Source organism: Trichosurus vulpecula, chromosome 5 (assembly GCF_011100635.1).
Source record: "Trichosurus vulpecula isolate mTriVul1 chromosome 5, mTriVul1.pri, whole genome shotgun sequence".
Classification (NCBI taxonomy): domain Eukaryota; kingdom Metazoa; phylum Chordata; class Mammalia; order Diprotodontia; family Phalangeridae; genus Trichosurus; species Trichosurus vulpecula.
Genome location: NC_050577.1, coordinates 177,910,156 through 178,054,334, shown reverse-complemented (window position 1 = coordinate 178,054,334; position 144,179 = coordinate 177,910,156). Strand labels below are relative to the sequence as shown.

Below are 144,179 nucleotides of genomic sequence, written 5' to 3'. Positions count from 1 at the left end.
CCACGCTGAGCTCTGCTCCCCTCCACTCCATGAGTGATAGACCTCATCCAGCGACCATCCAGGCTGTCCTGGGCTGGATCTCTGCTTCCCTCTGCTATTTTGTGGGTTCTGCAGTTCTAGAATTTGTTCAGAGCCATTTTTATAGGTTTTTGAAGGGATGTGATGGGGAGCTCAAGCAAGTCCCTGCTTTCCAGTCGCCATCTTGGCTCCACCCCCAGATGTTAAGTGATTTCAACAGGATCACATATTAGTATAAACCAACCAACAACAAGCATTTGAAACATTACATTGGGAGATATTAGGGATGAAAATATAAAAGCAACAACTTTCCTGCCCTTGGGCAGTTTACAGGATAACAAAGGAATACAAACATGAACATATATCTCTAACAATAGGGTTGAGAAGGATTGAGACATTGCATCTTCTCCCTCTCTAATAAAAGGCCCCTGTACCCTAGACCTGCACACATGGTGAATGGGTTAAGTCGTAGAGAAGCCTGCCCACCTAGAAGACAGGTTGGACTCCCTTATTCTAATCCGTTAACAAAAATTTCTTAAAATTCAGGTTTGGCTCAGAGTTAGTGACTTCCCAGAACAGAGAACAGAAAGGTACTCAACATATAATATGAATCAGGTATGGAACAGGTATCAATTTCTTAAATAAAAACATTCACAAGTTCACACTGACAGAAAAAAAATACAGTGACTAATAAATTATAACAACTGTTACATTATTCCAGGAGGTTGAAACTTAAAACTTTCAATACATAAAGCTTGTGGTGGAACTACTGAATAGGCATTTTAACATTTCACTTTGGCTCTATGTTGTCCAAACAATTCCCTGAAAGTAGGTGTATTTTGGCGGGACAGGCAATGGCTTGGGTTTATCTTCTTGTTGGTGGTTGTTTTCTCTGATGAGAAACTCTTCTTGCCACCAGTAAACTAAAACCAAGAGACCTAGGCCTTTCTACTTCTCAAACTCAAGAGGTTGCCTCTAAAACTGAAAACATCCACCTCAGGATCACTGTTCTATAAACTATGATCTGACAAAGAAAAGATATCCAGAGGCCCCTCTAGCTTGACTGACTGAGCTCTACCTCTAGCTGCCATGTGATACAGAGTAATCATGCTGCTAGGTTGGAGAAATTGTGCTGCCCCTCTTCTACCCCTTATAGGAGAAAGTAGGATAGTCTCAGCATGATCTGATGCTTCTAGAAGAAAAGAGGAGAGATAGCTGAAACCGTATCACTCTCCTTTAAAGATCCACTGAATTTGTGGCCAGTAAGGAGGTTACTTTATCATTACAAAAGTGCCCAAGTCGTTGAGTTCTAAGCTGTACCATATGGTCAGTTAGAAGCAGTCTGGGCAATAATCTCTGTACATACTTTATCCCATTGCATACATACATACATACATACATACATACATACATACATACATATCTGTGTCTATATCTAGTCTATATGTGTGTGTTTGTGCATGTGTATATGTGTGTATGTGTGTATACACAAGAAAACTTTGGGAGAAGTGACTGCATTTTGAGTTTTCTTGGCAAAGATACTGGAATGGTTTGCCATTTTCTTCTCCAGCTCATTTTATAGATGAAGAAAATGAGGCAAACAAGGTTAAGTGATTTGTGCATGTTTATATAGCTAGTAAATATCCGAGACCAGCTTTGAACTTAGGACCTCCTGACTCCAAGGATGTTACTCTATCCACTGTGCAACCTACTGCCCCTCATCATGCCATATTGCCTCTCAAAAGATTAAATAGCAATATGAAATATGTAATGCCTGTGATTTCTAAATGAAATATAAATAGTTTTCACAGTGATTATTAGTAAAGCATGATAGGAAGAGATCTAGTTAAAAACAACCCCCAAAAAAACCCCAAAACATCACCACCATAGAGAGCAAACGTCCAGGAAATAGATCTGTCTTTTCATAACTTAGCAAAGACAATGTGAAAATAAATCATCACATACTACTACTAGGTAAGAGTCATGGAAAATGTTATGCATAGTTTGAAGGCCAAGCTTCCACTTTGGACTAACTTTCAGAATATCCCAACCAACCTATTATACCTCTCTAGTTCTTCATATTATCCCAGGTTCAATACTTATGGATGTAAAAATTTATTGTAATCCTAAATACCAGAAACAAAATCAAATAATTGAAGAAATATACAAAGTAGAAAGCAAAATCTTTTATAGAACCATTAGCATTCAATGAGGTAAAGCCAAAATTATGTATAACAAATAATCAAAAATGCTTTGTTCTGTCCCCTGCCAAATGCCTGTGATATTCTGCTAGCCTTGAGTAGTTCTAATTTTGTTGATTTTGCTTTTCCTCACTTCATATGGGAGTGAGGACCTGGATCACAGTTTCAGGGCAGAAAAGAGTGCTTGTGGTCACTCACAGACCAGGGCACAGGCCAGGAGAGTAGTAAACACACATCTCCTTAGATCATACCAATTTAGAAGTAGTGAAAACTTACAAACCCTCAGAATTAGTTCTGAAAACAACTTGGAAAGAGCCCCCTCCACTTTGGAAGCTCCATTGAGTTGATGGAGTTAGAAATCAAGAAATAGACTGGGAAAATGAGCAAACAGCAGAAAAAGATCCTGACTATAAAAAGTTGATATGGTGAAAGGGAAGATCAAAACACAAACTCAGAAGAAGACAAGAAAGTCAGAGCTGTGATATACAAAACCTCGAATTAAAATGTAAATTGGTCTCAGGCCCAAAAAGGATTTTTTGGAAGAGCTCAAAAGGATTTTAAAAATCAAATAAGAAAGGTATAAGAAAAATTGGGAAAAGATATAAGAATGATGCAAAAAAATAAGAAAAAATCAATTGCTTGGTAAAGGAGGCATGGCAATTATTTTCTTAATAAAATCTTAAAAGACAGACTAGGTCAAATGGTAAAATAGGCACAAAATCCACTGAGGAGAAAAACTCCTTAAAAAGCAGAATTGGTCAAATGGAAAAGGAGGTCCAAAAGCTCACTGAAAAAAATAACCCCTTAAAAAATTAGAATTGGGCTAATGGAAACTAATCACTCCATGAGACATTAATAATAAAACAAAGTCAAAAAATGAAAAAAAAATAGAAGAAACTGTGAAATATCTCACTGAAAAACAACTGATCTGGAAAAAAAATTGAGAATTTAAGAATTATTGGATTACCTGAAGTTCATGATCAAAAAAGAAAATGAAATTCATCTTTCAAGAAATTATCAAGGAAAACTTCCCTGATATTCTAGAACCAAAAGGTAAAATAGAAATTGAAAGAATCCATTGATCACCTCTAGAAAGAGATCTCAAAATGAAAACTCCCAGTTTAGCCAAATCCCAGAGCTCCCAGGAACTTTCTCCCAAGGAGAGAGGATTGCAAGCAGCTAAAAAAAAAAGCAATTCAAATATCATGGAGCCATGGTCAGGATAACACAAGATTTAACAGCTTCTACGTTGAAGGATAGGAAGGTTTGGAATACGATATTCTGGAGGGCAAAAAAACTAGGATTGCAACCAAGAATCACCTATCCAGCAAAACTGAGTAAACTCTTCAGGGGAAAAAATGAGTATTCTTTGAAATAGAGAACTTTCATGCATCCCTGATGAAAAGACTAGAGATGAATAGAAAATTTTACTTTAAAACACAAGACTCAATAGAAGCATAAAAAGGTAAACAGGAAAGAGAAATCATAAGTGATTCAATAAGGTTAAAGTGTATACATTCCTACATAGGAAGGTAATACTCTTAACTCCTAAGAACTTTCTCATTTTTAGGGCAATAAGAAGGAGTATACATAAACAAAGGGCACAGGTGTGAGTTGAATATGATGGAATGATATCTAAAAAATAAAATTAAGGGGTGAGAAAGAGGAATGCACTAGGAGGAGGGAAAAGGGAAAGATAGAATGGGGTAAATTATCTCACATAAAAGAAGCCACAAAAGAGCTTTTACACTAGGATGAGAAGATGGGGGAGATGGAGGGGAGACAGCACTTGAACTTTGTTCTCTTCAGAACCTGCTCAAAGAAGGAATAAAATTCACACTCAATTGGGTATAGAAATCTATATTACTTTACAGGAAAATAGTGGGGAAGAGAATAAGAGGTGGGACTGATAGAAGGGAGTACAGACTTGGGGAGGCAGTAGTTAGAAACAATACACTTTTGAGGATGGACAGAGTGAAAAGAGAGGGAAAGCAGGATAAACAGGCAGAAAAGTAGAATGGAGGGAAATACACAGTTAATAATCATGACTGTGAAGAAACCTTTATAGCAAGTTTTTCTGATAAATGTCTCATTTCTCAGATATATAGAGAATTGAATTAAATTTATAAAAATAAGAGCCATTGCCCAATTGATAAATGGTCAAAGGATATGAACAGGCAGTCTTCAGATGAAGAAAGCAAAGCTATCTATAGTCATTTGAAGAAATACTTTAAATCACTACTGAATAGAGAAATGTAAATTAAAACAACTATGAGTTACCACACTATGCCTATCAGATTGGATAATATGACAGAAAAGGAAAATGACAAATGTTGGAGGGGATGTGGCAAAATAGAGACATTAGTGTATTGTTGATGGAGTTGTGAGCCGATTCAACTATTCTGGAGATCAATTTGGAACTATACCCAAAAGGCTATGAAGCCACTTTGACTCAACAATACCACTACTAGGTATGTATCCAAAGAGATTTTTTTAAAAAGGAAAAGGACCTATATTTACAAAAATATTATAGCTTTAAAAATATTATCTACATATTTATTATATTAATTATTAATCTAACACAAATTATGTATCACTATATTATATATAACTAATAAATTATCACTATATAGAATATATTGATTACATATTAATATATTATAATATAGGTTATTGATAGCTTCTTTTTATGGTGGTAAAGAATTGGAAATTGAGGGGATACTCATCAATTGGGGAATGGCTGAACAAATCATAGCATGTGGTTGTGATGGAATACTGTTATATTGTAAGAAATGATGGGCAGAATGCTTTTGGAAAAACTTAGAAAGACCTACATGAACTGATACAAAGTGAAATGAGCAGAGCCAGGAGAATATTGTACTCAGTAACAGCAATATTGTATAATGATCAACTGGAAATGACTTAGCTGTTTTCAGCAAGGATCCACAACAATTCCAAAAGGCTTATCATGAAAAATATTATCCATCTCCAGAGAGCGAACAGACAGAGTCTGAACGCAGATCAAAGCAGGTGTTTTTTTGCCTTCCTTATTTTTCTTGTTCTTTTGGTTTTTGTGTTTTTTGGTCTGTGTTTTCTTTCACAACATGACTAATATAGAAATATATTTTACATGACTGCATATGTGTAACCTATATCAAATTGCTTGCCTTCTTAAGAGGGGGGTGAGGAGGGAGAGGAAAGAATTTTGAGCTTAAAATTTTAAAAAATGAATGATCTAAAATATTTATAGTAGCTCCCTTTGTGGTGGCAAAGAACTAGAAACTGAGAGTATGCCCATCAATTGGGGAATGGCTGAACCAGTTGTGGTATGTGACTGTGATGGAATACTATTGTGCTATAAGAAATGATAAGCTCATTGATTGTTGAAAAACATTGATAGACTTGCATGAAAAAATGAGTAGAACCAAGAGAACGTTGTATACAATAAGAGCAATATTGTTTTTAAACCTACTTTGAGTGCCTAGGTCATTTTGACAATTATAAATAACCAAATTAATTACAAAGGACCTATGCAAGAAAACACTTTATGCATCCAGAGAAAGAACTGATAAATATAAGTCTGTATAGAATGATTTAATATATTATATACATATAGCTATCTCTAGGGTGGGAAGAGGGGGAAAAAGGGAAAAAATAAAAGTTATATATTCAAAAGGAATAGCAAGTTGTACATATAGATTTGCAGTTTTATGAGCAATTACCTTTTTATTCTACTATGCTATGGAAATGCTTGTGTTATTTCATAAAATAAAATTTAAAAAGAATAAATTTTAAAATAATGGATTTCAAAAATGAGTGTTAAAATGGTTTTTACGTGTAATTGGGGAAAATAAATATTAAATATTTTTTAAAATAATAAGAGCAGTAAGATCAAAATGCTGCTTAGAATAAACACAGCTTTCAGTTGAAGGTACTGGAAAGAACCCAAATCTTGTAACTTGTAAATCCCTAATTTAGAAAAAGAAAAGTCAGGGAGAAATTGCCCGAGAATCCACTTAGACCTGGTGTCTTTATGCTACACAGCTCTTTAATGGCCTGATTACTCCTTCTGAGACTGGACTGTTTAGCTTGTCTACTTGTTTGTTAGCTCTATTATTTTGTTCTTTTCTTGATAAAAATTCATTTCTTTTAGATCATCAGATTTATTAGCATAAAGCTGTGTATGCTAATCTGTGATATTTTTTACAATTTCTTTTCCCCGATGATCACTTCTTTCTTTTGATTAAGATTCATTCTTTCCCTTTTTAAAAAAATTGTTAAAATAATTTTTTCACTATTTAAAACTGTTCTTGGGCTTATCTTTAAATTATATAATTATCTAGAATTGTATAGTTCTTGATTATTTTTGCCTTTTTTCTTTGATTGCTTAATTTGCTCCTTTTCTAAGTTTTTAAAGTCCAGACCTATTTTATTATTATCTTTCTCTTATTGATATAGGCATTCAGTGTTAGGCATTTGCCTCTGATTTTGGCAACATTCCATAGATTTTCATGTGGGATTTCTGTATTGTCATTATCTTTAACGTAACTAGCCATTGTTGCCAGCTCCTTCTAAGTGGTCATGCTATTTAATAAGTCTCTCCCATCCCTCCCCCAACTCCCTGCAAACCCTATGCCTTTTTTTTTTAAATTACATCATTATTTGTAACTAGTTTTGTTGCATCTTGATCCATAAATTTAGTGTATAGAATTTTTTTCTTTTTTCATATTTGCCTAGATCTTTATTGTGGCCCAGATCATCATGGAAAGAGAACTTTGGCGCTTGTGCAAAATGAATTCAGCCTTAGAAGCTTCATAATAGCTATTTTTCTATGCCCTATAACCACACTTGGAGTGTCCCTCAAATATTAGTATTGTTTAAAATACCTCCTTAAGTGTCTTCAGTTCCCATTCAATCACTCAAGGTAACAGGACATCAACTATGGGAAAGAAACCTAGTTTTGGAGTCAGAAGACTTGGGTTTAAATCTCAGCTATAGAAAAATCACTTGAACTCTATGGACTTTAGTTTCATTATCTGTAAAATGAAAGGTTTGACTATATGATTTCAAAAATCCCTTTCTAGCTCTAAATATGGGATCCTATGACTATTTCTGTCATGATAGAAAATGCAAATGATTTGTTTTTGACACTATAAATAATAATTTTTAAAAATCTGTCCCCTGCTTTTTCTAATGGATCTCTGCCTTTCCAAGGAACTTTTACCTTCAGACATAGTACTGCTCTCAGTAGGTTGGAGTTAGGAAAGAAGTACTCCTTCCCAAACCATTCTGCACCATACACACACACATAATGGGACAGAAGTCAGGGCTACTATGAAGAAATCACCCCTGTGGTGAATTCCACCTTCTCCATGACTCACAGCATGGGTGAAAGTCAAAGGCCAAGACTACTGTTTTTATTTATAGGTCTCGATCATGTTGCTCTTTGGTTACAGTTCCTGTAGCTCTTGTCTTGAACCAAGTCCTTGGCTTGATTAGACATTTTTTTTTTGGTCTACGGACCCCTCTGTCAAATCCCACTGCTATACCCGTTCACATTTTTATATCTCTTACCTTGGGCAAACAGGTTCTCTTCACTCAGCTTCTGTCTCTATACAATGCCATCCCTAACCCAGGCGATTCCTTTGCAGGGACTATCTGTTTGCTCATTCCTCACTCTAGGAAAGTGAATCACAGTTTCCTTATATTTCTTCTTGGCTTTCTCTCTTTCCATCCCTCAGATGTGCTTTGAGAACTTTAAACCTCTATAAGAATGCGGTCTATTATCATCGTCATCAATGTGTAACTCCCCTTTGAGGGATAAGGTCAATGGTGTAAACAGTTGTAGGACATTAGATCTCCTCTAGTTACTTCACATCTTGTCAAACAGATGCAAGATGGAAGAGGTGATTTTCATGGGGCATGAGCACTTGCATTATATCAATTTTGAAAAGTTCTACAGACAACGGAAGAAAGTATACTCTTTGCTTTTCTCACTGAGTTCTTTCTATGTATCTATTAGAGCTAGTTTCTTTAGTAGTCAATTTTTATTTACCTCTATAATTACCTTTTATTTACATGTTTGTTAAATTTATCATATATGTGATATCAAAATATTCCAATTAAAAATCTATTTCTTCATTTAAAATTGTGAAATTTTCTTTCTTTACCAGTCCTGCCACATAAATATCAGATGAATACATACTTAAGACTCATATGCTCTCATTTTGTATAATGAGCATAATACAATGTCCATAATTATCTCCCATAACACTACCTAGTTTGCATCCAACTAATCAATTCAAGATATTACTGTTGTGATTTGTCAATCTCATGGTAAATTTTAGATCACCTTTTATCTGATTATTTTTAGGTCTTTTTGGATTTAATGAGTTTCCTATGTGGTTCTCTTCTGATTTTTAATCAATTCTTGGTTTTTCAAAAATCTTTTTTTATTATGAACTTAGCAATCATTACCAAGCAAACATTTCAATATGTAAAATTTTCATTTTCTTGGGGAGTTAAGCACCTTGCCATGGATTACTAGCTATGTGACCCTGGGCAAATCACTTAACCCCATCTGCTTCAGTTTCCTCAAGGAGATGGAGAAGGAAATGGCAAACCACTCCAGTATCTTTGCCAAGAAAACCTCAAATGGGGTCACAACGAGTTGGACATGACTGAAAAACAACTGAACAACAGCAAGGTTTGGACTGGCTGGTCATCAAGGTCCCTCCAACAACACCCTGGGGCTCACCATATTGATGCCAGACTTAGTTTGGACACCTGGTGAGCTTTAGTTCTGCTTCACCTCAGAAGTGCCAAGCTCAAGAGATCCAGCAATTTCAACCTCATCCAGCAGCAGGGATCACAATTGTGAGCCACCAAATCTGACAGAAGAGTGCTTTTTTATTCATAAATAAAATACACACTATTACAAACAATATCAACTATATCAAAATATGGTCATTAAAATGTTAATAAGTTCACAGAGCTCAGGTAAAGAACCCCTGGATTAGGCAGTTAATGAACTTGGGATCATCCTGGATGTGGTGGTTAGGAATAAGTTGGGTGTTAGAAAAGATCAGGTCTTCCAAAGTGTCTTTGGATCAGTTAGGCACACCAGGAGTACCACGTAATGTTACATTTAAAAAATTTGGGAACAGGTCTGACCATAGCTTTTGCTCTCTGTCATTACAACACCTCAAGTTGTCTTTTCTCTTTGTGGGAAAGGAAAGGTCAAGGTCTTCCCATTATTTGTGAACTTTAGGTCAGAGGAAAGGGGAGTGGCCAAAATGGAGTTGAAGGAAGAGACTAGAACTTGCTTTTCACAGGGCAAGGTCCAACTTCCAGAATTTTACCTAGAACAAATCAGTTTAACCAGGAAATGTTTTTATTCTTCTCATTTGCTGGTAAGTGTAGGCCTATCTTTCCTGGTCAGGGCCACCTCCAGTTATCCTGATTTATATTTTGCCACTGGACCCAGATGGCTCCAGAGGAGAAAGCAAGGCTGGTGACTTTGCACAGCCTTCCCTCACTTAAATCCAATTCACTTGCAAGTCATGGCATCACCTGTCCTTAATGAAGGACAGACAACAGCTTTTCTGGTCATGAAACCAGAGAGCTCTCTGAAGGGAAGAGTGCTGATCAGACTTCTGGCTCCCCAAATTACTAGCACAGCTTTCTATTTAGGGGCCCTTAGGAGTAGGTATAGTGTGGTTACTACCTTAAAACCTTGTCCCCCAAATTTTCCCTACCTTGCTCCAGTCCTTGAACAGAGACAAAGTCAACGAAAGTTTGAAATTTTTTTTTACCAGATGTTAACCTAGTGAAGAAAAAGTGTCAACATGCATGTCAAGACATCAGGATTCTAGTTTCAGTTGGGTAAATTTAGAAATATTTCTTAGTTTGCCTTGTGGTATATAAAATGTTGGAGAGACATAATTTCTGAGTAATTAATCATTTTATTAATCATGCTAGCAGGTAATTAATAAAAGGGGTCAGTAGCACTCTTGAATGCCAAAGACTCCTCATGGAACTCAATGCTTATATGCCCTTGGAAGAGTGGGTATTGCTGAGGATGGCAATCAACTCTGACTGGTTAATAAGTTATGAGAGAATGAGCATTATAATGAGAGATGGACCTATTCTAAAGAGGGGCGGGGCGATATGACTAGTTATGTAACTCCTGGACAAAGAGAGACTATCTCAAGCCAGACCACCCCCAGTTTCAGTCAATCTAGCCAGCCTGAATAGAATACAATGAGCTAGAATTCACCGTAGATTAAATTCTTTGTAAAGTTTTCTAGTAGGGTAAGTCTCTCACCCAGGATCAAAAGGCATGCACCCCAGGGATTTGGGCAGTTTCATTAATCAACAATATCCTTCAGATATTGAACAACCTACAGATTTCTGAAAAAATCCAGGTCCTAATTCAATAATTGATCATCAATATGAGGGAAATAATAATTTGTCTCAGCCTGAAGCTAGTTTTCTTCAAATCCATGAATTTGGATTTGAGATATCCTGAGGTACCTTCAATTTCTGAATTCTGTGAAATTACAGTGTTACTCACCTATTGTCAGTACAACATGAACTGTAAGCTTTTTCTGGTAATGATATAATGGAACGGTTGTATGAAGCCTTCAGTGGAAACATAACATGGCATAATAGAAAGAATAATGGACTTGGAATCAGTACAGACTTGGATTTCAATCCTATTTCTAACATTTAGTAGTTATGTGACTATAAGCAAGTCATTTAATGTCTCTTACTCTCAGGTTTCGCATCTCTAAAATGAGGATAATGGCACCTGAGGACCTCACAGGGTTCTTGTTGTAAAGATCAAATGAGATAATGTATGAAATAATGCATGTATATAAATTGAAAACCTTTCAGTGTCATAAAAATGTTAATTATGATTGTCCAATGTTCTCTCCCAGTAGCTTTGCGGAGCGGGTGATGCACATTTGCTAGATAACTGGCCAAAGTTAATGAGACTTGGATACTTGGATGCCTGTGATCTTGGTGATTTAGATACTTCCTCCAGTGGTGATAGAGATCATGACCCACCTAGGCTCATCCAACTTGTGTGACTCTTGTCCAAGCCCTCTTACAAATACACCAACAAAGGTCTGCTCAAAGTGTTGGAAGCCTTCCTCTAGATTTCTAGCTTTTGAATGGTTAATAATATCATGAACACTATTGTCCATTGGTTATACTTGTTTTTTTAACCAGGTGACTGACTCATTTCTCCCCTTCATCCCTGCCCTTGTCATATATTTCTTGGGTGGGGGGAAGGGAAAAGAATACACATTTTAAGTTCCTAGTATGTATCATGCACTGTGCTAAGCATTTTACAAACATCTCATTTGATTCTCATAACAGGTATGTAAGGTAGGTGCTATTATAATCCCCATTTTACAGTTGAGGAAACCGAGACAGACAAAAGCTGTGATTTGCCTTCGGTCACATTGATAGTTAGTGTCTGAGGCCGGTTTGAATGCAGATCTTCCTGACTCAAGGCCCATTGTTCTATCCACTGTGCTACCTAGCTGACTATTATCCTTTACATGATTTTCCTTTGAAATTCCTCATTCATGTAGATTAGATTGGAGCATTTTTTTCATGGAGCTGGGCATTTGTACTTTGGTTCAGTAGGGAGGGACGTATGTGCTTTGGTCCCTTACTAAAGGGCATGCCCATCCAAAGGTTCCTGATCTGTTCTTTGGTCCCTGTGATGCAAAAGACTGGTGACTTAAAAGGAGAGTCCAAAGTCTCAGGCTCTGTCACTTTGTCTCTCCTCTGAATTAGTAGCTCGGGAGTCTGCCAATTGTTGCTTGGGCTTCTTGATCTTGAGGAATGAATTTCTCTCCTCTCCTCCTCCCCAGAATTAGCCTATGGCAGCAATCCAAATACAGTAGCTACATTCAAATAGCAGGAAGAACATATGCTAGTCTAGGTGAGGCTGATAGTGGATTTCAAATCCTTGGCTGCTTCTTCTGTTTTGTATTACTTTCCCTGAGCATAGGTCACCAAATAGCAATCCTGAGTAATGGATCTCTCTAGCTGTGGTGATTACCTTGTGGATTTGAGAGGTCTGGAGTTCTTGGGTTCTGACTGGCAGCAAGAAGTGCTTCCTACAGTTAGGATGCTCCTCAGAGGAGAGGACTAAGATCAGCGTGATCATCCTGGGGCCTGAATGCCCAAGCCATAGTGCGGCTGGCCAGAAGACCCAGATCTTGAATTGCTGTTCAGACAGTGCAAACTGAGGTGAAAGCAAAATCTATTTGGGAGTCCCACAGATCATCTGAGAGATTTTAAAGTATTTGACAACATGTGCTTGTAAGTCTTGTGTTTTAAGCATTTCCTTCAAGACTCAGTTCAAATTTTACTACCTCTTCCCCTGACCAACGCTACTGCCTACCCACTGACATCACTTCCCCGTTTTTCTGTGTATATCTTGTGTGTATGTAGTTGTTTGCATATTATCTCTCCCTCACCCCACCCCTGTTATTTCATCAAATGAGATATTTGTAAAATTTTTAGCATAATGCCTGGCACATGGTATGTACCATTAGATCCTTACTCCCTTTCCATTAGAATGTGAGCTCCTCACGGGCAGGCATACTGTTTTTCCTTTCTTTGATTCTTCAGCTTCCTCCCTGCTCCAGTATAGGCCAGCTATTAAGCTTCCTTTACCATAAAAGAAATGCTTAAAAAACAAAAAGCCTCATAAGTGTACATTAACACATGCTTAAAACATGAACCCATCTCATTATTACCATATTGTATTCTCCTGGGAAGTTGAGATTTAAAACATAACACATTTTGTGAGAGTGATGCACAAATCTCATTTTCACCTCTGAACTGAAATTGTCTTATCAATTCACAAATCTGGATCTCCTGGCAAGCGGTGCTCTGGTCTGGGAATTCTTAGTCCTTTGGTAGGTAGTATGCCTCTGGCAGTGATAATCTTTGAGAAGTTGTGGAGATATCTTCTGTTGGGCAACCAGCCCCCAGACTCAAGACCTCTTGAATTTATGGGGCTGCTTGCAAGCTTGGAAATAGCCATCTCAGAATTGCTGTTCAGATATCTGTGCTCAGGAAATTAAACACAGAGGAGAAAAGGCAGCTAGGGACTTAAAATCCAATCTCAGTCTTACCTAGGCAAACATATACCATTGCTGCCATGTTTGAGCATCATAACTACTAAGGATGTAAGGGAGGGATTTTCCCCATTATTCTCTCTCTCTCTCACACACACACATTGAAGATCTATGGGAGAATTTGAAAAGTCCTGACATGATTGCAAATGGAAAGGGATAGAAAGTTCATTATTCCCTTTTGGGGACATATTGTACATAAGCCATACCTAAATTTTATTGAACAAACTTTCTCCAATGTGAGCATAGAGAATGTGAGACTATTCTAATCCCCTCTCTTCAGGGTTCAGACTACCCCAAGATTGGACATAATTCATATGAGTCCATAGTCAAATCTCTTTTTGTGGGAAGTGGTCCCACTTGAGCTGCAACTGAGATTGCTAATGTGTTGCAGCCTGCTCACATCTATAGGCAATCCTTCCCTATTAGATCTGTTATGGGCATCATCCACAACAGTGGTAAGCATCTTTAATGAGCATTTGTCTTCTTGTTTATGCCTCAATTTATATTAATAACCAGGGCATTGTCAAGCAAGATTTATATTTTTCAAAAATCTCATATTGTTTTGACATTACTTTGTTCCTTACTTCCGATCTCCTCCTTGTCACTGGAGAAGCTCCTGCCCGGGGTTTCCACTGTCTTAACTGGTAAAGTCTCTCCCGGACAACTGTTTTAGGAAAGTCCTAGTCACCATACCTCGCTTCCCTCTCCACTTTCAAGCCATTTCTTTGTCAAGCACTTTGCCACTTTCTGCATACTATTTGAACTCGGTTCTCTCAGGAAGTGGTATCTTTATCATTTTTCTCTATTCTCTCTTCTACCACCACAATTAAAACTCTCTCCAGAACCTCAGTCTCTTCGAAGATTCCTCGTAGACTGACAGTTAAACTGAAACTTTCACGATTCTATTGCTTCCTAAAGATATAGAAACAGTATCTACACTCCCTGAGGAGAGACTATTGAAAACTGGTGTTACAAAAAGATAAAGTTACCAATACCTTTTGAATCTTGTACATTTGTAAAATCTAGTCAGAGGCAATGGGCAGAAGAGGAGACCTTTATTTCTTCTTCTTCCAAACCACAGCTTAGAAAAAGACATTAAAAACCATAGAAACATAAACCTTCACAGCTGCATGGAAAAGGTAAATTTTCCCTACCTAAATTTTCATTGTGATATCTAAAAGTACATTGCATTTTCCCCCTCTTCTTTAATGCCTAACATCATTGTGCTGTGTTAAATAAATGAGTCATTTTAGTCCGAATAGAGGCTCTGGATTGCGAGAAATAGCTTTTGAATGGTGTATATAAAGAGCTTGAAAAGTAGGAAGTTAGTGTCTTTGTTATCTTTTCCACAATCATCTTGTTTGAAGCATTCGATATATTGCTGGGACTCTGCTGAAAAAGCACCTTGAGCTCAAAATCTATTTATTTAAGACCATTTGCATAAATTGAAGACAAAGAGGGTGAATAAAGGAGTGAAGCAATTATTGGAGAGATATATAACTATCATAGGAAGGAATTAAAATCTCCCCCAAAGCAAACAACCTCTGTACTCTGCCTGCAGGTTCAAGAGGATTTGTTGGTACTCTCCAATACAATTCCTTCTAGATCTGCTTTGCTATGGCCAGATGATATAAAGAAACTGACCAGAAGTTGTTATAGCAAGCAAAATAGAAGAGGGGGAAAAAAGCCAAGGAGTTCAATCAGAATTCCACAATACTTGAAGCAAGCAATATAGTACTTATCTAAAGGGAAGCTATTTTCTTTCTTGGTCTGGTTATACTATCAAACAAAACATTATGCCCCAATAAGTTGTTTTGAGGAGTGGCATTTATTTTTTTTCTTTGTTTAAAATAGTTGTTTTGGTTATATTATCCAATATGACTGGGGAAGCCCTCTTATTTTGTTTATTTCTTTGGTTGCAAGTTCAATGTTATCTTCAACTTGAAGACCTGATAGCTATGAGAATAATGCATTCAAAGAAAATGACTGTTCAGTACCACAGACTTTGAAGTTTGCAGTCTGTGGACATTCTGGCCCTATTCTCAGGGATATTAAATTTGTTGGTAAGAAAAACATGACAATTTATTCTAAAAGCATAATTTTTATCGTTCAGTTCACCAATGTTGCTTAGGTAGTTAATGTCGTCTAAAAATGAGAGATTGGGAAACAGAGGCGCCAATCACGTGATCGTGGTTTAGGTATTATTGTTCAGACTTTAAAAGATGCTCACAAACCTGTTCATGTCCAGAGACTCAAAAGTAGCCTCAAAGAATAGCCTGACAGAAGGGATGTCATATAAGGTCAGTCTGGCACATTGCTAATTACTTCACAGGCACTCTAAACAATTTAAATGACACCGTGATCTCACTGCTTTGAGATACCCACTTGTGCAGACTGAAACTTGGCCACACCTTCCATTCTGTGTGATTCTTGGCCAAATCTTTCAATATCTTTACCTTAGAAGACCTACTCAACGCACTCAAGACCTTCCTCTGGTCCTTTAACTATTTCACAGATCCATTGCAGTAGACAGACTATAAACCACAGTGTAGTCCCCTCCTCCACCTCCATTCCAGAGTACTCCCCAACTTGCAGTTGAAAGTTGGATTACTGGGGCAGCTAGATGCAGTGAGTAGAGCACCAGCCCTGGAGTCAGGAGGACCTGATACTTGACACAGGAGGCCTCAGACACTTGACACACTTACTAGCTGTGTGACCTTGGGCAAGTAACTTAACCCCAATTGTGCCCTGCCTTCCCCTGTCAAAAATAAAAAAAAAATAATAATAAAGAAAGTTAGATTACCTGGAGGCTGACTTACTCTAGTTCAAGGTAATCTGTGCATTCATATCTCTAAAACTATTGCTCATGAACCCTGCCCTCCCTACTATAGGTCTGCCTTCAATGGGTGTCCACTTGGCCAAATTAGCCTAAGGCATTTACTGAAATGACATCTTTTATCTCTCATTCTTGCTAAATGACCTATCCACTCCCTTTTCTGATTATATGTGTCCTTAATGATATTTTATGCCATTCACATTATGCCAGCCCTCAATGGCAATATGCTGCACTCTGCTAACATCTGCAATACATACTTGTATCACCATTTGGGTCAATTTTTATTCTTTTGAGAGTATGGCATTCCATGATTTATAGTCATAGAACTACACCTGAAGAATATTGGTGAAAAAAAAAGAGATGGAGTTTTGTGCTAGCAGGCACAAAAGTGGTATCACTATGTAGTTTCCCAGATGCAATTTACCTTTACATCTTTCTATTAAATTCTGGGGCCAGCTTACTGTCCATCTATAGCACCTGTCCAACATATGTACTGGTGAACCAATTCAATGCAATGCCTTTCCAACTGCATGTCATAATTTGGGCAAAACGTGTCCCCCATACATTTATCTGTATTTTTTTCTCTTTGTATGAATTACTAAACCAGTTTATTAGGAGTCAGGAGGCCCTACTGTTCCAGGAATAGATGAAAAAGATAACTAAATATAAGATCATATGGAGTATATGTAATGTAAATGAATGATTTATTAACATATTAGAACTTATATATCCAGTTGAATTTTTTCATTTTCAGAGTAATCACCATATGAGACTATACATTTATTCAAGTAATGTAAACATTGAACTAAACAGTTTGGAATGCTCCACTTGAAAGTTCCATGTTGATTTTAGAGGTCATCTGGTCCTAACACTACTTCATACCTGAATCTTGTCTAAAACATCTAGCTTCTGTTTAGATATATTCAAAGATGCAGAAGACTACCTCTCTTTTTGTAGATGTCTTACTGAAGTTCTTTTCTTTTGTCAAATCACCATCACTTCCCAAGTCATGCCCCAACCCACCTCCCCATGAGGAGAACCTTCCCTTGAAACAGGTAAGTACAGTCAAACGAAATAAATCAAGTTATTGACCATGTCTGAAAGTGTATGCCTCATTCGGTACCTATTGTTTACTACCTCTTTACAAAGAGGCAGGAGGCATTGTTCATTCAGTACTCTGAAGTCCTGATTGGTCGTTGCATTGATCAGAGTACGTAAGCTTGTCAGCATTGTAGTCCATTACACTATTGGGTCACCATATAAATTGTTCTCCTAGTTCTGCTTACTTGACTCTGTCCACATCGATTCATACAAATTTTCTCAAGCATAACATGAGACGTTCTCATCTCTGAGCTTTACTTTCTGGTTCCAGTCAACAGTATGGAAGCTTTGGGGCCAGCTTTATAACTGAGGAAAACATGTGCAGTGAGAGATCATAAAAGGTCATCTAGCTGGTTGCAGAGTTAGAGTAGCCAATGACTTAGTGGGTATACAAAAGAGATCAAGCCCTTTGCCATTTATGGGTATCATTCAAGACTACTTTTGAGCTATGTCCCAAGAACTGCATTAGGAAGGAGTAGACTGACTCATTCCCTTATTCCAGACTCCATTTTAGCTATTATATGGTAGTTAAAATAAACATTCTACCTGGGCTAACCTGAGCTAGACTTTGGGCTGACTCTTTTGTATTTCCTGAATAGATGATCAAGCAGAAACCTCAAGATGGACACCTCCAGAAGGAGACTCTGTGAATTTGAAAGGTCTGGAGGTCTGCAAATGCAGTGGCAGCAGGGTCTGCTGGACAGTGCTACAACTTCAGTCTTTCCTTGCTCACTGCCCTGCTTATGGAAAGAATCAGTCCAGGAATGATTGACCGTACCTGGGATGCTGATGAGAGCTGGTGAATTTCTTCACTCAACACTTTTTTTTTTGCTTTATTGTCACCTGATGGGCATTGTTACTCTTAAATGTTTTTTGTTCTTGTTTGGATAGCATTTTAAAATTTACTTGGTCTAGATTAAAATTAAGATTCAATCTTTTTTTTTTTGCAAGTTAGAGATGTTTATTTCAGCAATATTCTTGTACCACACCCTAAAACAGACCTGTACAGGAGGAGGTCAGACCCAAGGAGAGAGAAAAACCAATATACACTACCTGGAGGGCCCTGAGCTCCCACCTTTGGGATGGGAGGAAGGGACATAGTGGGGGCCCCCACATCTCATCTAGGAGGACATCACACACACACACAGATCCTGGGGTGGGCACTGCCCCAGCATTGACCACTGTCAGCTCAGGCTGCAGGTAAGTCTTTCCCTCACACACCGATGGGGACTGGGGTAGGAGAGAGTGGTAAGGGAGGCCTCAGAAGCTCCTGCAAGAACCAGACCTGCTCAGGATGTCCTGGGTCTGGTGCACCACCAGCATCTCCATGCTCATCGCATCTGTGCACCAAAACTCCAGGCGGTCTTTAATGCCCTTGATCCACGGCAGATCCAGCACTTGAGGCTGCACCCAGGTCATGTGCACCCACCTGTCCACCTCATCAACACTGCCTTTCACCAGACCCACTGAAAGGGCCTTCATCACCAGCAGCTCCACCTCATTCACCTTCACCCTGGTGCTCTGGGCAATCTCCTCAAAAGTTAGCTACGGGTGGTTGGCTGGGCATGGATGAAAGTCATCTCTGTGAGGCAAAGCAGTTGGATCTTCTGCAGGAGCAGGGCCTCCTTGGTGGCCTGATTGGGCTGCTGGCACTGGGCAGGCTTCAAGGTCTGGAACTTTGTGACGTTCCACCGTTGAAGGCATGAAGTGTGTCAATCAGCCACTGCCCGTCCATGTTCCTCAGGGAGTGCAGCACAGGGTGCATGAGCACTTCCTCAAAGTTGTAGATGCCTTCCCTGAGAAGTCCTGTCAGGCCCAAGGTAAAAGCTCTCTCTTGCTGCTCAGACACTGGCAGGTCCTTTACATTTATACAGCCCAGGAACCTCAGGGAGTTCTTGTAGTAGGAAGGTGGTTTCTGATAGTATGATAGTACTTGCTGGAAAGGTCATAGAAACAACTGTGCATGGACATCACACCCAAAAGGTTGTTAAGCATCTCTTCCATGTCTTCAATCATTTCCTTGGTCGCCCGGAGGTCTCCAATGTTCAGTTTTAGAGCGCCTATGTCAGTTTTATACAGGATTACCACCTCATCACTGCTTTTTACCTTTTCCTGAATCTTTTCTAGAACTGTAAGAGCAACATTAGGATCTGTCATCTGTCTAACTACATGGAGAATGATTTCCACCAAAGACAGGATTCATTCTGTGCTTAAACTCACTGACGAAGTTTTCATAAAGTTTGATGAGCCCATCACCCTGAGCAAAACAGGGATCCTGCATGAAGTCCAGAATCTGGAGTGTGAGCTGGTGCCATAACTTCTTGGTGTAGAGCTCCTTGAGGCCTGGGCCCAGCGCTCTGGCTCAGCTGCAGGAAGCCGGCACGTCCTTCATGGAAGCAGCGGCCAAGATTCAATCTTAATTTAGTTCTGAGTGCATAAGTTTGTGTATAGAGACCACAGATGGTGGACAGCAGGGACGATTTGAATAAACAAACTTTGACATGTTGGAGATCCTTATTTCTGGCCTGGCAGCCAGAGGTCACTCATGTCTGGGGACTTTGAGCATTTATGATTTTTATTGATATGTATTTTTAAAAAGAGCTTCTAACTTCACGAGAACTTATGTGGATTTCAGCAAAAATTTGCCCATGGGGGCTAAGTGAGTCATCTTGTAGAAGTAGAGCAGTTGCTTTTGAGCATTGGTACCTGAGTCTAGGCAATATCCACCCTACAATGGAGGAGAGGAAGGGGATTGTAAAAGGAGAGAGGTGTAAGCAGAAAGAAATGTCCAAAGCCAATTCCAGTGGGTAGAAATGGTCTAGAAGGGAGTATTCCTACTCCCAAAGGGATGGGGAAAAGTCCTTCTCATCTTAACTGCTGTGTAGATATTTGCTGGTTGAACAAGTTTCGCTAAATTCCCCTCATGCGCCATTTTGTATGATGCTATAATATTATACATGTACCAAATTTGCTCAGCAGTTTTCCAATCTATAAGCACTCACCTTCCTTCTAGGTCTTTGCTACTTTCAAAAAAATACTTATAAGTATTTTTGTTTATATGGCACCATTCCCTCCTTTTTTAGCCTCCTTTGAGTATATCGCCTAGTAGGGGTATCATTGGGTCAAAGAGAATTTATAGTTTGGTGATTTTTTAAAAAAACATAATTCTAAATTGATTTTCAGGAGGGTAGGACCAATTTATAGCTCTTTCGACAATACATAACTGTGCCTTTCTTTCTATAGCTCCTTTCCTCCAATGCTTCACTTTTTCATTTCTTGTAATCTTTGCCAATCTGAGGGGTGTGAGGGAACCTTATCTCCTAGGTTATCCTATTCTGCTTTTCAATAGTTTTAAGAATTTCTTCCTTACACTTGACTGAAATCTCTCTCCATGGATTTTTCCCTGCTGATACTGAATTAGTACTGGCAGAACTAAGTCTATTTCTTCCTCCACATGGCAAGCCTTGGAACAGTTAAAGAAAGTGATTGTAACCACACTTAATCTTCTCTTGTCTAGGCTAAACCCAGTTCCAATTGCTTCAAATGAAAGTTATGAGGTTCCTTACCACCTTGGTTGCTTTTCTCTGGATGTATTAGAGTTTGGTACTGTGTCTCCTAAAGTTAATTAACTGAAAACCTTTTCAGATCTGGTCTGACCCCAGTAGAGCATAGTGGCACCATCACATCTTATTTTCTGGATACTACACTTTTATTGTGGCTTAAGATTGAATTAGTGTTCATTTGTTTGTTTTTTGGATGCCATTTCACGTTATTGACTACACTTACGGTTTAACAAGCTTTCAGTTTGCTAAAATGCCCAGGCCTTTCCCCCAAGAATTGCTGCCATCATCTAGTGCCTTTTTGTACTTCTGCCATGGATCTTTAGAACCTAAAGGCAGGATTTTAGAATTATCCTATTGTACAGGGTGTCCCAAAAGTCTTAGTGCAAAATGTAATAGTTTAGAACTTCATTAAGACTTTTGGGACAGTAGCTTTAATTCAATTTGACTCTCTACCAAGTATTTCAGGCTTTTGTTATTTTTTTTTAATCCTGATCTGGTTCTGTATTGCATTTAGTATATTTATCAGCTTTGTGTCACCAGAATATTTGACAAAAATGCCTTCTATGCCTTCCTTCAAGCCGTAGATAAAAATGTTAACCAGAATAGTGCCAAGGGCAGAGTCCTGCAGCACAGAATTTGGGCATGTACCTCCAGGCTGACACCAATAAATTAATCAACATTCCTTGGTTCCAGTCTTGATCCACTATAAGCCTGGTATATCATTGTAGTCCAGTGGAAGACCTGCATTTGAATCATGCAAGATGCTGCAAGAATTGTAACTTGGTAGCAAAAAGAACTTTATTTAGAGGTGACAAAGATCAAATATGGGTGAATTCATCTTTCTACCAGCTGGGGACAGCTCAAGCAAAAATCCTGAAGAATGGCATTGGGGACCAATGGCTCTTTGAATAGAGGCTTCAAACAGCCTAATTAGGTTAGGCTTTCATATGCAGATTGCCTGTGGACCTACAACCTAGAGGTCACTTGAGCCTTTGGGCAGTCATGATAGACTGGAGGGGGTTGAAGCCACTCTCCATATAGGGCTCAGCAGGTGCCTGTTTGGGTTCAGACAGTTGTTAACACTAGAGTGAAAATATCTACACACACTCATACACACAGAGCCTTTTGTTCACCCTTTCTTTATGTATATAGGCTTTTACAAATTCCTGGTCTTCTACAATCATTCATCGTAACATCTCTTCATTTTGTGCACAAGGATGTCATAAGAGATTTTTGTCAGATTCTTTAGCGAAATAGAAACATACTATGTCTGCCACAGTGTTTCATACACTCATTTGGCCATTATAAACTTCTGGGCTTGAGATATACTACCAGAATCCATAAGTTATTCCCCACCCCCACCCCACCCCCACCCCCCAGTATAGGAGCTACTTGCTGGAAACTTTTGATATGTCCTATGTGTAAAGAAATTGGTTCTTTGAAAGCTCAGGGAGTAATGGTAGATGTTTAACAACCAGCTCTCCAAAGAATAGTTTACATGATACACTTTGAAGCTTAATCTTCATTATTAACATTTTCTGCATGGCTTTCTTAAGTCTAGACAATCAGCAAAAGAATAAATTAACCCTGATTTATAGTATTTGCTTATTTCTGAGGTGAAATTCTCCAACTAAAAAATTAACAATAGGCTTTCTGGAGCTGGCTACTGGTACTAATCATAGAAAAAAGCTAATAATAAAGGTGGGAAAATTCTAGCAAAGTTCAGAAGCATTTGGAGCCCTTTCAAGCTGTAATCCTTTAGCTTTGGCTCTCCAACACTGTGTTTGCTGAGTACTACATCTCCTAAGCTCTGCTACAAAAGTTCTCTCTCTATCATTCTTCCCAACCTGTGAATAATAATCAGTTAGGAATCACTGGCTAGTGTGTTGTTGTAGAAGTAAATAGATTTCACTTAAAAGCAACAGATGAGGTGAAGGTTCATACACGTTGGTGCATGTTGGTTACTTCCACTGGTAACTAGACAGGGAAGAAGCGACTAAGAAGTAGAAGGGTTTACTGGCTTCACAGATGGTAGCTTCTGAGCTGAGGGGCAGATAAGAAGGGAAGAGCCATGTGCTCTTCAGAGGTCACAGGTCACTGGTTTGTTCCTTTTGCCTTCACCTGGTCACAACAGCCCTTGGTTTGGACATTCTTCCTGTACCTGGTCATTGTTTTACTTCAAGCTGTCCTGACTCTCAAGTCGTGAAGAGTTATAACTCATCTTCCCCAGGTTGCTATCATCAGCCCTTTCCTGAGAATGCCCAACATCAAAGACTGAATTTCCTGGTCGTGGAGAAAGGAATCCTGGTTAATGGCTGAATAAGCAGGCATATGTCCCCAGTTCTTTTTCTCTTCAGCTATACCTTTGTATACCTATGTAGCCAAGATTGAATTATATACATATATGCACATTTATGGATAGTTATATTAATAATTGAGGCCTTCCTCCTTCCGTTTTTGAAATCTTTGTGTGTTAGAAGTTTGTTTCATCGTGGCCTATAGAATCTGATTTGGTGTTGATTTGTAGCAACACAGTAGAAAAGGCCTTCATCAAAAGGCCTTTGATTTCTCTGAAGAGAACAAACCAAAACCACCCCTTGGCAATACCCTGGCAATTTAGAAACAGAATTCCCTGGGAATAATTGTGCCCATAATAATTGGCTATTATCTCATATACTGATGCAGTTTTGATTGCTTCTCACTCTCTTTTTGCTTTCACTGCTGAAAAACAGCTGAAAAGCTCTTGCTCAACCTCTCTTTCCTAGAACTCATAAAAGAGCTCTCAATCAAATTCATGCAACAAGTGGCCCTGATTTCACTTCTCAGTGATTAAAATCATCATTTATCTTTTATGAGATTTTGTGTCTAATAATGAAATGCTAACTGATTATTTGTGACTAATTGGAGTTACAAATCGGGGACTGTCTAAGAAGAGCTTAAGATATTGAAGCTGTAGTTGTAGGCTGGACAACATTTATAAAAGCTTGGTTTGAGTATGGGCAATGTGTGGTATATATTTGGACAAATATGGTACGCAATGTCAAATTAACTATCTTAGAATGGAAAATATCACAAATGTTACTATTTCCCCACAGAGCCTTAATATACGTTGGGTGGAATTGCAGGTTCCCACAAAGAAATAGTGAGTGATCACAGTCAGTTTGCTTTATCTACCAGTCCATAAGGGTCTCTCCACATCTGTCACAGACACACATCTGTCATTGGGGTCATAGCCACGGTGAACTTTATGTCACAAGATCATCACTGTCCCACCCTTTGGTGCATGGTCTATCTTAAGACTTTAAACAATTTGGAGTAGAGCTCATGGTAAAAATTTTCTAAAGGATGCAAAATAAAAGGAAACACAGACACAAATATACATGGAAAGTCACTGAGTTAATCAGACTCCCCAGAACACCCAGCTCTGTTACACACAATTCTCACTTAGCTCTCTTTCTCCCTCTCTCCTGGCAACCTGTATGATGGCCAGTTTAGAAATCCGAGTCCAGAAGTCTTCTTTTATAGAAGACCAATAAGAAGGAAAGGAGTTGATCTCCTCATCAGAGTTACTAGCAACAGCTCTTGCCTTTTTGCTCCAAAGATCAATTGCATTGTCTTCCCGTCTTTGGGCAACAGCCTAGAAACCCTGTCAAAGAAGATGTGGTTAGTATAGCACAGCTTGTTAATAATAAGTCCATATTGTCTCATGGTGATGAGTTTCTCCCTTTCCTGGTACAATTAAAGTCATAGACATGTCAAGATAATAAGCACTTATTAAGTGCCTACTACATGCCAGACTTCATTGGAAGGACAAATACTGAAGTTGAAGCTTAAATACTTCGGCCATATAATAAGAAGACAAGACTCTCTAGAAAAGATCCTGATGTTGGGAAAGACTGAAGACAAAAGGAGAAGGGCATGGCCAAGGATGAGAGGGACAGAGAGTGTTATAGAAGCCACAAACAAGCTTGGATGATCTTTGGGAGATAGTGCAGGATATTACAGCCTGGTGCACTATGGTCTATGGGGTCATGAAGAGTCAAGACAGAAAAACAAATATGCCAGAAAAATCTGTTAAATGATCTCATCTATGATTTTGTTAGAGATTAACTCCAAACTCAGTTGTTCAGTCATTTTTCAGTTATGTCTAACTCTTTGTGACCCTTTTTGGAGTTTTCTTGGCAGAGATAGTGGAGTTGTTTATCATTTCCTTCTCCAGCTCATTTTACAGGTGGGGATCTGGGGCAAACAGGGTTGAATGACTTGCCCAGGGTCACATAGCTTGTGAGTGTCTAAGACTAGATTTCAACTCAGGAAGATGAATCTTCCCGACTCCAGGCCCCGAACTTTATTCACCATGCTACCTAGCTGCCCCCAAACACCAAACTCACTGCCCTGCCAAATGCAAGAGTCATTTCAATTGTGTCCGACTATTTGGGGTTTTCTTGACAAAGATACTAGAGGGGTTTGCCATTTCCTTTTCCAGCTCATTTTACAGATGAGGAAACTGAGTTAAACAGGGTTGAATGACTTGCCCAGTGAACTCAGAGAGAGGAGTCTTGTGACTCTAGGCCCAGTACTCTATCCAACATCCCACCTAGCTGCCCCACTAAGCGATTTGTAAAGCAATTAATAATATGTTGTACCTTTTCCTTTACATAAGCATTCATACAGAAGGAAAAACTCTTATAAAAAATAGCTAACAAGATGTTATCAACAGTCTCTTCCAGGATAGGAGAGAGAAAATGCATACACTTTGAGAACAACCAAGTTTACTTTCCCAAATTAGATGACTGGATCTGTGATTTCACTGACATTTCACTGACATTGGTACCCTTTCCCAGAGCGACCCCCAACTTTGAGTCCACACAGATTGTGATTTTCTGAAATTTGCTATCATGTGGCATGACTGCATGAACATTTGTGTTGAAATGGAGGACATTTGTTCCAGAGAGGAATTTGGGATCATTAAAGGCATCACTCACAATCCCAAAAGCAATTCTGTCTACTTACTTTTCCTATTCAGTCTTGGGTCCAAATCCTGGATCACTGAGGTGACTTTCCCAAATAAATATTTAAAAAATTCATTGACTGACCATACAACTACATATCATAGACTGGATAAGAGATATTTTTTATTCACTTGTTAGAAGTATAGATTGTTAAAGTGATCTCCTTTGAATAATTTTGATTCTCATTGAAGAGGCCTTGTAATGTTCTGGCAGGGTACGATGCAATGAACTTAATATCCTATGTAATCAGGAACATCAAGGACCTTGCCATCCATAGATTCCCCCTTTCATTTAGACCCTGCAGGAGACATTCTCCTTGACATTCTCCAGTGGTGAATGCCTTTAATAAACATACATCTCCTTGTTTAACATCTGTGTCACAACCCCTCTGGATTACTTACCCAGCTTGCACTAGAGTACAGAAGTTGGAGTTATCTACCCCTGGAATGTGTGTGTTGGGGGGATGGCAGAAGAGAGTTGCTAAACACACACATGATGATTGAGAAGATTGTCCAGATTTCCATGAGTGTGAATGATACTCAGAACTCATTCTCAGGTACATGACCCAGCAGCATAAAACATTCCAACACAATTATGTGAGATGGGGAACTCTGAGAGACAGAGTCATGCTGTAAAACAAACATTGGATTTGGAATATGAAGGATGGGATTCAATCTCAACGACATAGGCTCTTTGACTTTTGATGAGTTATTTAGCCTTTGAAGATCTTAGTTTCTTGATCTCTAAAAATAAAGGTGGGTTGCACTACAAACTTTAGAACAGGCCTGCATGACCTATGGCCCCTGGGCAGCTGACATCCTGCAGGCCATTTACCACACGGCAAAAGATTTACTCTACATACAAAGGATGTTTTCCTCTACATTTTTCTCCAGTCCTCCCAAAATCCTTTGGCATGCCACAAGTGGCCAGAGGGCCATAAGCAGCTTGCGGGCTGCAGGTTGTGCAGGCCTACTCTAGAAATATTCCTAGTTCAAAATCTGTTTTACTCATGTGTTTGAGGAGACAGATGACTAAATCATAGATAAAAGACACTATACAAATATGATCTTTGTGCTAAATAAAGTCAATTAGGATTTAATAATAACCTATGCACTTGTAAATTATGTATCTATATATAGTTAGCATTTCAGAGATATTATAACACAGAAAAGCAGCTTGGGACTCTAAATGGATAACAGGAGCTTTAACAACTTAAAAATTGTCTTAAGATTTTGAGGACACCTGCTTTATTTGGTTTTGTGCCACACAACACATAGTGGTCTGCATTCTTAACAATATTAAAATACAAAGGCCATTGTACATATGATGCTGACTGCCATTACAAGTCACTAACAATTTGAGAAAATGTTTTCTCAGTACAATATTAATTGTTAATGAGCAAATGCAAAACTAAGGAAATATATTTTAGATACATGATAAATAAAACTCTAGCAAATTTAAACATTTTATTTAAGTCCATTAATTCATTCTGTTTTGAAACAACAGCAACTCTTTCCTCTCCCCCAAAAAAGTCCTCCAAAATAATCCTGGACAAAATATATTCCCCTCACCAAATAATTAATTTATCAAACGTTAATAGAAAGGATACGTATTCTTTAAATCTGATAGTATTTTAACCAGAGTTTTTTAGTATTTTCATGTTGACTTTATTTGTGTGGAGTTGTGTATGTTGCTATGGTCTCTTTCTTTTTTCCTCAGCAATAGTTCATGTTTCCCCATGTTGTTCTGAATTATTCATATTCATCATTCCTTGTAGCACAATAAAATGAAATTAAATTCGTGTGCTCTTGTGATCCCAGGGAGTGTTTTCATCTGCCTGAGTGTCAGTTTCTTCATCCTTAAAATGGAATAATAATAGCACCTACCCCACTGGGTCCCTGTGAGCTATTTCTATCCCACTCCCTGCGGTGGCTATTCCAAACCCTCTCTTCCCTCCTCAAACTTCCTACACCATGTCCACCCTCCACCCTTAAAGCCAAGGATCTCATTTCATCCTTTACAGAGCCAACAGGGGCCTTTTGTTATTAGCTCTTTCTTCTCCCCTTTCCTGTGGCTCACAACGGACTGACATCATTACCCATTGCCTCTTCCTTTATTCCAGTGGCTCTTCTCACCAAGGCCAGAACTTCTACATGTGCCTCCCCTTCATTCCCACCACTACATCTTCCCCAGCAACTGGTGCCCACACTTATCCCTTCTCTCTCTCTTGAACTGAATCTTTCCCTGTCTATTGGTTTCTTCCCTGTTACCTACAAATGCATACAAGGCTTTTTCATCCTTCAAAAGGATGCAAAACTAAATTTTTGCTTTAAAAAAGCCTTTCTAAACTTCTTGTCTCTGCTTCCTCTCTTCTCAATTCTTTGTAATCTGACTTCTCGCCTCATTTCTCAACTGAAAGTACTCACTCTTTCCAAAATTACCAGGAACTCTTAATTGCCAAATCTGATTGTCTTTTCTTAATTTTCACCCTTTTGTACTTCTTTGGGGCACATGGCACAGCCCACACTCTGTTCTCCAGGACACTCTCTGTTCCCTGGGTTTTTCTGACACTACTGTGTCTTGCTTCTCCTTCTACCTGTCTGGCTACCCCTTCTCAGACTGATCCAATATTTTTCCCTGGATTATTATCCATATCTCACATATAAATGTAGTGCGTAGTCCCTTGCTTTCCCCCTCCTCCTCTCCTTCCCCTCCCTTTCCATCTCTCTGTCTCTCTCGCTGTCTCTCTCTCTCTATCTCTGTCGCTGTCTTTCTGTCTCTCTTTGTCTCTGTCTCTCTCTCTCACTCTCTCTCTCCACTCATTCTGAAAGACCTCACCAGTTCACTTGGATTTAAGTATCATTTCCATGTTGATACTTAGACCGATAGCTTAGTTGCTTTCCTGAGCTCCAACCATACATCACAAACTATTAGACATAGTCAAGTCTATGTCCTGGAGATATCTCACTTCTCTACTAAATGTCCCTATTTCTTTTGACAGTAACACTATCCTTTTAGTCACCTAAGCTTTCAACTTTTGCTTCACCCTTTACTCTTCATTCTCTCTCGACCCACATATCCTATCAGTCGCCAAATCTTGTTTCTACCATATCCATCCTCTTTTTACTTCTATAACCACTACCCTTGTTCAGGCCCTCATTACCTCTACCTAGATGTTTGCAATACCTTCTTAATTGGTCTCCTTGCCTCAAGGTTCCCGCCATTACAAAACATCCCACAAATAATTGCCAAAATGATTTTCCGAAAACACAATTCTTAGCATGTCACTCAAAAAATTATTATATGCTTATTGATTGATGTGTAAAGAGCTTTGAAAAACTTCAAAATGCTATATAAATGAGCTGTTAGGAACATAGAGCATGATTTGTTCAGCTATTCCCCAAATGTTGGGTTCACATTTTGTTTCTAGCTTTTTGCTATCACAAATTGTGCTGGTAGGCACATTTTTGTACATGTAGGCCTTTTCTGGCTGTCATTACCTTCCTTACAAAATAATACCAGTAGTGGAATCTTTTGGTCAAAGGATATGAAAAATTTTGCAACTTTTCTTGCACAGTTCAAGACTCATTCGTAGAGTAGTTGAACAAAGTTGTAGTTCTACAGCAGTGGATTAAAAGGATCCTCCAAAAATTAATTTTTTTGCCACCTATATTAGTTTGATGGGTGCAAGGTGATACTTGGTATTGTTTATTGTTTTGTTTTATTTATTGTTTTAATTAGCATTTTTCCAGCTAATGATTCTGAAAATTTTTTCAGGTGGTTTGCATTTCTGCTTTTGAAAACTACCTGTTCCTAGCCTGTTACCATTTGTCTATCAGAGAACGGCTCAAATTTATATGATTGTTTAAATTGTCCATAAATTTTACATTTAGAAGATTGTACCTGCTACATTTAATGCAAATTTTTTTATCATAATCTACAACTTTTCTCTTGTTTCTAGCTGATGTGATTTTATTTCCATATAAGAGATTGTCTGTTTTGCTTTTTAGGTTCCCTTCCGTCATATGCCTCATTATGAAATTTCCCTTATCCAGAATTGCCAATCACTATAATTTTCTATCCACCTTTCATTTATTTATGAGATGACTTTTTACATTTTGTTTACTTATGTATTTGGAATTCATTGGGAAATAAGGTATGCTGATTTATTATCTATTCTTTTCTAGACCATTTTCCATTTTTCTCAGCAGTTGTTGTTGAATAAAGATTCCCTTTCCTTAATTTATGTTCTGAGGTTTATTAAACATGGCATTATTATATTTGTTCATTTATATGTCTTATTTTCCTAGTGTGTTCTACTGGTCTATTTTCCAATTTTCAACAGCCAGCTCTAGATAATTTCACATATATTTGGCTTTATGATGTATATTTTCATTATATCCTTTGACATACTTGACCTTTTATGTTTTTAGTCATCTTTTTTTATCACTTGATAGGTAGATGTAGATAGCAATTTTCACTTTTTGGTGTTGCCAAATGTGTGCATTGAATATTTTTACAATTATTTGCATATGTGTTTTTCCTTTATGCAAATTTATCTTGTAATTGCATTTATATAAGTCCTATATGTCTTGGTAGATTTATTCCCAGTTGTTAAATACATCATTATATTCCTTGATATACCTGACCTTTAATTTCTTTAGTTAGCTCTTTGGTGATTTGATGGGTATGGTGGTAATCCTGTAGTGAGAATAGTATAGGCATTTTTCCTATGCTGGTAAAGTCCAATCATGAACACCAATTATTTAGATAGTTTTATTTATGTAAAATTTTGTTTTGTAGTTGTAGTTACATAAGCCCTATCTGTCTTGGTAGGTTAATTCCTAGATATTTAATGAATTTGTGGTTATCTTAAACTAAACTTCTCTTCCTATTTCTCTACGAATACTGAATGTCTTTCCAATTATTTAGGTATATTTTAAGAAAATTCTTTTTGTAGTTTTAACTTTTTACACTTCAATAAATTTTATTTTTAAAAATTTCATTGATGAATTTTGTTTTAACATAACAAACTCTTTCAAATAAACCTTTCCCCTTCGTAGAATCTTCACTTTAAAAATTTTAGCAAAACTATCTGATAGTTCAATTACAATGGACATAATATGCAATACTCTGTATCACTCTACCATTCCTTAACAGTGAAAGAAGTGTGTTTTCACTCCAGCCATCTGGAAACAACATCATTTATTGTATTTTAATTCCATTTCAATTTAGTGTTTGTTTTTAAATTTACATTATTATAATGATTGTGAATATTGTTCTCCTGTTTCTGCTTTCTTCAAAATATGTCAATTCATATAAAACCTCTCACATTTCTTTGAATGTAATAATAGACCGGCCAATGAGACTCTAGTCCTGGGAGCAGACACAATGGACCTACATGGACATATGGAGTCTCTGCTCTCTTCTTTAGAGTATGTACAATTTTTATATGACTATTTCCAGTCTGTTTATTTTTCAACTGGGTGCTAAGCTGGAATTCAATGCACAAACAAACTCTTACAAGAGTAAATCTATCTCTCTTTCTTGGTGGTGATTGAAATAAGGACTTCTGTAAACCTCCATGTAGTAGGAGTAGAAGCAGTGCCCTCCTGATGCCAGCTCCCTCTTTTACTATCTGAGTCCAGACATGTGTAAGAACATGGCACCCCTGTTTCTTTACCTATTTGGATCCGTTCTTTCCTTCTCTTAGGTAAAGAATTGAGGGAGATAGAACAGATTAGGCTGAAACCCTGTGAGATTAAAAAAGGTCAAGAGAGACACCTTTGTGCAATGATGAGATGCAGATAGTAGAGTTTGTGGCAGCCCAGCCTAGTGAGGCGTAAAACCCCAAGTGGCCTCCTTGACCCAGCATGGAATTGAATTGATGGCTTCAAAGAAATTGTTTTCTTCTGAAACAAAGTAATGTACTAATTAAGAGGAATTTGTTCTAGTTAGTCTCCAAGGTTCTAAGCTCTGGAAGTCAACAACACTTTGTTAGGGATCAGGCTTCTCTGACATGTCAGAGGCTTCAAGGGTCTCCTTAGTCATTCAAATGTTTGTACTTATGTTCCTACCTTTGCTCAATGCACTTACATCCTGGGATCTGGCCTGCTTGCACCCCACCTCCTGTCACAAAACCATACCAAGGCAGGATGTGTGGCTGAGGTGGCTCTTGGTAAGAGGGGGAAGCAAAATGGTGGATAGCAAGGAGCCAATGGCTGTTGATGGTGGATGTGGGAATACTGAAGACTTGGGAAGGTCATAGAAATGATTTAAATAACTTGCTTATCAATTTAGACCATCTCCACACTCTGATTTCAAACTGAGCAGTGAATTCTTTATTTTTTGTTGAATACATGTAACTTGCTAGTCATTGGGGTGAGAAAATTAGTATAAAAACTCCTGAAAAATATGGCTTTGTCTCATTTTAGACAAATTCATCTAATAGATATAGACACTATAGACATTTTCAATCTAAATAAATAATTTCTGTTTAGAACTAGAAATGTTGGAAGACCTAAAGCCTAAGGTGCTTCAGAATTTCTAAATGACAGAATTCCTAATTGCTCTGTAGCTCCATATTTCAACAAGATTCATAATTTTGATTGCACTTCCTATAGACAATTTCATATCATTGCATATGGTCTACACTCTATCTTCTTAGAAGATAGATAAATGGTACTGATATTACTCCTAAATTATAAAGATAGTATATTAGAGCCAAACTCCACTGTTATTTTGATAGATGGAAGAATAAGAAATTCTATAGGATAATTCTCCCTGAAATGGCAGCTGGTATTATGTTTACCTGGAAGTTTACCTCAAGTTATTTTTACTCTGTGCATCATTCCATCTACATTCAGGCTACCAAAACATCATATTGAGTATGCAGGAATATTGCAATGGCCTAAGATTCAGGTTTTTTGGAGAGGCAGTTACATTTTGTATGGAGATGATCCTGATCATATTCAGTGAATTTTCCCAACATCTTTAGGGAGAATATCACAATTTAACATTAGTGTTATCATATATAGACTAACTCAAAGGGTGGTAAAAAGAATCCAGCATCGGCTTTCAAAATGATGTCATTGCAGCTGAGTGTGCCACTAACATTTTAAAAATAGTAACAAATTAATATATTCCCTTTAATAGTTACTTGGTATTCACTGATGTAGATGGGCTATACACACATACACATTTGAAACAAAGACAAACAAGAGTTGTCCAGATTGCAGCCAGCTTCCCAAAAATATAGTTTCCTTTGTTTGCTAAACAGGAAGAGGTTTTGGATTATTTTACTAATAATGCCTCATTACAAATAAAATCACCAGCCATCAGATCCACATTAGAGGAAAAAAAACAGAGCATTTTGATTATAGATGATAACTTCCATTGAAGAATGAACAAGGTCAGGTGTTTCTAAGACGTTGAAAACTTTGGTACTTGTCAATAGATGTTGCCAATTTTACTATGCCACAGACTGCACTGTTTAAACTTCATTGTTCCACTTGAGAACAATAAATGTATGAATAAAATAGGATAAATTCCACTGAAAAATTGTGCCCTATGTGAATGGTCAGAATAACCTAACTGATGTCTCTTTTAGTATTGGCAGTGATGGAATTTGACTTTCATAATAAATTACTGTTTCTTATTTCCAAACTATCTCTGCAAGCCATAATTTAGGTTATGATTATTCATTTGTGTCAAAATGTAGATTAAGAATCAGAGAGATAAGAGGGAGGGAACAAAAGAAGGAGGGGGAAAGAGAGAGATGGGGGGGAGGGAGGAAGGGAGGGAGAGGGAGAGGGAAGGAGAGAGACAGACAGAGAGAGAGATGGAGAGAGATATAGAGAGAAAAAGAGATACAGAGACAGAGAGGAGAAAGAGAGAAGGAGAGAGATGGAGAGAGAGAGAGAGAGAGAGAGAGAGAGAGAGAGAGAGAGAGAGAGAGAGAGATTATATTACTTCTATTTAACTTTAGGAAGCAAAGGCTATCTTGTGTGTGAAGATTTGTGAATGGTCAAACCATAATTTTCAATGTTGCATTGAACAAATACACACACACACATGCACACACACCCATATATACTTTAAAGATTAAGATTTTAAATGCTATTTTGTAAGTCAGATAGAGTCTTTGAAGACTTAGATACCTATAATATATTGAATTTTGAATGTTTCCTGCTTGAATTAATATTCAGTTAGTTTCAACTAAATAAATATTAAATATTACAGATTGCTTTATCCATGATATTTTGTAAACAGTATTTAATTTGACATTCATGCATGAAAATTGAAAATATTATCACATATATTTGCTATACTAATGTAGTTTATATGCATAATGTTGGATTCAGAATTTCACTGGCGTTCCATAACAAAACTCAATGTTTGAAGAATTTGACACTATTATTTACTGGCAAAACCATACCTTGGGTCTAAAAACAACCCTGAAAGATGGAAGTCTGCACTTGCATTTTGTGACTGCTTCTCTCAAGGTCCTCCAACAATCTCAATAATACAGATATACTACAGGTGCCATACCTCCCTCTACTTATGAAGCACTTAGGTCACAGAACTACCCCTCAGAAAAACTGTCCCAGGTATGGCTAGAAGTGAAAGTTACACCAATATCCAACATTCCTCATGATGTAGAAATTCCTATTGCATCCAATCCAGTAGACATTTATATGCCCACTATGTGTAAAGTCTAGTGCATGAGACTTAGAATGAAAAGATTAAAAAAATTATTACATTTATCATAATTTGTTCAACCATTTCTCAATTCATTTCCAGTTTTATATTACTATGAAGAGATGTATATATGAGACCTTTCTTTAATATATGTACTTTATGGTAGAGACTCAATAAAGCTATCATTAAATGGTAAATTAATATGAACAGTTAGTTACTTTTCTTACATAATTCCAAATTGTTCTCCAGAAAAATGCACAGTTCCATGAACAATATATCAATGTGCTTATTTCACATAGTACCCACTACCCAATGTTGAATATTTTAAACTTTTCCAATTTTTGGAAGTTTAATGGGCATGAAATGAGGTCTTAGGGTTATTTTTTAAATTTTCATTTTTCTTTTACTAGTGACTTGGAGCATTAACAGAAGATTTGGTTGTCTATAGTTTGTATTTCTTCTATTGAAAACTGTTTTTTTATAACTTTGGATCTCTTATATGTTGAAGGACAGTTAAAAATATTTCCCCTCCACAAGATTGTGAAAGATGTAATCTTCAATTCTCCTCTAATTTTTTTGTGATATCACCATACTTAGATGGCATAAGATACTAATTCCAATCTATTTCTTGGTAGATTACTCTCTAGTTTTCCCAGCAGTTCCTGTTAAATACAGTGCTGTTCATTGCCTATCCCAGTAGCTTATGTTCTCGGATTTAGCAATCTCAGAATGCCGCATTCATTTACTTCTGAGTCTTGTTTATGTAGTCTATTCCACTGATCTGCTTTTCTATCTTTTTTAAATCAGTACCAAATACCTGGATAATTATTGTTCTTAAATAATTTGAAATCTGGATCTCTAGGTTCTTTTCATTCTCTCTTTATTCATAATTTCCCTTGACATTCTTGAACTGTCTTCCTCCCAGTGCATTTTGTTATTATGTAAACTTATTCTTGGTAGTTTTGTTGGTATAATACGAAACCTTACTGGCTAGATTTCTTTCTCAAGAACCAAACCTGAAACCCAATTCTCTCTGGAGCTTATAGATTAGACAATAAGTCCCTGCCCAAGAACCACTTAATGACTATTTTGGGGGGACCCTTCTAGCTCTGACTGAATGTAAATAGTAACTGTTTCTCTTTTGGTCAACAACCCTGAGGGTCTTCCCCATCATTTGTTTTTCTTTTTGTTTTGATTAAAAGGGACATCCCTTGGCTCATCTCAAAGAGGGATATTCACTGAATGGGTATTACCTCACTCAAAGTGAGAACCTGAAAAGACCTTAGTTTAAAAGGGCCAGGGTCTGCCATTGCATTCTGGGCCATCTCCAGTCATACTGATGAATATCTGGCCACCAGACCCAGATGGCTCTAGAGGAGAAAGTGAGGTTGGTGACCTTGCCCAGCCCTCCCTTACTCAAATCAAAGTCAACCTCACGTCATGTCATTGTCTCCCTGATGTTATGGTCCCTTTCAAACACAAAGGACAAACATAACGAATTAATTTAGTTATTCTCATCACTTTTATATTAGAGAATTCTATGATCACTGAATATCTTTAATTATTTATACCTTCTATTAGAGATCATTTTGCTTTGCATTTCTATTGTACAAGTTTGTTAGTTTAACTCCAAGATATAATGGTTTTTTATAGTTATTTTGAATGGAATTTCTTTTTCTATCTTTTCCTCCTGTTTTTTTTTCTTTTTTTTGGTTAGATATTTCAAAGAAATACTGTACTGGTGACTTTTATGGATTGATTTATTCTGCTACTTTAATGAAACTACTCATCATCATGATTAGTCTTTGCTGTTTTTCTAGAGTTTTCAAAGTAAGCCTGATTACATTCTCTGACCCTTTCTATGGGAGAAAACCTCAGTCCTCTTCTCTATGCACAAGCAATATTGACTCATAAACTAGAAAAAAAGCAGTGGAGGATAATACCATTTAAAAAAATGTTTGGCAAGGGACCCAAATAAGTGAGGTCATTCTGACGAAACTGAAGAATTAAAAAATATATAGAACAAATCAAAGAAAAAATGGCAAAGAATTCCTAAGATTTTTTAAAATAAAAACAAACATTTTTCACCATCAAGGACAGTCGACTCACCACACCTAGACTCTTAATAGCCTTGGACATGCTTATACAGAGGGTAGAAATGGTTTTAAAAAGAATAAAGATAAGAAAAACAATTGGACTAAATCATATGTATTGGGTGTACAAGAATTGTGAAGGCACTGAGGAATTAATTCACAGGGTATCTGAAGGGGGAAGCCATGGAAAAGTTTCAGATATTACTAATACTGGGAAAAGGTGACTGAGAAAACATCAAATATGAACCTGAACATCTACTTTTCAAACTATATGCAATTTTCATGACAATAATCTATACAGACATCTAGGGTATCCTTGATGAGTTCCATTCTAATAGGATGTCTCTCATGCACACATAAGAATTATGAAATAATTGCATGAAAGATAGCATAAGAGAGACAACTTTGTTCAGCAATCCTCTCTTCATTAATATAAAAAAGGCAATATAACTGGGAGATGTAGACTTAACAAGGAAATTTTGTTGCTGTGATGGAGGAATGCGATGTAGAGTCCATGTTTAAAAGGGATTCCTTACAGGTGGTGAGATCTTCTGAGATATTCTTGTTCATAGGTGACATGTTGGTCATTAAGCCCTGAAAAATTAAAAAGATTCCTAAATGGGATCTGGAACCACTCAAAAGAGTGATCTAGTCTTCCACGTAGGAAAAATCAAGTAGATAAAATATGCTTATTGTCTAAAACTGTGCTCTTCAAATGTGGTATGTGAGCCAACCCATTGGGGTGCATTTTGTGGAATCAATCAATCTGAAGATCTTTCCTCTTCATGAGAGTCAGTTGTGGAAAATGTCTCAACTGTAACCCCATTATGCCTTCACTAGGGCTCTGGGTTATGTGCTGGGGAAAGTGTATGTATAAACCGGGGATATGGAGGAAGATTTTCCCCATTATTGTAGGTAACTAGGGTCACAGTTATAATTGCCCTGAGAGTCCCCTACTGCTTTTCTGCCCTATCACAAATTACTCAAGTTTACTTAAATTATTATTCTTTTTGTCTGTCTGTCTGTCTATCTGTCTATCTATCTACCTACCTACCTACCTTTAGTATGGTTCAGAATCTTCCCTAGTCACTTCTTCCTTACCATTTCAACCTCTTGAATAAAATCTATTTATGGTACTCCTTTTCTCATTCCCTATTATGATTCATTCTATTTCTTTTTCTTCTCTTATTGCTATTGCAAGGATTTCCAATACAATATTGAATAATATTGGTGACAATGGGCATCCTTGTTTCACACCTGATCTTAATGGGAATGCTTCTAGCTTATCACCATTACAAATAATGCTTGCAAATGGTTTTAGCTAAATTCTTATCAATTTAAGGAAATTTAAGGAAAATCTATTCATGCCTATATTTTTAAGTGTTTTTAATAGAAATGAGTGTTGTACTTTATCAAATACTTTTCCATATGATTTTTGTTAAGGAAGGTACATTTTTCCTTGGTTAATGTCCAGTTTACTGGCTAGATTTCTTTCTCAAAGACCAAGCCTTAAACCCAATTCACTCTGGAGCTCCTAAATTGGATAATAGGTCCCTGCCCTCCTAGCTCAGAGTGAATGTAAATAGAAAATAGTAACTGTTTCTCTTTGGTCAGGAACCTTGAGCGTCTTCCCCTTCCAGTTGGATTTTTTTTATTAAAGGGGCCATCTCTTGATTAACATCTTGAAGAGGTCTATTCACTGAATGGGAGTTACCTAATTCAAAATGAGAACCTGGAAAGATCTTAGCCTGAAAGGGGCAGGGTCTCCCAATGCATCCTGGGTCATCTCCAGTCTTCCTGATATCCAGCCACTGGACCCACATGGCTCTGAAGGAGAAAGTGAGGCTGGTGACCTTATACAGTTTTTCCTCACTCAAATCAAAGTCAACTGCAAGTCATGTTATCATTTCCCTGATGTCATGGTTCTCTTTGAGAACCAAGGATAAACACAACAACAATGATTTTTGTTACTTTTGTTATTGATATGATCAATTACATTAATAGTTTTCCTTATGTTAAACCATCCCTGTCTTCCTGATATGAATCTTGTTTAGTAATAATGTACAATCTTTGTAATATGTTGCTGTAATCTTTTAGATAGTATTTTATTTAGAATTTTTGTATCCATATTCATTAATGAAATTGGTCTATACTTTTCTTCGTTTTTACTTTTCCTGGTTTAGGCATTAGTAACATATTTGTTTCATTAAAGAATTTGGTGGGACTGCTTCTTTGCCTATTATTCCAAATAATTTTTTTTTTAATATTGGAACTAGGTGGTCCTTAAGTGTTTGATAAAATTCACTTGTGAATCCATCTGTTCCTGGTGCTTTTTATTTATTGGGAAGCTCATTTGTAGCCTGTTCAATTTCTTTTTCTAAAATAGACCTTAGATATTATATTTTCTCTTCTGTTAATCATATTGTATTTTTGTAAATATTATTCCATTTCACTTAAGTTGTTTAATTTGTTGGCATATAATTGGGCAAAAACGCTCCTTATAATTGCTTTGATTTCATCTTCTTCAGTGGTATATCTGCCATTCTTATGTGTTCTATTAGTCATTTGTTTTTTTTCTCTCTCTCTCTCTTTTTTTCCTTTTTAAAAATTATTTTATTATTTATTTAATATTTTAGTTTTCAACATTGATTTCCACAAGATTTTGAGTTACAAATTTTCTTCCCATTTCTACCCTCCCCCCCACTCCAACATGGCATATATTCTGATTGCCCTGTTCCCCAGTCAGCACTCCCTTCTGTCACCCCACTCCCCCGCGATCCCCTCTCCCCTAACTTTTTTGTAGGGCAGGATAGATTTCTATGCCCCATTCCCTATATATCTTATTTCTCAGGTGCATGCAAAACAACTTTTTTCTTTCAAACATCTGATTTTAAAACTTTGAGTTCCAAATTCTCTCCTCTCTTCCCTTCCCACCCGCCCTCCCTAAGAAGGCAATCAATTCAACATAAGCCACACATGTATCATTATGTAAAACACTTCCATAATACTCATGTTGCGAAAGAGTAACTATATTTCCCTCCATCCTATCCTGTGCCCCTTTATTCAATTTTCTCCCTTGACCTCGTCCCTTTTCAAAAGTGTTTGCTTTTGATTACCTCCTCCCCCATCTGCCTTCCCTTCTATCATCCCCCCTTTTTTATTCTCTTCCCCCAACTTTCCTGTGGGATAAGATACCCAATTGAGTGTGTATGTTATTCCCTCCTCAGGTCAAATCCGATGAGAGCAAGATTCACTCATTCCCCCTCACCTGCCCCCTCTTCCCTTCCTACAGAACTGCTTGTTTCTTGCAACTTTTATGTGAGATAATTTACCCCATTCTATCTCTCCCTTTCTCCCTCTCTCAATATATTCCTCTCTCATCCCTTAAGTATATTTTATTTTTTTTTAGATATCATCCCCTCATATTCAACTCACCCTGTGCCTTCTGTCTATATATGTATGTATGTTCCCTTCAACTACCCGAATACTGAGAAAGGTCCCATGAATTATGCACATCATCTTCCATATAGGAATGTAAACAAAACAGTTTAAATTTAGTAAGTCCCTTGTGATTTCTCTTTCTTGTTTACCTTTTCATGCTTCTCTTGATTCTTGTGTTTGAAAGTCAAATTTTTTATTCAGTCCTGGTCTTTTCACTGATAAAGCTTGAAAGTACTCTATTTTATTGAAAATCCATATTTTGCCTTGGAGCATGATATTCAGTTTTGCTGGGTAGGTGATTCTTCGTTTTAATCCTAGCTCCATTGACCTCTGGAATATCATGTTCCAAGCCCTTCTATCTCTTAATGTAGAAGCTGCTAGATCTTAAGTTATCCTGATTGTGTTTCCACAATACTCAAATTGTTTTTTTTTCTGGCTGCTTGCAGTATTTTCTTCTTGATCTGGGAGCTCTGGAATTTGGCAACAATATTCCTAGGAGTTTTCTTTTGGGGATCTTTTTCAGTAGGTGATCAGTGGATTCTTTCAATTTCTATTTTACCCTCTGGCTCTAGAATATCAGGGCAGTTTTCCTTGATAATTTCTTGAAAGATGATGTCTAGGTTCTTTTTTTGATCATGGCTTTCAGATAGTCCAATAATTTTTAAATTCTCTCTCCTGGATCTATTTTCCAGGTCAGTGTTTTTTCCTATGAGATATTTGATATTGTCTTCCATTTTTTCATTCCTTTGGTTCTATTTTATATCTTGATTTCTCATCAAGTCACTAGCTTCCACTTGCTCCAATCTAATTTTTAAGGTAGTATTTTTCGTAGTGATCTTTTGGCCCTCCTTTTCCATTTGGCTAATTCTGCCTTTCAAGGCATTCTTCTCCTCATTGGCTTTTTGGAGCTCTTTTGCCATTTGAGTTAGTGTATTTTTTAAGGTGTTATTTTCTTCAGTATTTTTGGGGTCTCCTTTAGCAAGTCATTGACTTGTTTTTCATGGTTTTCTTGCATCACTCTTATTTCTCTTCCCAACTTTTCCTCCACTTCTCTTACTTGCTTTTCCAAATCCTTTTCGAGCTCTTCCATGGCCTGAGATCAATTCATATTTTTCTTGGAGGCTTTTGATGTAGGCTCTCTGACTTTGTTGACTTCTCCCGGCTGTATATTTTGATCTTCTTTGTCACCAAAAAAAGATTCTAGAGTCCAAGTCTCATTCTGAGTCTGTGTCTTTTTTCACTGCCTGGACATGTTCCCAGTCAACTACTTCACCTTTCAGCTTTTTGTCAGGGTATGACTGCTTGTAGAGTAGAGAGTGCTTTGTCTCAAGCTTTAAGGGTTGCACTGCTATTTTCAGAGCTACTTCTAATCCACTGTCACTGCAAGCTCTGCCACAGCAGTGCTCCTCCCCACCCCAAGAACTGCCAACCAGGATTGCGACCCAGATCCAAGCAGGGCAAAGTAAGCCCTGTACTCCCACTCTGGTCTGCCACTCGATTCCTCCCATCATGTGAGCCAGGGACTCCTGAATCAGCCAACACTGGAGCTCTGGAAGCAGCCACAGGAGCTTCCTGCTGCTGCTGTCACCACCTCACACCCCCTCCGCCACCCCGAGGGCTAGCCCAATCTAGCAGTTTTCCCACTAACCTGCTCCACGGTCTTTGGCATTTGTGGGTTGAGAAATCTGGCAACTGCCACAGCTCAATGATTCATGGCCCTAAGGCCTGCTCTGGGCCAACTCCTAGTCTGGTCTGTCCTGGCATGGCCCATCCTGGGCTGCGCTCCGCTCCCAGCACTGTGTGATAGACCCTTCCCAGTGACCATCCAGGCTGTCCTAGGCTGGAGACCTACTTCCCTCTGCTATTTCATGGGTTCTGCAGGTCTAGAATTTGTTCAGAACCATTTTTTACAGGTGTTTGGAGGGCTTTGGGGAGAGCTTAAGCAAGTCCCTGCTTTCCAGCCACCATCTTGGCTCCACCCCCTTCCTCTCTTTTTAAAAATCATGTTAACCAATGGTATATGGATTTTATTGATTTTTTTTGTAATACCAACTCCTAGTTTTTTTTTCATTAATTCAATGGTCTTCTTATAATCTCTTTCATTCATTGGACCTTTAATTTTTAGGATTTCCAATTTAGTGTTTAATTGGAGATTTTACTTTGTTCATTTTCTAGTCTTATTTTTCTAACTCCATACTCTGTTCATTGAATTGCTCTTTCTCTTTTTCATTGATATAAGCACTTAGAGGTACAAATTTTCCTCTGGTTGCTACTTTTGCTGTATCCCATAGATTTTGATATGTTGTTTCGTTATTGTCATTTTCTTTAATGAATTACCAATTTTTTCTATTATTTGTTCTTTCACCCATATATTCTTTAAAATTAGGTTGTTTAGTGTCAATTAGTCTTTTATGCATTTGCATAGTCTTTATTAAATATAATTTTTATTGCATTTTGGTCTGCAAAGGAAGTGTTTAATATTTTTGCTTTTCTGCTTTTAGCTATAAAATTTTTGTGCCTAACATATGGTCTATCTTTGTAAAGGTAACATGTACCTGTGAGTATAACGTGTATTCCTTTCTATTTCCATTCAGTTCTCTCCAGATATCTATCATATCTCGCTTATGTAAAATTCTATTTACCTCCTTTACTTCTTTCTTAATTTTTAAATTAAATTTGTCTAGTTCTGAGAGGAGAAGATTAAAGTCCCTCACTTTTATAGTACTACTATCTATTTCCACCTGTAACTCATTTAACTTTTATTTTAAAAATTTAGATGCTATGGTATTTGGTGCATGTAAGTTTAGTATTGATATTGCTTCATTATTTATGGTACTTTTTACCTTTTATCATAATGAAGTTTCCCTGTTTACCTCTTTTAATTAAACCTATTTTAGCTTTGACTTTGATATCATGATTTCTACCCCGGCTTTTTTGGCATTTGTTGAGGCATGATACATTCCTCCAGCCCTTTATTTTAACTCTATGCATATCTCTCATTTTCTAATATTGTTGGATTCTAATTTTTAATCCATTCTGCTATTTCCATTTTGTGAATGAATTCATCCCATTCACATTCAAAATTATAATTACTATTTGTGTATTTCCCTCTATCATCTTTTTCCTCACTATTGTCCTTCTCAGCCTCTTTTTACCCTATTTTTCCTCTAGTATACGTCTAATTACTACCTCCCTATTCCACACTGTTTTAAAGAATTTCTCCCTTATCCTCTTCCCTCATTCTCCTTTTCCTTGTTCTACTCACTCTTCTAAGGGTCCCTCTCTTTTCTTCTTGCCCCATCCTCCTAAATTTTAATCTACTCACCCTTCTATCCCTCCGCCCTGCTTTATTCCCTCACCCTCTTATTTCTTTATAGATTTAGAAGACTTTTATACCCTTCTAGATGTATATTTCATTCTCTTTTTAACCCAGATCTGATGAAAATAGCTTCCAGCACAACCAGCCCTCCACCTCCACCTTATTCCTCTGTAACAGTTCTTCTTCTTGTGCCTCATTTGTATGAGCAAATTACTCTTTTTACCTTTTCCTATACAATTTTGCTTTTTAGAATCATCACATCATACTCAGCTCTTCCCAATCTTTCTTTCGAACTACCCAATTACTAATGACAACCTTAAGCATACAGATTACATTTCCACATATAAAAAGTAAACCAGTTGTTCTTATTGAGTCCCTTGTAATTGGTCTTTGATGTTTACCTTATATTTCCTTGGATCTTATATGTCCAATTTTCTCAGTTCTACTCTTTTTGCAACACAATCCTGAAAGATTATGAATTCATTGAATATCCATTTTTTTTCATTCAGGATTATACTTAACTTCCTAAGCAAGTTATTTTTGGCAAAAACTCCAGTTCTTTTGCACTTTGATATATAGTGTTCCAAGACTTGTGGTCTTTTAGTGTAGCAGCTGCTAGGTCTTGTGTAATTCTTTCTGTGGTTCCACAGTATTTGAATTTTTTCCTTGTTGCTCACAATATTTTCTTTTTAACCTAGGAATTTTGGAATTTGGCTATGATATTCCTGTAGATTTTCATTCTATGATCTCTTTCAGGTAGTGATTGGTGGATTTTTTCTATTTCTCCTTGTTCTGACATTTCAGGACAATTTTCTTTAATTATTACTTGTATTATTGTATGTTGCAACAATTCGGCTAGCAGCAGCTGCGGGGGTGAAAAACCAACATAAGCTCAACAACAAGAATGCTGCAAGCCCAGATTCTTTTGATCTGCTTTACTAAGGAAAGCAACGTTAAGGGGTTAACAATCTTACTTTAATCCAAAATACAAATATCATTCCCTCAGCTCAGGGGGAAAAGTCAGCATCCTGAGCTTCAGAGCAAATACAAACAGAGCAAATAAACACAAACCAACAGACAGATTTCTGTCTGACAAAATCACAATATACAGTTACCAGAGAAGCATCAACATTTGGGTTTTCTTCAAAGCCGAGGAGCTCATAACAATGGCTTGCCTAGAGTCATGCACCACTCCTGCTGTGGCTCAGAGCTCCAAAAGAGAAAGCCAACCTCTGGGTTTATATATCTTGTTCAATGTCAAAGGTGAGTCACACATGCAACTCACCTACGTGATCTAAAATTGTCACAAAAATGCAACTTAAACCCATGTGGTCTAAAAGCCTCTGATGTCACAAACATGTCACTCAAACCCACGTAAACTAGGCTTTCCCTTGAGGCAAGGAAGTCATCAAGGACTCCTAATTTAATCAAGGAAACAAAGGCCAAACACTTCAAGGGCACTTGGTTGAATAAATGCTAAGAGCCCATCTTGATTCCCAATACCTTGTATGAAGATTCTTTTTTTTTTTGATCATAGCTTTCAGGTAGTCCAATTATTCTTATGTTTTCTCTTTCTGATCTATTTTCCAGATCAATTGCTTTTCTTATGAGAGGTTTCACATTTTCTATTTTTCTTTCTTTTTATTTTGTTTTCATTATTTCTTGGTCTCTTATGTCATTTGCTTCCCCTTGCCCAATTCCAGTTTTCAAGGAGTTGTTTTCTCCCTTAAGATTCTGGATCTCCCTTTCCAGTTGATTGACTTTCTTTTCTAATTTTCTTGGTTTCATTGAATTGTTCTTATTTTCTTTTCTAATTTTTCCTTGATCTCTCTTATTTGATTTTTAAAGTCCTTTTGAAGTTTTTCTAACATCTCTTTTTGGGCAGGTGACCATTTGACATTACTCTTTGGGGTAGGAGAGGCTGTTTTTGTTTCAGTACCTTCCTCTGAAAAGGAGGACTTCTCTATTCCTATAGTAGTTGTCTATGATTGGTTCTTTCTCCTTTGCTTGTTCATTTTTATTTTTTTTTATTTTTAGCAGCTTGCTGTTATAATTACCTCTAGTTCTGGAATGTGGGGGTTGGTGCCTCTGGCCTCAGGTTTTTCATACCGTTATTTTTGAGCTTTGTCTAGGGCCCAACCACAGCACCCTTTTCCCTCTCGAAGCCACAGCTTGGACCCCCAGGCACACTATGCTGGAAATGCTCTTGCTCACTGAGGACCCTTCAGTGACTGTAACTTTCAGTTCTCCCCTCTGGCCTAGAACCAAAACCAAGAACTCTGCTCCCCCTGTAAGTGCACATAGCCAGCAGTGTCCCTGCCCCATTGCTTCTGCACTCACCCAGAGTGTACTGGTTCGTCACCTTCAGCCACAGCCTGGACAACATCTAGGCAGCACAGCTGGGTTTGGCTTCCCTTGGCAGCAGAGGGTCCTTCAATCTTCCCCTGATCAGATCACACTGTTTGTGAGGTGAGAATTCCCCTGGCTGAAGCTGAGGCTACCTTCCAACACAGTTGCTCCCAGGGTTTGTTGTTTGTTGTTCCAGTAGAGATAGTCTGGAGTTGTTTGTAATTCACTCAGGCTGAACCTCCATCCTGGGGTCTTTCCTCTGGTCTCCATTTGTCCCAGGAGGACTACTTCTCTTCCCCAACACTTGTTTATTTTTGCTGCTCTACATTCACCCTGAGGCATTATTTTGTCTTGTTTGTGGAGGAAATCTGTAGAGATTGGAATTTTCTGACCTAGTCCGCCATCTTCCTAGAATCCCTCTATGGTACCCTTTTCCAAGACGTGTTAATTTATTTTTTCTCCTTCTTTATTTTTCTATTCTGACATCCAGTCTTTTATACATGCAAATGAATTTGAGTTAGAATAAAATGTAAAGAACTAAGATCTTTCCTTTCTACTCTTCCAGATAATATTTCTATCTTAGGGATTAATTTTTTTTATTTAAATACCAAAAAAATACATTTCCATGCAAAGAGAACACAAAAAATGGATTCTATTTGAAATCATGACTGCCTACATGAACCCATTTGTTTTCTTTTTTAAAGCATATAATAAATTCTATATATTTCTTTCAAAACTAACTTCCTTCTGAACTTTCTTTTATTGTCTTTTGTGCATTTAAAAATTAACAACCCATTTTTGGCATCACCATTGCTATCCCTTCCTTTATGCCCTACTCCTTTAGTCAAGAGAAAGAAAGAAAAAAGACTTGTAAAAAATAGAATAGATGAGCAAAACCAATCCATTGGGGATAGTTGGTTATTGCCTTGATCAGAGTTCTTAAGTCTTTTAAAACTTTTTTTTAAGCAGCATTACGGCCTTTGTATAAATTGTTCGCCTGGTTCACTCTGTGTTACTTCATATTACTTAGACGCCTTTGAAGTTATCTTTTTCATCATTTATTAGAGCACAACAATATTGCATTACATTCATACAGAACAACTTGTTCAGTTATTCCTCTAGGGTTGTATTTTGACCAGTGAAAAACCTCACTTTTTCCTAGAATGAGACAGTTGGGTTTTTGTCTCTGGATTGTAATTTAAATTCCGTATCTTCTTTTCCTGACCCTTTTACCTATATTAAACCATTAGCCCCTTAGATCCTTTTGTTCCTTGATCATTTCTCTGTTCTTTTTCTGTATGTCCATCAAGGTAAGGATTTGTTTTCCCCAAACAATAACATTGTGGGTTGATTTGTTTAGATATTTCTTTTTAATTTTACCTGTTAACCTTATATTTCTTAGTGCTGCATGGCAATTTTTCCCTTTTTTCTTTTCTTAACTCTTTATTACATGCTCCAAAACATCTCTTTCAAACCTTCTCTTCCTCTTCTCAAGCTATGAACACTCTTGCCCTCAGCAAATGACCTGACTTCACACTTTACTGAGAAAATTGAGACCATCCATTAAGAGCTTTCTATTCTTGCCAATTTATCTCAAATCCCCTCAATATCACCCCCTCTTATTCTAGCCTCTTTTGTTCTTTGTTCATTCAGTGAGTCTTTAACAAAATAAGACTAGAAATCAGTGGATAATTATCTAGCTTCTTTGAACTATTCACACTTGTTTACCTCAATTAAATTTGTTCCTATCGCATTTAAAATATGCTGCTCATTCTGTTTTCTCAAAAAGAATGTTTAGAAGTCATAAATTCATTTCCAATTTCATTTTCCCCCTCGTAGAATTATGCTCACTTTTGTACAACAAGCTATTCTTGAGTTCAAATTCTTTTCATTTGCTTTTCTATATACAGACAGTTCTCACTTTATACATTATGATAATTCAACTCCCCTCCCAGACCTGGCTCCAACTCCTGGCAGGCTGCAGCAGAGTCAGCAGCTTCAGCAGCACTGGTACAACCCCCCCACCCTGAGGGGTCCTCTTTTTCTGGAGTTGCTATGGCTGTGAGGCCCCAGGATACCAGCTAAAGAGCCACAAAGGTGGGGGGGAGGGGCATGAGATCCTTCAGTGGGGAAGTGTGCTGAACTATCCACTTATATTAAGCAAGAACTGATTATATTATAGTCTGTTCTTTTTTTAAAAAATTTCCCTTTTATTGTGAGTAGTCTTGTATGATTTTTACTAGAATTCCTTTTGTGTAGAATCTTTTTTTCCCCTTGGTCACTTGAAATATTTTCTCTTTGACTTACGAGCTCTGTAGTGACTCAATCACATTTCTAGATGAGTTAAACCTGTAGTCTAATGATGACAAACTCTTAGGTCATCTAAAAACCATACTCTGCCCTTAAGTTCCAGGAAATTTTTGCCTATGGGACCCTGAAATGTAGCATTAATTTTTTAAATTAATTACATTTTGGGGCGAACCCAACAACTAAATTTATTTCTGTGAACTCTGGTTTCTAGGTTAGTTATTTTTTTTTATTTTAGTTATTTCATCTGTTCTTCCAATTATGCTGTCTTTTATTCTAACATTTTTTATTTTATTCTGTTGAATTTTTGAGTGATTGCATTGATTCTGTTTTTCAGGGTGTTTACTGCTTTGCCAAGCTGTTTCAGCTTCTATTCTAAGCCATAGATTCTCATTTCATGTTTTTCACAGAGCTCTAATTTCTTATTTTTTTTCAGACATTTTATTAGATCTTCCATCCACTTAAAGGTTACTTGTGGCTATTCAACTTGTTTATGTTCTAATTGCAATTATTGAAGAATCAGTTTCTTCTCCTGGTAAAATTCTTGGTAATTAGTCTCTTACCCTATAGTATTTTTTAGTTGTATTAGAAATTTTTCTTTACTTGCTTATTTCCTCAGTTTTATTGCTGAACTTTTTTTCTTAGGGGGTTTTCTTTGTAAGGATTTCTTTCCTTTTCTTTATAGAAGACCTTTCCTAGACACTACCTTCCCCCTTCCCCCAGCACTAGTGTATTCTCATTCCTTCAAAAAACATTGTATTTACTTTTTTGTACAAAAAATGCTAACACATTGAATAAATAATGCTGGCATAGGTATAATTACGTAAGTGATACATGGAGGAATACTGAACAAGAAAAAATTACAATATGACAAAATATAGTTACATACCTCAGGGTTAACATTTTCCTTTTTTAAAAAATTAATTTATTTTTAGTTTTTAACATTCACTTTTATAAGATTTTGTGTTCCATATTTTTCCTCCCCCCTTCCTTCTCCCTCCCCAAGCAATGTGATATAGGCAATACACACATAATTATACTAAACCTATTTCCACAGTATTCAAATTGTTAAAGAAGAATCAGAACAAAAGGGAAAAACCATGAGAAAGAAAAAAAAACAAAACAAAAAAGATAAAACAGTACGCTTCAATCTGCATTCGGATTCCATAGTGCTTTCTCTGGATGTGGTTAGTATTTTCCAACATGAGTCTTTCAGGATTGTCTTGGATTTTATTTCTGAGAAGAGCTAAGTCTATCATAGCTGATCATTGCACAGTGTTGCTGTTACTGTGTGGCTGTATTTATTTTCAATTAATACTAATGTTTCTAAAATTTTAATTCCAAATTTTGTTCCTTACTGATTGTTAAGCATTTGCAAACACTAAGCACTTAGTGGCCTATGAGAACTTTGTAAAATGCTTCTTGAATATGTGCATATTTGTTGTTTTCCTCAATACAGTATAAATCCCTTGAGGACAGAGATGGATTTTTTTTGTCTTTATATTCCCAGGGTCAAGTGCAGTGTCTGGTATATAGTAGGAACTTCATAAATGATTGTCGATTGATTATTTATGCATTTCTAGTTGTTGTGAGCTGTTGAGGTAGAGCTCAGCTTATAAAAGGTTTGTGAACAAGGGAGTGTTGTAGTCAGAATTGTGCATTAGAAAGATTACTTTGGCATCTATAGGACAGGAAGTTTGGATAGGAGAAAAGACCAGAGGCCGGGACACCAATTTGCAGTCTATTATATTTGCCTGGGTGTGAAATGATAGGTCCTAAACCTATTTGATGTCAGCGTGAGTTTGCTGTTGCTCACCCTTCATTCTTAAGGAGAATCAATGACATCAGGAGGGTGATAGCTTAACTTGCAGGTGAATTGGATTTAAGTGAGACAGGACTGTGCAAAGTCATCAGCCTCACTCTCTCTGTCATCAGAACCCGGTGACAAGACATAGGTCAGGATGACTGGTGATGGCTCTGGATGCAGTGGGAGACTCTGGCCTAAGGTCGTTCCCAGGTCTCGGGTGTCAAGGAAGAAATGGTTATGAACAATATTGTAGAGAGAGAATCAACAGGCCTTGGCAAATGATTCGGTCTAGCTCCTTTTTGAAAGTAGCAGTAGTCCAATGGGCAAAAATACTGGACTTGGAGGCAGGAAAGACCTTGGTTCAAACCCTTGATCTTCCTTTTAATATAGTGTGAACTTGGGCAAGGAATTGACTTATCAGGATTCATCTTCCACATCTGCAAAATGGAGATAAATATGCTTAGACCAGTTACTTCACTAGGATGTTGAGAAGGAAGTTGCAGATCTTAAAGTAATATATAAATGTGAGTTGGTATTACTATTAAAAATACCCTTGGTGCATGGAGCTCGCAGGATATGAAATATTCTTCATGCCTTTGATTGTTTTAAAGCCTCAGAAGTACTGTGGCTTGATGTTTTATTTCTAGATGAATTTCCTAAAGAAACTTAAGTTTCAAAGGACCCCTAGGTTTCTCTGGCCTGGATCCCTAAAGGATAAATGTTTCCAAACAACATAACTTCAAGACAGCTTTAGACAATATTGATGCAAATCTCAATTTTTAGTTATTTTCCCCTCAAGATAATCCAAGACCTTTTACAAATTGCTAGGCAGTTCAATTTAATAGAAAAAAATCAGCAGTTCTGAACTATGTGATCAGATTATCACGGTTTTATCTCAACTTTGTCTTTTTTTTTTCCAGTAACATATATTTGGAGGTAATTGCGTAACTTATAAAGACAATGGTGTCATTATTCATTAATCATTCTGTTAAACTATGTAAATAGCTGATTTCTCAGCATATATTGCCAATATGTTAAAGCCTTTCTCACAGCTTCTGCAATATTGGTCAAATCTCTTTTTCCTTTGGTGAGATAGGTTATTTTCTTTCTGTCACTTACCATTTGGCATAGACTTAAGCAATTGTTTTCCCAGTAGCGATGTATAGCTTTGAGAGTTAGACTATGAGGCAAGGTAGGCACTGCAGAATGAAGGCTTTCTAATTCTGGTGCTGGAGAAAACTTTTGAGAGTCCCTTGGATAGCAAGGAGGTCAAATCAGTCAATACTTAAAGAAATTAATTCAGACTATTCACTGGAAGGTTAAATACTGAAGCTTAAATACTTTGGCAACATCATGAGAAGATAGGACTCACTAGAAAAGACTTTCATGCTGGGAAAGATGGAAAACAAAAGGAAAAGAAGGTGGCAGAGGATGAGATGAATAGATAGTACATGGATACAACAAACATGATATTGGACAGACTTCAAGATACAGTGGAGGATATAAGGGCCTGTTGTGCTATGATCCATGGAGATATTAAGTGTCCAACACAACTGTACAACGAAACAGTATATTCTCCCACGTCCCGTAGTTTCTATTATTGTGAATATGAAAATACCATCCTCATCACTGTCAGCAAGTAATGTATGACAGTAGCTACTAAGAAGATTCACCTACTTAATGAGAAATCTCCTTGCTAATATAAGGCTGCCTCAACTAACAATTCACAATTTAGAGATTGAAGGATAAAATAGGGAACTGTAATCAGATTAAAACAATTAGCTTGTAATTTGGTCGTTCACTTAGGGGGACTATAATCTAGTTGGAATGAGTTCACCCCTCCTAATTCAGTTTCTAATGTCTCAACCAGCCAGTTCAAAATGAAATCTCATTATAGGTATTTTATGCATCCCAATAGATGTTCCCATGATTCCAGGAGCTCCCTCTCCCACTGAGGACTCTAGCTCTGGAGCTGCATGTATTCTGACCCCATAGGGAGGGGATCAGACTTGTGTCCTTGTCTTCACGTCCCAGGTAGAAAGCTCTCAAATAAAGTTCAGACTAGCATTTAGAGTCTCCTCAAAAAGGATTGGTAGAGCCCCTTCTACAGATACTACTCAATGGACAAAACAGTTATCAGATATCAATTATATGTTTCCTCCTCCAGAAAAGAAACATTAAAACACAAAAGACTCCTTAAAAAGTATTAATAAATTTTTAGAATATGAAATAGTTGTGTCACTTTGGTTATACTCTCCTAGCAGATAGGAAAGACTTGTGGAATTTCTGAATGGACTTCATTTTCATTTCAGCTTTCGTTGTCTGCACAGCTATGCAAGGTGCAGGTATTCCGGTCAGTCAGGTCATGGCATGGGATTTTAGGTGCCAAGGTGACTTTTTTCAGTGGTCATCCTCTCCTCTGAGAAGCAGCACAATCCCAGGAAGCATTTCCCACTACGAATCAGTATCCAAGAAGTCCCAAATTACCATACTCATGAGTTGGGTGCCAGGGCTGGAAATGGCCATCTCTCAGCACCACCGTTCAATCACTGTCACTCAGGGAAAGAAACACAAAGCAGAAGAGGTAGCTAGGGACCTGAGGTCCTTGAGGTCCTGTCTCAGGCTCATTTAGGCCACGTGTTCTTGCTGCTAGGGGTATTTCACTTCCATTTCTGCTGTTTGGAAGGTGGAAGAGACAGAAATCTCATTTCTCTCCTTATTGTCCAAAAAAGAACTCTAAGAGACTCAAACAGCATGCTCATGAGAGAGGAAGAGACAAAGAAGCAGAGACTTAGTCCTTTACTTTTAGCACAGACTACATTACAAATTGGATAGCTTCCTGGCTCAGTTGTCAATTTACTGACACACCCCCACCTAGGTCATGGAAACCAAGTAACCAACCAGGAGCCCCTGGTTACATATATATTTTACAAAGTATGTATCACCTACCAGAAAAGGCCAGATCAAATTAACTAGAGTGCTTTTCACAAATCTTTCCATATTCCCATTTCTGGATAATTCTCTGTAGACATGGAGAGGCTCAAGCATTGTCTTTTTTAATATCTCCCCCCAGTGTACTGTGCTAAATAGTCTCAGAAACATCCCTATGGCACTACTTTTAATCATCTTCTGATTGCTAGGCAATGAATCCCCAGTCCATTAAGCACAGATCTTAGACTATCCCCAAATTAACAGTCTTTTGTCAGATTCCAGGCTTATCCTAACTGGTGGATTTGGAAATTACAATTATCTCCAAATGTAGGTTTATACGAATTCAACAAGCAAACAATATTTTACAAGGCTGTCAAAGGCTACCATCTACCTAATACTTGGAAATGTCTGCTCAAACCCTTCAACCCAAAACAATTTGGAAAGAACAAAATTTAGAATTAAAATAAAACAAACAACACTACAAAAAATTAAAGGGAAGGAAATAAAATCAATTTTCTATTTTCAGATTAAAGACTAGTCCTAGTTGAGCTCCCAGAACATACAGGTCTCTTCCAACAGGGAATAAAGACTGGGGGGGGGGGTAGGGGATGGGAGGTGACTAGAAGTCACATTTTCAATCCTTCTGATAAGAAACTGAATTATGCTGGGGAAAGTTTCTACCATGGGTCTGTTTAACTTATAGATACACTCATACCTTTCATCAATAGCTCCTTTCCAGTGCATGAGACAATCTAGACAGAAATCCAGACAAAATCTCTGAGTCTGCAACATATAGGGCATCCCTTTTTTGTACAATATAACCCTGCAAAAGTATAAGGCATTCCACATGGATATCCAACCCCATCTGACAGTAAGACCAGAAGTCTAAGTAAAAAAGAAATCAAATTCAACTCAACTACAAATGTGTAGACTTCAAAGACAGAATTTAGCACATGGGGTGAATTGGAATCAATCCTTCAAATTCTAGACCGACTTCCAGTATATTACTGGCAGCCCAACAAAGATGCAAGTTGACCCAGTTTCCGTCCCTGGGGTGCCTGACCTCTACAAGAAAGTAGAAATCCCTTCTCCCCCACCCCTTATGGTCCCTGGTTCATTATGACCCTTGTAGTTCCAGGAAAAATATCTTAAGTAAAGCTTCAATATGGCTCATATCTAAGGTCTCCCCAAAAGGCCTTAACAAGTTAATTTCTAGAAAAGGGTACTCAATGTACAAATTAGATATTAGGCATAAGATAGCTATTCTCTTCCTTGCTTCTTTTTTCTTTCCTTCCTTCTTACCTTCTTTCCTTCCTTCTTTCTTTCCTATTTGCCTTCTTTCTTTTTTTACTTTCTTTTCTTTCTTTCCTACTTGCCTTCCTTTTTACCTTCTTTCCTCCCTCCTTTCCTTCTCTTTCTCCCTCTTTTCCTCCCTCCTTCCCTTCCATCCTTCCTTCCTTCCTTCCTTCCTTTCTTCTGTTTTTTCCTTCTCTTCTTCCTCTTCTTCCTAATCCTCCTCATTTCCCTGGCTGCAAATGAAACAGCCATTCACAGGCCCAATCCCAATACTTATCAGCATGAAAGTTTCACCTACTTCAATTTTCCAACCAGTACGGGTTCCCTCAGCCTCTTGGCCTTCCATTCCCAGAGGCTCACCATGTTTTTACCAGAGAGTATGGCCACTTGATTGGTGTTAGCCTTTCAGTGGCTCAGAACTCTCAGACTTCAGTGATCCACCAGCAGACGCCTCTACTACTAGGAGAGATTTTCAGGCATGTGTTACCATGCCAGGCTATTTATTTCCTCTGCCACAAAAGAAATGCCACAAATGACTCAATCATAAATTAAAAATATGTAAAACATGAAAGGCTTTGTGGGCCTGATGAACAAATATCACTTTCACCGCTGATCTGTACTGTCTGTGCAAATCACACATCCAGACCTACTGGCATGCCAGGACAGGACTTGGGCTCTAGTCTTTCCTTTGCAAAATCCATTGACTAGGAGTGCTCTTCTCCCCTGAGGAAACACTGCAGTTGCTGGAATCACCTCTGGATGGCAATCCCCACTCTTGATTCGGGAACTCTTGAAGTCTCAAGTTCATCAAGGCTAGAAACATCTCCTCCATATTAGCATTTAGTCATTTGTGTTGGGGTGGTAAGCCCTGGGGATACAAATTAAAGCAAGCAAGATAGTCCCTTCCCTTTGGGAGTTTACATTCTTATGGGGGAAGACAATACATAAAAGGCAATTGGAAGAGGTAGTGTTGTCCACATGAGATGCCATGGATGCAGATGTCCAGAAAGTGCTATGGAGGCTTGGAACAGAGCAAGATGAGGCCAAAGGTGGCCTATCAAAGCCCAGAGTGATTCCAGAGAGAAAAACAAAGCAAAAAACAAAAACAAACAAAAACATCCAGGAACCTGAAGTATAGTCTTAGGTTGACATATACAAGTAAAAGTCCCCACTTCTATGTGTGAAGTTGCCATGGCTACCCTTGGGAAAGGGAGGAAAATCCTTCCTTCCCACACACCAGAAGTCCTAGGGAAAGTTGTCAGAGTACCAGAATTAGTCCCAAAGCACAAGTTCTTTAGCTCTGAGCCCTCTGATCACAAGGATGAATGAGGCATCTCGCATCCTTAAGCAAAAGGTAAGAGCATGTGTCCTAATAGGAGGGGCCAGAACAGAGATCCACCTCCATGCACATGGAGGATAGCTTCTGCTACACGCACACTGGTAAAAAGCCTTATGTGAGTTCATTAACAGCCAGTCCTCTGGGAGTTTGTCCAATTTGTCCTTTCTTCCTTCTCTCATTTATTTTCTTTTTAAAAAATAAATATTTATTGCTATGTTTAACATTGCCAGCATTTCCCATTGATTTTCTATCTTTCATTCTCCATTGGCTCTTTCCCCACTACCTACAAACATGAAGACATCACCTTCATCCTTAAAAAAAATAAAACCCTCAAGTAACAATCTATATCTCTCCTCCCTCTCATTATCAAATGGCTAATAAGCATTTCTATCCACTGTCTCTATTTACTCACCACTTGCTTTACAACCTCGTGAAATCTGGATTGTGATCCCACCACTCTGCAGAAATTGTTCTCTCAAAGATTGCCAAAGATTCACTTCAATTTAGTAACTGACTATGCACAAGGTACTGTTCTAGGCACTGGTACTATTAACTGTTAATTAATTATTATTTAATTATTTATTATATAAATTATTTTATTACTTTCTATTATTTTAATCAAACTAATTAAGCAATTAATTAATTATTAATTTACTGTTAAACATGAAGGCCCTTTCTCAGTCTAAATCTACTTTGACCTCCTTTTGACACTATCACACCATTCTCCTATGGCTTTCATGATACAGCTTTTTCCTGATTCTCAGCCTACCCAACTGGTCACTCTTTTTCCAATATATGTTGCGGGATCATTATCTGTCTCTTGTGCTCTAAACATGAGTTACCCAAGGCCCTATTCCCTTCTCTGTATACTCTTTCCTCTGGTGATTTCAATTGCTTCTGTGGTTTCAATTATCATCTCTACATAGATGACTCTAGAATCTGTATATTTAGCTTTTATCTTACTAATTTTTCTACTGAATTCCCATCCCACATCAACAAATATCTGCTAGACATTTCTATCTGAATCTTCTGCCAGCACTTTAATGAAAGGTTTCAAACAGAGCTCAACTTGTAAACTCACCCTTCCTTAAAATTTCTCTACTTCTGAAGAGGGCACCACCACCTCTCCAATCACTAAGGTTAATTACCTGGGAATAGCCTTTGATTCTTCTCTTTCTCCCATGCCACCCTTTACCTGATCAGTTCCTAAATTCTACAGATTCTTCCTCTATATCATCTTTCATTCCTGACTCTTCCTCTCCATTCAAACTGCCACCACTCTAGTTTCACTCTGAGTTTGGCTTATCCAACTAGCTCTGAATCTATCTAATCATGTTATCACCCAGCCCATATGTGTCTTTTCCATAAGAATAGCATCAGAGACTTTGGCAAATACTTCTATGTAAACTATATCTAAAGCTAATATTCCCTTGGCCTAGTGGACTAGTAATCCCATAAAAAACTTTTCAAAAAGGAAGGGAGGGATTTCTAGAGGGGAGGATGAGGGAATAGGTCAAAGAGGGATATAGAAAGGTGTTTAGATTTGTGGGCATGGGAGAATAGGGGAGGGGTCCTTTGAGGCAGGGTAATTTTAGTAACAGGAGGGCAAGGTAATGGGTAGAAGTAGAGAAGATGGGTCAGGAGGGATAGGAAATAAGAGATGCACACAAACATAAAAACAAAGATCAGGAGTAGAATTTGTTAGGGAAAGCAAATGTCTATATATGTGTGTATGTATACATGTATGTATGTGTTTATATGTATATTTGCATGCATATATCTATATATAAATATATCCAAACTTAATTTTAGCCTTAAGAGGGTTGAGAGAGGAAGGGGGGAAAAACAAAGTGAAAAGTGCACAGCAGAGAACAAAAAAAAAAACTTACAAGGAAGCAAAGAAAAGATGGACAGCTCTCAACACAAGGTGTAGAACAGGCTTTCTTGAAATGGAAATTTATTGCTATGTACTTTGAATTATCTCTTTTCTTCTGCTGTGCACATGACATGTTTTTTTTCTTACTTTGAATTTATGTTTCAATATTTAAGTTTATGATATGTTTCTTTTTCTTTTCTGTATTGCGTATTTGAGTTTTGGTGTTTGAGTCCAAAATTAAAAAAAAGAATAATGACAAAGCCAGATTAATCTGAAATAATGAATAAGAATACTTGCCAAAAAAAGGAAATGAAGTCTGTCATTGCCTGTTCTTCTTGATCATTGCCTCTTTTTCTAGATGTTTTTCTAGATGGTTACCTAATAATCCTTTCTAGAAATCTGCATGGAATTCAAATCAAGCTCACTTATGATTTTTTTTCTTCCACTTTTGAAAACTTGTGTTAACTGTATTTCTATGGTATCTCTCCTGTCCTCCATGATCTTTTAAACATCACTGTCAGAGGCTTAGCGATTATATCATTTCAATTCTATTGTTTAAGCCTTTCCACAATCTGTTTCCAATCTAAGTTTCCAGACTTTGTCTATATTGCTCCCATTAATACAAACTATATTCTAGCCAAACTGGACCACCAGCTGTTTCCCAAAGTCAGCATTCCCTCTCCTGAATCTTTGAATTCTTACAAGCTGGGCCCCATGCCTTCCTCCCCAGCAAGATTCTTTTGAGAATCTTCTTTCAAAGCTCTCCTGAGACGCTCTGTCCTCTGTGAAGTATTCTTCAATCCCACCCCCCACTTCTGCCCATTCTTTAGAACTCTTTCCTAAGACCCAAATTTTCCTACAGCACTTTGTGTGAGCTCTCTTTTGTCCTTTTCATTCCCCATCTTGTATTTATTTGAGTTTGTTTCATCTGACCATCACCTACAATATACGGTAAATTTCAAACACAGACATTGTAATAACTGATCTCAACAGAGAGCCTGGAAGGCTGACTGTGATCCAGAGGCCATATTTCTCTCCCTCATCTATTTACATGTTCTCTCCACCATTAGAATGTAAACTCTTTGAGGGCAAGGACAATGTTTTTGCATTTCCTCATTTCCTTGGAGCTTGACACAATGCCTAGAACATAGTAAATGCTTAATAAATGCTTGTTGGCTGACTAAGTGCTTCAGGAGAAAGGTATAAATTACTTTGTACAAAATATAAAATTAGAGCATTCCTAGGACTTTTTATTTGTCACGAATACTGCCTTTAAAATTTTATTTGATTTACCAAAAAGTAATACTGTTTTGCTTCTACTTTTTAAAAATGGATGTATAATATACATGTAAGAGAGTGGTGATGATGATGATAAAAGAAGGTGATTGTTGGTAGTATATATTTTCTTGAGTTGACTGACAAAGTCGTGACTAGAATGTCTTTAATCTGAGCCAAAAAAAACCCAAAACAAAAACAAACCCACAACAGAATGATGCTATTACTGCACCTGGAAGGAAAAGAGTCTAACCTCATCATTACCCCTACCCCCCCTTCCCCCAAGGAGACACCGGGAGAGGTGACCTTGGAAATGGTATTCTAGGGAGAGCAAGTGTACTATGCAAAATCTCTGGAAACGGGAGCCTGGAGATGGAAACTGCAATGATATGAGTCTCAGGACCCTAAGGATGCAGCAGTCCAATGGAGGATTATGAGGTAAGGAATGGAATGAGGAGTGAACAGGGAGAGGAAGCATGCCTCCCTGGGAAGGAAGTGCCATTCCTCCAAATCAAGACATCCTGGGACAATGTCCTATTCATTCTGTGCTAGTTAAGGATTTGGAAGAAGCTAGACCAAGATCATAGAATCAAAAGACTTTTGCAGCAGACGTTATCTAATTCAACTCTCTCATTTTACAAATGAGGAAACTGAAGGCTGTAAGCAGTGGTGGGATTCAGCTGGTTCACACTGGTGCGGTAGAACAGGTACCTGATTTTAGGTTGAGTTCGCAAAATGGGTTGTTGGTGGGGTGGGGGCGGGACTGTGCCTCCATTTGGTTCCGTGGAGAATGGGTTGTTAATTCATTTGAATCCCACCACTGGTTCTAAGGGTCATAAGCAAGGGTTGAATTCAGGTCTTCTGACTCCAAATACAGTCTGTGAGAAGGGATTGTCTTCCTCCCACCTCTCAGCAATGTAGAAAACACCATGATGAGACTATTTCTTAGTATTCTCATCAAAAACATATGCTTCCAGTCCTGAAATTCCACGTGCCTCTGTTGTCTGTGTTTTCATTGGCACTAAATTTTTGACTAGTGGTTATATGACAAGAATAATGAGTTAGTGTTTGGCACAGCATACAAATCCCAGGTTCCATTTTCAGTTCTTCACTGATTTACTGTGCAACCACTTTGTACCCAAGTTTTTTCTTTTGTAATGAGATAATATTCCTCACAGAGATATTGTAAAGAGTGTTTAGATAATGATATATAGATAATCAGGTCATTACAGTGTATTATAACTGCTTAAAAATATTGTCCAGTCTCCAGAAATATGAAATAGATTAAGATTAGCATATTAGCTTTACAGATGTTTAAAATCTAATACGCATCAATCAACTACTCACCATGAATTTATTAAGTATGTGTCTGCCACTATGCTAAGCAGGGACACATATGTATATGTGTGTGTACACACACATACTCACACACATTTGGGTGGGACTTATGATTTCATTGGTGTAGAGAATCAATGAGGAAACCCACTGTACCGATGAAGGTTGCTATCTCCTCTACAACTTACAGTCTTAGAGTAACCACTAAGAGGCTAAGGTCACATAACCAGTATATATCAGAAGCAGGACTTGAACCCAGTTCTTCCTGACTCCCAGGCCAGCTATACATACACACACACACACACACACACACACACACACACACACACACACACACACACATATTTTTTTACTAGTCCACGGTCTCTCTCAGGAGCTAAGGATTCAAAGACAAGGAGTGAAACTGTCCTTATTCTGAGGGAGCTTATATTCTAAAGGGGGAATATATGGGGAATTCTTTCATTCAGTAGTGGAAAAATGAACTTAATAAATATTTCAATATATTCCCGAAGCATTGCAACATAGCCAGCTTTGTCTAATTTTCAGAACTATTCTTAGTCATTAAATGCAATGGAAGAGTATCAACATATGCCTTTAATTTTTCTATTTCAGGGCTGAAAGGGAACCTAAAGACCATCTAGTCCAAACCCTCATTTTTACACATGAGGAAATTGAAGCCCATTGGAAAGTATTGGTTTCTCAAGGTCACCCAGCAAGTTGGAGGTAAGGCAGGGACCAAAATTCAAGTCTGCCTCTTGGGCAAGGGCTCTTTCCACTATACCAGGGACCAGATGTTGTCTCATTTTAAAAACCAAAACAAAAGCCCTGGAAACTGCTTGACCCTCTCTCCCTACTTCCAGAAATCCAGATTCGGATTAACCACCTATTAACTGACCTACAATGATTTTAATTTTTTTATTTTTTTTACAATTAAGCATTTATTTTCTCTCTCACCTTCCCCAACCCCATTATGCCTAGATCCCCAAATATGTATGGTCTGCCCCATTACGTGAGCACTTTGAGGGCAGAGGCCTTGTTGGGTTTTTTTTTATTGTTGTTGTTGTCTGTTTGTTTGTTGTTGTTTTTAACTTGCGCCTTTCTTTGTGTCATCAACGCTTTTCACAATGCCTGGCACTTGGTGAGCCTTTAATAAATGCTCGTAGACTGACTGATGAAAAGTGAAGTAAGTAGAAGCAGAACCCTTTAGACATAATAACAACATTGTAAAGGCAAACAAGTTAGAAAGACTTGACTTGAGATCTACGATGATTTTAACACTCCTCCTTCTTCTTGGTCCCTTTTCCCCAAATGCCCGAAATCTCTTCACAAGGAAGCCCCTCTCAGTCTCCAGTTGCAGCAGATTCTCTCTTTCTCTCTCTCTCTCTCTCTCTCTCTCTCTCTCTCTCTCTCTCTCTCTCTCTCTCTCTCTCTCTCTCACACACACACACACACACACACACACACACACACACACACACCCTCCCACTCCCCTATTGCATGTCAGAAGCAGCACACGCTGTTCCTGCCCGGGGGCTCCCAGGACCCCCACGCTGGCTGCTGCGCGTGTGCCCGCTCGGGTTCCCCAGCAGCCCCACACAGACGCTGCGTCCCCTCTCGTTGGCAGTTCGCTATCCCCCTCGATTCCCCCTCTCCTCCGGGCTCCCTGTGGCATTTGGAGGCTCCCACCGTCGGCTCCAAATGTTTTCCATATTTGTTCAGCCTCCGTGATTCAAATACCGGGAGCGGCTCAGCCTGCGCCCAGCCCAGTGAGTTCCTGGGGGCCCCGCAGCCCACCCACCCACCGGCCATGGGCCAGGACGAGCAACCACCAGCCCCCAACGCTCCCCAAGGCAAACCGAGTCAGGGGCCAACGGCGCCCGCCGGGGAGCAGGGCACCGCTTCAGGGGCCAAGAACGACCCGGGGCCGAAGAAAGGCAAAGGGGACCCCAAAGCGTGCCGGGAGGAGGAAGCCCGGACTTGCTGTGGCTGCCGTTTCCCACTGCTGCTCGCCCTGTTGCAGCTGGCCTTAGGCATCGCTGTGACAACTGTGGGCTTTGTTATGGCAGGCATCAGCTCTTCCTTGCTAGTCAGAGAAACTCCATTTTGGGCTGGGATCATTGTAAGCATAAAGTCTGTTTTCCCTAAGTGCGTTTGCCCAACATGAATGCAAACCTGCATGGTACATTTCAGACTAACTAACCCAAACTTGCATGCCCGCCGCTGCTCCAGATCTGAGCTATTCTAACTCGCATCCTGCCTTGTGATTAGAACATGATTGACTTTTTCGTGGGAAGCTGCCGGGGGTCCACTCTCTGGCTGGTTTCCCTGGGTGTCAACAAGATGCCAGAATAGAATGTCGGGAAGCTGTGCCTATAGCTGACATCCAGTGGGGCATATCGATTGATCACACTGAATCTTCTCAACAGCTACAGCAAGTTGTTTTTTTTCGTTGTTGTTCTCCTTTCTCCCCTCCCTAATGGGTGAAGGAGTCAGATCACAGAGGCGAAAACAATTCTAATAAGTACATTTAGTAGAGGCAGGTCCAGAGAAGGACTGTACTCTGATCTTCTACAGTGGGTAACAATCCAATTTTTAAAAAGCCCCAAGCCTGAGATGAAGTTGCATCAAGTTAGCTTGTTTAAAATATTGTCAGTCCAACCCAGAGTATGCTGTAGCTCAGAGGAACACAGCTACATTTCATTGAGGGACCAAAGCCTCTTGGATGAATCATGGGTGGAATTACTGACAGAAGTATATTTGGGACTTTGTATGTATGTTATGCATGTGTATTGAGCTAAATACTACACAGCCACTATTAGAATATTGTCTTGCTTAAATGCACATGCCTGACATGACTAAATTGTGTCTTCATTTCTAACTTTGTAGTCCTTTCTAATCACATTTTTCAATCTACCAGTAATTCATATTAAATGGATAAATTTATTTTTATATGTAATAAATTTGAAAAGTCTTAATAAGCCAAATCGGTTAAGTATGACCCATTTAGAGACCTAATAGTGATCTATTAAGTATAGATCATGAAAGATCCAGATGACAAAAATCATTACTGTTTTGAAGATGATTCGAACTTATGAACTGTTAGTTTTCTTTATTAAATTAGCTACCACTGATAAATATTCAACTTGTGTGCCAATAGTTCCTAAAAAAATAAGTTTTTAAAGTAAAGTGACTTTTAAAAATTAGACTTTGTACCAACATGCATGGTAGATCCAATAACTTCATTACTTATTCAAAATACTAAGAAAAAATGTCTTTGCTATTGGATTTTTGAAGCGTTTAAAAATAATGTACAAGAGACTGAAAATAGAGGCGTGAATTCTACTCTTGGTTCTGTCCCTAAATTTGTAACCTTTGGCAGGTCATCTGTCCTCTATGAGCCTCAGTTTCCTTATTTTAAAATGAGGAGATGGCATCAGATGATTTCTAAGGTTTTTGTCAGGTCTCAAGTCCTATGATTCTATGGATGAAGAATATCTGAGGGCACAATTTCCAGCCTCTTTTTTTTCAGCACTACTTAAAAAAGCTCAGTCCTCAAAAACTGAAAAAAGAATTAGAAGAGATATCTAACATCAAGTCACACTCTCTAAAATGTCCATTAGAGCATTCTAGGATTTGGGCAGTTTTCTTCACCAACATTTTCATAATTTTCAAAAGCACCTATTTAGCTATTAATTGCATGGAGTTATAATAGATGTGGTAAAATAATTTTTTAACTTTGGTTCTTTCAAAATGTGCATCTCTAGTGATATTCTTTTAGATTAAAATGGCATCCTTTCAAAAGAATGTATTTTGAGCAGAATATTATACTGGTTATACTCAGAAACTGGTGAAGAAGATTGCTTTGAAGGCATTTTGGCAACAAATATAGCATAAGCCTGGGATGTAATGTTGATAGCTACCTCAGCCCAAATATGCTTGTAACAGACCTTGCAGCATTGCCACCATGGCTTCACTTTTCCTTACACCCATGCAGCCACTACTCCTGGCTTTCCAGGAAGGAAGAAGGATGGAAGGTTATTAGTATACATTTCCTGGGAGTAGAGCTCTGAGAGTGAGTTATTACTAAATAAATTGTAAGTGGCACCACCTCATCGCTGGTCCTATGGAAGTCATTAGACTTGCTCCATTCCTAAGATTAGTCTGAATCAGAGAAAAATGTTTTAGTTTAGTCCTCTCTACTACTCCTACTGTATTTTTAGGCCAGGCTTTATTTTACTGTTAGCTAAAATGTGAGGGGGAATGTCAAGCAGGTTATGTATTGTTGTTGGTCTTCAGTTGTTCAGTCACATCTGATTCTTTGTGACCCCATATACCATAGCATGCCAGGCCCTTCACTGTCCATGGCGTTTTCTTGGCTAATATACTGGAAAGGTTTGCCATTTCCTTCTCCAGTGGATCATCTTTGGTCAGAACACTCTGCTGTGACTTGTCTGTCTTGGGTAACCCTGGACAGTGTAGCTCATAGTTCCTCTAAGCTATGCAAGCCCTTCTGCCACAACAAGGCAGTGATCTGAGAGGGGAGGTTATGTATAGGACTCCCTAAAACTATCCTGAGATGGTACAACAATGAATTTAGAAGAGAACCATCCAAATCATCTCTACCATCTTAGGAAAATGAGCTGGCCCAAATTTCTAGGGAATATAGCTCTAGACCAGACCAGTGCTAGCTAAACTCAAGGATATAAGACAGAACCAAATCATTCTCAAGAGTTCAGGCTTTTGACCTGTCAGCTTGAGGCACTTCTAAGCCCCAGTTTATGATTTCTTATGTCTTACCTTCTGGCTTTCATGTACCCCTTTTTTTTTTTTGCTGCAAGTAGGTTACCATAACTTTATTGATATCCTTGTATAGAATTTCTACAATGGACCATGTCTATACAGGTGTGTGATTGTAACCATGTGTGGTAAACTGCCTCCAGTGGCTTAAATGAGCAATTCAGTTGTACCTTATAGTCTCAGTGAGTGTCTAAGATATGAAGTGACTCACTTGTGCTCACATAGCCAGGATGTTTCAGAAACAGGACTTGAAGCCAGGTCATTCTGACTCTAACACTAACCTTCCCTTCACTGTGACACGCTGCCTTCCACAAACTTTGTATCATTCAAATATTCCACTTCGGTTGACTTCAGTCTTTGGAGGACTCAGTACGCAATCATTAATCTGACTATATAAGACCTCTGTGAAGTGAAATTAGAATGTAGCATGTAGGAGCATTATGTATAATCATTAAGCTCCCCCAACAGTTATAGTAAATGGCTATTTTTAGATGAAGCCATATATACAACTATTCCACACTCCTAATTTGTAAGATATTATCACAGAGATAGCAAAAACCATTTGACTTCACAATTTCTAAAATACGCCTTTGAGAGATCAGAACCTAGAAAAAAACCACCAGAGAATAGCAGCTGTACAGGAGATAGAATATATTTTTAAAAGCTTTTGTACGATCATCTTTATTCACTGTCCGTTTTATAGGTATAAACTCATTCACGTGGATTCCAATTCATACTATGATGACAATGTAAAGAAGAGATAAGCCCTTTTGAAGTTAAACTTGGTACAATTAGAGAATCATAGAAAATCAAGTTTTTCTCAGCATTTCATGCTATTAATAAATTAAGTGGTTGGGTCTAACAGAGTACACATTGAAATTCACTCACCATTCAGAAGTTTGTTGGAGAAAAGCACATCTGGATTGTGCTCTCTTTTTTGACAGTGTGACCCAAAGTCAAAAGAAGTAGGAATTCCAAGAATTGTGAAACTGTTCACTTCTTATTCTAATCGAGAGTTCAGTGTTTGAGGATAGATTTAGCATAGGGCCATTAGTACTTCAGAAGGTTTCTAGAATAACCTATTAGTGTTCTAAAATAGAATCACAGAACTGCAAAAAAAATCCCGAAGAGATCATCAGTCTTCTTTAGTTATATGTCCTGATCACATCTGTCAGGAGTGAATACTTCTAATTAGACATTTTCACCCATACAAATATTTTAAAAGCCCATTTACCTTTCATAATCACTTAAAGTGATGTATTTTCTTTGGTATCTCCACATTAAATCACTTTCAGAGCACACTCATATTTCTTAGCCCCAGGCTAAGAATGGTGGTGGATTTTTAGTGCATGTCACTCTTTTGCACCGAATGGTGAACTTCCATGAGAAAAAAAGAAATTCCTTAGGCCTAAGGTTAAATACCTTAGGTGTTTTTCATCCTCCCAAAACCACACCATACAATAACAATGTTATTTCTTCTTTATGCCATTCCTTCAGCTTATTATCTAAGTCTATAAAATTTAGAAGTCTAGTTGAGAGTTATAAATTTTTTCATATAGCAACATTTTATATTTCCAGAGGCAGATAGAGCCTTCTTTAAGGAAAGCCAAATATGTGAAATCTGAACCTAAGGAATCACTAACCTCCTTATAAAAAGAATCACCACAGATAACTTTAAGTAGCAACCAGCCATAATTCATTTGAAATTATTTAAAAATTAAATATGTATAAAACTTTTCAGGTGTACTTTTTATTCATAAAACAAGTATCTATGCAGTCCACACGATCTGGCTAAGGATGGGTCGCATAAATTATATTTTTTGGCTGAGTGACTTGGCTAGTGTCATTGAGAGTGAGAGAAACAGGGAAGGATTGCATGTAAGTTGAAGGTTGGTCCTTTGGCAAGTCAATAACCTATTCCAAAGAGTCAAGGATGGCCCCTAGGTTGTACACATGCATGACTGGGAGAATCGTGGTGCCCTGCTCAGAATTAGGGAAGTTTCAAGGAAAGACAGATTTTGAGGGAAGATAATGAATACTGTTTTGGACATGCTGAATTTAAGACATCTGTTGGACATCTAGGAAGAGATAAGCAGCAAACAGTTGACAATGTGACTCTGAAGTTCGGGATAGAGATTAGGGTTGGATTTAGGAATCACCCAAATAGGGATCATATGTGAATCCATATCAGTTGATGAGAGCTCCCCAAGAGCTCTTTCTTTGGTATCTTCCCAAGAGAAAGAATATAAAAAAAGGAATAGGGCCCAAGACAAAGGTCTAGAGAACACTCACACATAAGAGGTAGGAGATGAACAATGAACAAAGGATAGAGAGGAATAGTTATACAGTTAGGAGAACTAGGAGAGTGTAGGATCATGGAAGCCAAGTGGGTCCAGGAGGAAAGTGTGCACAATAATGTTAAACAAGGTTATAGAAGCTGACAACTTTTTTTTTTTAAAAAAGACCATCATATTGACCAGTTAAATTGTTGGTAACCTCTGAAAAAGCTGTTTCAATAGAGAGGCTGAAACAGCAGCCAGATTGCAAAAGAATGAGAAGTGAGTGAGTAGTAAGGAAATTAAGGCAGCAAAGGAAGATTCTTTTTTTTTTTTTCAAGTTTGGCAGTGATAGAGAGGAAACTAATAACTTGATAGCTTGAGGAGGTAGCAGGGTTTGTTGTTGTTGTTTTTAATGATATGGTAAGAAAGGCAAAAGGGGAAAACCTGAACTCGTGGAGAAATGTAAAGATGAGAGAGAAGGGATATCTTGAAGGAAGTGGGAGGGGATAGGATTGAGGACACCAGAAAAAAGATTGATCTTGGAAAGAAAAGCTTCCCTTTCTCGGTGACAGGAGCAGTGAAGTAATGGGTAGATGAAGATAGAAATATTTTTTTGAATGAAGGTATTGAGGAGAGAGAGAATTTGAGGCAGAGAACCTCCGTATTATCAGTAAAGTAGGACCATTTCAATTAGAATTGAGTAGTTGGGTTTTTTCCCAAGGAAAAACCCAGTTAATTTTCAATATTCCATGTATTTGTTTTGTTGGAGGCAATCACGGTTAAGTGACTTGTCCAGGGTGACACTGCTACTAAGTATCTGAGGCTGGATTCAAACTCAGGTTCTTCTGATTCCAGGGCTGGTGCTCTCTGTCCACCGTGCCACTTATCCCTTGATTAACTTCTTAAAGAGGCCTATTCACTAAATGGGTGTTACCTCACTCAAAGTGAGAGCCTGAAAAGACCTTAGCCTAAAAGGGCCAGGGTCTCCCAATGCATCCTGGGGCCATCCTCCAGTCATCGGGTCACTGGACCCAGATGGCTTTGGAGGAGAAAGTGAGGCTGGTGACCTTGCACAGCCCTCCTTCACTCAAATCCTAGTTAATTGCAAGTCATGTCATCATCTCCCTGATGTCATGGTCCTCTTCGAAAACAAAGGACAAACACAACAACAAAATAGGAAGTAAGAGAGAAATTGAGATGGAGTAGCCATCAGGGGCTTGAAAAGAGAAGAGAAGGTTTGGAACAATTGCTCTGTAAAATGTGACAGAGTCTAGGATGAATACAATTTTTGCTCTGCAGTGGTAAGGGCCCAGTTGAAATTGGACAACATTGATTTTTAGTGGATCCAGTAGACATGATGTTGTAACTTCCTGCAGTAGTACTCAGAAGCATTTGAGTGGGAACAGACAATCAACAAGTTGCTCATTTATATAATCAATAAAGATTTATTAAGTGCCTACTAAGGGTTAAGCGCTAGGGATGCAAGGACAAAAATGAAATGTTCATGCTCTTGGGGAGCTTTCAGGATAGTGTAGGGGAGAGGTTGATCCAGAGTTCAGGCCTGGGTACACATGAATGGTGATGGGAGAAACAGGTAAGGAAATAAGGCATTGAGGAAAGTGTATAGTTGAAATGGTGACCTCTAGGGTCAAGATTGGGAAGAGAAGAAAGTGATACAAGAATGGGAGTGCTAGATTGATAAGAACAGAGAGGAATGGAGAGGCTGAAAATTGTAGTAAGAGAAATGAATAGGTTTTGAAAGAGTGAGGGAGGGAAGACGGAAAGAGGGAGAAGTGGAAGAGCAGGGAGATTATCATGGTCAGAACAGAATTTCTGATTTCAGAATCATAAAGGTGGCATAGTTATGGGTGATGGTGAGATATAACATATGGCTATGCCTAATGGCTGCTGTAGGTCACAGGAGTTGAAGAGATTGTTAAATTAGGAAGCCAGCAACTTGGAAGGGACACTGTTGTATATAATGAAAACAGGTGCAAACGATGTGGCAGCCATCAACAGAACTTGGCAACTAATTGGAGATGGGGGATGAAAGAGTAGGAAAAATTAAAGAGAACAACAGGGTTTTGAGCTTGGATGACTGAGAGGATTGTGGCCACTAAAACATCAGGGATGTTGGATGGAGGGGCAATTTGGTGGGGAATATGAGGAACTCAGCTTTGGTTGTGTTGTCTGAAGTGCTGGCTGGGGATCCAGGTGGAGCTGTCCAATGAGAAAATGAAAATGGCTAGGAATACTTTAAAGAAAATTATCTGTACAATTGAATGAAGCTTTTTAATCGGTAATGAGAATGTATTAGAAGATATTCAAAGTAGATGACCAATCCTTAAGTACATTTAGTGAAAATTTATACTGAATTATATGGGCAACTAGGTGGCACAGCAGATACAGCATCAACCCTGGAGTCCAGAGGACCTGAGTTCAAATTTGACCTCAGATGCTAGCTGTGTGACCCTCGGCAAGTCACTTCACTTTTACCCTATACTAAAGCAGTGTATCATAGAGGATAGAGATATAGGCAAGAAGCCAGGAAAATGTGGGTTCAAGTATCTATCTGACACATAAAGGTTGTGTGGTCCTGATCATGTTATTTAACCTCTCAGCGATTTCGACCACTCTATAAGCCTATCACTTATAGAAAAAGTATTAACTTTCATAAAAGGCAAGAATTTCATTACCAGGAATTTTTCTCTACTAATTACATCACAGGTCTAGTTCCCTACCTTTAGTGCAGATACCTGACATTTGAGAGGTTAAGTTGAGGAATTGATCTTTAAAATTTTTGAAATTATTATATAGAATTTTAATTTTTATATTAAAAATACTAATACAAAGAATTGAGAGCTAAGCAAAAATAACACAAAATGCTCTGTATCTCCCAAACATAATTGTAAACCTGTTTATGCATTGCAGGGTTGCCTCATAGCTCCCATTGAAGTAATCATGTCTTACATGATGGTTTTTGGAGAAATAGAGTTAAGTGTATTTTAAATTTATTGAAAATGGTTTTAAATATACCTTTTGATATACCTCCATTATTTTGCTAACCATTTTGACATTTTTTTGTAAGATATTTCCAGCAATGTTTAGAGAACCTGACTGTGTTATACTGAAATTTTTGTTTTCTAATTGTAGAGTGGGCAGATCTCCACTAAAATTCTGCTCTGATGCTTCAGTGTGATATAGAGGAGAATTTGGGTCCTCAAAGGTTGTGCTAGTGGAGCCCAAACTCTGACAGGACCTACCCAGCTACAAAAAGTTCAAGTGCAGGATTTAGGATGGATTGACATCCAAAGACAAGTATAGCTAAGTACAGAGATGCTCATCACCTAAAAGTAGGCCAACAGTTGGTGAATATCTTTTAAAAAAAATAAAGCACTTAGCACAGTGCCTGGCACACAGCAGGCACTTAAAATATTTCTCTCTTCCCCCACCCCCATTTTAAGGTCACAGCAATGCATAAACAAACAATTTTACTAACCTGTGGAGAGTTTGCATTGAAAGCTAGTTGGTAGAAGAAATATCCACATGGATGAACTCAGGTATTTTGCAGTATTGACAATATAATGTAGGGTGTTTTCGAAAGTGACTTCAGGGAAAAAGAAAGCAAAAATATATTTTGAATCTATTTTGCTTTCTCCTAATTAAGGTCTTCTGAGGCTGTTGTGGATTAACAATGGGGGTCAAATAGGTGCCAACTTTTTCTCCCTCTGCAGTGAAAACAAGAACCTGTATGTCCCTTGGTCCAGCAGTGCCTTGGGCTATCAGGACTGTGCCTGCTTTAAATTTGGCCCGAGGAAAGTAATTATATAGGCAGTGTGGTGGTACAGGGAAAGTGAGCAGAACTGGAATCAGGAAGACCCAAGTTCAAATCCTGCTTCAGATGCTTTCTTATCTGTGTGGTCCCAGGCAATTTCTAAGCCTCCATTTCCTCATCTGTAAAATGAGGGGGCCAGACTCAGGTGGCACGATTCTAGACTTAGAGTTTCCTTGCCTTTGGATCCTTTTTGATAGTAGTATTTGCAACCTGGCTGTGTCCTATAATTCAAAGTTAGCATCAACATTGAAAAGATCTACATGATAAATCAGAGTCAACATGCATGGTTCTATATCGCTACGAGAAAGAAATGGATTAGTAATTAAACTCTAACTGGTATCATTTCGTTCTGAAATGAAGTTCATTTTTAGGTGTGGTGCTTGGCAAACTGAAGGAATCCTGGCCATAAGAGTTCATTGTAAAATGATACTTCAAGATGTCTCTTAACTGGTTAATTCTCATTGTGAATAGTACCAGTTGTTAGAGCCAGGTCCCCTCACAGACTTAATCATCACAGAAAAGGTGATTTTCTCTAAACAAAATTTAGTATCAGAAGTAAAGGTTCACAGTACGTAAAATATCCAAGTCTGTTCCTGAGACATACCCTGTTTCAACTGGTTGGAAGAAGGTTCAGTTCTCTGGGGACTGAGATTAAACTCGGCAACGGTTACTGTCAGATGCTTGATGCTTGAAAGAGGAGGCTCAGAGGCTCACACTGGTTAATTTTAAAGTATGATACTTGGTTTTAGGATATATGTGAAAGAGTCCACCTACATGCATGGAAATAACTGATTTTTCCTTTTGTGTAAAAGGTATGAATGTAGAAGCTACATCATTTTTCCCGCAAGCTATTTTCTCCAGCATGTTTATTAAAGTATTAGAAACCTTGGTGAATGGCATAAGCAAGCTAAAAGTCCCCTGTTCTCTCGAAATTAGGAAACTGAGCTAGTAAGCTGATATATCAAGTTATTGTTTGTTGTTCAGTCATTTTCCTATTGTGTCCGATTCTTTGTGACTGCATTTGGGGTTTCCTTGACTGGAGGGGTTTACTATGGCCTTCTCCAACTCATTTTACAGATGAGAAAATTGAGGCAAACATGATTAAGTGACTTGCCTGGGGTCACACAGCCAGTAGGTGTCTGCAGGTGTCTTCCTGTCTCCAAGCCTGACACTTTATCCGCTGGGCCACCTTGTTGTCCCATATCAAAGTAATGAAGTGTTAGTGTTCAGAGTTTGTATCAGTAATAAAATATTCCTTATTCTATTTACAATTATAGTTTCATCAAATTTATGTTATAGTAACAATAGCATATAATATATAGTAGCGATCGTAACAATAGCTGATAGTTATAGCTTAAAATTTCAAAGTGTTTCAATATATTGTCTCATTTGAACATCACAGCTCTGCAGCTTAGGTGCAGTTACTATCTCCTGCCCTAGATGAAGAAATTGAGGCTATATGACAGGTTAAGTGACTAGTCTAGACTCACATAGCTCACAAGTATCTGAGGGAGGATTCAAACTCAGGTCTATCTGACACCAAGTCTAGCACTATAGTTGCTTTGCATTAATCAGATTTTTTTTAAAGATACACAACAATAGTAGCTTATGCGTATTAGCAGGTGCATAATATCTTAAAGACTTCTATGATGTCATTAAATTATTTATCCAGGATGTTAGCCCATTAATCATATGTCCAGTTAAAAATTGGAACTATGCAAAAGTGGAATAGATAACCTTGTTTTTCCCTTCACTTTAGGTTTTTACACAAAGGTTAGATGACCATAATCAGGTGTATTGGAGCCCTTGGGGATCCTTTTTCAAGTGAAGGTTATACTGAAGTCTGTTGCAGCTTGGATTGCATGGTTTTTGCCTTGGCAAGACCACATCTGGAAGGTTATGCATAGTTCCAGACAGCACAGTTTAGAAAGGACATTGTGAAGCAGAAGGGTGGTGATGACACCATTTGTGTTTGGTGATGACCATATCCCAAAGGAAGATGAGTCAGCTGCCTTTAGAAGGAGAGAGTTGTCCCTCGCTGGAGGTATTGTAGATGTTGTAGAGGTCATTCTTGTTCTGGTTTGTTTGGGGAGGTGACCTCTGAGATCTCTTCCTCAGAGATTCTGTGAACTGTCTTCTCAACTTCTTAGGAGAGGAGAAAGGACAGCTGAATTACAAGCCATGGAACTATAGAGTTGGGAGGGACACAAGTGTTCTCCTAGTTTCACTCATATGCAGAAATGAATCTCTACTACAATATACCCAACATATAGTCAACTACCCTCTGTGTGAAGCCATCCAATGAGGAGAGTGCCCACTACTTCCCAAGGTAGTCCATTCTACTCCTAGAGAACTCTAATTATCAGAAAATTAGTTTTGCCTGAAATCAAGTCCCAATTGGCCCCTTTACAAACTCTATCCATTGCTCCTAGTTCTACCATCTGGGGCTAAACAAGACAAGACTACCCCTAAATTCCTCATGTCAGCCATCCAAATATTTAAACACAGCTATAAGTTCTTTCCTCCCACCCCATCCTCCATTCTCTAGGCTAAATATTTCCATTTCTTTCAATTGATGCTCACATGACATGAACTCAAGGACCTTTACCACTTTAGTTGCCCTCTCCTGGACAATTTCTGGCTTAACAATGTCTTCATTAAACTATAATGCCCAGGACTGAACAAAATACTCCAGATATGATCTGACTGGGCAGCAAGATGGGACAGGGTGGCCTGGACTCAGGGAGACTCATCTTTGTGAGTCCAAATCTAGCCTCAGACCCTCACTAGCTGTGTGACCCTGGGCAAGTCACTTAATCCTGTTTCCCTCAGTTCCTTATCTGTAAAAAAGAGCTGGAGAAGGAAATGGCAAACCACTCTAGTATCTTTGCCAAGAAAATCCCAAATGGCATCATAAAGAGTCAGTCATGACTGAAAAACAATGCAGCAACAACAAAAATGGTCTATTTCCTCCTTATCCCTGTATCTCTCTTAAAGCAGCCAAAACTTTTTTGGGCCGCCGTTTCATACTGTTTACTTATATCGAGCTTGCAGTCCACTAAAATCCCCAGATCTTTTCAGACAAACTGCTTTTTACCCGTGTCTCCCCTGAATCTGATGTTCCTTCCAGATCTAGATGTATAATTCTTTGATTTCACAGTTAGTAGTTGATTTTTTTGGAGTTTATAATCATCTCTATTTGTATTCTGTCGTTCACTGTGTTCATTTTCTCTCCCAGATTTGTGTCATTTGAAAATCTGATAAAGGGACATTATAGCATATTATCTAAGTCATTGATAAAAGTCTTAAACAGCACATGGCCAAATAGATCTCTAGGACATTCCGCTGCAGACCTCCTGCTATGTTGACATCAGACCATTAATGACCAAGCATTGTTTTGAATGAGGTTCTTGCAGAATTCTCATTAGGCAGTTGGATAATAAACCCTTTCTTTTCTTGCTGAAGACAATGCACTGAAGGGCAGTGACCTCTTCACCCGCAATGGTTTTTGAATCCACTTCTCATGATTTCTTTGTTTATGATCCATGGCCATAGTATTTTCATTTTTTGGTAATTATTCTAAGTACCAGGTTACTCTTAGTTATTCTAAGCAATGGCTCTGGGTAAAAATCTGCAAAGTTTCACTGAATATGTTTCATTGTGGCAACTGTTTTGTGCATATTACATTTTCCCTCTATTTTATAGCTTTCCCCCAGTTACTTCTCCACTCCTGGTACCACACAGACTATCTTCATCTATAAAATGAATCATCTAAATAGTGGGCTGGTTTCTCCTTTCTCTTTTCATCAATTTCTGAACAAATTTGAAATACTGGAGGGTGAGGGTGCAGGAGAGAACTGAGTAAAAAATGTCTGATTTCCTATCTCTCTGTACTATTTAATCTCAGTTCCCCACAAATAACAGGGGGGAAAGCATTCTGCTCTTAAAAGTAAATTGGAGTGCATATATCAGGGCTACTGTAATGTTTCTATGTCAGCTTTAGGAACATATTTATTTAGGTTAGCTATTTTCTGAGCTAAACATTGCTAGAGACACAAGAACTGGGCATCTGCCCTTCTCCTAGTATAATTAGGCTAAAAAAGGATAATGTATTCTAGGGCTGAGTTTCATGTGGGCTGGCAAGAAGCCACTAAGATCACTAGACTCCAGGCCAATGGACCAAAGATGATGTATCCTTGTTCACAAATAAACCTGCCCACTTTTTTGTGGAAGATCCATGGGGACTGTATCAACCTAGAAATAAGCACTTCCCTACCTGGTTGTCAATGCAGCAGTGTTGAAAGAAAAGGAATATAAGACCGCCAGGATTCTTGTTTCAGTCACATCCCACTCAAGTACTGTTTTTAAAGGGTTTGATTCAGCACTCATTGTAATGAACAGTTTAAAGAACTTTAAGATACTTTATTCTAAAAGAAGCCTTTCTGTTATGTGAAAGATAATAACAGGTGACAAGGAAAGAAGGAAAATGACTAATGTGCTAACTAGACCCTGATTGGTGAAAGAATTTTAGTTGTATTACTAGAAAAACCACCCCACCCATCATTTTGTGATTGTCAGGTATATCACATTAAAGTCGGCAGAGAGGCCTTATCTCACAGCAAACTCTGCCAGTAAAGCTGTGTCAGGCTCTCTTCCAAGGCAGAATAGTATTTCCTTCCTTCTCATTTCAGTTGAGTGGGTACCTTCCTTTAGGGAAAGAAAATATCACATCTAACCAGAGCTCACTAGACAAGAAAAGCACCCAACCCAGTGACATGCACACAGTGGGGTATCCATAAATACTTTGATGATGACAAATTGATTTAAATAAACTAAAAACAATATTCTTCCCACCCCAATCCAAAACCTTGAATCAGAACATTATATTGTACAGATTAGGCATTCTGATATATTTTTACACATTCCCCTCATGTTCCTACACAGCCAAGCTCTGAGGCAAAAACAGTCTATGAGTTGACATATACCAAACCTTCTCAAGTTGGCTTGTTCTTTTCATTACAAAGTTTGGAGCTGATTTTCAGGATTTAGGTGGCGTATAAATTGAAATGCTATTTTGAAAAATTAAGATTTGATTATCATAATTTTGTTGTTTTATATAGCCCCACATAAATTGCTCTTATAATCAAACTATGTAAATGGCTTGATTCTCATCATTTAATTAAATTCAATAGCCATTTATTAAGTGTGAAGAAGACAGTTCTATATTCTGGGTATGATACTAGATGCTAGATAAGGATTTGGATCTAGATACAAAGTCAAAAGAAAAGGTGGTACCTGACCTTATGGAGCTTGTAGTCTAGTGGGAGGATATGGGTAGGTATAGGAATGACAACTTATTTTATTGGCATAGGGAGCTCATGAGGTGAGGTAAATTCCATTTACCAATGCAGGTTGGCACTTTCTTTGCAACTTATAGAGAGTTGCCTAGTGCACAGAGAGGAGATGTGAAACCCATCCAGGGTCATACAACTTGTATGTGTCAGAGACAGGACTTAAACTCAGTTCTCCAGGGTTCCAAGGCCAGCTCTCTATTCACTATACCTTACTGCTAAAAACAACCCAAACCATGGTAAGTGCACAAGAGAGGTATAAATATAGTGTTAAATAAAGTCTGAGTAGAGATAGGATGGGGGGGGGAGTGAGGAATACTTTGTTAAAGAGGTGGCATATGAATTGAATTTTAAAGTATGAGTAGGAATTCAGCAAAGGGAAGGGGGAAAGGCATTCCCAGAATAGGGAACATGATGAGTGAAACTCAAAGCATATCCAAAGGTCTCCAGTTTGACTGGGATTTACAGTATATGGACTGGAATAATATTAGAGAAGGCTGGAAAGCTGGGGTGGTTCTGGACCATCTACCAAAGACCTCTAAACTCCTCCCCACCCAAGTCCTAATTCACTGTTATTTGCTCCTCATCCTTCTGTCCCTCTGTCCAATATACAGATGTCATAAAAATCAGGATATCAAGTCCATATTGTCATGAAAACAAGGGGGAGCAGGATATAAAATTTCTTCCCTGGCTACCTTGCTCTTTTCCCTTATACTCATCCAGATAATACAGATAATATGTCTCTATCCGACACTCTACCCTCTCCTTCCATTATACCATGTGATACCACCATTTTATTGTCTTTAACTGCCCTTCATATTAGACTTCTCACATTTTTTCCATTTTCTTGCAATTAAGGGAAACTAGCATCCCCCAGAAAATACTGCATTCCAGGTCACCCTTCCCGTAACAGATGTACCTTCCACTGTTGCTCTTACATTTAGGAGGGCTTTCCCCTACCATGCACATTCAATGACTGATCCTCCTTTGAGGTTCACTCCATTCAGATTTATTATCCTATTAGATCCTAGGGCTCTTACCTGGAGAGAAGAATCCTGGAGATCCTTCATTCATTCTTTCTCCTTCTCAAGTAATTCAGCATCTTGCTCACAGTATGTTGCTCACAGTATTCCTCCCTACCCCAAACCCTGACCTTTTATTTGGAACCTTTAATTTTCAGGTGATCCCCTCGTACATCTTTGTGTCCTAGTTAATCAATCTCAACTCCCATGATCTGCATTTTCCTTCCACCTCAGCCACATACAGGGCTGGTCATACACTTGATATCATCAGTTATAAAATGTTCCACTTCCACAGGTCATAACTATGAAACTATAATCTCCTGTCCTATCTCCACACTGCTCCTAAATCCATTTTTCATCCTCTCCACAATCCCCAGTTACTTCATCCCTCTCAGTTTTCTTAGACCATCACTCCTACTCAGGCTTCACTTTCCTCTTAAAATCTTGCTCTAACAGTTAACTATTGCAACTTCACATTGTCCTCTACTCTTTAATCCCTTGGTCCATCGTCCTATGACCACTTATTCTTTCAAAATCTCAGCTCTGGATCACTCCCACTATTTGCAGCTTTGTTGCTGAATTCTGATGGAAGAAGTTATGGAATCTTCCTGACTGGGTCCACTACAAAATCCGTTCTCAACTGGAACCTCATAATCACCTGCTAACACTTGTGTCTTCTGTGACTATTACACTCTCTAAATCTACAGCATCTGTTCTAAGTCTTCTCTTCTTTACTCATGCCACCACTCCCCCTTTTTCACTTCAGAGAACCTAGCCTTAACTGAAACAAAATAAAACTAAGATCACATCTTGAAAGTTTCTTGTCTTCCTAATTGCATATTTCAATCACCTCAACATCAGCCCCCTTTCTCTCCTTCATTCCAGTCTTGGAGGCCTGAGTGGTTGTTCTTCTTACCAATGCCAAGCCCTTTTCCTGTGTACTCCAATAGTTCACCTCTTTGATCATTGGTTTTGTAATCACTAACTTCTTGCCCACACCTGAAATAATTTCATGGTTATTTTGTGATTCCCCCCCACTAATGTTCAACCTCTCTGTACTGTCCCCAAATGCATTCATATCTCTCCCAGTCTTAAAAATCTTTAACTATCCTACCCCCAACTAACTTCCTATATCTCCTTCATTTCATATGCAGACTCTTACGAGGAGTTCTCTATATTCATAATTTACACATGCTCACTTACTTTTCCGACCATTCAAATCTCTAACTGCCTGTTATACAGCACCACTTGAATATCCTATAGGTATCTCGGATTCAACATGTCCAAAACTGAACTTATTATCTTTTCCCCTGAACACAATCCTCCTTCTAACTTCCTTAATAATGTTGAGACCACCATTCTTCCTGTCATTCAGCTTTGCACCCTACCATTTGCCCTGACCTGCAGTAGGCTCTTCAATTCATACTTTACTCTCCACTCTCATGCCCCACATCCAATCAGCTTCCAAGCTTTGTTCATTCTGTGTCTACAACATCTCTTGAAAATGGCCCATTCACCCCTCTCACACAATAACCATGCTAGTTCAGGTTCTCATCATCTTTTGTCTGGACTGTCATACCTACCTTCTAAATGGACTGCCTGAATTTCACCTGTATCCCATCTTCAAGACATATGCCAAACTGATATTCTTAAAGCATAGGCCTGACTATGTCACTTCCCTTTTCAAGAAGTTTCAGTGAAGCCTTATCACATCTAGTATAATATACAAACTACTGCAGGTAGCATTTAGAATCCTTCACAATCTGGCTCCAGCCTACCTTTCCAGGTTAGTTACACATTAGTTCCCCTCATGTGCCCCATGGTCTCACCAAACTGGCTGTCTTACTATTCTCCTCATACAGCATTACATCTTTCACTTCTGTGCCTTCATGAGGGCTGTCTTTTATGATTAAAATGCTCTCCTTCATCTCCACCTCTTTGAATTTCTAGCTTTCTTCAAGGCTCATCTTAAATGCTAACTCCCTTAGGAAACCTTTCTTGAAACCTTTCTTGATTCACTCAGTTGTTAGTCTCTTTATCCCCCACCTAAAATTTTCATGGTTATTTTGTAAATATCCTTTACGAATTTGCCTGTGAATATAATGTCTCCCCCTAATAGAATATCAGCTCCTTGAAGGCACACTGTCTCTCTTTTTCTTTCTCTCCTCAATGCCTAGCATATATGTTGAATACATAATGTTTTATCAATTGTGATAGGGCTGAAAAGCTAGGGTAGTGATGGATTATAGAGGTTTGTGAATGTTTCCTCTTGGACAACAACTTTCTCCTCAATACCCAAAGACCCAGTTATTCATTAATTGCTCACATGTTTCTATGTCCAACATACATACTCATACACACATCACAAAAAATCAGAATGTTTTACCCACCCATGTTGCCCTGAAAGTTGGAGACAGCAGGCTGGATGCATGATTTTTTGTCAATAGTAACTTACCTACTTTGAAAATCACAAAGCACTCTACAAATGCAAAGATATTAGTATGATTTTATTGTTGTTTAATACTGAACTCATAAAAAGTTTAAGAAATTAGTTTTTTAAAATTAGTGATCTGCTTGGTATTTTGAAAAAAAGAAAGCAGAATGATTTTTCTTTACTTCTTTACTATGTTACATTGTGGTGTTATATTTGAATGGACAGTAATTAACCTCTGCAATGAAGAGAGAAGTTGGACCTAGTTTGAGATTCTATCCAACTGAGCCTAAGCAATGTAATATACCCTGCAACTAGAATTTGCTAACTCTTACTAGTTTTTTCCAAGTTTTTAGGCAAGAAATACCCACAGAAATGTCATAAATGAACTACAAGTTTACAATGCACATGCTAAAATTCTGGCCCATTGTAAATTCATAAGAAAACACTAGAACAAGATATTCATTAATTTTACCCTTTTGATGATTTTTCCACAAGTGTTTGTTATTATATCTAGTATTTATTCCTTCATGGAGATTTATGACTGATTATCAGAAAAATCACAACAATGCTAAGATAAAGTGGTAAATATTCATTACTGTATTTAGGAGATCAGTAAAGTAAGGCCAGAAATTAACTGATTTTCCCAATGTCAGAGCATGTGAATCTAAAAACTAGTGTTAAAGCTTCTGACTTAACACTTAGTCTACTAGGCCAATCTGTCTCACCATTACAGAATGTTGAACTGATAAGGCTCCTTAGAGATTATCTAGTTCTGTGTTTTCCAAGCTCTTTTCTCTCTCACATCACAGAATTTTACTGAAATTTTAAGCTACCAACCAAGAAGGCTTCTAAGACAGTCCTCTGCCTCTCTTTGCTCTCTCCCCCTAAACATTTTCTTTCTTTTCTTCCCAATATTCAAAGTGGAAGCAAAGGGAGTGTCAGTTACTGGGATAGAGTTCCTATTGGGACCTTCTCAACATCAAGCCAGGAAGAACAGGCAGCAACCTGAAGCTGGTTATAGGGGTTAAGGAATATGGAAGCCCTGGGATATGAAGAGAAGCTTTATATATACTAGTGAGACACAGTACAGCCTTTGTGAACCACTGATCTGGTTTAATGTTACAGATGAGGAAACTAAGACACGGATAGGTAAAATGACTTGCCTGGGGTTACACAGCTAGTAATTCAAGACATGGGAGTCAAGCCCAGGTCTTCTAACTATAAGTCAGGGGCTCTCTCTATTATAGCACCCTCTCTTGAGACATATTATCTTGCTTAAATATTCAGTGAAGACTGATCTAGTTTTCACATTTAAGAGGTGCCTTATTTCTTGGGTTGACTCACCCAATCTTGAAGACTTGGAGGATGGGTGTGACAATAAATACAAGGCACTGTGCAAAGAGAATGGAAAGAAATGAGTGGAATTAGTGGAAATGAGCTTTCTTTTTGAATAGGATCAGGGTAGTGGCTAATAATGCCACCTGATGGTTAAAGCCATATATAACACCGGTCTTACAAAATTCCATTCTTAAAAAGACTTCTATGGATTGCATTGCAGAATTTACAGTAATTTCTCTAAAATAGTAAGCCAACATCAGTGTGGAGGTCATCATAGGTAGATAAAATTAGATCATATTAAAATCCCAAATTGATACTATAACCAAAGAGATTGTATCTAAATCACCCCCATGAAAACACACAGGTTAACAGCATGATTTTTTGTGTTAAAGACTTTTGTAAATATATTAATTAAACACTCAGTTATGGGTTGTCAGTTTACAATGATCTTTTGGTTCTCTGAATAATTTTAATTGTGTTTTTTCATATTACTTAGGAAAATCTTTGTTGTCATAACTCTTATGGATGTTCCTTTATTTCCTATTGCTTTTCTAGTAAACTCTGAAAGAAACATCATGGAAAGCAATAGCAAGATATACAGTTTGAGGTGTTCAAATGTCCCTCATACTGTTGTCAGCTTAACTCCTAAATTTGAATTTATTTCTCTCTTTGTCATTGGGATAGCATTTCTAAATGTCTTTTAAAAGTAACTTGTAAAGGTGCAAGTGGGTATCTCCAAAGCACAATGTGTTCTGAGAAGCAGAACAATCACTTAACTGGCACTTTTTCTTGCCATTTATTTCTGTACTTTTGCAACAGATTTGGCTAAGCTACACAGCAATGCAAATTATAAAGCCACACTGAAAGCGACTTTTTGGTTAGTTAATGATTTCCACCCATGATAAAAATCTAACAATTTGAGTCATAAAAAGTAGATTCTAACTATACCAAACACCTAGATCGGCATAGAAAGATGGTAGTAGAAAGTTGTAAGGAGAGTGTTTTGTAAACATTAAAGTGCTTTAAATGTGTTATTATTTACTATTATTATATTATATATAACAATGTAATGCAATAATATAATACAATAAATATAAAACATATGAGATGTGTAAGAACACTTATAATTGGAGTTGGAAGGAACTGTAGATGATATCTAATCTAACCTGCACCTGAATGATGATAGTCCCCTTGGAAGTATCCAGCCACTGTTTAAAGATCAATAGTGAATGAAAGTTCTCTTATAAACAAGGTCTCCCATTCTGTTATTGGGTACCTCTAATCATTACATTTTTCCTTATACCAAACCTAAATCTATCTCTTTGCAACTTTCCCTTCATTCTAATCTCTGGGGTCAGGTCAAGCAAAATAACAGCAACAGCAATGATGATGATGGCGATAAATAATCTTACGTTTATGTTTTACCTTATATTAAGGTATTTTGCTAAGATTAAAGGAAACTTTTCAATGCATTCACTTGTATATTAACACTGTTTAATAATTAAGAAAATGGAACGGAGCTAGTAATATACAAGCCTAAGCCTTCCAGACTCCATCTTAAGTGCTTTTTCTATTATACCAGGCTCTCTATATGTTTGATTGCTTCTGGATCTTGCTTAATTTATCACACTGACAACTTTTCTCTCTATGTGTTTTTTAAACCAGTAGCAAAGAGTTTTGTTTTTACTCCTATATATATATATATATATATATATAGAGATCTGATAATTCTTCATTACTATTCTCATTATTTCCTTTGAGATACCTGACATATTCTTCCAAATATATGTTGTAGTGATTTTGTCCAGCTCCATAAAGAAACTCCTTGGTAGCTAGATAAATTTGTAAATTAATTTATGTAGTATTATGATTTTTGTAGTAAATTAATTTAGGTAGTATTGTGATTTTTGTAGTAAATTAATTTATGTAGTATTATGATTTTTGTAGTAAATTAATTTAGGTAGTACTGTGATTTTCGTAGTAAATTAGTTTAGGTAGTGTTATGATTTTGGTGCAGCCCAGCCAAGGACAATGAATATTGTTCCAAATATTTATCTTCATTTCCTTTACAAAATGTCTTATTGATACTCTTTCCTTTTTTCTTTTCTTTCCTTTTCTTTCTTTCTTCTTTCTTTCTTAAAATAGCTACATTTTTCAATGATTTTCTCCTCTCTACCCCAGGAAGCCTTTCCTTGTAACAAATAAATATCATTAAGCTAAGTAAAACAGCAAATTGGTGATTTCTGAAAATGCATACCTCATTCTTCACCTATTGTTCACCATCTCTTTGTTAACAAGCAGGAGACATTCTCCACCATCAATTCTTCTGTAGTCATTATTAGTAAATGTATTGAGAAGAGTTGTGAAGTCTTGCAATATCTTTATGCATTCTGAGTTTTTTTTAATGTAACTTGTTTTCCTATCTTTTTCCTGATGGGTTTCCTTAGTAATAAACATAAAGGCTTATGATTTTTTGGTTTTATTTTATGGCTTGCTTTTTTAGTGAAGTTACTACTTGTTCTGATTATTTTTTTCGTCAAATCTCTAGGAATCCCTAAGCAAGCAGTGAAGTATTTCTCACTGTCAGGCTATCCAGTGTACCATGCTGCCCCTCTCCAAATCTCCAGTCTTAAAGATCATCAACAGTAGTTTAACAATAGCACTTGCCTTTTCTTTCAGGAGCCAGAGAGGTAATGTTTCTGGGCCTGCTGACTTGAACCCATCAAGAGCAGCCAGATGCTATCTTATGACCTTCTAATTGGGATAATGAAGAGATAATAGAGTTTTAACCCCCTATTAACCATTTATGCTGTTCTTCTTAGCCCAAATTGAAGCAAAATAAAAGTTGAATAGTTTTCCTTTCTTTCCATTACTCATTATTATCATCTCAACCATGCCAACTAATAATCCTTTTTGTTCTTTGATCTTTCTCTTTTCTCCAATATAGTTTAAAAACAATGTTTTTCTTGTCCTTAGCCAGACTTAGATCAGCCTCATTTTTATATCCATAATACTGTGCCACACATATATTACTGTCTCTAGAGTCAGAGGAAATGGGTTAAAATGCTTATTCAAATCAACTAACTTCTCTTGTCCTCAGTTTCCTAGTCTTCAAAATGGGAATATTTATATTAATACCATATACCTTACAGGGCTGTTGTGATGACCAAATCATAAATTGTATATAAGGTACTGTAAAGTGCAACTTGTTTATTCAACATACAAGTATAACCTATTGTTGCTTCAATATCTCAAGAGATCTATGATCTCAAATTTGTGGATACTCCCCTGACTAAAACAGATCACAGCCTCTCCTGGGCTTAGTAGATTGTCTTCAGGAGTACTGGTGAAGAAATCATCGACTAATGATCCATCTTTTGGTCATCAAAAGCAATTTTTACCATTATTTGGTACCTATGATGCATCAGGGATAACCAAGGATATTTGGCCAGGTTGCAACTCAGCACCTGAAAACCTCTTCGATGTAATATTTAAGGAAAGAACATTAATAACAATTATTCTGATGTATGTGGGAGTGTGTGTAGGGTTTTACTAGAAAACCAGCTAAAATTTTGAACAAAGATCCAGAAAGCCAATTAGAAAATGGTTTTTTAACACATTCCTAATTAGCATATTTCAAGGCTGAAGGGCATTAATGAATAGAGAAATACATTCATTATTTCATTTTTGACATCAATTCTTCCATAAACAACTTGTCAAAAAACCCTTTTTAAATTCTACTTCTTGATTTAATTGATTTCAGCACCTACTATGTGCTACCAGGGGTGGGGAACCTGCAGACTCAAAGCCACATGTGGCCTTCTAGGTCCTTGGGTGTGGCCCTTTGAATGAGTCCAAGTTTAACAGAACAAATCTTTTTATTAAGGGAATTTGCTCTACGAAGTTTGGATTCAGTCAAAAGTTTGGACTTGAGGACCTCCAGGGCCACATGTAGCCTTGAGGCCACAGGTTCCATACCCCTAGGCATTGTGCTGAATATACAAGGATAAAAGCAACTGGCCCTTACCTTCAGAGAGCTTACATTGAGGTAGAGAACAGAAAATCATATAGTATTTTTGCTGGTACATAGATTCAAGGAAATTTTTGGAAGGAGAGGGCATTGACTAAAAGGATTGGAGAAGGCTTTGCAGAAGAAGGGTGGTAGATGATCTAAACCTTTAGGGAATATAGAGATTCTGAAAAAGCAAAGATGATGGGGAAGAACTTTCAGAGAAGGAGGTGGATTTCTGAGTCTTGGGACTGAAATTTGTGGAAACACAAAGTACATGAGGATTAGCAATACTAAAACAAAGGTGGAAAGACTGGATAGAATCATATTGTGGAAAGTCTTAAATAAAATGCTGAAAACTCTGTATTTTACCCTAACAAAGCTTTTGAAGCAACTTTTGAGCAGGGGAGTGACATCGTTTGAACTTGTGCCCTACAAAGATTATTTTGGCAACTGGGAAGAAAATAGAGTAGATAAGAAAAGGCTAGAGATTAGTTAGGAGACAATTGCAATAGAACAGATGAGATGAGATAAAGGTCTGAGCTAGGATGTACATGTAAGTAGGGAGGAGAAGAGAGACGTGGGAGATGTTATGGAAATGGAATTGGTAAGACATGACAGCTAACTGAATGTGGGAGGTGAAAGAAGATGGAGTTGAGGTTGATTTTGAGGTTGTGAATAAGAGTAACTGACAAAAATATAAGTGATGTTGAATAAAATAGGGATGTTTGCAGCAGATATGGGTCTAGGGGTAAGATGACGAATAGTACTCATCAGGAACACGTTGAGATAGTCATGGGACACCTAGGTCGGTATGTCCAGTAAGAAGTTAGTGTTGTAGGACTTGCACTCAGGAGAGAGATTGAGACTGGAATAGATGTTTGAGAGTCATTTCCATAGAAATGATAATTGAATTGTGGATTTCATCAAGGCTAGAGATTGTAAAATAAAAAGAGAAGAGGGTAAAGGATAGAAATGTTATAGACATATTTTGGGAGACATGAGTAAGCTGATGATGCAGGAAACCCAGAAATGAGACTAAAAGGAACATTCAGATAACCACATGCATCTATTTTCCATAGATCTGGAGTAGCTCATTAATATTGGTGGGCCAAAACAACTCACAGTTTTTCTAATATTAATATTTGGATCTGTAGCAGTAAGATGGTATTTTTTTTTGCAGGGGGGAAGGCAAGGCAATTGGGGTTAAGTGACTTGCCCAAGGTCACACAGCTAGTACATGTGTCAAGTGTCTGAGGCCGGATTTGGACTCAGGTCCTCCTGACTCCAGGGCCATTGCTCTATTCACCATGCCACCTAGCTGCCCCCAAGATGATATTTTAAATTGAGCCTTAGTTTTTAAAAATTAAATGCTTGTCTTTGAAATATTTAAAGAATCTAATTAGAGAAATGTACATGACTCAGTGTGGCTACCACAATTTGCGTTTCCTAAGTAGTAAATAATAAAGCAATTTTAGAATGATTTTTATTAAAGAAAAAAATAGTGCTGTAATTCTTAGATTTTTTTAAAAAGTGCTTATCTGGATAGTATAGCCATATAAGCTCTGAGGGTCCTTGTTCCAACTGCCACTCTTACAGAGAAGTCAGGTCCGAGTCAGACTACATCTTTCCCTCGGGATTCTGAGGATACCAGAGAGGGGTTGGGAATGCCTTTCTCTAATGCCATCAACTTGAGTCCCCACTGGTGTGCTTCTCCCTCAGATTATCAGTTGAGGATCATTAGTCAGCCAGCCTTAAGTAGTTTTAGAAAGAGGTATTTACTAAGCTACTAAAATAAGAACATTTGGTCTAAAACATGTTCCCCAGGGCCGTGACGCACTCTCTCATGAACTCATAAGGAGTCCCAGGAAGAGTAGGCTCATGTATAGAGAGCACATGTTGCAAAGAGACACAGCTCCTGGTTGTTGGAAATCTTTTTGTCCTATCCACAGAGTTCCCCTTAAGCCTGGTGAAACTGTGTGATGACCCTGGCTCCCAATGCAGACAAGATCATTGCCTAATCTGGGGATATTGCTAGAATACCAGTGGGAGGTGGAAAGCCCAACATTCTCTGGACCCAGCCCGCTGATTTGAAAAGAAGTTGGGAAATGCAACATCTTCTTCTGTCTTCTTCTTCTTCTGTCTTCTTCTTCTGTCTTCTTCTTCTTCTTCTTCTTCTGTCTTCTTCTTCTTCCTCTTCTTCTTCTTCTTCTCCTTCTTCTTCCTCTTCTTCTTCTTCCTCTTCTTATTCTTCTTCTCCTTCCTCTTCCCCTTCTTCTTCTTTTCCTCCTTCTTCTTCTTCCTCTTCTTCTTCTTCTTTTCCTCCTCCTCCTTCTTCTTCTTCCTCTTCTTCTTCTTCTTTTCCTCCTCCTCCTCCTCCTCCTCCTCCTCCTCCTCCTCCTCCTCCTCCTCCTCCTCCTCCTCCTCCTTCTTCTTCTTCTTCTTCTTCTTCTTCTTCGTCTTCTTCTTCTTCTTCTTCTTCTTCTTCTTCTTCTTCTTCTTCTTCTTCTTCTTCTTCTTCTTCTTCTTCCTCCTCTTCCTCTTCCTCCTCCTTCTCTTCTTCTTCTTTTTCTCAACAAATAACAAACAGAAGAATATAAAATTTCTGATCTTTCAGTCAGCTCTGCGATTGCAAGGATGTAATCTACCATGGCATATTCATATTTTCATCAAAAATATTCTTGATATATGTATAATTAGTTCTTACAAAGATTTTGTATGAACATGGGCAAAGGGTTGGTTGTTCTTGATGCCCTCTTAATCACCTTTTTATCAGTAGTGATATTATCTATAGGGTTCCCCCCATATTCTTTTATTATCTTCCCTCCACCCTCCATATATGTTATAAAATTATTTACTGCTTTGAAGATTATGTTACCTCCTGTACTAGTTCTAGTTGCCCTGTTCTAGTCTAATCCAGTCATTCTCCTTGACTCCATCTTTTGAAATACCATTTCTATTTCCTTATTAGGGACCACAAATGTGGTGGTTCCACTGTCATTGGTAATGAAACTAATTTGTTATGGAAATGTTGATATATGTGTACCATTTTCCTTTTATTTGTTGTCTTATTAGTATTTTTAAAATGCCATTATTTAAAGATAGCTATACCTTGCCTTCATCATTTAATAGGGCTAAATGTAAAATTACACTTAGGTTTTTAAAAATTGTATAAGTACAAGATGGAAGAGGCATAGCTATACAACATTTCATGTGAAAGACCTGCTAGCTTGATATGAATTAACAATGAGTCATAGTAGCGAAAAAAATTAATGTGACCTTGGATGGCATTAATAGAAATTTGGAGTCTGGAAAAATGGAAGTGATAGTTCCATTGCACTCCATCCTAGTCATTGCAGTAGTGTTTTCAGTTCTAGGCAACACAGAACTGTTCCACCTTCCACAGGTAAGTTGCCAGGATACTGAAGGGATTCAAAACTGTATCATATCAGAGTCAATTAAAGGAATTCATGATGTTTAATTTAGATAAGATAAGACTTGGGGGTCGAGGATGAAATCCCTGACTTTAACCCTTCGGAAATTTGTCATGTCAAGACTTATTCTAATTAGTCCCGAGTGTAACCAACAGGTAAAAGCCATAGGAAACCAGAAAAATGGCAGAGATGATTACAACAGTGATGTCAACTTGTACAATGTTCATCAGATGTGACAAAATGATACATTAGATCACCCAAGAAATTACAGATAGCTCCCAAACTATCAATTAACTATGATGAGTCTATTTATGTGTTTTGGTATTAGGCCCATCGCTAAGAGCAATAAAGAGAAAGAGTTCTCTTTTTTTCCATTTTAAATGAGTAGAATTCAAATCCACAAAACAGAAGAGTAAATTTCTATTTAGTGAGGCTGTTGGAGCTAAGACCACTAATTCAAGCTGTTATCCAACTGGCAAATTTGGGTACCAGCTAAATGCATATACACCTCATGTCTTTTATAACTGCAATAATTTCACTGCCCAGGCAATTCCTTTGCAGGAAGTTTTTTTGAGTTGGGTTTGACTATCTGATTCCATCCTTTGGGCTAATACATAATATAATATAATGTAATGTAATGTAACGTAACGTAACATAACGTAACGTAACGTAACGTAACGTAACGTAACGTAACATAACATAATATAATATAATATAATATAATGTAATATAATATAATATAATATACAATAGCTCTGGGCACAGCCTGGACAGTGGTTTAATATGGCATAAAGACTGTAAGGCCCTATGGAGACGGCAATAAGAACCCAAGAAAACTGCTTAAGTCACACTCAATTATCCTCCCTGAATCCTACAGGAATCTTGAAGACCTAATTAAATCCAGTTTTTTTTGTTCCATTTTGTTTTTGAAGCACCAATGAAACATATTACAGCATGTTATCTAAAGCCCAAGCAAACAATGTATGCAAAATGCCCCTCTCAGTGACTGTACTGCATTAAAAAAGTACAGAATATTTAATTTGTCATCTGTTAGTAAAGGATACCAAATTTGCCATGGAAATCTAGTTAAGTGGATGAGAGTTCAGAGAAATTTTAGAAAATTATCATCCAACAAAACAGACATAGGTCTGTTCCTACTCTTGTTGGTCAGTTGGTTTTCAAGATGTAATGTGATAGTCACAAAATGAAGCTTTGTTTACTGAATTAAAGAATTTAAAGCCAGAACATAGGAACAATATTAGCAATGATAAAACTTCCAGAAGACAATGCACATTAGGGATATATGAATTCAAAGAGTGGGGAAATAAGGGAAGGGGAATGGCAGGAGAAAAAAAGGGAACATTAAAAGATATTTGACAGGAGAAGGTTGTTTTCCTCAGAGATTCCTGTCTTGACGACCAAAAAAGAGGAAGAAAGCAAATAAATTGGAGGCTGCATGTTTGTAACGGGACCAGAATATAAATGCTTATTGCATGGAAAGAAGTAAATACCAACAAAAGGCACTTTTTCAAAATGTTCCAGAGTAGGAATATCTTTAGGCATTACCAAAATGAAAAGGGACAAAGTATTGATGAGGTCAGTTTGTTCTGAATATTCCCGACTCAGTAGCTAGGCATCCACGTTGTCTTTTGGATAGTGATACTCGATAGAGAGAGAGGGTAAGCTGCATAGGCCAAGAAATAGAAACAAAGACTATCACACTATAGAGTGTGACAGTGCCAGTATAACCAGAACTAAATACAATATCTAGGGAAGAGCAGGACAGGACTTCCTAGCTAAATCTGTATTTCTCCCTGAGGGAGAAAGACAGAAACAGGCAGAGAGACAGAGAGACAGAGAGACAGAGCACAACAGAGACAAGAAAAATATGTTGGCAAAAAGTAGATCTTAAATGCCCCTCTTTGTTGTCCCAGCTGAGTGATGTGTAGGGAGTCATGGAAAACTAGAACTATTAAATACACACACAAATGCATTTTGATTCATTGATGTGATTATTCCCTCCCATAATGCAGATCACAACTCATTCTGTCTGATTTTTGTCCATGTCTTTCTATAAGTTCAATACCCAGTATGCTAGGATCTAAGCACTGGAGTTGCTATCCCTCACCATGGCCACATAACCAGCTCATCTCTTTCCCCTTAATTTCCTTGTGGATGTTCTTTAAGTTTCTCATATGCTGTACATTGAAGCCTGTTCATCACCAACATGCACCTCTCTGGTTGCTCTTATATAATGCTCATCTTCGGGTCTTTGGAGATTTTTATGTTAGATGGTTTATCGCTATGTTACAATGCTGGAAGAATTGTGGTGCTAAAAGTTGGGGTCTTGCTTCTAAGAGGAGTTTGATGTCATATTACAGTAAATTTACAGTTTCCTTAAGGTAATCCAGCATGCCTTCCTCTTGTTTAATTTAGGGGCTAACCTATTGTCTATTTATACTGTATGTCTCTAATAAGAAGGGATATGGAAAAAAGACCTTTGCTTTTACTGATACATAGGAAACTACCAGATGAGAAAACTCCTCCTACCAATGAATGCTGACATTCCCTTTCTCTCTAATTTATACACTTAGAATGATGCAAAGACCACTGGTGTGTATGTATGTGTGTGTGTGTGTGTGTGTGTGTGTGTGTGTGTGTGTGTATATAGTTGTAAAGCCAACCAACAGCAGCAGGACTGCTGTTGTGGCTAATTTTAAAGGTCTAATTGCATAGTATAATAAACTATTCAGAACTAAACATTGTTCAGTGAACTAAATCATAACATTCACAACAACATAACATAATAACTTATTGCTAAGGTGTCCACGTAGTCTTAAATAAAACATATCATTCGGTATATCTTATAGCATTTCTCAGAATACCCACAGAGCATCTATCAATCACATTTAGTAGCATTCCCCAAAAATATTTGTTTATGCAAGCAGGGAGCCCCAGGCCAGGGTCTTCCCTAACACATCCTTAAGGAGTAGCAGAAAATACAAACACCATCCACCCCTAGGTCACAGCAAGTTACAACCCCCTCAGTCAATACAGAGTGTCCAAGTAAAGTCTCCTTTTATCTTGAGTTGAGGCTGACTTCCAAACCCCATGGTTCCTCCTCCATGGGTCGACAGCCACCAGCTCTTGCCTGGATTAACATGCAGGCAGCTCTCTACCCCTGCTCCTTGTCTCAGCTCACAAAGACTGCTCCACTCCAAGTTCTTTCTGCTCCTGCCTGACAGCAGGCTCCAGGGGCTCCTCCTCGAAGTTTCTGTTTCTGGGAAAGGAAAGCTTAACAGGGCTACAACAATATTTACACACATTGCCAGCACCATCATCTCAATTCACTCATAAAGACCAACAGATATGACTTCTGTCTGAGAAATTAACACACACCAACAGAGAGAGTGCAGGCATCACAAACATTCTTCCTGTTAGACCTCCTCAGAAGCAAGTTCCCCTAGCTGGCTCACCCTTGCTTCTCCCTCTCTCAGCTCTGCTTCTCTCTTCACCTTCAGCTCTGCTTCTCTCTCCTTACCTTCAAGCAATACAATACATACTGTTGCCAATCAAAGACTCTTGAATCAATCGAAGGCAAGACTCAATCATTGATTGCCTTAGTGCTGAGAAGCTTGGAGGTCAGCACTTAATTAAATTAACCTTACATTAAGCACTTAACATGTTACAGAAACTTAACTCCAAAAGAAAAAATAGCAAAAAAAAATCCCACTTTGCTTGCCCTTACAGTAATATGACTTCTTTTCTATTCCATAGGTTTTCCATTACCTATTTTTATTCTGAATGGTCTTGAATAGTTCAGGGATAAATAAAACAAATTGGCAAATTTGACCTAAATTTATAAACTATCTAAGTATAAATTATATAGATATGCATGTATAGTTATAGATATAAAAATGATTGACGAGCTCTATGGGTCATCCATCAAACTATACATCATAAGTTGGACAAAAAGACATTCTTTATCCACTTGATTTGTCCAGAGTAGGTGGCTGAACCAAAGTCTTTTGAATAGTCATGGATCTCTTCCAGAAGACTTTGCAATGTTTATGGTCCTGATGCAATCAGCACTTCGTCATTTGTAAATAGGTGCATCTGTAGGAACCTATCATTCATAAAAAATCCTCCTTCAACTTGGATTTTGTGTTGGATCTATTCCATCATAATACCAACTACCCTTGGGTATTAGCCTCTTCCTGTTTTACGTCTCATCTGATATTTCTGATGAGAATATCAGTGAACAAGTTTATCTCTATTATAGCCTTCCATGAATTTTGAATGATTATGATTTGTTGATGGAAACACCCATCAAAACATTTAAGACAGCATTTTGCTCTACTGAAACAAGAACTCTTTAAAAATAATAAATAAGCAATAAGTAAGATTTTTATATTCTTTCTTTCAGTCAGTTTTCTATAAGGATGTGGTCTACTATGAAATATTGCAGAAGTCTGTACATTCCCTAAAATATCCTCATTTCTTAATGTGAGTGTAGACGATCCTAATTTTTAAAATGCATGGTAAAGTAGGCTTATAGGTCTATAGAGGTTGATGGTTTCCTTTGTGGGGTATAAATACATTTTGAGATTTTTTTCCACGTATTTTTTTCTTTGGCATCTTCTTTATAAGTTATGATGGGAATTGATCCCTAGTGTCCTAGCATGAATGTCACCTGTAGTACACATCTTCTCAGTATACACTTGACCTAATCCAGGTGCTTTCTCCATCTTTGCTTAAGTAATCTGAGATTGTTGTGTTAAATTTCATATGTGGTTCCATTTTCCATGATAATGAAAACAATTTTAAAGTGTTCGCATATCTTTTCCATTTTTCTTTTGTTTATTGTCCTATCATTTTCCTCTTTAATTGCCTTCAGAATGATTTTACTTAGGCCTCTTGCCAATCTTCTTTAAACAATTTTTACTCATCACTGCTTTTTTATGTAGTAACATTGCTTATAATCTTCCATTATCCTTCTCTGTAAGATTTTTACAAACAAGTACTCTAAACCAGTATTTGGTTCTCATCTCTCTAAGCGAGGCATGAAATAAATGAAATCTTTTCTGACTAAGGTTCTTTTTAGGTTATTTTTACGGTCTTCCTTTTATGACAATTTAAATCACTTAAAAATCTTTATAATATTATTATAATTGACAACAATATTTTTCTTCCTTTCATTACCAATTTTTGTTATTGGTAACTTTCTTAAATACATTATAATTGAATTATTTAAGATTCGTGTCCTTGTGTAAAACTTTTATCCTTTCCACTAACTTTGTACTAATTTTGATCTTTGCTCTAACAAGTCGGTGGTGCACAGCTGATTCATGGACAACTCCTAAATTAGTAATGAGTTATTTCCCATGTGGGAAAATATAATAAACTTCATTTTTGTGATGTTACTCAGTACTTGTCAGTTACAGCATCTACTGATTCTCTTCTTTAAAAACATAGAAGTGGGAAGTTTCTGCGTAGTCAACAAGTCATTGGCCAATGTCTTTTCTTATTTCTGAACCATATTCTCCCCTATTATTTCTTGTCACCCTTTCCTATTCCCCTTTGCATTGAAATAATCAAGTATTAAATTGCATATTGATTTAATTTGGAGAGTCATATTGTACTCTTCACAAGCTTTTTCTACCTCTGCATAGTTTGAAATAGATTTTGGTAAATAAATGTCAATCATTTTCGTGGTCATCTTTTTTCCAATTCTTTTCATGAGCACAATACACAATAAAACCAACCTCTTCAATTCCTGTATTTGACTCTCCAAGTAGTTCTTGGGAAACATGCTTCCATTTAGTGACAACTTCCTTCTTGTGGTTTTATGTATAGCAAAAGTGTTAAGATTAACATGATCTTGTTTCTTTATGGGTAATCAGACAAGCACCTCTTTTTTAGAAAACTAATATACCTTAAAGTTCATCATGAGTCTATAAAAAATTATGTGATTCTTTGCACACTCTTCCAAATCTTGGATGATCCTGTGCTTCTACATTAATAGTAACAAATAAAGTAGCTATGGAGATAATTAGTTACCTTTCATTATCAATATCTTTAAACAGACCAGGATTAAATTGTTTCAATTGTATACCCCCTCTTTTTCTCATTTTCATTCCTTCTTTCAGCTTTGTACTAATTTTGATCTTTGCTTTAAGCAGTCAATGGAAAGAAATTTAAATACAAAATTTTAATTAAAAAAAGAAAAAAAATTTAATTTTAAAAATAAAAATGTTTTTAAAAAATCGAAAAGAAATGAGTGCTCTGGCCACGCATTGACAGCAGATTCAGAAATGTCTTCCACATCAGTAACAAGTCATTTTTGGTACATTAATATAGTATTTCTCAACTTCATCAGATAGAATGGGTTTGATATAGATAGCGTTCTTCGTTAAGAAATTTAAAAGCACTAGGCATCACTTATAAACTGAATTTCTTATTAATGTATGAATTCAGTTATATATATATATACACATATATACATACATATATACATATATGTATACATACATATGTATGTATGTATAGGTTTTTTTCAGTCATGTGTTTCCTGATGCAACATATTTCTTATTTAATTTCATTTCATGCTTTGTGACACCAACTGTTTGCCCCCAGGTCCTGGTTTCTGGTCAGATCAAAGACTCCTTGAAAGCATCACATAACTTCTTTGTTCTGATTCCAGAACAAAGGCCTCACCTCACCATATCTAATAGGAACACTGACCCAAAATCTAGGAATGCTGATGGACACAGGCTTGACAGATATCATTGCTGACTAGAATGAACTCTTTCCTTCCCCTCTTGGGAAGTCAGGAGACCATGTCTTCCTGATGTTCTTATGTCTTGCCAGCTTGGGAGATGAGATGCTTAGTCTGGCATCTGAAATCTGGTTTCCTCCCCGTGGCCAGAAAGTCATTCCCATTTCCAAATCGGTGATAATATAAATACTACTCTAAAAATGCTTATACATAGGAGCAACAAAATGTCCAGGCAACAAATGTTTCAAATAATTAGCTCAATTATTATATATAAGTTCTGTTACCTATAATGACTACCCAAGGAAACAGTACATCCCCTATTACCTTTACTATTGTCTCTATATTTTGTTGTTGTTCAATTGTTTCAGTCTTGTCTCTACATAATTCAGCCTTAAACTGTCTTTGGTCAATTCTATCTGCCTTCCCTCTTTACTAGTGGCTTCCATAGGGCCCTGTGGAATATCCATTTTATTGTAAGAAAACTTGTCTATATCCTTGACCTTTTCCACAAATGCTTCTTCCACCTCCTGGCTCTAAATCGAATCAAACTTGGCTTTCCCCTGGTGGCACTATCACTAATGGTTCTGAACTCTCCAGTGAAGGCTGATCTTTTTCTCAGTCCACTCACTCAACTCACGAGAGGAGGAGGGGTTGGCATGAGCCTGCTCCCCACTGACTCTCCCAGATCATTACTTTACCTTTATCATTTGACAATCTCTCTTTTAAAAAAAATCCCTCATTATCTGCCCATACCACCCTTTCCCCATCCTTACCATTGTTCAGTTTGAAGATCCTCATGCCAGTCCCTCCAAATTCCTTAATAACTTCAGTATCTGGCTATTAATTCTTTCCACTCAATCTTCTAAATAATTATTGATGATTTCAACATCTACCTCAATGACCCATCTAACACCTTGTTATCCCAGGTCCCTTTTGCTCTCAAGTCTAGTACCACTGAATTCGACTTTATTTAAGCCACCTAGACAGTCAGCAAGTGTTTACTAAGCATTTACTATGTGCCAGACCCAACTCTTTGAAGATCTCTATCTCCAAAATATCAATCCTTAAAATTCTCTCCTAGCCACAAAGTGTGTATTCTTCCACTCACCTCATGCCTTCACTCCAACTCAATTTGTTCTTTGCTTTCATTGAAATGTATAGTCACTTAACCTCTCCTAAATATTCTCAACTATCAGCTTGAACCAGGGAGATGAGAATCCATTTCAATATAGTATCATAGCATGTTAAAACTCTTCTGACTTCATTTGCCTCCTTTCCCGGCATAGATCTCATAGTGAACTATTTCGTGGTTGGTATTTTAGAATATCTCCTTCTTCCAAGTCCTTCCTACTCTTCCCCCAAACCTGTCTCTCACACTGCTTATTTTACTACAAGGATAAAGGCAATCTGAGGTAAGCTTTCTAATGTCTCCCCAAACCATCCACACACAAACCTAAAAACTTCTTTTTACTCTTTTCTCTTGTCTTGGAAGGAAAATTGGCCTTCTTTCTTGCTATTGTTTGTCCCTCCACATGTGTCCTAATTCCATCCTTTACAATTTCTCCATTAATTTACTCATTAATCCCCATGTCTTTGTTGTTGTCATTATTCAATCACTTTTAGTTATGTCTTTCTGTGATGACCATTTGGGGTTTTCTTGGCAAATGTACTGGCATGGTTTGCCATTTCCTTCTCCAGCTCATTTTACAGATGAGAAAATTGAGGCAAACTGGTTTAGATGACTCTTAATACTCATCTCTAATGAGAAAAATTATTGTTTCATACATTAATAACTAATTATTGAATCATTTTTTGAATTGAATTATTTTCCCCTTTTCTACTTCCTCATCCAGAATTCAACCAGTGTGGGAAATCTTGGGCAAAGACTTAGTCAAGCTAAGATCTAATCAAAGACAGTAAAGAAATTCTAAGTTTAGGTGAATGGGTGGATTCCTGTTCATTGTGTTTACTCAGGTCAGACAGGTGATATGGAAATTGACAAATTTCTTTCACCAAGATTTGGGTACTCAGTGTCATGTACCCCAAGACCCTAATTATAATAAGCCCACCTCTTGTTATAACATTTATTCTCTCTCATTACCTGGTAACCAATCAAAGTCAATTGCGGAACACCCACCCTTCTAAGTGTTGAGTGGGTTCTGTGAGGGTTCTTTGGCATTTGAGAGTGTCACTGACCTTTTTATTGATAAAATGTTAGCATTATTAATAAAATTATTAATTACCCAGAAACTATACTTCTCAAAACTTTTGAATGCCACACTAACCCACATCTTGCACCTGAATTCCAAACCAACACTTTCTTCTACCTACTGAACAGCTTCACCTAAATGTTCTTCTAGGAATTGTAGTTCAAAATAGAACAAAGTGGACTCATCATCTTCCCCCCCCCCCCCAAACCTTCTGCTGTTGCTGACTTGCTTCATTTTATTATTGGTACCACTATTCTCTTAGTCTCATGCTAGACACCTCATGGTCATCTTTGACTCCTCTTTTTTCATTGCTCTTCAATTTAATTCATGGATTATCTCCTCACTGTCTCTGTGACCCCTTCCCTAATTTCCATTACTCCACAAATACCTTATTTTAATTGCTAATTATCTCTCACCTGCACTGTTATGGTCTTCCTTTCTCCACTTTCCCCTCCAATCTATCATTGTAATCTTCTTTATTCATAGCATCAATTATGTTACCTCTCTACAAAAACAAACAAACAAAATAAAAAAAACAACTTAAATGGCTCTCAACAGCAAACCAAATAAAGGCCAAACTCCTTAGATTACACTAACAAACCTTCTTTCATCTGGTTCTAATTTACCTTTCCATACTTCTCTCATATCACACCCTATCACCTGGAATTCTGCCAAATTCACCACTACACAAGCTTGTCTTGTTCTCTTCTATCTCTGAACATTTGCTCATGATATCCTGATACCTAGAATTCTACTGCCTGCCCTACCTGTTTTCTTAAAATCTTACTCAGCTGAAATGCCTCTTCCCTATTGCTTTTCACTTATCACACTACACACTACTTTGTATATTTATTTGTGCACATTTCTACTACAGTATGACTCCAAGACGATCAAATCGAGTCATAAATATCTTTTGATCTCACTGAGTTCTAAGTACAGTGTTTCATAGAAGCACAATAGAAAACATAATAAATGTTTAACGAATGAATGATACTATACAATATATGTTTAAGTACCTACTTATCTATCTGGCACTGTGTTAAGTTCTGGGTATAAGAAAATAAGAAATAGAAAGATAGTCCTTGTCTTCAAGGAGCTTATAATTGAATGAAGGATGATTTGAAACAAAAAGAAGTTCAAAAGATGTGTGGGGAGTGCCAAAGGGTACCGACTAGCATATGGGGCAAAATGAAGATAATGATGGAGTTGAAACCACATAGAGGAGCAGATGGCAAATGAAGAGATGCCTGGGATTTTGAGCCCTCTTTAAAGGGAGATTATGGGAGAATTTTCTGTATCACCTTCCAGTTCTCTAATCAGAAAGGCAGAAACAACTGAGGATATTGATGAAGTGGGAGTAGCAAAGCTGAAGCAGACTTCATGATGATGAGTTTCCTGGTAGTGAAATTTATCTGGTAATAAACTGTCTTCATTCTAGAATGAATCTGAGGTGGCAAAAAAGTTACTAAATTTCATAATTTTTGTGCAAGTCAACATGTGTAATACAATAGCATCATATTTTTATATATTTGATTTGTATGAATTCAATTATGAGAAAGGGAGATAGACAGAGACAGATGGAGAGAGAGGGAGAGAGAGAGAGAGAGAGAGACAGAGAGACAGAGACAGAGAGAGACACAGAGAGACACAGAGAGAGAGAGAGAGAGAGAGAGAAACAGAGAGAAACAGAGAGAAACCATCTGCCTTTCCACTCAAATGCATATGCTGCAGAATGAGTGTGAGTTGGGAGAGGCAAATTTATCATTCCCTCATTTACAGAGTTAGAACATCTCCTCACACATAGTGTGATTCTAGAATCTCCTCTTCTTGATATCTACAATGTCTTCATTCTTTTTAGAGCTACTGATTGCCCTTAATTAGTGGATCTATTGATTGGTCTAACTTGGCCTTTTTAGCATTGCTAGAAGGTTAGCTAGTTGGCCTCTGGTGTGTTCTCTTTGACTTCCTTGTGTTTTCTCTTGAGTCATTGTGAAGCAGGAAAGCAGGTGAAGCACACATTATGAGGGACTGTGATCACTCTCTAATATCATCACACTTAGGTATGAAGTCCTTGCAAGTATATTTTCCCCCTCATCATCAATTTTCCCACCTCTTAATCTTTACCTATTTTTGTTTTCTTCTTTTTTTAAGTAGAAGTCCCAGTTTTCTCTCTATTGATCAGTAGTTTACATAAAATGTGAAAATAAAATTTGCATTCAATTGTTTGCAGATCTGTCTGCTCTCTAATACCAACATTGCTTTTAAGGAGTTCCTAGTCCCTTTGCAACACCAACAGTTTAAAGATACTTCATGGGTGATTTAAGAGATTTTTCAGGGGTAATTTCCACTCTGTGATTTCTGAGTTAAACACTGAGTTCAAAAGGTAATAAGTGTAAGATGCATTGTATAACCATCATTTCTAGAATAAAATTTGACCTACTCTATAAGTTTCTTTGAAATGTTGTAGAAGGCAGACACATGTTCACAAAAAGTTTCTTTTTAGTGATAAGAAAATCAGTTATAAACAAAGCTACAGAGGATTATGTAATAGAAAGATTTGTTCAAGTGGAGGTACAAAATCAGATCTGTAAGGCGCTGCCGATTATATTGATTATTAAAATGTGATCTGGCAAAGGCAAAATAAAGTTTCTGATTTTTTGGCAGTGTCAGCATTGAAGCCTCTGGGCTGCAGAAAGTTATTTTATGGGAGAGACTGCTACTGTATGGCCAAGGTATAAACACCTGAATTTTCATTAGGAGCATAGCCATTCCTAATAAATGCCTTAAAAGAGCCTGATGCCACAAAAGTATAGAATGTTCCAATTGGAAGGGACCTTAGAAGCCATTCAGTTTTACCCATTCCTGAAGAAGACCACTTACAACATAATGAAGTGCTTAACCAGCTTTTGCTTGAAGACTTTTAGTAAAGGGGATGTCTGCTATTTCCCAGAAATACAGGCCATTTCACTTCAGTATAGCTCTAATAATTTGTAAGATTTTTCCTCTATTATCTTCTAAAATTTTCCTCCTTCCCTTGTCCATCCACTCTTCCTAGTTATGTCCTCCAGGGCCAAGGAGAACAAGTCAAATAGTTCTTGTACATAAAAACCCTTCAATTATCTAAAGATGGCTATCTTGTCCCCTCAAAGCTTCTCTCCAATATAAGGGTCCCCAGTTCTTTCCACCAACCCTTATGTGACGTGATTGAGGGGTTTTTCATCATCCTTTAGATGCTCTCTTAGGTAGCATTGAAACAAACTCAAATAGGTATATATCTTCCAGTGTTATGGTGTCTGTAAATCCTTAGACCTCATCAGATTTAGCCTTAAAATAGTCACTAAAAAATCAATGAATGACTTGGGAATGGCAGCCACACCTTACCTCATCATCAACATAAATAACTTGGGCATCATTACCTTGCATATATTTCAGTTAGCTAGAGGATTGCTGTCTGTCTAAGATCTCACCACTTTGTTTCCTACACAGAACTTTCTGATCCATTCCACCATCACATTTTAATGTAGACCCCTCTACAGGAAATTTTATCTATTACTGTTAAATCATGCAGCCAGTACTAATGATGCAAAAACCCTGGAAAGATCTTGGGATACAGAGAACATTTGGCACTTGGATTCATGAGCTAGTAGAAAGCTCAACTCACATTTCTGGAGCTGATTGTGTGCATTAATTTGAAAGGTTAGAGCACCCTGCAAAAATGTAATAAAGGGAAAGAAAAGGAAGTGAGCATTCCCTTAAAAATGTCACATTTGTTTGTACTTTAGGAAGCTTTTTAACAGAATTGGTAACCTAATGGAAATTATGGTTTAGGTTTGAAAATAGCCCCAGGCATGAGGAATTCTACATATCATTAATTGAGATGCTGAATGACTTGCTCCGTGATTGTAGACAATTCATCCAAAATCTTTCTTCTAGTAGCTCATTTATCACAGAAGGCAGTTCCATTGTTTATTTTTTTCTATTATAAAACTAGCTTTCATAAATGCTTTTTGGCGGGGTAGAGGGAAGTGAAGTGTGGTGTAGTAGACAGAGTGTTGGCTTTACAGCCAGGAATTCCCGGGTTCAAGTCCTGGATTCAATCATTAAGACAGCTACAATTCTTGAAGGTTTCCAAAGTCTCACATGGATAAATGTAGTTTCCTTGTAAATTCAAAGGTCTCCAAAGTGCAATGGAAAGAACTGCTGAATGTCTGCATATCATAGAATCATGGATGTAGAGCTGAAAGGGACCTCAAAGATCATTGTGGCTAGCCCATTCATTTTATAAATGAGGAAACTGAGGCGTAGAAAGGTTAAGGCATTTTCCCAGGGTCATACAGCTAATTAATGTCTGAAACAGTATTTGAACCCAGAGGTTACTGACTCCAACTGCCATACAACCTCCTCCCCCTTTGAGGCTGATTTTACTATGTTTCTTAACCAGTTGTCCCAAGTCAAGCTGAGGTAAAAAACAGAAGTACAAATCATTAAATGAGGCATATAGTTCCATTATAAAGATATTGCTAGTGAAAAACATCCAGACATACATCACTGGAATACATGACTTATCTTGACAATGTTCCTTTTCTATGTACTTCATCATAGGTTTGTGTGGTATCCTATCTTGGCTTGTTCATGCTCTGTGTCTCATATCAAGTGGATGAACGGACATGCATCCAGTTTGCTATGAAAGTAAGTTACGGTTATTTTTTTCTCTCATAACATTGCTCAGAAGGAAACACATGAGTGGCTTCCTATGCAACAAAAGACCTGCCACAAATTGCATTTTCCAGTAGCCAGCCAGCTAAAGAAATGTTTTGGGAGAGCACAGTTACATTTAGGTCCAGTCTCCAACAGGTTAAGGCTGGCTATCCAATCAATCAGTCAACACACCCACAGCAAAAACTATAAAACAGCAACAACAAACCTCATCCTCCTGCCCATGTCAGACTGGATTAAAAAGTTAGTAGTAATTTCCAGCAATTAGGATGATTTGAAACAATTAGTCTCACCAAAAGAGCTGCTTATGTCCTTTTTCTTCCCAAAAGTGGACTACGGGTGTGAAATACTGCACGTATTGTCACATATGGTTAATATGTGCTTTGTGACAAGGGACAGCTCACTGGATATGAGGAAAGATATATTCAGAAATGAAGGTGATGTATGTTAAAACAAAAGGTACCAATAAGAAAAGAGAGGACCCTGGAAATTCACAAGCTTTATAACATTGGTCCAACAACACTGGGCTGATGAAAAACCTTTGCTGAGTTCTGTATTCCCGCGTATATATTTGTGTGTGTATGTATGTGTGTATATATATATATATATATATACATATATATATATATGTGTGTGTGTGTATGTATGTGTATATGTGTATGTATATACATATACACATATGTTACATATACTATATATATATTTCCATATCTATACTTTTCCATACATATTTATTAAATGGAAGAATTACACAAATCTCCTCTTATAAGGGGGCTCATGGAGATAAAAAAGCATATTGGGTACATCTACAGTAGCTTATTCCAAAAGGGATTGAGGAGAGGAACATGTAAGATTTGCAACTAGATGTGTTTTCATCAGCTGAGTATATTTTTCCTCTGCTATGGACAGTGTGTTTGATTGGAGCAAAATCAAGTCCTTGGCATTTCCATTGCATAGTAGAATCTGTTCCGAAGGATGATGTAGACACACCCTCTTAAAGGGCTTAACAGGACAGATACATAGCATTCAAAGTAAGGAAAAATCAAATTCTTACATTTCCTCCACTCCTTCAGCAGCAGAGAACAAAAAGGTTTCTTGTACTGTTGTTTTCTCTCCTCTCATATTGTTCATTCTTCTGCTCTGAGAAAAACAGATATAAACATACTGAGTATTTTTTAAATCAAGAAAATATCGTAAATGCCTAATTTGAAAATGTGAGAATTTGAGAAAATGAAATATTACAGATTACAATTGATCATGGAAGATGAAAGACAACAGACTGTCATACCTAGATTTTTAAATTTTATTTCCTCTTTATGCCAGGGGTCTTTAGCTTAGGGTGTAGATAGATTGCCAGGGATTTCTGAACTTGGATAGAAAAAAACCCACATCTTTATTTTCACTAACCTCTAACTTAAATTTAGCGTTTCCTCAATTGTTCAAAAATGCTACGCTAAGAAAAGGTCCCTAGGCTCACCAGATAGCCAGAGAGGTCTATGACACTAAAAATGTCAAGACTCTGTGGTTTCTGCCATGATGTACCCCTCAGAGATCCACCCACCACAGAGATTTTATAGTAGCTTATAGCTAGCTCAATTCCTTCATTTTACAGATGAAGAAATGGAGGCCCATCAGAGCTAAATAACTTGTCCAAGATCACAAACCAGGTTTCAAACCCAAGTCTTTGGATTTTTATTCCAGCAGTCTTTTCATTACAAGCCACACTGTAGCAGCAGACTTTGGTTTTTATTTTTTGGTTTAGTTGTTTTTAACTTGTGTCCAACTCTCTATGACCCCATTTGGGGTTTTCTTGGCAGACATACTGGAAAGGTTTGCCATTTCCTTCTCCAGCTTATTTTACAGATGAGGAAACTAAGGCAAACAAGGTTAAATAACTTGCCCATGATCACATAGCTAGTAAATGTCTAAGGTCAGATTTGAACTCAGGAGGAGGAGTCTTCCTGACTCCTGGCTGTGCCACCTAGCTACCCCTGGTCCTTAATAGCTTCACCATAAAAGCTGACATGGATCCCTAGATGAGATATACTAGAGTAGTGTTTCTCAAAATGGTCTACAAGGAACCCTAAAGCACCCCATTGTTGTTGTTATTTTAAATAAACCTTGTGGTTTTTTTTAAATAGGCATTAAAGGTAATCATTTCAGAGGTTTTTACTTACATAGTTTATACCAAAGTTTTGTTTAAAATGAGGGGTTATACTGCTGTTATATATCCTTCGTTCTTGAAAAAGACCATGCCATGACATGCAAGTGAATTGGATTTAAGTGAGGGAGAGCTGTGCAAAGTCACCAGCCTCAATGTCTCCTCCAGAACCATCTGGATCCAATGGCGAGATTAGGACAACTGGCTCCAGATGTAGTGGGCCACCTTGGCCTTTTTTCTATGGAAAAGCTTGAGAACCACCACCCCAGAGTAGCTTATTGAAATGGGCTGAAATCAGTTTCAACAAAGGCCTTGTACAGAGGACTAGCAGGCCAACTCAGTAGGTGAGCCTGTCAAATTACAGGTGCCCACTTCACCAAGACGTACGTGATTGGCTAGTTTCACAATGGACTTTAATCGCCATGACCCAGGGAAAGGATAGAAACACTAACAGAGCCCCAAAAAAATCATCCTGACATTTGTGCAGTATTTGACAGTAAGAAGTGAGGGATGTGGGGTGGGGTGGAGAAAGTCCTCCAGTGTCAGCCAGGTGGAGAATTCCACACGAGGAAGAGCTCGTTAGCTCACATTTTTCACTTGTGACAGGCATTGACAAATACTGAGGCTTCATTTCTCCACTCCTCAACGTGACTTTTAGTGACACTCCTTGCCAGTTGTCTAAAATATACATTGTATTAGCTTTAGATTTAAAATAAAATAGAGGAACCTCCAAGTCTGAAGAAGTCCAGCAAATCCCAGATGGCTTCTTTTGTGCCTGCACTCCTGTGGTATAGAGGATGTAGGTAACAAAGGGCATCTTTCTTCCCAAGATATCTGATATCTGTAATGTCACAGGCAGAGCAAACTGGTCTTGAATAGTTCGAATATTTTTCTTCTCTTCCGTTCCAAATAGTCATTCTTTGGGGTTGGGGACTGCTTGTGCCATTCAGTTGGAATTTATCATTTTCCTCTCCCCACTCCACTCTTTTCATTATCTTTTTGTTTTTGTGATTGTCCTTGGACTTCCCTCCTCTCAAATTTTGGAGGAAAAAAGGTCTTTTCTATGGTACATTTTGGCTCCTTGGCAGCCTTTCCACACCACCACCAGGATTGCCCTTTGCCAAGCTGCCTCTGGGGCTGTCATGGGATTTGTCTGCTGATGTCAGGCCTGCCTTGAGCTTCCAGGCCTTATTCTCTCTGGACTCTCTCCTTGGTTTTAAAAAATGCATCCATTTTCATGTGGCTTGCAGACACATTCCCGGCAAATTCCTCAGGAGGGTATTTATGAGCAAACTACCTTGTGCCCACATTTGGGAGATATTTTGGTAGCTTTGCACTGGATGAAGCTGAATCCTCAGTTATGCTTTAGAGGAAGTCCCTTTACTATCCCAGCCAGAGGGGGAGGTAATTAAATTTAAATACTACCACCCTTATCCTGAAGTCACCCTCATTGTAAAGCTGCAGTCAGGGTCTAATTAAATTCAGGGGGAGCTGTGGCTTCTAAACTGAGATATACATTCTAAGATTCATTTATAGCAGCAGGAGGGGAGGGAGCGGCCACTATTCTCCAAATCTCCAATAGGCCTTACTCTTCTTCCCTCCACATTCCTTCCTCGGCCCCTCCCCACTCCCCAACCAAGCTGACATGTGAATTGAAAGACTGATGTTTCTTAACAGTTGCAAGACGAATATGTCCTGAGTTTGGATTTTATCAAGATATATTTGCCTGGCTTTCCAAGGTCATTGCAAACATTTTTATTGATAGTTTACTCATGTTGCATAGGTAAAACAAGAGGCTTGGTTTAAAATTGCAGATTTTAACCCAGAAGCTTGTTGTTGTCAAGCCAAGAGATAAATGTTCTAGCACTAAGGAATACAGGCCACAGGCTTATTTTGATCAACTAAATATTTTTATTTTAAAAATGTGATCCCATGGCTCCTAAATGCATGCATATTATGATGTATAAGAATTAGATTCAATTTATGTGACATGCATGGACATAAATAAATTAGTTTTTAAGGGTTTTATAGCATATTGCATATTGAAAAAATTTAGTACAAATTAAGCAATCAGTGATTTTATGTAACCACATTATTTCACATCACTTCCATAAATGAAATATGTATGGTTACTTCACGTATCATAAACACTTGAACAAAACAAAGACAATGTGGGTCAGAGGGTAGAGCAGTGATGTTGAGAACCAGATGCTATTTCTGTACAGTCTGCGAACTTAATCTTAACCTCTCTCAGTTAAAATGTCTTCATTAAAAAAAAGGAGACCATGTCTATTTCCTTCCTACCACAGATGTATATTGGGATGATTACAAGACAATAACATGTGTAAAAACCCTGAATTGCTTGCAGATTGGGCACAAGGGATAAGTATCATCATGAATTGCTGCAGGGTATGGTCCAGATGTACATTTTAAGAGGTCTTATGCCCAAGGCAGGGGAGTGGGGGGAAAAGCATAATTTTTGCTATTTAAGCTACAACCTAGTGTTGAAAATGAAAATGGTTGAGAAGAGGTAGTTATGGCCAGACACATACTTAGGAATTCTGGACCTGGGGCAAATTCAGGGATTTTTGTTTGTTTGTTTGTTTGTTTTTGTTTATTTGTTTGTTTTGTGTATGTGATTGAGGTAGACTGGAAATAGAGGTCGAGGGTGTTGAGAAGGCCAAGGAACTGAAAGTCCAGGGTATTTGAAGGGAGTGGTAGTTGGAGTCAGAAGAAGACTATAAGCCAGTTACAGAACTAATTGGGAGTTAGAGTGATCCACACAACAAGGATATGTTGGATTATGGAATGACCTTTAGAGGAAGAGAAGTAGTTGCTGAATGCTAATGGAAGAGGGAGAGTCTGAAAGTGAAAAGGGGGATGAGGAACATGAGCTCCTCTTCCCAACCTTTCATCTTAACAAATGTGAAAGAAGGAACAGCTAGGCTTACAACAGGCTCCAAGAGACACATTATCTTCAGGAGAAATGTCGGCTTCAGTGAGCATAGAAGATGGAAAGAATCTATAAGGACTATATAGATAGAGGTTACCTTGCCCAACCCTTTTACTTTACAGATGAGGAAGCTGAGGCCTAGATAAGTACCGAACCTTGTTCAAGGTCACAGGCACAGTGACAGTGTGTGACATTTGAAACTCTGAATCTAAATCTAGTGATAGTTCCACGGCACTACAACATTGTACATTTCTGAGAGGGTAAAGTGGAAGGGTAGGGCTGAATTCAGAGGATGGCGATTGTGAAAAAGCCTAAAGCTGAATAAACTGCTGTGGAATGGTTGGAAGCTAATGGGCCATTAGTTAACTATCTTCCTTGTTGATCTCACATCCCTGATTCTAGGAATCATGAATAGTAAAGGACGCCCAGGCCAGGTAGGAGGCATCTTCTATCTAACTCCACTGGGAAGTGGCTATAGGTCACTGTGGGGATGGCAGCCAAGGTGGTCAGTCTCCCCGTGATAACTCCATTTCTAGCTATGATTCCTTTTACCCCACCAGGAAGCACAGGAAGACAAGATGAGAAGTTGGTTATCTGATCTGAATCTTAATTGCTGCTACTTCCATCAACAGTCTTGGCTTTACAGAGGTACATGTGGGCAATATTCATACTCACATGTAGACAGCATAATTATTTGTATTCTTGGTGTCAAGAATTCATGGAGCTGGAGAAACCTGATATTTTCAGCCTGATGTCATAAAAATAATATTCTGCCTTTTAGCACCTTAGCGTCAACCACTTTGTATTTCTCTAGTATATATCTCTAAGAACTCCATAGTGTAAATAATCTTTGTTCCATCTTGAAGAAACCAAAAGAATGTTTAGCAGGTTGTTTTATGAAACAGGTAACTTGGGCTGTATGCAGACAACAACCTCAAAATGTTTTGAAAATTGAATATGATAGAGATGGTGATTCTGTGGTCATTAGGATGCCCTCAAATATTCAGTTTTGGCCTCAGATGAATGCACCAAGACCTGTGTTTTTTAGCCCTACTAAGACCACCAAACTAGAACCTGAAAATATCAGTCCCTCCTCTATCCCCACCCTCCTATTCCCCAAAATCCACATACCCAGGTCTGTAACCCGAATAGCTAATGGATGGCACTAACCAGTAAAGGAAATAATATAGGTGCAAATACAAGCCCACCAGGGCAAACTAAGGAGGAACTGGGGATTATGACCCATCTCAGCTGCACTTGTACTTCAGTTTCAGTCTTCCTAGATGCTATCCCAGAATGTATCACTTATTTAGATATTAGGGAGGTGGAACAAGTGAATAAAGTGTTAGAACAGATGAGTCACCCCTCAAAACAACAAAAAAATTGTTGTTTATTGTCGTTGCCACCTAGTTGGTCAAGGTTTTCATCAAAATTTTTGACATGATGTAGAGCCCCCCAGGATAGACCCAGGCTAAGTGAAAGAATGGTTCAGATAATAAGGTCTAGAAGTGAACTAGACACTAGACATTGAATAGTTCAAATCCCACCCCTTCCTTTTATATAAGAAGAAAATAAGGCTCCAAAGGTGTGCATGATTTGCCCAAGATCACATAGTTCAAGGGTGGAGAACCTGCAGCCACATGTGGCCTGCTAGGTCCTCAAGTGCAGCCCTTTGACTGAATCCAAATTTGGGTTAGAGTGGGAGGTTTAGGGTTAGAATTGGACTCTATACAACTTTGCATTCAGTCAAAGGGCTGCACTTGAGGACCTAGTTGGATTCAGTCAAAGGGCAACACTTGAAGACCTAAAGGGCCACATGTGACCTAGAAGATGTGGGTTCTCCACCCCTGACAGAGTTTGTATAATTAGCAGGAATAGGATTTCCTTACACCCACCATTGCTGCTGCTTCTCCTTAAATTTGAAAATTCTCCAGTGCCAAAACTAGGACTAAAGTCGAATTGTTTTATTTTGTTTTTTCCAATTCCAGGGGCAGCATTCTTCTCTCTAGGCTCATGGTTTTTCAAATTTTTAGTGGTTGTAGAATGCTTGCTCATTAATCTTTTGTACTCCCAGAATTGGGGACTCTATTGGAATGAAGCCCCAGAAGTGCTGGGGCAGACATAAATTAAGCGTGTCTGCTAGAACCATGTACTAAACCAAGCCTAGTTTCACTGATGTGGAGCTAGTGGCCTCATTACTATTGCTTTTGGCTGAAGCTCTCTTAGACCTGCAGAAACCACTACTGTATTTCCTAGTCTTGTTTCAGCCTTAATATCTGGGGTTCTTGAGGTTGGAAGGATGCTTTTACCCCCCTGAAAGAGACAATATCTGCCTTTAAGGGTGGCCAGATTGTTTAATGTTTGCCCATCACAACAACCACAGCATTCATACATGAACAGCCCTGTCATAGATTAACACTATTCATGAAATACTCCAGCCTCTGTTAAGCAAATACAGATGTGCTCCAGGTCACAGACAACAATAACTAGCATTTATACAGCACTTCAAGGTTTGCAAAGGACTTTGCTTATGTTATTCTATTAGATCTACACTTAGCTTCTTTTGAAGCATTGTTAGGTACTGAAGACCATGACTTCAGAGATACCACGGTGCCATAGAATTATAGATTTAGAGGTAGAATAGGGCTATAGAATAGCCAGACAGCTAGGTGGCACAGTGGACAGAAACATGGAGTCAGGAAGACTCCTCTTCATGAGTTCAAATCCAGCCTCAGACACTAGTTGTGTGACACTGGGCAAGTCACTCAACCTGTTTGCCTCAGTTTCCTCACCTGTACAATGAGCTGGACAAGGAAATGGCCAACCACCCCAGTATCTTTGCCAAAAGAACCCCCAAAATGGGGTCATGAAGAATCAGACACAAATGAAAAAGATTGAACAACAAACAGAGTAGCCAATAAGTCCACCCCTTTCATTTTACAAGTGAGGAAACTGAGTTCCTACTCTCAAAGAACTTCTGGGAGGAGAGAATGAGCTTCATGCTTTGTCTAGAGGACGAATTGTTCCCTCTAACTGGAAATCTTTCCCGTTTTCTCTCTTGCAGCTGTTCTATTTTCTGCTGAGTGCCCTAAGCCTGATCGTCTGTGTGCTGGCAGTGGCCTTTGCTGCCCATCACTACTCCCAGCTCACACAACTGGTTTGCAAAAACACCCTTGATTCCTGCCAGTGCAAAATGCCCACGTCGGATCCACTCAGCAGGGCCTTTGTTTACCAGGATGTCAGTGACTGTACCAGCATCACCAGCACTTTCAAACTCTTCCTACTCATCCAGATGGTTCTCAATTTGCTCTGTGCCATGGTGTGCTTGCTGGCATGTTTCATGATGTGGAAACACAGATACCAAGTCTTTTACGTGGGTGTCCGCTTGTGCTCCCTAACTACTTCTGAAGGCCAACAGCAGAAAGTCTAATTTTTTTTCATTAAATGTTGGGGGAAGAAACAGCAGTGGCAATATTCTAGGCAACCTGAAGACCTAAGAGTTAAAAACTAACAATGACAACATTTTTTTGGCACTGATTAATGTGCATAGGATCTCAATGAATATATTTTTATATATTTCAGTAATACTATTTCTATTACAGAACAAATTTTAATGGGAAAAAAATCTAGCAAACTATAGGATTGTAAAAGTATAGCTCAACATATTATCCCAATAAAGCCGATTCCTGATTATCCACAATGGGGAAGGACAATAGCAATCATTGAAATCTGAATATAGTCGCTAACTGTCATTTTACTCATTAACTTTAGACCTCTTAGGCAGCTAGATGGCATAGTGAATAGAGTGCCGGGCATGAAGTCAGGAAGATTCATTCACCTTCCTGAATTCAAATTTGGCCTCAGACACTTAGTAGCTGCATGACCATGGGCAAGTCACTTAACCCTGTTTGCCTCAGTTTCCTCATCTGCAAAATGAGCTGGTGAAGGAAATGACAAACTTCTCCAGTATCTTTGCCAAGAAAATCCCAAATGGGGTCACAAAGAGTCGGACATGATTGAAACAACCGAACAACAACAAAAATTGATATTCTAAACCCCCAAACAAAGCATTTCCAAGGGACCCACTCTCCAAATCCCAGAAATACCCTCAACATGCACTTTCCGCTTGGGAGCATCTTCTTTTCCTGGCTTCCCAAAGGGCCAAGAGCTGCTTGAGCAGGTGTTACACTGTTCCCTACAGATATATTCATTTGTTTTTCATCTCCTGTCATCCAGTAGTGAAACAAATTCAAAGGTGGGTCTCAAAAGGGAGGGCAGACAGTAAGAGGCCTGGATAAACCACTGAGGTAATTCTAAGAAACAAGAGGACAAAAGCCTTATCAGTGTTTGGTGAATTGAGTTACTATGAACTGCATGTCAAGTAGGTATGTGCTTATTTAGAGGCTTCTACTGGTGACTAGCTCCTGGAAAGCTGAAAGGGGACAATAGGACTACTTTTAACACACCAGAAGTTATTTTTAATAATCACAACTTGCCTTCCATTGCATCAAGCCAATAGTTACAGCCATTTTTTTTTATTAAATTGTTATAATTTAATGTTCAGAGGTCTACTTAATTAACCCTGGGTGCATTTACCACGGCATTATTTGTATTCCTGTGAATTGTAATCATAAACAAAGAGGCCAAAAAGGGCTATTTTTCCTGAAAGCCAAGCTTTACAAGGAAAGGAGATTTATAACTCAGGTTAAAAAATATATATGTATTTAAACAAAAATAGAAAGGAATTACAATGAGAAATATTAGTACTGCCAGTGCATTTGAAAATTATCTGTCTTGGTAGCTATTCTCTTGAAGAATTAGGAATGCCAATATGTTCATAAAATACTTAAGATGCAATCCTATTATCTATGTACCGGCTGTCCCAAAAGTTTTAATGCAGTTTTAAGCTACTAAAGCTGCCAAAGTTAAGCTTAAAACTGCATTGAGACTTTTGGGACACCCTCTATATCCAGTCACTTTTAAGAATCTAGGCAATATTTTAAAATCCTTATGCCAGCCCACTTATAGTAATGATAGGCTTCTGTGACATTGTATACTATCATTACTGCATAGTGGCATTCATTCATCCAAGAAGCATTTATTGAGCACCTACTATGTGCAAAGTGGTATTAACATTCTGTAAGTTTCAGGTACAAAACCCCTTTTTAAAACTGAATTCAATCCACTACTACAGTGTTAGTGCCTTCCTGAAAACGATAGGAGGCATAAATATAAAAGAACATTCCCTATGTAACATTTATGTTAGCATGAAAGCACACATTCAAGTTTTTCCTTCAGTAATCCCCACATACTTTTCTTGTTAATATTCTTAGCCAACTACAAAATGGCAAAACTCCCACAAAATCTTTTGTGACTTGGAAGACTAATAAATAATTCCAATATGATTGTGAAAATGAAGTCTCTTTCTATGTAATGCCAAATGTCTGGATGAAATATGAAAATTTCATTCAATCTCCCAGATGTGTGCAAATATCTAGATTATTTTAGCTAATAACACGATTACTTTTTTTTTTACTTTTCATCCAGATATTTTGACATTTTGTAGATAGAGCTGAGATAGAAAAGTAATAGGGAAAGGTTGGAGTGGGAGGAGAGGGAGAGAGAGAGAGAGATCAGAAACAATAGGAATAGTCTTCTAGAGATGGAAATTTAACAACTAAGACTGTACATACATTGTACCAAGCATCCTCACAGTTAACTGAACAACAACTCAAATTTATGTAGCACTTTATGCTTTGAAAAATGTTTCCTTTACAACCGTCTTGAAGGGGAAAGGGACAGGATTATTGTTTACATTTGCAAAAGAGGAAACTGAGTCATAACATTATTCAGTCGTCACACTGTCAGAGTTTGAAGAGACCTCAAAGACCATGTATTTCAACTTTAATCTGAAAAAGGAACGCCCTCTACAACCTACCAAATCCAAACAGCTCTTTGTTTGGAAACTTTGAGTGGGGCAGGGGCAGGAATCAAGACTCACTAAGGTAGTCTCTTCCACTATGGGACATCTAAATGGCTTCCTGCCAACTGTTATTGAATAACTGAGGAAACAATCCAAGCAATACAATTTATTAATACAGGCATAATAAATGGGTAAACAGATTCCTCAGTCAGTCCAAAGACCCTGACCACAGAATGAGACAGATTTTTATGTATTAAAAACAATCAAATAAGAACAATTAATTAAAAGAAAACAATTAACCAGGATACAAAATTAGGTAATCTGATTTCTAATTGGAGGAAAGATTAGGGACTTTCCAGTTTGGGAGGGGAGAGGATGAACAAGTGCAATTCCCTGAAATCATAAAAAGAGGTGTCCAGGTCCCCCAAGTATCTGTATTCAATCAAAGGAACATGGAAACAATAATTGATTGACCAGTACAAAGCCAGTTTTTAGATAAGACATATGGGCTGCTTGAGTTGCATAATTATGAGAAAACTCCTTGCATCAATCTTTGGATCTGACTGGGTTTTTTGGTCAACAAAACCTACATCCTTAGTTAGGGGTCTCTGAGCAACAGGTAGAGGTGGTCCAGCTTCCCAACCAGTAAGGGCCAGATTCAAGCATTGCAAAAATAAAGTTTTCTCACAATTCCCATAACTGAATAAAGTTTTCTCACAAGACAGGAATTGGACTAGACCCATAATTGAATAGAAAAGGAAATGAAGGCAATCCCAAAGGACTCATAATGAAGCATACTATCCACCTCCAGAGAAAGAACTGATATTGCTTGAATACAGACTGAAGCATGCTATTTTTCACTTTCTTTCATTTTTTCTTTTATTCAAGTCTTCTTATACAAAATGACTAATATGGAAATGCTTTGCATAAAAGAGAAAGAAAGAGAAAAAGAAAAAGAAAGGAAGAAAGGAAGGAAGGAAGGAAGGAAGGAAGGAAGGAAGGAAGGAAGGAAGGAAGGAAGGAAGGAAGGAAGGAAGGAAGAAGGAAGCAAAGGGATCTGAGCTGGTTCCAGAATTGAGTCAAAGGATGGAGTCAGAATTCACTCAATTCCCACACAACTTCCATCCATTGCACCTAGTTCTGTCCTCTGGGATCAAGCTAAAAAAGATCTAATCACTCTATGATATGACAGATCTTAAACTCTAGAGCCAGTTAGCATGTCCCTCCTTCCCTCATTCTCCCCCCCCACCAAAAAAACCCCACACCTCTGCTCCTCAGGCTAGTCATCACCAGTTCTTTCAGGTGAGCCTCATAGGGCATGAGCATGATGAATCCCTTCACTATACTCTGCCATTCCAAGAAAATTTTCTAGTTTACCAATATCTCTGCTAAAATGTGGTACCTGGTACTGAACACAATACTGCAGATATGTTGACCAGGGAAGAGCTCTCAACATCATACATCTCTTCATGAAAATTAAGATTGGAGGCCAGACCACAACATGGGCTAATATTGAGCTTGTATTCCACTACATTCTCCCAATTCTTTTCAGATGAACTGCTGTCTAGTCATACCTCCCATCCTCTCCTGCCATTTTAAACTTGTGAAGTTGTTTTTTGAATGCAACTCCATGAAACTTTACATTTATCACTATTAAGTTCTATCTTATTATAGCCTGCCTGATGTTCTCAGCCTGTCAAGATCTTTCTGAATCCTTACTCTGTCATCCATTGTGTTAGCTCTCCTCCCAACTTTTGGTCATTGGCAGATCAGATAAGCATGCCATCTTTGTTATTATCTAATATCATTAAGACAATGCTAAAGTGCCACAGGCCAGATACAAATACTCAGATCATCTTCTCAAGTTGACAGGAAATTATAAATAACTATTCTTTGTGTCTGGTCATTCAGTTAGTTCCAAATCCACTTACATTATTTTCCAGGCCATGTTTCCATCTTTTTCACAGGAAAAATACTTTGCTACAATCTAAATAAGCCATAACTATAGCATTCCCTTGGTTTGCCAATCTAGTAATTCTCTCAGAAATCGAACAGAGGTCAGTCTGGCATGAGTCTTAACTGGCTCTTCCTCTACTCCTTTTCAAATGTTATCTCACCATCCCTTTAAGAAGATTAGGGGCTAGACCCGAAATTTCATCGGTAAGGGAGTTCTTGCATGAGGAATTCCCTCTACCAATATAGGTTGATGCCTTCTCTGCAATTTGTCATCTCAGAGGGTTGCCTAGAGCTCTAAGAGGAGCTTAAGGGACTTTCCCAGGGTGAAGTAGGTAGTATGTACCAGGTGGTACAATTACCCCTTTCACATTATGACTTTCCCCATCATGGTTTTTATATATTACAGGTCAGCATAAAAAATTAAATGAGAATTCTGGGGGAGTTTTGCAGAAGCCGCAGGCAACACATGAAGGCCAGCAGATGACACAGCGCCTATGACCAAAAACTTAACCCAAATTTTACAATAAGGTACTATAAACACCCCATAAAAGAAAAAGAAAAAATTCAGATTTCTTCTCTGGTATAAAGAGAAGGCCAAAAATTTTACACAGATTTTCCAGATTTCGGGGGCACTGTGCCCCTAACCCTTTCAATGTGGAAGGGATAACTGCACTTGATCCCAGGTCTTCCAAGCTCTGAGTCTTATTCTCAGTGAATGCCCTGATGCCTCTTCTTAGTGATACCTTTTAGAGTCCCTTTTTTGGTGCTCCCCCATTTGGGCCCCCATTGGTTTAAGGGTTTGTTTCTGGAGAATCAAATCAATCTGAAAACTCCAAGTGAGTAAAGAAAAAAAAATCTTACGTGAAAGAAGAGAAATATTTCTGTGCTTGAAATCCTTTGTATATTGATAAATTTAAAAATCATGTTGTATGAGTAACAAACTGCTTTGGTCTGTCTTTGAGGTATTTTGATGTTGTGTTTTGAAAATATTGAAGTTATAATAATGGCAACAGAAAAGGAACAGATACACAGCTTACACTCGGCAAAATGTCACATTTTTAAAATCTGGCAATAGGCCGAGATAGTGACTGTCTTTTCAAAGTCCTGTGATGTTAAGATTTGCACAGTCCTCCTCCTCCTCCACCACCTCCTTCAAAAGCATTAAATGAAACAAGGCTTTAGAAAAAGGGAACAGCCGGGACTTGGCACTGGCTGAGATAGGAGGAATACAGCAGCCTAGATCTCCAGACTTTGTAAGTGAGCCCACTCGTTCAGACCGTGCCTTTTCACGTGATTACCATCTGTGCCTCCCCAGCTCCTTCCAACTCTGTGTAGGCAGCTCCCTGGATTCATGCCTGAAAGCATAGCTCCACTAGGGCCCTGGAAACTGTAGTCAAGTAACAAGCCTAACTTCTATTCCCTCCACTGGATTAAAAAAATGGGCATGATCTATTCTGAAGGAAGATTTCAGCTACCAAAGTCAGTGTGCTGCCCGAACCAAGAGAAACCTTTACGGACTATTCACCTTCCTGTACATATTAACATTTTCATATGTCTCCCCATAGATCATAAATTTGGAGCTTTAAGGGACCTTAAAAGTAATTTAGTTCAATCTCACTTGACAGATGGGGAAACTCAAGCTCCAGAGAGGTTAAGTGATTTGCCTATGGTAATTCTGGTAGCAAATGGCAAGAGCTGGGATTTGAAGGAGGTCATTTGACTGTGACTCTAATGCAATGTCTCTTTATGCATGCTGTAAGTTTGGAAACTCATTAGAGATTTTAGCAAAGGGCCTGGGCGGAAGATATACTACAGAGACATTGAGGGACAATAGCTGAGTGGGTTTTATGGATATTCAAAAAAGGCCTTAAGGGATACCTTAAGAAGCCATCATCTCTATGACAAAATACACTTTGACTCTTCCTGTGATAGTCTCTTTGAGTTACTATTCCATAGACACGAGTAACCGGAGATCATGGCCACACAAGTGTGCTCAAAGAGATCTACCTGTTTCAGGTGTACATGGACCATTTGTCCAGAGAGCATTTTGAAGAAAAAGGGGAGGGGAGAGAAGAAATAATGCCACTCCACAATTGTATTAGCTCACATGAGAAATGCTCATTTGGAAGTATCCTTGTATCCCACCCAGGCAACAAATACCTTAATCATTTTCTTTTGCTTTTCCAGTACCTTATTATCTCAATTGCTTAGCTCCACTGTAGTCTGCTAATTAAATACTATAGAGGCACTTTCATGCTCTAAGTTTATACTTCTGTCATAGACGAAATAGTTAAGCTCTTCCTACTTCTTTAAGGGGGTTGTTTTTAAAGGGGATGTGCGTAATGCTTATTTCCTTTGCTAATAAAACCCTTTCATATTCTCTGAAGACATCCATGTCTGAGCAAAGCTATTAAAACTGTGCCTGAAGTGACTATGCACAGGGCATGAATTGATATATGTAAAACTCTCAAATTAATTTCTTCTTCAAAATCTGAATCCTGAGCATACAAAAGCTAATGCTCATTTCCACTCCTTTATTCCAGCTGCTATCTCTCTTTTGGCACATATTGCCGAGGCAAATAAGGAAGAGTCTGCCAAAGGCACCTTGAACTCCATCTTTTCATTTAAACATCTCTAGGTGAGTTAGAAGTCTGGATAGGTAGCAGCTGGAAAAATCGAGAGTGCACTGTATCTGCGGTGCTCTATAGTGGAAAGAGTACAGATTAGAGTTGGGAGACTTGGTTCTAGCTGTATGGTTTTAGTTAAATCACTTAAGCTCTCTGGGCCTCCATTTTCTCATCTGAAGAAGGAAGGAAGGAGGGAAAGAAGGAAGGAAGGACGGAAGGAAGGAAGGAAGGAAGGAAGGAAGGAAGGAAGGAAGGAAGGAAGGAAGGAAGGAAGGAAGGAAATGTTTTTCTTGTCAATTTAGCTAGAGGCAATATGATGGAAAGTAAAGTTTTGCATGAGTGGAAGGGAGGGACAAATTGAAAGGGGAAAAGAATTTCTGATAGGGCTCAAATTCAATGGGCTACCTGCTTTGGTTTGATCAACAGGACCCATGGTCAAGTGAACTTGCTCTTTGGAACTTTCTTCTCTTCTGAGGATCACAACTTTTATATAGAAAAATGCTTACATTTTGATGGCTATTTTCTGCAATTTTTCACCATGACAACCTCAACAAATGTAATATTTGAGTAATAATACAAAATAATCCTCAAATTAGAAACATTCCTTTTTAAATGGGAAATGGAAAGCAGAATAGTTCGTGCAAACCTCACCCTTTCTATGAATGGAGAACCACAGAGTAGAAGAACTGGAGGAAACCTTAGTTATCATCTGAACCATGGGTCTTTAACCTTTTGTCTGTTATGGAGCTGTTTGGTGGTCTGGCAAAGCCTATAGACCTTTTCTCAGAATAATGTTTTTAAACACATAAAAAATGCACAAAATTACAAAAGAAGCCAATTATATTGAAAAATAATTTTCAAAATATTTTAAAAATCAAGTTCACAGACCACAGATTAAGAACCTCTAAATTCTAAGCCATCTCTTTCAGAGAAAAAACAGATACAGAGAGGTGATTTTCCTAAGCTTGCATAGCTAGTCAGTGGCATAACTGAGACTAGAACCAAGGTCTTCTGTGGTCCTTCTTCTACTGTACCACACTCCTTCAGATACCATATAACTTCATTTATTCAGCTCCTCCTACAGTTCTCTTCTTTATTCAAATTATTTTGCTGAGGGACTTCCCTACCTCCTTGATCAGGCAACATGCCTATCATGTTGGAACTGCATGCTGAAAACATTCCAATGAACTAATTAACACTATGGGATCCCTCCCCTTTGGGATGACCTTCTTTACCCTTCTCCCAAAGCAGGGAATAGTCCTGTGACACTACTATGTCACCTCAGTCATCACTTATTTATTCAAATTTTCATGCATTGGGACATATTTGGTCTAAACCAATTCATGTGTGAGTATGCACATGTGTGCGCTGGGCTGTAACATACCGTAACTCATTCTCATACATGAATCCTAAAGGAATTTCTTTTAAATACCAAGTTGAGTGTTTCAGTCTCTAGGCTGAAAGGTAAAAGAAGATAAATCTTTAAAACTGTGCCAATTTTAAGTATAAAAAGTATTAGGAATTTAACATTCCTTTTACCTTAAGTTTTGCCACCCATGTACCTTTGGCAAATTTGAAGTTTTTATTCCATCTTGAGTGACACAGAATGAAAAAAAATTATTGATTTTGGTCAGAAATTACTTATCTCTTTCCAAACCCTATTTGAGGCTATAGGTCCAGAGCTTCTTGTTTTCCCTGTCCATTCCCATACTTCTAATCACCTCAACATCATTCTCTATAATCTCCCCCTTTGTTCCAGTCTTAGAAGATGAGGTCATCCTTTTCTTTACCAATACCATTCTACCTACTAGCATCCTGGATCCCACCCACTCCAATCTACTCTGAGATATTTCCTTTTCTTCCTCATTTTCAAGCCCTCTTTATCCACTGGCTCCTTTTGTCCTACCTACAAATATACCAACATCTTCCCTATCCTGAAAAAACAATGATGAAGACAACTACAACAATAAAACTTCATTTTACCATACCACTTCTCAAACTCTTGTCCTGTATCTCTTCTTCCCTTCAAAATCAAATTCCTAGAGAAACCCGGCTTCAAACAGTTTGGTTTGCTAATTTTATTGGACTATTTCTCTCTCTCTCTCTCTCTCTCTCTCTCTCTCTCTCTCTCTCTCTCTCTCTCTCTCTCTTTCTTTCTCTCTGTTAGAAGAGATAATTTACTAGGTAAGAGAGGAATGAGGTTTGAATTTGTTATGAAGAAACAAAGGTGATTCAAAAGCAAAGTACATCAACAAAATACCTTTAAAAAGAGAAAAACAAATAACATATTAAAATGAACCCCCCCAAAAAGAAAGAAAAATCTACCTGCATTTGTTGTCTCCATTTTTTTCACTTCATATTCATCTCTCAACCCCTTGAAATATGGCTTCCTTGCCACCACTCAATGGAAACTGTTCTTTGAAAGGTTATGATGATCTTTTTGTTGCTATATCCAATGGCCTTTTCTTAGCCCTCAACCTTCTTGATCATTCGTTAGCACTTGGCACTGTTGACCACATGATTCTTCAGTATACTCTTTCCTCCCTGGGTTTTCGTAACATTCTTCTGTCACTGATTTCCTGTCTGACCTTTCTCTGTCTTCTTTGCAGGATCATCAATCAAATCCTACTCCTATGTGTGGTATGTACACCATGGCTCTAACTGGACCTTCTCTAAATCTTTTCTCCAAGATCTAATCAGTTCTCATGAGTTCAACTATGATAAAAAAAAATAACGCCTACATCTGCATATCTAGATCTCACCTCTTTCTTGAACTTCACCCCTGTATTTCCAGCTGCCTGCTAACTAGTTTCCTGTGGGTGTTCAATAGCTTCCTCAACCCAATATGCCAAAACTGAATCTTTCCCATTAAACCCTCCCTTCCTCTTCCTTATTTCTGTGGAAGGAACTCTCATCCTTCCAATCACTTTATTCTGCAACCTAGAAATCATCCTTGATTATTATCTACTCCATATAGCCAAACAATTATACCTCCCATATGTCCCCCTTCCCTCTACTTACATCATAGCCATCCTAGGCCAGGCCTTTATCACCTCTTACCTGGACTATTACAATAACCTCCTAGCTGGTTTCCCTGCACCAAGCCTCTTGCCCTCTCCCATTCATCCTCCATGTAGTTCACTAACTGATATTCTAAAGCATGGGTCTAACCCTGTCACCTCCCTACTCAAGAAGTTTCAGTGGCTTCCTGTTGCCTCTATAAATTCCTCTGCTTAGCACATAAAACCTTTCATAATTGACTCCAGCATGCCTTTCCAGACTTACTGTGCATCACTCTTCTTCATAGACTCCATATTCAAGCAAATTTGCCCCCTTGCTCTACTTCACACATGAAATTTCATACCTTCTCACCTCCATGCTCTGTACTGGCTGTCCTCTGTGGTATTCTCTTTCCTCACACCTATCTCTTGGGACCCTTAGCTCCCTCTAAGGCTCAACTAAGAGCCACCTCTTTTGAGAGGCCTTTCCTGATTCTTCCAAGTGTGAGTGCATCCCATCCCAAAATTACTCTCTATTTACTTTGCATGTGCCTTTTATCTACCTGTCTGTACCAATATTATATGTCCTGACAGGATGATGTAAACTCTCAAAGTCAGGGACAGTCAGTTTGGGATTTTTATCCCTGGTGCTTTGTATAGTGCTTGTCAGATGCTTCTTGGTTAATGGATTAATTTAATATATTCCTACAAACTAGGAGAAAACTTATTCCTGAGATGCTTCGAATCATATAAAAGGTTTGTTTTAAGTTTTTTGTAGGTGATGGTAAGAGGTCACAGACTTAGGAAATGAATAAGAGAACTCAGAAAATTCATAATATCAGAGTTACTCAACTCCCTTAGAATGATCCTTATTTTCTTACTGTCTGATTGGAAAGCCTATTCTCAGAAAAGGGAAAAGAAGGGAACAAACATTTATTAAGTTCCTACTATGTGCCAGGCACTGTGCTAAATGCGTTACAAATTTTATCTCATTTATTCCTCACAATAATCCTGTGAGTTAGGTGCTATTATTTTTATTCCAATGTTACAGTTGAAGAAACTGAGGCAGACAAAAGTTAAGTAACCTGCCCAGAGTTATACAGGTAGTAAGTGTCAGGCTAGATTTGAGCTCAGGTCTTCCAGACTCCAGGCCATGTAGTTGTTGTATATGTGAAAGATCACGAAAGAGTAAAGCAATCCTTACATTCATATACTAGACAGTGACATTTTCTTGAGTAAAAAGTGGCTTCCTATTTGCCTTGGACAAGGGACACGACAGCTTTACATGTCCCTAAGTCTAGTCCCTTAGTTCAATTGGTGTCCAAAGGTGAAAGCCCAGAATCTAATCCTGAAAAGGGGCCAAAATGAGGTATTAAGGTAAACTGTAAAAGAAATCAGCCATATTGATTCCCTTATGAGGTGCTAGAAGGGGATAGAATGAGCAATGATTGTTCACACCCCGACATGACCTTTAAAAATCAGTTCAGTCAGGTTGAATAAGATGGAGGTCAGTCTTGAAGAACCCAGTATGGAATTGGAAAGAAAAGGAAGCCTAAAGAAAGCTATGTGAAATAGATTAGGATCTCCAGCAGAGGCTTCAGACACCAAGAAAAGGAACATGATTCAGCAAGTAGGCACAAGGGATGTCAAGAGAGGTGCTGTGTTACTGCATGATGTTTTGCATTACCTCCAGACTACAGACCCCAACGTGATAATCCTTTATCTCCTTTCTCCCTTTAGACTGCCTCATGGAACCCTGAAACCATTCCCTCTGAGCCCTGGGCAAGAGTATTTACCTCTCTATTTTAAACATGTACTTTATCTTTATAAACAGTGTTTACCACAGACATTTGATACTCAGGATGTATTTATTAGAAATGAAGTTGCCCGTATACAATTGAGAGAGGAGCATCCCCAGAGAAGAAAAAGAAAAAAAAATTATCATGGAGGATTTTTGTGCAGGGTAATTCCTCTAGCTCGGGGCTCAGAGCTTAAAAAAAGGATCAGAAATATCAAACCTATTATACAACTTCCCATCTAAGCAATGAGTTATAGGATAAGGCGAAAAGGTAGGAACAACTGAAAAACTCTACTCATTACACTGCACCACCCCTTCTACGTTATCATGTTACATTGCCTTCCAGGCTCATCTACCCTCAACAGCATATACCGCTCACCCAAAATACATTCTGAAATGACTCAGGCTAAGGGCAGACCTAAACAGTATGAAGCTTGTTTTGGTGAGAAGAGGAAGTTTGGTGTAATAGAAGAAACATGAGCTTGAATCAAAAAAGCTAGTTTAAAATGTAGGCTCCAACACTTACTAGCAGAGGGACTATGGGCTAGACACTCATCTCTGAAGCCCATTTTCCTGATTTGTAAAGACAGGGATAACAATACTTGTACTTCACAGGTTTTTGTGGGCAAAATGTTAATTAAGGTTGTGACCTATTAGTTACTGATGTTTGATTCTTCCCCATCTCCCTTTTTAGGGTCTCCTTCTTGCTTCTTGAACTTTTATCACTCTAGAGGAGGACCACCACTTCTCCTCCCTCCTCACCTCCAATCCCACCTATTCCTGTTAAGCCCTGAAAAGAAATTACTCCCTGCTAAGGACCCTTGGAAACATCCGTAGTTTTGATTCTATTCAACTCAATTTAACTCAGTATTATACAAATATTTATTTTTTGTGTGTCTGCTAAGCACAGAGCCCTGTCCTAATTCAGAGGAAAATACAAAGCTTAGATAAAACTTAATTCCTGTCCTCAAGGAGTTGACGGTATAGTAATTTAGGAGGCAGCAAAGAACAGCAAGTAGTGTGCTAGACATGCTGGCAAGAATACCTGGGTTCAAATCCTCTCTTGGATACTTACTAGCTATGTGACCCTGGGTAAGTGACTTAGTCTCTCTAAGCCTCAATTTCCTCATCTGTAAAGGGGGGTGCTTACCTCCCAAGGATGTTGTGAGGATAAATTGAGATAACATATGTAAAGTTCTTTGCAAATCTTTAAATGCTACATAAATATATGTTATTAGCAGGATATGATACATATAGATATATATTCATATGAATAAACAGAAATCTGGGGTTCTTGAGGGTAGAAACTATTTTGTTTTTTATTCCCCTTGGCATATGGTTAATAACGGTTGTTGCTTGATTGATTTGGAAAGTAAAATCTTGATTGAAGGGAATCAACTGCGGTATCTCACTGGAAAATCTATTTCTGCTTACTCTGGGTGGGCCTTATTCAGGCTATTTCTCTGGTACTATAGGTTCACTATATGAACAAAAGGAAACATTTGGAAATAATTCAACAGTTAACAAAAGGAGATTTACTTAGCCATAATAGGATAGGGATATTCAACAAGGTTAAGCACTGAAGACACTCTGAGTTGATTCATTTGAGTGGATCTCCCTGGCCTGAGCTGCCCATCATTTTCTGCCAGCCAAGCGTCATCTCTGATGAGATGCCTGGAGCTCATTGTGGCTATTTCATACTCAGGTAACCAGGAAGTGATTGATGTCAGTAGCCTGCGCTACTACCTGATTCCTCTGAACCAACCAAGTCTCAAAGATGGTCTCAATACCTTTTAAGGATATATTAGCCTAATTTTCACGGGAGTGAGGGTTAGGATATTGCTCATGCCCCATTGTTCAAGACCTGTAATGATAGAGTTTGGGCCAGTTGGGCAAAGTTAAAATTAGTATAAATCTCTGTTAATGTGAGAACATCCTTTAAACCTGACAGAAGGGCCTGCTACAGTCATCTGGCAGTGATATCTCCCTTCCATAAACCCTGTCCTCCATCATTACAGGATTGAATGCCCAGCAAGGCATGAGTGTGAGCTGCTATACCTGATACACTGTGACCTCAGTCTTACTGGCAGCATCTGATAGGTCCCTAGCCTCAGGGCTGCTTAATATATTTACCAGATGGCTGGAGTTTTTTCTAAACTTGAAAAGCATAATATGTTTCAAACTGTAAGACTTCTAGAAATCATCTTTCAAGCAAGGGTAAGAAAAATATAAATGAATGAATAACACTAATAGCTTATAATAATATGACAGTAAAAGATATAGAAATGCCTTACATCATTCAGTCTTCAAAACAAGCCTATGATGTAGGTATTAGAGGCAGTATTATTTTAATTTTGTAGATGAGGAAACTGAGGGATGAGGATATGAAGTAGTTTACCCATCATTATGCTGATAGTAAGTAGCAGAGTCAGGATTCAAGGCTGAGTCCTCTGGCTCAGAATCAAGAACTTTTTATCACCCTTTACATTCCTATGGCCCAGCACATCTGGAACACTGCAGATCCACAGTAAATGTTTGTTGAATTGGATTACAAATATTATTTCATGTAAATTCATTATTTCATGTAAATTCAGCTGGCCCTTTACTATTGCACAGGAGTTCATTCATTTCTGATGGACCCGTGTTCCTAACCTTCTCTCCTGTTCTGAAGCCTTTCTGCATCTTCAATCTCTCTTCTTTTTGCCCAGGCCAATCTTTCCACCAATACTGTTAATCTCTTTCCGTCTCTCCTTACTACCTCTTTCCCTCTCTACATCCCTCTACATCCTTTCTCTTTCCCTCCTTCCCTCTCTGTCTCATTCCATCTCTCTGTCTATATATTTGACCCTCTCATTATCTTTCTCTCTCTTTCTCTGCTTCCTTTCTCTAGTTACACCTCTGTCTTTGTCTGTCTTCCTCTCTCTCTCTCTCTCTCTCTCTCTCTCTCTCTCTCTCTCTCTCTCTCCATCTCTCTCTCTGTCTCTCTCTCTGTCTGCCTCTGTATCTCTATTTCCTTGTGTCTACTTCTGTTTGTATGTCTGTCTCATCTGTCTGCCTGTCTGTCTCTGCCTATCTCTCTGTCTCTGTCTCATAGTAAACACACACACACAGAGTTGGTTACAGAAATTCACCTTATGCAACAGGGAAATAGAAAAGAAAGTGTTTAAGAGAAAGGGGTGGGGGTGTAGAGGAAGAGGAAGAGTAGTTTAAGGGAGGCAGTGATTAGAAGCAAAACAGGCTCTTGAGGATAAGTCAGGGTAAAAAAAGAGAAGGATAAGTATAAGAAAATGGGATGGAGGGAAATGCATAGTAATCATAACTGTGAGTATGAATTGAAATAGGTATATTCCTTTCTACCCTCTTCAATAATCTCCAGAGATCTAGCCTAACTTTTCTAAAATTCTACTCATATCCTTAACTTTACCCATAAGGCAGAAGAGGCTAGCAGGATGGATTAGAAACCTCCCACAATATGTTCTGTTTCTTGAAACAGAAACACACACACAGAGTTAAAATAAAGGACTGGAACAGAATCTGTTATGTTTCAGTTTAAGTTAAAAAAAGAGGCATGGGTGGCAATCATACTCAGAAAAAAAGCAAAAATAAACATAATTAAACAAAAATTGACCATATATTAGGGCACTAAAAAAACTCACATAGGCAGATAAGCAAAAATATTAAGTGCATTTTTTCTGACCATGATGCAATAAAAAATTACATCTTTGAAGCATGGATTAAAAAGTAATTGGAAACTCAATAATCTAATCCTAAAGAATGAGTAGGTCAAAGAACAAATCATGGAAAAAATCAATAATTTCATTAAAGATAATAATAGCAATGAGAAAAAAATACCAAAATTTATAGGATGTAGCCAAAACAGCTCTTGGGGAAACTTAATATCTCTAAACCATTACGTCAATAAAAGAGAGAACAGATCAACAAATTGGGCAAATGATAAAAAAAACCTAGGAAAACAACAAATTTTAAACCCCCAATTAAATATGAAAAATAGAAATCCTGAAAATTAAAGCAGAAACTAGCAAAAGTAAAAGTTAAAAAAAATTACCAATAAATAAGATAAGAACTTTCTTAGGGAGTGGGAATAAAATAGATAAATCATTGGCTAATTTGATTAAAGGAAAGAAGTAAACCAATTTGCCAGCATCAAAAATCAAAAAGGGAAATTCATAACCAATGAAGAGAAAATAAAAGCAATAATTAGGCAGTATTTCACCCAACTACATGCCAATAAAACTGACCATCTAATTAAATGGAAGAATATTTATAAAAATATAAGTGCCCAGGCTAACAGAGCAGGAAATAGAATATTTAAATAACTCTATCTTAGAAAAAAACTTGAGCAAGCTATCAATGAGCTCCCTAAGAAAAAAGTCCAGGACCAGTTGGATTTATGAGTGAATTTTACCAAATATTTAAAGAACAATTAATTCCAATATTATGTGAACTGAAAAAATAGGTAAAGATGGAATCCTATCAAATATACTCTATGACACAAACACAGACTTGATACCTAAACCATGGAGAGCAAAAATAGAGAAAGAAAATTATAAACCAACTTCCCTAATGAATATTGACACAAAATTTTTAAATAAAATGCAAGAAGATTACAGAAATATACCACAAAGATTCAACACTATGACCAGGCTGGATTTATACCAGGAATGAAAAACTAGGTCAAGATTAGAGGAACTATGAGCATAATTGACTATATAAATGACAAAAATATCAAAAATCATATGATTATGTCAATAGATGAAGAAAAAGCTTTTTACAAAATACAGTGCCCATTCCCTTCTTAAAAAATACTAAAAGCACAGGAATAAATAGAGCTTTTTTTAAAGTGATAAGTAATATTGATCTAAAGCATAGAGCAAGGATTATAAATAAAAAGCCAGAAGTCTTTCCAATAAGATCAGGGGTGAAGCAAGGATGACTATTATCACTACTATTATTCAATATTGTACTAGAAATGCTAGCTATAGAAGAAAGACAAGAAAGAGAGATTGCAAATTGAACTATCACATTTTGCAAATTGAAGTCTATCATATTTGATTATTGCACAATGTTGCTGTTACTAGTCCTCCTGGTTCTGCTCACTTCACTCAGCACCAGTTCATATAAGTTCAGGTTTTTCCGAAATCCACCCTGCTCATCATTTCTTATAGCACAACAGTATTCTATTACTCATATACCACAACTTGTTTAGCCATTCCCCAATTGATGGGCAGTCACTCCATTTCTGATTCTTTGGAAGGGGGTATATTCAAGAGATGTTGCAAGGATGAAATTGACAGAGCTTGACAAAAGATTGGATATGGGCACTGAGAGAGAGAGAGAGTAAAAGCTGACACCTAGGTTGTGAGCCTAGGGTATGGAAAGGATGATGATACCCCAGGTAGCAGTAAGAATGTTTAGAAAAAGGAAGGATTTTAGGGGAAAGATAATGAGTTCAATTTTGGATAGGTTGAGTTTAAGATATCTACAGGACATCCAATTTGAAATGTCTGAAAGGTAATTGTGGATGCAAGACTGGAGGACAGCAGAAAGGTTAGATCTGGAGAGGTATGCTTGAGAATCATTAGCCTAGAGATGGTAATTAAATCCATGGGAGTTGATGAGATTACCAAGTGAAGTAGTATAGAGAGAGATGAGAAGAGGGCCTAGGACAGAACCCTGTAAGATACCTATCGATAGTGGGCATATCTAAGATGAGAATCCAACAAGGGAGTGGTCAAAGAACCAGGAGAGAGGTGTATCCCAAAAACCCAGAGAGAAGAGAATATCAAGTGATTAACAATGCAGTCAAAGGCTTCAGAAAATTAAAAAAAAGTGAAAACATGTGAAGAATAGTGGAGATGGAAGTCAAATTGCAAAGGACTGGGGAAAATCTGTGGTGGGAAGTTGGGGGTTCTAATTGCATTCAAATTTTTCAAATTTTGCAGTAAAGGGAAAGGGGAAGATGGGGAAAAGTACACAGATGGGAATAGAAGAGTCAAGGAAACAGGTATTTTTGTTGGTTTTTTAGGCTTAGGAAGACTTGTTCATGTTTATAGGCAGATAAGAAGGAGCCAATACCAAAAAAAGAGAGATGGATGACAGGGTATGATTGCTGGACCAAGATATTAAAATAATCAGGACATGGATAGCAAGAATAGCCTGAACAAGGAGTCCAGCTCTTCCAAGGACCCACAAAAAGAAGTAGGTGATAATGTTGAGCTTTGGGGAGGAGAAGAGAAAATTTAAGGGAAAATCCATCATATGGCTTTATGGGCAGCTAGATAGTGCTGTGGATAGAGTGCCAGGTCTGGAGTCAGGAAGACTTGAGTTCAAATGTAGCCTCAGACACTTACTAGCCATATGATCTTGGACAAGTCACTTAACCTTGTTTGCCTCACTTTCCACTTCTGTAAAATGAGCTGGAAAAGGAAATGGTAGACCACTCCAGTATCTTTGCCAAGAAAACCCCAAATGGGGTCACAAAGAGTCAGACGTGACTAAAATGACTAAACAGCCTTCATATGGCTTCAGTCTTTTCTGTGAAGTAGAGAGTTAGTTCATATGCAACTATGATTGGGGACTGGAGAAGAGGCTGAGTTTTAACTCACCCAAGCTCCCTTACATATACCTTAAAGCCAGTGTAAAGACCGATGACCCAGGAAGTGGAAGAATCCTCTCATTAAGGGGCTTCAGTTCAGTTCAAGCAGTCCGGGCTTATTTTTGCAGAGAACCTGATGTCTAAAAGAATGGAATCAGACTCCCTTCATTATGGCTCATTATGTATGTCTCCCTCCTGAAGCCTCAGGAAAAAACACTTGGAGCCTAAATTTGGCACAGGTCTAGGGTCTTCTCAAAAGTGATTAAGAGGACCCCATCTAGAAATATGTAAAATGTACAAAGTAGGTCCAGTATAGAACTGCTCCTCTTTTCTGCACCATAAAAGAAATGTTAAAAATACAAAACACTCTTAAGCATGTATCTGCAATTGCTTAAAGCATGCTATAGCCCATAATTCCTAGTATACTGTCTTTGAAACTTGATACGTTAAACATGACGTCCTTGCTGACCTTTGCACATGCCATTCCATCTCCTGACTTCATCATTTCTTCACCAGCTCTCCTCCATTCCTGGAATACTCTCTCTCCTCATCTTCTCCTCCTTGGTTCCCTGGCATCCTTCAAGACTCAGCTCAAATAATACTGTACCCCCAGGTACTAATGCCTTCTCTCTGGGGTTATCTTTCATTTATACTGTGTGTGTGTGTGTGTACATACATATATATATATGTATATATACATATACATATATATATATGTATAGTTCCTGCAGTTATTTACATATTGTCTCCCTCATTAGAATGTAGACAGTGTTTTTTACCCTTCTTTGTATCTCCAGCACTTACTTCATTTTCTGAGACATAATAAGACATTAATCAATGCTCATTGACTGACTGACTTGGTGGGACTGTTAAATTTTCACCTCAACTGTTAGGCCTCTGAGCAGTTGATTCAAGGACCCTGTCTTCCGGAAAGCCAGGCTATGGATTGGGCTAAGTTTATAAATGGTGTCCATTTTCTCCTTTTATAATTTCTTTCAGAAATTTTTTCTTGCTGGGAACCAACCAGCGCTAGAATATGAGGATCATTGGAAGTCTGTTGAAAAAGCTAGAAGTATCCATCTCAGGATTGCTGTTTGGTTACTTCTGTTCAAGGAAACATAAAGCAAAAGAAGTACTTGAGATTCAGGCTCAGGCTCACCCAGATAAATACATGCTTTCTCTTCCATATGGGTGAGGACTGCTCCCTGCTCCTTAAGATGGCTGCTACTACCCTAGAACTTCAAGATTCAAAGCAATACAATCATCATGGTATCATGGCAGGCAGAAGAGATGGTATTTTGAGAGTAGAGTGCCTCACTTCTGAATCACAACATGATACACACACACACACACACACACACACACACATATATATGGTCATCCACTCTGCCCATTTCTAAGTCTGGCTGTGGCTTCAATGGGCAGCCAGGTGGTACAGTGGATAGAGCATTGGGACTGTAATCAGGAAGACCTGAGTTCAAATCCAGCTTCAGACACTTATTAGCTGTGTGACCCTGGGCAAGTAACTTAACCCTGTTTGTATCAGTTTCCTCATCTATAAAACGGGCTGGAAAAGGAAGTAGTAAACCACTCCAGTATCTCTTCCAAGGAAACTCCAAATAGGGTCACAAAGAGTCAAATGTGACTGACCAACAACACAACTTCAACAATGGCTCAAGAATTTGTCTGGTTTAGTGGTTCTAGAGCTCACAGAAACTGGTTGGAGTAGAGGACACCCCGATGCTGCAAAAGGAAGGGGTTTTCCCACTGTTTCAGATATAAACATACACTCCCAAGGGTGTTGGATAAAACTGGGCAGAACTAGTAATAAAGATGAACAATTCAGTCAGTCCTAAAATTTCCACCAGTGCCAGGCCCCTGAGACTTCCTTGTGACAACTCACCAAGGTTGACTAACTTCTTCCTGATCCCCAGGCCTCTCTATTCATTTTCTATTGAGTAATTTCAGACATTGAATTCACCTTCTCATGGTGGTCAGATGAAGAAGTGTCTACCAATAAGAAGGGGAAATGGTTCACTTCATGTTGAAAAACTCCAAAATTGTATTTGTGGTGGGGTTTTTTTTTCCCTTTCACAAAACTTGCTCTTCCCCCAGAGTCCATTGTTGTGGACTTGTGGTTTTTTGTCTCTTTTTTTCCTCTTAGATTTTATAGCCCAACATGCCTAAAGCCAAGAGACTTGGCTTGGGGCCTCCAACTGAGTCAGAGTCTGGACTGGGAAGCCTAAGCCCAGAAAGCTCCTGGCTCTCAAGTCTTCTACTTTAACTACCAGACCACACAGTGGCCTGTGTTCAATCCATTGGCTCAAAGTCCTGCCCCCTCTTTGTTTGGAAAGAGACATTGTCTTGCATAACTTGACAATCTACTAAATAGTCCATTGTCTTCCATTTTGGGGAAGCTCAAAATAACTTGTTAGTGTCTTATGACTGATTACAGAGCTGTCATTTATTAGGTTCTATAGGCACAGTGCATGGAGATCTCTGGGCTGATTGGCAAAACTGATCAATAATCCATGCTTACATTCATTCTCTTAAGAATGAATAACTTCTACCTTTTTATCATAAATTGAATTTGAGGTGTGGGAAATACTAAGAATACTTCATCCATAGTTCATAGGCCTTTACTCAAACAGCACCACAGTTATTTGTAATTCAAATAAGAAACCAAGAGCAACAATTATGAACAGGTTTTTTTTTAATAAATCAGATTTTGAAAAATAGTTGTTGAAAATGGAAGGCGTGGTCAACAGAGGAAACAAATACATGGACAAAGATCTCAGTGTCTCTCATCCTCCCGGGTAGAGAATTATTGTTTTTCTCCTATTGGTGGGTCAGGAAATCAAATAACAGGAATAGGTACCCTGATCTTCAACAAGCCAGATGAGCAGAGATTAATGGACAAATCATTCTCGTCCACCTTTGTTTTCTATGAATCTCTGATGAGTGCAATTGGGAATTACAATCATTACTTTAAGCCTAGCACCTCTAAAAGAGAATATACCTCTTAGGATTCAATTAAAAACTTAAGCAACCTTGCTCAGTGTTGCCAAGGAGGAAGGCTGTGCTGCCTGGTATGAATAAAACACATTCTGTATTCAGTGACATTTCCATCTGGTTCAACTGAAGCAGCAGCCGTGCAGAGAGAGCCAGAGGGAGTGAGGGAGCAGCCTGCTACAGCCTGCTTTCTCCTCCCTGTAGACCATGGAGTCATTTAAGGGGTCCCTCCGGGTTTACTGTCATTCCTTCCTGTGAAGGCTTTTTTTTTCCTTATCAAGGCACTAACTACATGAATTAATTGGGTATGGGGCTAAATTTGGTTTGCAAAAGAGAAGGCACAGGTAGACATTTTGAGTGCCCCAGCAAAAAATTTTAGAAAATATCTCATGTCCCTCTGGTAATTGCAAAAGAAACATTTCCAGACAACTTGCAATTCAGAGGCTTTTGGGGAGTATATTTATAGAGAGAGAAGGAGGCACCTGGTAAATGCTGCCTCTTGCCTCTTCACTTCACCCATACAGTTTAGAGCAACACAAGTAATCAACCTACACCAATCTCACTTAACTGATCTGAGGCCAGTGGCTCCCTCCCACAAATTTAGAAGATTTGGTTCAAGTGGGTATTACTAATAATAATTTCAAAGATGATAAGAACTATATCTGTGATTTTATTGATAGAGGAAACACCGAGATGAAGAAGTTATTTTGACCAAGGCAGATCAATATCTTTGCAAATTACAGAGAAGTACCTAGGTTCAGAAAAGTTAAATGACTTATCCAGGGTCACACAGTCAGTATGCCTCAGAGACAGGACTGGAAGCCAGATCTTCCTGGCTCAGAGGCCAGTTTCCTATTTACTATATCCCACTGCTTTTCACTACAGTGCCTTCAGGTTTTCAAAGCACTTTCCATACATGATCTCATGTCCTCACAAAAGCACTGTGAGGTAGGTATTAATATCCTAATTTTACTAACAGGATACTTGAGGATCAAAGACAGTCACACAGTCATGGACTGCCAAATGCAGGTTTCAAACTCAGGTTTGAACAACTCCAAGATCAACCATTTCTCCACAACACCGTACACTTTCTCTAGCTTATTCAATTCTAAGCCCCTTTAAAAGGGACCCTTTTAAAAAGTCCCCAAAAGAGTAAGCATTTTTGAAAAGAGGGTAGAATGTTATAGGTGAGGTTCACCAAGATAGCAAGCAGCAGGGCTGGACCTATAACCTACTCCTTTAAATGGATCAGTCCTTCTAATGTGAAATAAATCTTGGAATGTCAGCTCTTTAAAAAATAAAACTCCCTAGTAATTCCAGGGAGGAATTACAACCTCTCTGAGGTCAAGGATTTCAAAATGTAGTCAATTCCATTCACTGCATGGCTCCTTATCGTGGCATATTCACATGGACAAGACCAGCATTAATCTGAGTGGGATGGTAGGCCTAAGAGTAAACCTCCACCTCCTCCAATTTTTATATAGAAATGAAATCAGGTTACCCTGGACAGCTTTGAAAAGATGAAAATTCCCTAGAGGGTAGCCTAAGGGGGGAGAGAGAGAGAGAGAGAGAGAGAGAGAGAGAGAGAGAGAGAGAGAGAGAGAGAGAGAGAGAGAGAGAGAGAGAGAGAGAGAGAGAGAGAGAGAGAGAGAGAGAGAGGAGAGAGAGAGAGAAGAGAGAGAGAGAGAGAGAGAGAGAGAGAGAGAGAGAGAGAGAGAGAGAGAGAGAGAGAGAGAGAGAGAGAGAGAGTTAAGGGGGCAGGTGTCGGTCTCACTCCACTTTGGTGCCAGATGAAGGGATTTTGAAAAAAGAATGATTGCATGTATAATAGCTGCTGGTCCTTTTCTCCATTGCCAGCTGAAAAAAATTGTTTAACCTTCTTCCCATTGCTGGTTGCCTTCCTGAGTCATTGCTCAGGGCCAGCAGTACTGGGCTTTCCCAAAACTGGAGATCCAACTTCATTAGCCTAGGCTTGCTTCTGGTCAGAATCTGGTAATGCCAATTTCCCTTATGTGACAGTAATGTTATCTGAAGAACTGAAAGTTCTGAATGTTATAGCCTTGTGTTCCTTTGTTCTCCCACCCTCACCACCACCACGATTTTCTAGCTATCGATCAAGCAGTCTACAAACTTTCATTAATTGCCTAGTGCCAGGTACTAAGCTAAGTGCTAGGAATACAAATTATTGTTATTCAGTCATTTCAATTGTGTCTGACTCTTTGTGACAGTGTTTTGGGTCTTTCCTGGCAAAGATACTGGTGTGGTTTGCCATTTCCTTCTCCAATTCATTTTATAAATGAGGAAAATGAGGCAAACAGGGTTAAGTGACTTGTCCAGGGTCACACAGCTAGTATCTGAGCCAGATTTGAACTCAGGAAGGGGAGTCTTCCTGACTCCAAGTCTGGTGCTCTATCCACTTAGCTGCCCACAGGGATGCAAAAACAAAGAATCAAATAATCCCTACCCTCAAGGTGCTTACATTCTACTGGGTAAGGCAACAAGAATATCTATAACTATGAAGAGAAGACATCTAAGTAAATACTCAGATGTTAACTCCAAAGGTAGTTTGAGCAGGAGGGTCCTAACATTTGGGGGTGTGGAGGAGAAGCCTTCACATAGAAGGCAATGCCTGACTTGTCTATTGGAGGATTGGAGGAGGGAGTGCTGCACACCAGGTCTGAGGATCAACAGATCTTCAGATGGGAAATGGAGTGTTCTGTTTGGTGGGCAGAGAGAAAGACAGTCTGGCTAGATCTCAGAGTGAGGTGGGGGGAATAATGTCCAATGATACTGGAAATTTAGGGTTGGGACCAGGTTGTTAAAAGGCTTCAAAAGCTAAACAGAGTTTATCATTTATCCTGGAGGCAGCAGGGTGCCATGCTACTGGAGCAACAGTAGCTTGTTCTAAGAGGAAAGGTTGTCATTGTTATAAGCACATTGCATAACGATTTTATTAATCCCTCTTTTCTAATATGGTGTTGATTTGGACCTTTGCTCTAACAAGTCAACATGATAGACGACACACAGACGGCTGATTCAGAAATGACTCCCACTTTGGCCACCCATTTCTTGACTAAGTCAGACTCACAATTTCATACTTTATGATTCTGTCTCATGTTTTCAGTATTCAGCACATTCCATCTCTTTTCTTGAAGACAGTACTTAACCTCAATACTTTATATTCATGATCTCATCAGTGGGGGTATACCCTCAATGAGTGGACAGCCAAATATTCACACCTGCTTATTCAGTGTGGTTCTCATCTATAGATCCTCTACAATCTATTCAATGTGCTAGCAACCTTACTCTAGGTCTCTGTACAACATGTGGGTACCCAGGCATATCCTATTTATGCTAATCTTAATTTTTTTACATAACATAGTATAATAAAAAAGATGAACACATGACACTGGATATCTGTTATGTTCAATTTGCTATTCCTTTTAAATATATAATAAAGTTATCATGTACATTTCTACTTTTTTCTTCCCTCCCCCCACTCTAGAGATAGCTACCATTAAACACAAATAGGTATAAATGATATATATGTATATATATATTTATATATATATATATGTGCAAAATCATTCTATGCATACTTCTATTTATAATTTCTTTCTCTGCATGCAGCATATGTCCTATATAGTTAATTTGGGTATTATAATAGTCAAAATTACTTATCCACTCAAAGTCATTCTTAAAACAACATTGCTATTACTATATACAGACTTCTCTTGCTTCTCTTTATTTCACTCTTTATTATTTCATGCAAGTCCTTCCGTGCTTTTGCTAAGATCATTTAGTTCATAATTTCTTACATCACAGTAATATTGCGTCACAATTCTATACCACAATGCATTCAGCCATTACTCAATTGATGGGTATCCCTGCAATTTCCAGTTCTTTGCCACCATGAAGAGAGCTGCTCTAAACATTTTAGAACATATAGGTTCTTTTCCTTTTTTCCTAATCATCTTTGGAAATAAACCTAGTAGTGATATTGCTGGGACAGTGTATAGGCAGGTAAATAACTCTTTGGGCATAATTCCAGATTGCTCTCCAGAATTGTTGGATCAGTTCACAATTCCACCAACAATTAATTAGTGTCCCAATTTTTCCACATCCCCTCCAGCATTTGTTGCTTTCCCCTTTGATGATTTTAACCAACATGATAAGTATAAAATGATATCTCGAGGTTGCTGATTTATTTTTACTATATGACTAGATTATCTCCTTTACTGATCATACCTTTGCAAATAATAAGAGGGATCTCTCATCTTCCTGGTGTCTTAAGACATCTTAAGACATGATCAAGAACTTCCTAAAACTTGTCTAAATGGATGAATTCCATCATTTTCTGGTGATTCACGTGGACACAAATGATATTGCCAGAAATCTAGAAAGAACTCAAATAAAATAGAGGTTCCCAATCAGTGATGAAGTTACCCAGGTGAGTTGCAAATGAGGATAATATTGTGTTGGTTGCATTAAACCTCAGAACATTATGGAAACTCATAAAGAGATCTTCAATCATTTGGAAGATTTCTGTCTCATTTACCAAACAGGGAAAACCAACTGGATAAGGAAAGCCTGTGTCATGGGACATAGTACATATAGCTAGACCATCAGTATCTTGGACAGATCCTACAGCTGGGACATGAACTAGGCTTAGAAATGAATTGAGAAGGAAAGTAACCTGGATTATAAAAAGGATTGCTGCAATAACTTTTAAGGAATCTAAGATTCTCCCTAGAACAAAAGCTCATTTTTAAAAAAAATACCAATATTCTTCTGGTGATGCTTCATGGCGATTAATCATGGAAAACCACAGTCTCTGGAGAATGAAAGTTGTGGGTAACACAAATGACAGTGGAGAAATGCCTATTTGGCATGAATAGTCTGCTCTTACCAAGAAGAATTATGCACCAGGAGACACATGAATGATGTCAACAAAGAGAAGCATGAATAGAAAAGAAGGTAGGCCATTATTTAGCTACCTACGCCATGTCAAAAGATCTAGGGAAAGACCCCTAGTATGTTATGTGGACCTTTCTATGAAGGCAGCTAAGTGGAACAGTAACTAGAGTGCTGAACCTGAAGATGTGGCCTCAGATCCTGCTTCAGACACTTACTAGCTATGGGACCCTGGGAAAGTGACTTACCCTCTATTTGCCTCAGTTTCCTCATCTGTAAAATGAAGATAATAATAGCAATTATATCCCAGAGCTGTCATGAGGAACAATTGAGATGATAATTATAAAGAACTTAGCACAGTGCCTAGCACATAGTAAGTGCCATATAAATATTAGCAATTAGTATTATTATTATTATTATTTATAGAAGGACAAGAAGAGTCACAGAGGATGAAAAGGTAGGAATCAGTGTCTAGCTCTTCTTTTAGAGAGAGTAGACACATCAGTGAGATCACGGATCCATCAAAATGGTATTATAGCAACGTTTAGTAAAAATCTAAAAATGTATGCAGTAATCACAGAGCGAGCATGGCTTTGTCAAGATCAGGTTATGTCAGACCAAACTCATTTCCTTTTTTGGCAAACTAACCAGAAATGTGTCTCTCATGTTATTCTTGTGGGCAGTATGGTGAGCCTGCATGATAATGTACTTAGACAGATTCATTTTGGATGGAATTATCAGACCCAAAGGGTAAGTGTCACCTCAGAAGGAGATATTTTATGAAGTGGTCCAGGAATCTAAACCCATCCTAGAACTGCTTTGCATTCAGTTAGTTCAATTCAACAAATCAACGATTTAACAGCTCTTATAATGTATGCCAGGCTATGTGTAAGGTGCCAGGGACAAACGGACAAAAAGGAAACGGTTCTGGTCCTCAAGGAGGTTACATTTTTAGAGGGGGTAAGGCAAGGCGATTGGGGTTAAATAACTTGCCCAAGATCACACAGCTGGTAAGCGTGTCAAGTGTCTGAGGTCAAATTTGAACTTCTGAGTCCAGGGCCGGTGCTCTACTCACTACACCACCTAGCTGTCCCAAGGAGCTTACATTTTAATGAGAAGTAAATAAGCAATATGTATACTGATAAGTAGAAATAAAAGATATACAAAGTAGTTGCTATATATATACATACATACATATGTGTGTATATATATATATATATATATATATATATATATATATATATATATTTGAGGAAGAAAACAACAAAGACTGGGGAATCAGGAAATATAGGAGGTGACAGTTGAACTAAGACTTGGAAGGAGGTAGAGTACATGAGGCAAAAATGAGAAGAGAGAATGATGGACCACCTTAACAAAGGAAAAGAGGCTGGAGATGAAATTTCATATATAGGGAACAGCTAGCAGACAAACCTATCTGGAAGGTAGAAGGTGTGAGGAGATGAAATGTGAAATAACTCCTGGAAAGATCTGTTGTAGCCAGATTTTGAAGGTTTTTAAATGCCCCACAGGAGAGGTTTTGTTATAGCCTACCAGTGGCAAAAAGCCATTGAAACTTTTCGAGCAAGGGAGTAACATGTCCAGGATGCTGCTTTTAGCAATACCAATTTGATCATTTTGTAGAAGATTGATTGGAGAGGGGAGATACTAAATCCAATTAAGAAGCTATTTTAATAGTTCAGCCAAGAGGTAATGATAGATATCTTTATCACTGACTTGAATAAAAAGTATAGCTGCTATAGTAATCACATTTGCAGGAGGGATAATTAAAACACTGTATGATCAAGAGAGGGTGCAAAAAGTTGGCTTAAATTGAATAAGATGAAATTTAATAGGGATAAATATAAAGTCTTACCCAGGTTTTTAAAAAGTCAAGTTTACAAGAGTAAGATGTGGGCAACGTAACTAAACAAAGTTCTCTTTTAAATATCTGGGGGTTTGGTTGACTTTAAGCTCAACATACAGCAACAATGTGATACAGCAAACAAAAAAGATAATTCAATCTTATGTCATGTTAAGAGGCATAGTGTCCAGGGCTCTAGAGGTAGTTGTTCTGTTGTCTCTGTCCTAGACCAACTACATTTAGACTAAAGCTTTTTTTTTCTTTTTAGTAGGGCATCACATTTTAGGAAAGACATTGATAAGCTAGAAAAAGTAGGGAGAAGGGCAAGCAGTCCAATAAATGGCCTTGAGATAATGTCATATGAATGTTGGTTGAAGAAACTGATGATGTTGAGATTGGAGAAATCTTAGAGGGGATATGATAACTATCTTCAAATATTTGCAGAATTGTCATGTGGAAGAAGAGTTGGATTTGTTGGATTTTCTTCCAGAAAGTAGAACTAGCAAGATGCAATGGATCACCTTTGGAGGTGGTGGGTTCACCTTTCCTAGCAGTCTTGAAGCAAATGCCAGATGATCACTTTCTAGGTAGGATGTAGAGAGGATTCTGGTTCAGATACATGTTTTGACTACATGGCCTCTCAGAGTCCTTCTTACTTTAAATGTTCATACTGAGTGTCCCTCATTTGTACTAAATGTCTTGTCATGGAGTATGGTATACTGGAAAGATCACAGGGTTTAAAGTCAAAAGCTGTTGTTCAGTCATTTCAGTTGCATCTGATTCTAGATACTGGTGGGACTTGCCATTTACTTCTCTAGCTCATTTTATAGAGGAGGAAACTGAGGCAAATAGGATTAAGTGACTTGCCCAGGATCACACAGCTAGTAAGTGTCTGAGGTCACATTTGAACTCAGATCTTCCTGACTCTACACCCAGCGTTCTATCCACTGCACCACCTACAAGTAAGTATAGTCCCCAGGGTCTCTGCGACATAGAAAAATGCCCGATTGGAATTGAAATCTGTGGATGGATTGTGATCACAGGAAAAATTCTTGGAGAAGGCACTGGGGGTAGCTTTGGATGGGTTTTTGTTGTTGTTATTGCTGCTGCTGTTTTAATTTTTTGGTCTCTGAGCTGGAGGGTGCAGTTTTTCTTTCAGAAGCAAGAAGAAAATATCTACACAACTTCGGTGCAACTGGCATTATAGTGGTCACATAGAACAAGAAGGTACGGCTAGTTTGCGGTCTCTGCCACGGGAAGAAGCTTCTGCACCATTAGGTTATGTATCCATTGGAGTATGATAATGTCCACTTGGTAACACCAACGTAAGAACAAACAACTTTGAAGGCTAAGACCTATGATCGATACAATAACCATTCATAGTTCCAGAAGACCAATGATGAAACATACTGTCTACTACAGAAAAGTAAAAGTGATTAGAGTATAGAAGAAGCCATATGGGTTTTTGTGGACAGCCCATTGGGGGAGTTTGTTTGGCTTGACTATATATATTTGTTACAGGGAATTGCTTTTTAATAGAGTGGGAAGGAGAAAAAATAGATTTCTGTTTATTCTTTTTAGATGTAGAGAGTTGGAGGATACTAGCTAGGGACGTGAACTGTTTTACTTTGTTCCATGAAACCTCTCATGAAGTGGGAGTAATCTGTAATTGCATGTAATGTTAAAGAACACACACATACCAATAAAAAGGGCTAGATCAAAGTCAATGCTGGGAGTCAGAGAAACAAAATCTTATGACTCTTTTTCCAAAGAAAGTGTGGGTGAGTGGAAAGAGCAATGAAATGGAAAATAGAAGTAAAAGGAAATCAACCAGTAAAGGGAAGGGGAAGGGAACAAGCATTTATTAAGTACTTACTATGCATCAGGCACTGTGCTAATTGCTTTACAAACTAGATATTATTTGATCCTCATAACAATTCTGAAAAGTAGGTCATATTATTATTCCCATTCAAAAGATGACAATTTAAGTGACTTAACCAGGATCACACAGCTAATAAGTGTCTGGGACTGGATCTAAACTCAAGTCTTCCTGACTTGACTCCACTCACTATGCCACAGAGCTGCCTACTATGTGCCCGGTATTGGGGATGCAAAGACAAAAAATGAAAAATGGTCCCTCTTCTCAGGGAGCTTGCACCTTCCACTTCTAGTATGTATGAACTTGTGTATTTGCTTCGCATCCCAGGGCCTTTAAAATGTGGGCTTTAATCTAGGAACCAGGGGTGGGGAACCTGTGCCCTAGAGGCCACAAGTAGCCTTCTAGGTCCTTGGATGCAGCCTTTTGACTGAGTCCAAGTTTTACAGAACAAATCCTTTTATTAAGGGGATTTGTTCTGTGAAGTTTGGAGTCAGTCAAAGAGCCACACTTGAGGATCTAGAGGGCCACACGTGGCCTCAAGGCCGCAGGTCCCCCACTCCTGGGTGATCTCTAAGACTCCTTTCAGCTATAAAATCCCATAAAGTTTTTTGTGCCCTCCAAAATTGCTTACCCATTAAACTCTGCAGGAGAGTATCAGAGTCAGGGCCAGAATCTGGACATATCTGGTTCCCAGACCTAAATGCAGAAGTTCTATAAACTGACATATCTTGGTATACCTACAATGAGGAGCTAAGATAAACTAGATGTATACTGACATCAGCATGCCTAAGAATTATAAATAGACATTAACTACACAGCCAGACCCAAGTCAGCCCTTCTTCCTGTTGAGAAAAGGAAGGAGAGAGAGGGAGAAGAGAGGGAAGAGGGGAAGAGAGGAGGAGGGAAAGGAGAGAGGGGAGGAGGGGAGTAAGAGAGAGGGAGGGAAAAGGAGGAAAGGAGGGGAGAGAGAAATAGAGGAGGCAGGAAGAGAGAGAAGAGACAGACACACAGAGGAGGGAGGGAAGGATGGGGGAGATAGACTGGGAGGGAAAGGAGGGAGTGAAGGAAGTGACAGAAAGAGAGGGGGGGAGGGAGAAGAAGGGAGGAGAAAGAAAGAGAGGAGGGAGGAGAGGGGAAAATCAGGAGAGGGGGATGAGAGAGGGGAGAAGGGAGGGAGAAAAAGAGAGAAGAAAGGAAAAGAGGAAGAGAAAGAGAAGAGAGAGTGAGAGAGGGAGGTGAGGAGGGAGGGAGGGAGGGAAATGATTAAGTTTTTGAGCTTGCATGACTAGGAGTATGGTGCTACCATTAATAGGATGAGAAATGTCAGGAAATGGGTCTGATTATTGTGAAAAGATGAGATCAATTTATACGTGTTGAATTTGAGGTACCATCCAGCTGAAGACATCCAGAAAGACTAGCATTCACAGGAGTAAGTGCTAGAAATAGAGATTTGAGATTCATTTACATAGAAGTGAAATCAGAGGTTGGGGGAATGACTGAGGTTAACAAAGGAGAGCAGAACATTTGGAGAGAGAAAGTCGAGGCCAGAATGAAAGGTTACATTTAGGAAATCTCCATCTAGTAGAATGCCTACATTTAAGAGGAATGAGGAGGGAGAAATGCTTGCAATGGAGAAAGAAAAGAATTAGAAAGTAGGGAGGTAGATATAGGAGTGCCATTTCATGTAATAAGGAAAGGAGACTTTTAAGAAGTCAGTCAAGGGCCACAGCCAAGATGGAGGCTGGAAAGCAGGGACTTGCCTAGGGCTCTCCCCCAGGACCCTCCAAACACCAATAAATAATGGCTCTGAACAAATTCTAGAACTGCAGAACCCACAGAATAGCAGAGGGAAGCAGGGCTCCAGCCCAGGAAAGCCTGAATGGTCGCTGGGTAAGGTCTATTACATGGAGCTGGGAGCAGAGTGGAGCAGAGCCCAGCATGGACTATGCCTGGACCAACCAGACCAGGAGCTAGGCAGAACAGGCCCTAGCACCCTGAATCATTGAGCTGTGGCAGTTACCAGACTTCTCAACCCACAAACACCAAAGATATCAGAGAAGGTCAGTGGGGGAAAAACTGTGGGGACAGAGTGAAAGGAGTTCGTGGTTCAGCTACCACCCTGGGCAGCAGAGGTGGTGCAGCTACAGAACTACAGCTGCAGTTGCCTCCGGCCCCAGGCCCATCTGGTGGGAGGAAATAAGTGGCAGATCCCAGTGGGAGTGCAGAGCCTGCTCAGATCAGAGTAGCAGTACTGGTTGGCAGTTCTTGGGGGAGGAGAAGCACTGGTGTGACAGAGCTTGCTGTGTAGAAATAGCTCTGAAAACAACAGCACAGCCCCTCAAGCTTGGGACAAAATACTCTTTACAAGAAGTCATAACCAGACAAAAAACTCAAGCGTCAAGTAAGTTGGCTGGGAACATGGCCAGGCAGCAAAAATGGACTCACATTCAGACTCAAACTTAGGAATCTTTCTTTGGTGACAAAGAAGACCAAAACATACAGACAGAAGAAGTCAACAAAGTCAAAGAGCCTACATCAAAAGCCTCCAAGGAAAACATGAACTGGTCTCAGGACATGGAAGAGCTCAAAAAGCATTTGGAAAAGCAAGTTAGAGAAATAGAGGAAAAATTGGGAAGAGAAAGGAGAATGATGAGAAAAAACCATGAAAAACAAGTCAATGACTTGCTAAAGGACACCCAAAAAATATTGAAGAAAACGACACCTTAAAAATGGACTAACTCAGATAGCAAAAGAGCTCCAAAAAGCCAATGAGGAGAAGAATGCCTTGAAAGGCAGAAAGAGCCAAATGGAAAAGGAGGTCCAAAAGATCACTGAAGAAAATACTACCTTAAAAAATAGATTGGAGCAAGTGGAAGCTAATGACTTTATGAGAAATCAAGATATTATAAAACAGAACCAAAGGAATGAAAAATGGAAGACAATGTGAAACATCTCATTGGAAAAACCACTGACTTGGAAAATAGGTCCAGGAGATATAATTTAAAAATTATTGGACTACCTGAAAGCCATGATCAAAAAAAGAGCCTAGATATCATCTTTTCAGAAATTATCAAGGAGAACTGCCCTGATATTCTAGAGCCAGAGGGTAAAATAGAAATTGAAAGAATCCACCGATCACCTCCTGAAAAAGATCCCAAAAAGAAAACTCCTAGGAACATCGTTGCCAAATTCCAGAGCTCCCAGATCAAGGAGAAAATACTGCAAGCAGCCAGAAAGAAACAATTTGAGTATTGCAGAAACACAATCGGGATAACACAAGATCTAGCAGCTTCTACATTAAGGGATCGTA

General features: G+C 38.2%; 1 protein-coding gene and 2 pseudogenes across 1 annotated transcript; 2 read left to right on the top strand and 1 right to left on the bottom strand.

Moving 5' to 3' along the window:
- Window positions 1-18,584: 18,584 nt before the first annotated feature.
- Window positions 18,585-19,716, bottom strand: LOC118851116 (annotated as a pseudogene).
- A 12,379-nt stretch (window positions 19,717-32,095) lies between these two features.
- On the top strand, window positions 32,096-33,414 carry LOC118852249 (annotated as a pseudogene).
- Window positions 33,415-55,463: 22,049 nt separating this feature from the next.
- Window positions 55,464-114,135, top strand: SSPN (sarcospan). The gene is made up of 4 exons (XM_036760658.1): window positions 55,464-55,496; window positions 61,472-62,086; window positions 102,057-102,143; window positions 110,349-114,135. Exons 1-4 carry the CDS (start codon window positions 55,464-55,466, stop codon window positions 110,712-110,714), a joined length of 1,101 nt encoding a protein of 366 aa, XP_036616553.1. The 3' UTR covers window positions 110,715-114,135.
- The last annotated feature ends 30,044 nt before the right edge of the window (window positions 114,136-144,179 follow it).

What these genes read in the sequence shown, in the direction of transcription:
- SSPN (XM_036760658.1), top strand. Translation starts at nt 55,464, where the DNA reads ATGAATGAGGCATCTCGCATCCTTAAGCAAAAG. An exon ending in CTCGCATCCTTAAGCAAAAG is followed by an intron (nt 55,497 to 61,471) that starts GTAAGAGCATGT and finishes ATTGCATGTCAG; the next exon opens with AAGCAGCACACGCTGTTCCT. An exon ending in CATTTTGGGCTGGGATCATT is followed by an intron (nt 62,087 to 102,056) that starts GTAAGCATAAAG and finishes ACTTCATCATAG; the next exon opens with GTTTGTGTGGTATCCTATCT.